We start from the raw sequence: 144,179 nt of genomic DNA, 5'->3' as shown, positions 1-144,179 counted from the left end.
TATATAGCGGTGATGGCACTGCTGCTCGTAATTATAAGAACGTTAATGATGATACATGGCAAGCCTGATTCATTGAGAAGAGTCATCATCTTCCTCTCGATTTTATTCGTAGGACCAACATCTATTTGTCCAAAGATCGAAAATCATCTTATTGCAGTCCGCTTGTAACATTAGGATCACATCATTGCCCTCGTCAGCTGGCAGAACTACAGTTTCCTTGCGCTCACCAGATTTCTCAGTGCTACTCTTTCTCGCTTGCAGAGGTTTGATCTTAGCATTGACACCTTGGTAAATGTTCTTCAGGTTTCGCCGCAAGCTTCTGCTGCTGCTTCCACTGGGAGAGAAGCTACAACACGATCTACAGAGCTAATGTAATCTGCTATTGGTAGTATTTTTGGAGTGAGCGCGAAATTTAGTCCTTTAGCAAGGACCTCCAATGTCTCTTCGTCCAAATATCCATCTGTATTCGGCAAACCATCTTGAAGCGCATGGCAGAGGGTACATCCCACTGTATCAGTTATTAGAATTTCTTCCTGTTCCCTTCACGTATGAAGAATGGGAAGAATGATTGTTTGAATGTCTCTGCGCATGCTGTAATTATTTTAGTCTTTTCATCATGTTCCCTATGTGAAAGATACATAGGGGATCGTAGTATATTTGTAGTCACCATTTAAAGCAGATTCTTGAAACTTTGCTAGTAGGCTTTCTTGGAATAGTTTACATCTATCTTCAAAGGTCTGCCTGTCCAGTTCCATCAGCATCTATGTAATACTCTCCCATAGGTCAGACAAATCTGCGACCATTCGTGCTGCCTTACTCTGTGTACGCTCAATATCCCCTGTTAGTCTTGTTTGGTACAGGTCCCACATGCATGAGCAATAAGTGATTTGTAAGCAATCTTCTTTGTAGGCTAATTGCATTTCCCCCGTATTCTATCAGTAAACAGAAGTCTGCCACTTGCTTTACACATAACTAAGCCTATGGGATCACTCCATTTCATACGTCTACGATGTGTTACAGCCAGGTATTTGTAAGAGTTGGCGGATTTCAGCTGTTGCTCATTACTTTATAGTCATAGGATACTACGCTTTTTTTGTGAAGTGCACTATTTTATTTTCTGAACATTTAAAGCAAATTGGCAATCTTTGTATCACTTCGAAATTTTATCAACATCTGACTGAAAATTTATGCAGCTTCTTTCAGATAGTACTTCATTATAGATACTTGCATCATCTGCAGAAAGTCAGAGGTTGCCATTAGTATTGTCCACAAGGTAATTAATATTTAACATGAACAGCAACAATCTCAGCACACTTGGCTGCGATGCACCCAAAGTTACTTCTACATCTGATGATGACACATCATCCAAAATAAAATGCTGTGTCCTCCCTACCAAAGAGTTCTCAATCCAATCACAAATTTCACTTGGTACCACATATGATCTAACTTATCATAATAAGCGTAGTTCCATTACTGAGTTAAATGCTTTACAGAAATCAAGAAATACTACATCTACTTGACCGCCTTGATCCGAAGCTTTCAGTGTGCCATGTGAGAAAAGTGTTAGTTGGGTTTCACATGATCAATTTTTTCGGAAACCATGCCGACTGATATTGCGGACGTCTTTCTGTTCAACATACCTCATTAATATGTTCTAAGATTCTGCAACAAGTCGATGTGAAAGGACTCTGGACGGTAGTTTTATGAATCACTTTTACCCTTTTTGTAGACGAATGTTACCTGTGCTTGCTTCCAACTACTGGGCAGAGTTTTTTGTTCGAGGTATCCGTGACAGATTATAGTTAGAAGATGGTTAACTCAGCTGCAAATTCTTTGTAGAACCTGATAGGGATTCCACTGGGCCCTGGTGATTTGTTCAGTTTTAACTATTTCAGCTGTTTCTCAACACCACTGACGCTAATACTGATTTCAGTCACCTTTTCAGTGGCACAAGGATTAAATTCGGGCAATTCTCCTGGGTTTTCCTTTCTAAAGGAACATTTGGAATAGGGTTAAGCTTGTCAGCTTTTGCTTTGCTATATAACTTTGGTGCCACTAATAGCCTTTGCATACAATCAGAATTTCTTTGGGCTTTCTGAAAGATCATTTGACAGCATTCTACCATCATAGTCACTTAAGGATTCATTCTTTGTTCTCTCGACAGTCAAACGTATTTCATTCAGCATTTTTCTATCTATAATCCTTTGCTTTGTTTTACACCTGTTAAACAGTAATCTCTGTTTATTTAGAAGCTTCTTTACATTGACTGTATACTATTGAGGATCCCTCCCATTATGAACTGTTGTACTGGATACATATCTATCCAGTGCATGGTCAGCATCTCCTTTAAATGTGAGCCACAGTTCCTCTACATGCTCCTGCACTGTGCTGAAAGGTTCAGCTTCCTTACTGTGATATGTCACTTCTGATTTTTTATCTAGTTTACTGAACATATATATCTTTCTCCTTGTTTTAGTTGTCCATTGTACTTTGGTGATCATTGTTGCCACAACTCCATCATGATCACTTATACCAGTTTTGACGTGGACATCCTCAAAGAGGTCAGGCCTATTTGGTGCTATTATATCCAGTACACTTCCATCATGTATGGGGTTCTGAAGTGTCTATTCTAGGTCGTTTCCAGAGAAGACATTCATCGATATGTACACTAAATTTTCCCCAATAATCTCACTGCCATCGGTTTCAGGTTTCAACCAGCTTTCTGTACTTAATATTATGTGAGTTTCGCAGCTTTCCACGAGCACTTTGAACTCTGGCAGTTTGTAGCGAATGCTTCAGCAGTTAACCACTAGGATTTCAATACTCTTACCTGTGGGACGCATTTCTTTCGCTCTTACACTGATTCATCTGGATTTCCTACAGCTGTCGTTATTTGTATTGGATGGAGAGTCGCCTAATTTAAAAAACCTTTGTGTGCACCACATACATACACAGTCAGCTACCTAGGTAGCAGCCTTGGTTGTATTGTGCACACCGAACCCATTTAGGAGAACCCACTAGAAGTCGCTGGACTGATCCAAGAACGACCTCTGTGTGCAGCTGACAAATATCATTTCTTCCAATGTGTGCCACAATCTACAGTTGGTTGCACAGTCTTCCCTCAATGACTCCCAGAATGCCCTCTTCAACGTGTTGAATGAGACCCCCTGACATACACACTGAGTGTACCTTGTGTCCTTTCCTTTCCCTTGCCGCAGTTTCCTTAAGGGATCCCGTCATTCACTGTAGATTTGAACTGCTGACAGTTAATAGATCCTAGGTTTTTGCGTTTGCTTCCTCTTCATCCCAGGCAGAACATGTTTCTCTAAAACAGGTGAAGTGAATGCTTTTGGCTCTGTTTCAGTTCCAGTAAAAGTACCTTGAACTTGTTGGTTAGGAGGATTGGTATGACACTCTGAGTCCTCCCTGGTCCATATGCAGCCTGTACAGGACATCTAGATCTGCCATTGATACGCCACTTGCAGTCAAGTGGTTGAGTAATGACTAAACCTATATTTTCTGCAGAGGAGACAGGAACCACAGGAGAGGATGGTACTTGAGGTACAAAATATAAAAGAACATTCAGTCTTGTTTGCAACAATTGGATTTTTTTATTTCGTCTCTAATGACACGTTTTGTCTTATACGGGGCATCCTCAGATTGTCCTATAAGAAAAAAATACTATCTTTCATACAAATGATGTGACCCTGATTTAACATAATTGGACTAGCAAGAAAACAATAAAGCAATATACTGGTAAAATATGATATTAAGCACATAGCATGCCACACACACAAATGTCCCAGGAGGAGACCGCTGTTGACAGAATTTGAAAAAAAAATAAATCAATGTGCAGTGTTCTATAAGATAAGAATAAAATATACCAGAGCATGCCCAATAAAATGTTTAAGTAGGCTGTTTAGGTTTTTATGTTGGTAACGCCACGTAGTGCTCTGTATGAAAATCACAGACTGTGCTGTGTGCAGTCTGTGGCTGGTTGGCATTGTTGGAATATTCGCTGGGCAGTTGGATGTGAACAGTGCGTAGCGTTGTGCAGTTGGAGGTGAGTCGCCAGCAGTGGTGGATGTGGGGAGAGAGATGGCAGAATTTTGAGAGCGGACGATCTGGACGTGTGTCCGTCAGAAAAACGAAATTTGTGACACCGGATGTCATGAACTGATATATATATTATGATTTTTGAACACTATTAAGGTAAATACATTGTTTGTCCTCCATCAGAATCTTTCATTTGCTAACTATGCCTGTCAGTAGTTAGTGCCTTCAGTAGTTAGAACCTTTTATTTAGCTGGCAGTATTGGTGCACGCTGTATTGCAGTAGTCTGAGTAACGAAGATTTTTGTGAGGTAAGTGATTCATGAAAGGTATAGGTTATTGTTATTCAGGGCCATTCTATTGTAGGGATTATTGAAAGTCAGATTGCGTTGCGCTAAAAAAAAATATTGTGTCAGTTTACTGTTGATCATTATAAGTAAAGAGAGAAATGTCTGAGTACGTTCAGTTTTGCTCAGCTGTTTGAAAATCAAATAACGTAAGAGGTTTACCAGCACTGTCATTCTTAATTTTTCTAAGGGGATATTTCAAATGTTCAGGGGTAATGCATCAAAAGAAAGCCCAAAACACACTTAAAAAATTAAAATTTATTAGAAAATCCAGTTTTACGACTAAGACTGTTCATATTGTTACCCCTAGTTGCTGTATCACACCGCCATCGACTGGAAAAAGTTTTACCTGAGGTACCTTTGGTACTGACACCACATGTACATGACTCTCGGGAGCTCTCCCAACACACCAATTTACAGCAGCTACCATTCCTTTGCCAGTAAATCAGGGCTATTTCCAGCTGCTTATGAACTTCATCTTCACAGCATTCACAGTGGGGCTGCATTTTGGCTGGTGCAGTGTGTATAAATAACTTTAAACTAAGCCTGCCGATCACTTTTTAATTTGTTGAGCTATGAAATTATTAATTCCATATAGGAATTAAAGCAAGTACACAAAACGAGATTTCTATTAAGGTAACAGAAAAATCACTGATAAAAATCACTAGTTTCCTAAAACTTTTTGAGGTTGACTATAATTGTTAGCAAACTTGAAATAGAGTTAATTTACTATAAATGTAGATAATATATACTCTTCTTTAGTGGAAAACTAGATGTAACACAATATGTTAATTACAATATCTGCTACAATATTAAATCACAAATGTCGATTCACTGCAAATTATATTATGCACAGGGCAAAGGTAACTTCCGAAAATTCTTAAAAATGTACGTTTATCCGCATTGATATACAGTGAAACTCGGGGTGATCTATTCCTTGGCAGTAACTGTGGATAACAAACGCTGATTTGCCACGAAGTAAGTTATCGAAGACACTTGTACAGGATAGCTTACGAGAAAATTGTTTTGTAAGCGTTTGGCACAAGTCTCTCTGTGCGCGAGGCCTGCGGCGTAATTTCATGTTCATATTGTGGCGGAATTGCGTTCAGGCGGCTCCTGCGTTCAGTGCCCTTAAGAATTAAAGGAATCGCAAGAAACCTAAGAAACACGGAAAAACAATTACCATAACTATAGGAAACAACTGGTTGAATGAGGCTAAGAACAAGCATCTAAGAAAGTAGTCAACAACGGAGTAATCTAAAATATAATACGAAAACCATGGAATATCTGCACACCATGCCAGGAATAACCACATGTCAGCGCTCCTAGCAAACAGTGCACGAACTCTGTTGACACGTAGTAAGCGATCAGTTGTGTTTGGTAAAAGGTTCTTGAACGAATGAAATTATAAATAAGCTACTGAAAGTAGATCTTCTCAATATTAAAGAAAAGATTTCAATTAAGGGAAAAAGTTTTCTAAATGATGAATAAGTTTAATTGAAGTAATTGAATTATTTACGGAAAGGCCAAAGATTTTGATACTAACAAAGATTCGTTATTCTGTGACGCATGCGAAGTCTCATCACTTACATATTATCGCTGCGTCGAGCTGTAAAAATATTTAAGGGAGAATTAGAAATGTTTTAATTCCTAACAGTAGTGATGGCAGTGTCCATAAATAGAATAATCATTTCAAGACGGTAGACAGATTGGTATTTTAGTACAAGTAATTAAATAGTTCCGAGTTTATGCCAGAGAGTTCGTACTGCGTTGTGAAAAGCTCGTTGCGAAAGATACAATTGCTAGTTGGATGCCGCATTTATCATCACGCAAGATAATCAGGTACTGAAATTAAAGTAATTTGTTGCTCTGACGAGATCAGTATCGTAGACAACGAGAGTGGTTCATTAAATAGGCCCAGTTATTCACTACTGCTTAACTTCAGTAACTATTGGCGTGTGAATATTGTTAAGTGATTATTCGCAGTTATGTCGTGGCTTGGTACGATTTCGGCGTCGTGTCTAGGCAGGGTGTTGTTCCCATTATTTGGCAGACAGGCTGTTTGCATGGTCAGCGGTTGAGGTGGCTGCAATATTAATTGTACTAAGGCTGATTTCGTGTCCGATTGGTTCATTGCCAGTATGATTGCGGCGCGGGCTAGATTCTTGTCGTCATCAGAGGCTCCTCTCCAACTGGAATCTTCTGCAATTAGATAGCGTTCTGCAGTCTTAACATCTAGTTAAAAATAAGATACTGTACCTAATTAAAGGTGTGGTGGTCGACTGGTGGCCTAAATACTTTACGCAACAGGATACTCTGCAGTAACGGCTTAGAGACGTTGGTACACTATGATCCCTTGTCGTTGTCAATCGATCTTGGGTACTGCCGGTCACGGACCAGTACATAATCTTCTGGGCCTGCACAATATCCGAGGGCTTGTATTGTATTAATATAGTGCACAATATATTGATGTACCTGTTATTGAGCCCCTGGAGCCCTCGTGAGCGCAAGGAGTGGCTGAGCAGCTTAGCACACTCATTTTCTGTAGCCTGGGTCACCTTGGCGTCGAATGTAACAGTGTGATGCTGGAACCCAGTGGTGGACAGCCCAGGGACAGTGTCCAGTAGCGAAGCGTTGGCGATGTCAGCAATCAGGCAGTAATGCGACAAAAGGGGTGCGCTGACGATAGGCTCTGTTGCATCCACAGTTACGAAATTCCGTACCAAGGCACACTTCAGCCCCAGGTCCATTTCCGAGTGCTGCATGCCATACATTGCAGTGGCAGAGTTGTTTGCGGCCGACAGTTGAACCGTGGTCGGACGGTATTGTGCAGCTTGTCCCATGGCAGAATGCTGAGGCCAGATCCTGTATCTGTCAAAAACTTTCGCCCCAACTTGTGATCCGTTATGATTAGGCTTACGTTAGAATGACCTGGTGGGTCTATCTCTGGCTGACGTTTGTGGCTGACATACATGCACAGGGGATTACATTTGAGTACCTGGTCTCCACATAGATGCTGACACCAACATATGCTCAGTGACTGCGATTAGCTGGAGGAGGGTATGTTTGATAATGAGCCACATTGCGATCTCCATCAGGGTTGTCCTCTAACATTCCAGCTGGCGAGCAGTTTACTCGGCAGTTTACTGAAGGTGTCGACCTTGCCCAAGAGAATGTCATTCAACAGTTTGTTCAGTGTGCCTTTTTTCTTTTCTTTTTTTTTTTTTTTGAGTCATAAGTCTTCTGACTGATGTGATGTGACCCACCACGAATTTCTCTACAAAACCAATCTCTTCTTCTCAGAGTAGCACTTGCAACCGATGTCCTCAATTATTTACTATATATATTCCAATCTCTGTCTTCCTCTACACTTTTTACCCTCTACAGCTCCCTTTAGTACCGTGGAAGTTATTCTCTGATGCCTTAACAAATGTCCTACCATCCTGGCTTTCCATATATTCATTTCCTCGCCGATTCTCCAGAGAACCTCTTCATTACTTACCTTATGAGTCCAACTAATTTTGAAAGTTCTTCTGTACCACCACATCCCAAATGATTTGAGTCTCTTCTTTTCCAGTTTGCCACAGTCCATGTTTCACCACCATACAATGCTGTCTATGCTCCAAATGTAAATTATCAGATATTTCTTCCAAATTATGGCCTATGTTTGATATTAGTAGACTTCTCTTGGTCAGGCATGCCCTTTTTGCCAGAACTAGTCTACTTTTTATGTCCTCCTTGCTCAGTCTATCATGGGTTATTTTGCTACCTAGGTAACAGAATTACTTACTTACCTTCATGTACTTCATGATCATTAACCCTGGAGTTAAGTTTCTCGGTGTTCTCAGTTCTGCTACTTCTAATTACTTTCATCTTTCTTCAATTTTCTCTCAGTCCATATTCTGTACTTATTGGACTGCTCATTCCATTCAACACATCTTATAATCCTTTCACTGAGGACAACAATGTCATTGGCAAAGCTTATAATTGATAACCTTTCACCTTGAATTTTAATTCCACTCCTAAACCTTTCTTTTATTTCCAACATTGTTTCTTTGATGTATAAATGGAACAGTAGGAGTGAAAGGCCACATTCTTGTCTTACAGACTTTTTAATCCGAGCACTTCGTTCTTGGTCTCCCATTCTTATTGTTCCCTCTTGGCTCTTGTACATATTGTATATTATTCATCCTTCCCTATAGCTTACCCATATTTTTCTCAGAATTTCGAACATCTTGCCCCACTTTACATTGTTGAACGCTTTTTCTGGGTCGGAAAATCCTAGCAACTTGTCTTGGTTTTTGTTTAGTATTGCTTCCATTATCAACCACAACGTCAGATCCGCCTCTCTGGTGCCTTTACCTTTCCTAAAACAAAACTGATCGTCATATAACAGACCCTCAATTTTCTTTTCCAATCTTCTGTACAACCTTCTTGCCAGCAACTTGTTATATCACGTGTTAAAGCTGATTGCGCGATAATTCTCGCACTTGTTGGCTCTTGCAGTCTTCTTAATTGTGTGGATGATGTTTTTCCTAAGTTACATGGAATATCGCCAGTCTCTGCTTTCTACACACTAACACGAACAGTCATTTTGTTGTCACTTCCCCCAATGATTTTAGATATTCTGATGGGATATTATGTATCCCTTTTGCTTTATTCGATCTTAAGTCTTTCAACTTCTGATTGTAATACTGGATCCCTATCTTTTCAATATCGACTCCTTTTTCTTTTACTATCATATCATCAGAAAAGTCTTCTCCCTCATATAGGCCTTCAGTGTAGTCTTTCCACCTATCTGCTCTCTCCTTTGTGTGTAACATTCGAATAATTCAGAGTCTCACCCTTAATGTTACTACTCTTGCTTTTAATTTCGCCGAAAGTTGTTCTGATTTTTCTATATGCTGAGTCAGTCCTTCTGAAAATATGTTATTTTTCGATATCTTCACATTGTTCAAGCAGCCATTTCGCCTTAGCTTCCCTGCATTTCCTATTTATTTGATTTCTAAGTGACTTGTATTTCTGTTTTCCCGAATTTCCTTGAACAACTCTATGCTTCTTCTTTACGTGATCAACTGAAGTATTTCTTCTGTTACACACAGTTTCTTCACAGTTACGTTCTTTATATCTATGTTTTTCTTGCTGGCTTCTGTGACTGCCATTTTTAGAGATGTTCATTTCTCTTCAACTGATCTACCTATTGAGGTATTCGTTATTATATATAGCCTCAGAGAACTTCTAGCGTAGCTCTCTATCCCTTAGTAGTCTGGTATCCCATGTCTTTATGCATTGATTCTTCCTGTCTAGTCTCTTAAACTTCAGGCTCATCTTCATCACTATTAAATTGTGATCTGAGTCTATATCTGCTCTTGGGAATGACTTACAATCCAATATCTGATTTCGAAATCTTCCCAGATCTCCCCGTCTTTTCCAAGAATACCTCCTCCTTGTGTGATTCTTGAACAGAGTATTCGCTACTACTAAGTGATATTTATTGCAGAACTCAATTAGTCTTTCTCTCTCTCATTCCTGCTACCAAGCCTATATTCTCTCATAATCGTTTTTTCTACTCCCTCACCAAAACCGTATTCCAACGCCCATGACTATCAGATTATCTCCCTTTATGTACTGAATTACCCATTATATATCCCCATATAGTTTCTCTCAAAGTAGCGAGTCTGGAACCGTGCATGCACCTTCTTCGTTCCTTGAGTGACAGAGGAACTGTGTTTGTACTTGCCATACTATCTCTTCTTGTGACGCCATTACTCGCCGTATTAATTTCGTCTTGCATGCCAGGTGCGCTTCTGTTGGGTGGTGAAGTTATAATGTCTTGAAATTCGGCAGCATGTTGATGATCCAACTGACTAACTACTAAAGCAGACTTGGGAAAATCAGACACCGGCACAAATGTAGCTTGATTTAATCTGCGTGAACCATAACGCGAGGCTGTAGGGCCAGAACGGAGGTAGCTGTGCCGCCAGCCTTGAGATTCCGGCTGCATCTGCCTCTCACATGTTGCCCTCACTCAGTACTATGTTCTTGAGCCTTGTAAATCGTATTCTCGACCACAAATCACGTCAGGGTCACCACTGTCGCAAGTCTTGCTGTTTATGAAGCTTACGGCTTAATTTAATGTTCTTATTGCGTTCAGGTGGCTCCAGCATGCAGTGCACTTTATTTTCGTAATTAGAGTGCTCCCAGACTACAAGAATTACAAGAAACATGAAAATAGGATTAATGTAACTGGAGGAAACAATTTGTCGACGAACGCCAAGAGCAAGAGTCTCAGAAAGCAGTGAACAACGGAATAATGTAAAAGATAACACTTGAAAACCACGGAATATTTGCTGGGGCGCTACGTGGAAATGTGGGTTGGCTGAGAGCCAAGACAGATCACGCAGTTGCAATAAACACTGTGGTGCAGTGGTTAACGCAACTGCCCAGTAAGCAGAAGATCTTTGGCTCGAATCCTGGTCTGGCACACATTTTCGCTTGTCGCTGCTGAAGCCACACGAAGTCCAGATGCAGCTGAAATCAATAATCTCTTCCCTTTCCTTTCCTTTCTCGACCCTCCTCCTTTAATTTTCATAATACTTTTTATGGATGTTATTGTTAGAAATTAACTTTTTTTGACGGATTTTGTTGTTTTAATTTAATTTTGAAAACAGTGTTATATGGTATATTAACGCACTTTTGCACTAAAACTCAGTTTCACTCAGTGCATTACGAAAATGGGGTCATTTCTGATTTTCTGATTCAAATTAAATATGCATAGGATATAAACTGTGAAAAATTTCGAAATTTGTGGTAAGGTCTTATGGGACCAAACTGCAGAGGTCATCGGTCCCTAAGCTTACACACTACATAATCTAACTTAAACTAACTGAAACTAAGAAACACACACACACACTCATGCCCGAGGGAGGACTCGAACCTCCGACCAGGGGAGCCGCGCGGACCGTGACAACACTCCCTTACACCGCGCGGCTACCCCGCGCGGCTATAAACTGTGGGTCCTGCCTACTCCTCGCTTAAAGAGTGCCTAAAGATGCTGCCTTCTCAGATAGCTATACAACAATTCAAGCAAATCACATATTAGTTTTTTATTACGATCAAGAAGCTTGACAATACTTAACTTTGAGTTTACAACGGTGTCGCAAGCGATGGGCGACATGCAAACATTCAATGTCTTTCACTACAGGCAATGTCGATACAAGCAATGGATATGGATCACTAATAACTGCTATCGTAGCGTTCTCTGCTAGGGCGGGTCTAAGTCCGAGTCATGTTGGATGGCGGTCCAGTTTTCAGCCGTTCTGCGCATCCCCCTCTGTCAGCCACTGGCAACCAATAATATTCGTTCTCTTTCTCAGCGGCTAGCAGCGACTTACAACTAGACAGCAAGAATCTCGCTCCTACATGTTGCACTGTTGCCGTAGTTCGCGACAACCTAATTATTCATTTAACTGTCTTTTTTTTGTATTTTATTTCTTGTAGCAGTATAGGTGTGAATGTGTATCTGTAAATGTTGAAGTGCTATTTAAAAAAAGCCAGGTGGCGGCAATAAATGTGAAGTGATTCACAAGCAGGCGATGGGGACTATTTAGCGCATTTACAACTTTTTTCAAATGTGAATTTGAAAGTAGGTCTCCTACTGTTGAAATTTGAATACACAAGAACGGACTCCAGAACCATGTGGTGTCGGCAAGAAAACTGTAAAGAGAATTGTAAACGAAAGTGTCAGAGCTGTAGGACCCATAGAAAAACTTGGTTTCATGTCGCCTGGAAATCATCGAAATAGCAAGGAATCTGTAACATAAATGGATAGTTTAACAACGCTGTTTTAAAGTGCCACATGTGAATGATGAATGCCTGACATCACAAAAACGTGTTACAGTTTTGCAGGAGAAAATTAGCTTCAATGATAAGCGCTTCGTCAATGTAAAGGATTTTAAAAGACGTTGGTTCCTGATTTGTTAAGAAGAGAGTTTTTGGTTCAAAGAAGTGACATAGGAGCATCACGAACTACATCTCACATAAAGATTTGTGATACAAGAGAATGAGGTAGTTCAACAGTGTATTTATTACCTTGATGAAACATGGGTCAGTTAGAATCATTCCAGGAAGATCTGATGGTAAATGAGTGATAGTACTGGCGATTTAAAAGTTTTCATAAAAATAGGTTCTCAGATAATTATTCTGCATGCTGACTCTTCTTTTGGTTTTGTTTCTGAAAGTAAACTTGTATTTACGCGTAAGAAAAACAGCAGTGACTACCATTCGGAAATGTATGCTGTCAATTTCGTGACGTGATTCACAATTTTTTTCATACCTTGGTTCGAAGTCGGTTATTGCCAGTTATAATTCAACGGTTACAGAGAAAACACGAAGTATGAGCACCAGAAAAGTGGAAATTTTTCCCTGTCTTAAAAATAAAAATATTAAGCAGAATATAAACCAGACTCGTGCCGATCTCCTGCAGTTCCTTAATTTACACAAGTCACGTGACGGAACGGGTGAACTTGACTTCCTTGCACATGAATAGGGTCACACAGTTCTGTGTTTACCCACGTGTCACTGTCAGTTTAGCCCTATTGAATTCATTTGGGCAAAGTATAAGGCTATGTGAGAGAAAAAGAAACATTCAAGATAACATTCACTGAATAGCTTGTGCATGAGGCAACAGGCAACATCCCACCTGTAGCGTGGGCACAGTCTGTGTGGCATGCTAAAAAGCTTCAGAAAGAAAAGTTTGACAGGGAAGTGATGGTGGATATAAGCCTTGAACCTATCATTGTAAATTTACAATCAGATTGTTCTGAGACATATGATAGAAGTGACGGTGGTATTGCTGTGTAGGCTTTGGAACAAAGTAATAATATTTCTTAGTTCTGAAGACTTGTGGTTTAAAAAACTGTTTGTCAACATATCACTTACATACATAATAATGAGAACTTCCTAGCATTTTTTGATTAGGACTTCGTATCCTTTGAATTATGCAGACTATAATGTTCAATATAATGCCCAAGGAGACGTTAAGCTTCTCCCACCATCCACCATGTTGTATGCTCTAATAGCACACGAGAGTACAGTCAGATAAATTTGTCAAAAGTCCGATGTTTCGACTTGTAAAACCCTGTCATTTTCAAGGCACGAACTGAATAAGGCCCTAAAATGACAGTAACTTTTACTTGTCGAGATATCGATGGTTTTCGATGTTATCGGTCATCATTACCTGAAGTTATTCGCAGATGATGGTTAATTGGTTGCTTGTTCAATGTACTATAAATGCAGTCTCTCACTGTAAAGTCGAACGAGTTAGTTTAGACTCATAATGACCGTTAAAGCGAAAAATATGACAACTTACTGACTATTTTTACGACTGACTTTTCATTAGTCTTTTCTACAACTAATTCTTTTTTACATGCAGTGATTACACCTAACCACAGTCAGACACATCGACACACACAACTTCTACACTTTTTTGAAAGTTATATTGGGTCTAAGCAGTTGTGAAGCAAATATAATGATTTCGGTTTGTGCTTGAAGTTGTAAGGTAGCTCGAATTTCGCACCTTACAAGCGCTCATCTACATACTTTACCATGATTTACAACTGCAATTAGGTATCAGTTGATAGGTTGTTTATCGCATATATGAATATTTAAAGAAGACTGACATTCTCACATACACATTGGAAATACAGGGTGGCGCACGAAATGTGTTACCAATTGTTTCTTTCACTATTTACGACGCACATTAGATATTACGCTGGGATCTCTACAGCAGTACCAGCAGAGCTTGGAAAAACAAATGAGTTACGAAATGATGTGTAATTCACGATACTGCCGCTAGGTGAATAGTAAGCAACAATGACTGGCAGTGTAAGACTGACGACACAGCAACGATCGGCAATTGTGTTACTTTTTCATGAAACGAAAAGCATTGTTGTGATTCAGAGGCGTTTTCGACAACAGTTTAACACACGATGGGTCCCTTGCAAGAAGACCATCCACAGGTTGTACGATAAATTTGTACAGGAAGGAACAGTATTGGAAGCGAAGCGACCTTGGCCTAAGCTTGTTTGTTCGCCGGAGAATATTGAAGCGGTACGAGTTGCTGTACAGAGAAGTCTCGGGAAATCGTGTAGAAAGGCAGCAGGGCAACTGGGAATATCCAGACGCTCCGTTCAACGCATTCTTAAGTGACCCCCAGATGTACCCGTACAAGATTACCTGTGCACAAAAGCTCACTGAAGAACACAAGCAGCAGAGACTACTGTTTGCTCAGTGGGCGGAGGATGGGGAAGAAACTCTCAACAACGTTTGGTTTTCAGACGAGACGCATTTTCATTTAGACACTGTGGTTAACAAACAAAATGTATGCTTTTGGGCTACTGAAGACTCACAAGTGCTTCATGAACGACAACATTATGCTCCGAGGATTACAGAGTGGGCAGCAATTTCCAGTCACGGACTTACTGGACCCTTTTTCTTTGAAGAAACTGTGAACAGCGAGCGCCATTTGAGGATGCTTCGCAATAGCTTCATTCCACAGCTTCTTGCTACTGCCTTGTCCTTCAACACGCAGTGGTTCATGCAAGATGGAGCAAGGCCACATACTGCAAACACTGTGTTGGAGTTTTTACACGAACGTTTCGACATGCGGATCATTTCACTCAGGTTTCCAGGTCGCTTCAATGACGGACAAAATTGGCTCCCCAACAGTCCAGACCTCAATCCGTGTGACTTTTTTCTTTGGGGGTACCTAAAGGAAAAAAATTTTCCCGAAACGTCCACGCGATTTAATGGAGCTCAGAAGTCTTATTCTTCAAGCTTGCAGTGAAACTACGGAAGACATGTGCCGTAGGGTAATCCCTAACTCCAGTGTTCGTTTGAAGGAAGTTAGGAAACGAAATGGTGGACATATTGAGCATGTGCTGAGTTAGAAGAAATCTCCATGGATGGCTCTTCATTGTAGTATATGTTTCTTTCAGATTGTATTGACAATAAAGTTTATATTCAAAAACAAAATGGTAACACATTTCGTGTGCCACCCTGTAGTTGTTAACGCTTATTGCATGAAAGGTGATGGGGTGTCTTTATTATCAAAACTGCATAATGAGAGATTGCCTATACTAGTAGAGGAACGCCAGTGGAAGTGGAACGGCAGGCGTAACTCAAGCCATGGGTGGAAAAGCCCGCACAGGTATGTTGGTTCTGCTTCACACAGGAAGTGCCAACACAGACAGTATGGGCACTTGAGAGCAGAAGCACAATACAGCGGCAGCCGCCCGGTCTTGTAGTGGGGCACAGTTAGAACGCTTAGGCACTGTACTGTTGCGAACTTATATGATTCTGGACTTCGCCTCCGGATAGGGAGTCGTCGTTGAGTACGCAGTGTTCAGTGATTGAGTGCATTTATTCTGTCTATTCTCATACAGAGATGTTATCTGAATTCTGTCCTTGTGGCTGGGAGTTCGCGTTTCTTGTCTGTAGAACACAGAGGGGAGAAGACAGTATTAGATTATAATAGTCAGAGGACCGCCTTCTGCCGTCCTAGTGTTTCAAAAAAATTTATTTTGTGGCTAGGGTCCTTCCATTGTTGCAGACGTGTACGACAACCATCACTCCGACGCACCGAATGCAGTACATATTGTGATATTGCTAACTGCTTCGGCTTATTAGGGCTATAAAGCTAAAAAGTTGTGATCATGTAAATTTTATTTCCACTGAGGTTGCTCACCACTGTAGATTATCTTTGAAAGTAGTGTCTTCTAGTGTTTGATGGGTAGATGATGTCAGTCGTCTTGCGTTATTTATATTAGGTCGTGTAGCCATAAAAATGTGCAGATTTGGGCAATTGATCAATCGTATTAGTTAGGAAATTCATTTGTATCCCTTTATGTCCATTGGACATTGATATATAAACATTTGTATTATAAAGGGATTTCAATCTACAATAAATGTGTAAGCGGAAACAGCATTTATCATTTGGTAGTTACTAGTTCCCTTAAACATTCATTTATGTTTATGTTGTAATTTATATGTTAAAGAGTAAGAAAGAGATAATCACCATCGTCAGATCCTAAGATCTGCTTCAGGGGGTAGTCAAACAGGCCAAATATTCATTTTCGCATTCAGTATTTCCGTTACACACATGTATTTTACACCCACCTGGAGTAGCGTCATGGGAAGTTAATTTTGTTGTATATTAAATTTTTGCTTATAATACAGTTCAAATCGCAGTAAATGATAATTACTGCAAGCAGTTTCAATGATTTTGTCGTTAGACAATTTTCATTTTGAGATATATTGTGCTTTACGTTTTCAAAAAGCTGTGTCAGCTGTTCTCGCCTCCCAACTTCATGCAGAGTAAATCTGTGGAGCAGTGGACGCAGCATCGTCAAGACCTGAGTTAATATTCCTCTCATGACGACTGATCGAAATTGGTTTTAATATTTACTATTGCCCTCATAGATTTGAATGTATAACACGATGTACTGCAGGCAAATGAGCCTGACTGTTGTCCGCAGCAATGCAGTTTGGCAATGTGGACTCTGTTTGCTCGCTCTCTGCTGCCACACATGCGCAGTTTTCATCCCTTCACTACTCCGCCTCTATGCACGGAAGTGTCATCTTATGTGACGCAAGCCATAGTTCTGTGCTAATACTGTGCACCCATGGCTGGCAGGAGCGGCACTTCTATTCTCTTCTTGTAGAGGCCGCTCCTGTCGTGGTGACATCCTGGTCAGCACGCTATTGGTTGACACTATCTCACAGCCTTCTCTGCAGTTGCATTCTTCATCTTTGTGCTAGCGCTTTTGGTTACACTGGAACATAAACGGAAATTTTACTGAAAGTAACAGCTTTGGTTTCCTTTCTGTTGAGCAATGTGTGTGGCTATCTTTTATTTAGGGCTGACAGTAAAAAAAATCTCGGATGGGGTATCAAATTCAGAGAATCAAACATTGCAGTATATTGCTCCCTCCTACAAATATCTCGCGAAGAGACCATGAGGATAAAATCAGAGAGATTAGAGCTCACATGGAGGCATACCGACAATCCTTCTTTCCACGAACAATACGAGACTGGAATAGAAGGGAGAACCAATAGAGGTACTCAAGGTAACGTCCGCCACACACCGTCAGGTGGCTTGCGGAGTATAGATGTAAATGTAGATGTAGATTGCAGTGACATATGGCTCTAATTTCTCTTGTATGCAAAGATATGATATGTGCCTCTAGCAGCAGCAGCAGCACTTTAACAAAGATATGCTTTGTTTTTTGAGTTAGTTTTTGGAATTCGGAATGACGAGCGCAGTACATTAGTATAGTGTTACAATACTGAAGTGTGTTATTGCGTATTTGTTAACAACTATGGGGTACTGTCTAGTTTTTTTTAAATGACTGGTTAAACATGTTAGGAAAGAATGTTAAGTGGTATATACGACATTTAAGAAGAGAATGGTTAAATGATGAATAGTTAACAGATTGGTTGTTAGAGATGCACAGGGAACCTAGTAGTGCATGGTGCAAAGATTGCCAAAGCAACCTGAATTTGCACATGTCAGATTTATTTATTCATGAAAAATAGTAAGAATGATTTAAAAACAGTGGAACCCTTTTCATCTTCCCCACAGTCAAAATTGTCTTTTTATTCTATCAAATATATGTATAAATGGACAGCTTCTGCTCTTACATTGTTTGTAATCAGTCACTGTGCAATTAGATCCATTGATCACTTTTCAGATGTTACTAGGAAATTTTTCCAAAGCACTTGCTATGGGTCTCTTTTACAGCTACACTATACAAAGTGCAGTGCTTTGATTAGGAATGCTCTCTACCAGCCTTTTAAATCAGAACTAAAAGGCGACATTGGTAAAGGACATTTTAGTCTTCTTATAGATGAATCTACAGACATTTCTGTAACCAAATTTCTAGGTGAGTGCATTGTATATTTTTCACAACAAAGCAGAGGTATTGTCACCTTGTTAGAAACTGTTGAACTTGAACAGAGGAAAGTTGATTGTTTTGTTACTGAAGTAAAGCCATTACTTTCAGACTATTGTTTAGACATTAAGCAAATGAGAGGAACTGGTAAGCCTACTGACAATGCTTTAGTAATGTCGAACATTACCAATGCGGTTTACCAGAAACTAAAATATAAGGTTGCTAATCTTGTGTTGATCGCCTGTGTTTGCCGTTCAGCTAAGTTAGCTCTGTTCTCTGCTGCCAAAATGCTCCAACGGGATCTTGTGTTTTTAATTTGTGGGACTTATTCTTGTTTTTCAGTCTTCTTCTTGATTGGTCATGTATAGGGAGCTGTTTAAAGCAATGAATGATGGAGCTGAGCACCTTAAAATTGTACACCAATCAGACAGAAAATGACTGGAGATCGAAGCTGCTGTTAATCGCATTTTGAATCAGTATCTTGAACTCCATACACATTTTGAAATATTCAGACCAGCGTAAGTGCTACACAGCTGAACTATTAGAAAATATGTACTCTGATGTCATCAATAACCTTTATCTTATGTTTATTAGACCAACTCTGGAACAATGTCAAATGTTATTGTAGGTCTTATGAGACAGAATGCAGTCCACAGTTATAGGTAGGATTTTATAGCGGTAGATGTTACAAAATACAAGATGCATAATATTTATCTCGGCCATGAAACATACACTGGTACATATGATGAAAGAACATGAAATTAACCCAGAAACCGAAAAACTTCTTTCTTTGCTTAGCAGAGTAGCTCGTGCAGTGACTGCCAAATAATGTCAAAATTTTGCAAATAGTGTCTCTGATAGCACCAGAACAGTATTTGAAGGTGGTTAAAGAAGTAAAATCCCGCTAGCTCAGTAATTTCAGTTACCTGAAACAGAAATAAGGAAAGTATATTATCATTAATCAAAATTAACTACTGTATAATGCAAAAATGTCGGTAATATGATACAAGTTTGGCGATAAGTCGCTTCATATAAATACATTAGTTCCTGAAACACAAAAGCAGTAAAACAAACCTGCCATTCAACTGAAGAAAAGGCAGAGGACAATGTATATGAATTATTATTATTTTAATCAATATAGGTGAATAATATGTTTACCTTTCCTTGTTAGTGTTGTGTTAAAATATAGTCTCGTGTTATAATAACATATTTTTTATTTTAGCCGAGTTTGGCAGAATTTTAACTGTTTTCTGACTTGTAAACAAAGTAATGAATATAATGTTTAAAATAAATTTTAATTTTATCTTTAATTTTTACAAGAAAATGTGGAGATATCTAATTTTGATAGGTTTTTGGGTGCTGATCTCAAGTAAAAAATAATCACATGCTGGCAACACTGCTGTCAGCTATGCAGTACAGACAAGGTGGAGGGAGGCGCCACATCTGGCTTGAGTGCTGTGTCTTAATATCTGTGAATGTGTGGTTATGAGCCACAGCTTACTTCAGTACACAATATTGCCCTTGTTAATACAATTGTATTTTAAATGTAAACTTTTCCCTTAAGTTCTCATTTCATCAACTCAGTCACCTATGGCGTATCTTAATGTGTATGACATTGGGGAATGTGCTCGGTGCACACATAATGGATTACACATACATTCTGTATCTGATACAAAACGACATCTAAATCGCCAAATGGCTCAAGATGAACATGTCATGCACAGACTGCAACTTGGCCTCCTAGATCAAATGATCTTAGTTCACTTGATTTTTTTGTCTGGAATCATCAAAAAAGTGAAATGTACAGCATTTCAAATGATAAAGCTGAAAATATGGAGCAGTGAACTGTATAGTCTTGTCACAATCAATGAGATGATCATAAGGTGTTTCAAAGAAATCTGAATTCACTACAGAGACGAGTGCAGTAATACCTGCAAATATGAGAGAGATATGTGGAACAACAGATTTAATAAGCACGAGTGTACAGAAATTGTATTTCTTTTTTGAGAATGATTCACAGTAAATGTGAATTGAACAGAATAGAAGGCATGGCAGGTGACATAGCCATCTAATGATTGTGTGCTGATACTAAATGGATCAGCAACCCATTGTCACTTACTCCAATACAGAACTGTGAAATTATGCTTAAGAGGTATTATATGTGATTAAAAAAAGTCAGAAGAATAACAGAATTAAGGAACAAGCAAATGTAAGATTATTAATGTTTAAAACAAACTTTATAGTGGTTGTACTTGATAAAATCTGTCTGATAAACGGCAACAACAGAAAAAGTATCGTCCAAACATTTCAAAACATTGATGTTTATTTGTCAGCGAAACCATATAAATACAGGCACATCAAACAACGTTTATGGGAGGCCTGTTTGTTTTAATCTTCATGTTTTTTATCTTTTTATGTGTCATATATATTATTTAAAAAACAACTATTTTTTCTCTCAGTAAAGCCGACTTTGTCATTTTTAAAATGTTGTTTGGTTAAAATTGCTTCATCAATTTATGTTCTCATTTATTCACAGTATAGGTCTTATCTCCATCCAGATACTGACTGCCATGCTGACTGCCATGAGGCCACTTGTGGACACAACAGAAGTTCATGTCTGATGCCTTGCGCCTTCCAGAGACCACACACTCCACTCTGTTTAGTATAGCACGTTACAAATTGCAGTACTGTGCATTCGTTTGTATTTCTTGATTGAGTTGATGCCAGTTTACAGAAAACCAGGTACAATACCTTGATCAACCGTCTGAACTTGGTTTTTTTGCTACTTTACTACGTAGCCCAGATCCAAAACGAGATGTAGTAATATCCCCATAATCCCATCTGAATTCTAATCAAGCGATCAACGGAAAGCAGAATTGGAAGGCTAGTCAAGAAGCACTAAGTTTCACTCATGTGTAAGTTTATATTTATAAACTGAGTTACATGTGCTTTGTATTCTTAATTTGTTTTTGCCTGTTTGAGGCTCACAGCTAATTCAGCCTGATTACTTTTAGTGAGAACATTGTGGATGAACAAGAGAGTGAAGTACCTGTAAAAATATAAAACTATTTGTGCTATCGTTTTCTTTCTAAGGTTACTTTTGGCATCTTACTAATATACAATGTTATTTTTTCTCAACAGGAAATTTTACCAAAATGGAAAACGTATTTGCTGGCTCTTCAGAAGAGTGCCAGTGATGTGACACACCTAAGAAGCTTAAATTTTGTAATGGATGCAAAATCGAGAGATTAATTTAAGCAGTGGCTGGAACAATATGAGGAGGAGAAGGAGATTAGTATTTAATGTCTTGTTGACAATGAGTTCATTAGAGATAGTGCACAAGTTTGGAGTAGGAAAGCATGGGGAAGGAAATGGCTGTACCCTTTCAAAGGAATCATCCCAGCATTTGTCTTAAGCAATTTAGGAAAATTAAGAGAAACCTAAATATGGATTACCAGACATGGATTTGAATCATCATCCTCCTGAATGCAAGTCCAATGTGCTAACCAGTGCACCACCTCACTTGGTACCACAATTTAAAGATAAAACTAAAAAAACACAGGACTTTCTCAGTAAGGTACACTGAACCAGCATAAAGAAAATACAGTATTTTTAAGCAAAGAGTGGTCTGTCAGCATAGCACACGTACTAAAACATTTCATGATCTAGGAGGTGACAAAAAACACCAACTGTCCTTGAATGAGAGTCACAATCCATACTCTACATGATAAGTGCCAAGGAAAGTTTATAAAAAAACACAGTTCTATAATCCAATGCCATATGTGGCAAACTTGATGCTGAATCATCAGCACAGCAATGGAAGTGATGTTTCATTAAGATTTAGAGAATCAGCAAGTGCACATGAATGTATTAAGACTGAGAGCCAACTTAATTCTCTTGAGCACCCATTAGCGCTTGCTGACAGAAGTAAGAGCCCAGATTATGATTTCTGCTGTCATTTTATATACAAAAATATTCAAGAAGCAGTAAAGATCAATGGATTTCAAGAAGGAAAGGAACTGCTACAACAGTGATTGGAGATATACCAGGTGATTATAATGAAGCTTTCCCTATTTAACACATTATAACATGGAAACTAATTGCTGTATGTGTACAAAACTTGGTTGCGTTAATGTCTGGAGTATGTGGTCCATACCATGCCTCAGAGTGCCACCATCTAGTTTCAACTATGGCCACCAGGTGCTGTGATGAGAAATCCTGATTCATAGTCTCACACACCTGGTCAGTTGCAGTGCACTTGTTGACATGTCAACATGACCTTTGACAAAAGGAGCAGGGCATTATTGGTAAAACTCTATTATCAAAACAACAGTAATGCTGCAGCTGCACTTCGAGAATATCGCCTGCTGAAGATTATAGAAGGGTCCTCTTTTTCCACATGCTGTGTGGAGCATGATGAAGAAGTTTGAATCAACTGGAGAACTGGACATCACTCTGTGAAGAGGCCGACGACCTGTTGCACCGCAGGTGGATGATGACATCACTGTTGCTATGACAGATAACGCTGCACGCAATTCCCAATCGTCACACAGTGCATGTTGTATGTCACGACCGTTGAACATCCCATGGTCCACTATATGGAAGATGCTTTGAACCATTCTTAAATGGTATCTGTACAAGATACATATCATACAGCAGCTTGCACCACAGGACGCACAACGACGTGGTTAACTTTGCTCACCACTTCCTCGCAAGGATTGAAATTGATGAGGGCTGGACTTGGACCATCCTATGGACAGATAAAGATCATTTTTCTCTGACAAGTGAGGTGATCACATAGAATTGTCGAGTGTGGGGATCTTCACCTCCAGTCACTGAGCCTAAAGTTCCTGTGTATGGTGAACGTCTCACCATATGGTGTGGCTTTGCTCATCATTGGCCTATTCCTTTTTTTAACAGGTTGGCGCTCAAGGACCAAAGATGTGCAATGTGACTGATCAGAGTTATTTCAATATGCTTCACCAGCATATCATAACCGCCCTACAGGAGAAAGATGCATTGAATGCAACAGTTTTCATGCAAAATGAGGCCCCACCCAACATCACTCATGAAGTTCACCTGCTTCTCCGAAACGCCTTTGGAAAAGATCGAATTATCAGCCAATTGTTTCCAAATGTTTGGCCAGCACGATCAGATGATTTAATTCCCTGTGATTTCTGGTTGTTGGGCTACATGGAGGACAGGGTTTACCAGGGAAACATTCACACATGTGCTGATCTGAAGCGCAGCATATCAAGGGAGGTAGCCAGCATACCTATGGACATGTGAGATACTGCTGTGCAGAATGCAGTCCTGCGCTTTCAGACTCTTGAGGACTGTGATGGGTGCCATATTGAGCCTCCTTTGTAGCTGTAATGGTACCAGTATGCAATGGTATGATATATCATAGCAAAAGTGTTTCAGTGGAATTAATTCTGCATTATATCTCTTCCCCATGTCATTGACATTAATAAAACGAAGTTTGGTCATCATATGATACTTAGTTTCCATCTTATAAAGTATTAAATAGGCAAAGTGTAATTATAACCACCCGGAAGTTGAAACTGTGTGTTCTAAGATGGTTGTGAAAGATGACAATTGGGTGATATGGTAAGATATCATTTTCGGATGTTTGGAATCTATGAAGTGGTTTTAGCATACATTATGCCAATATTATAGCAATATACTTTTTTAGCATTTGCTCACTATTGATTCAAAAATACACCTACAAAATAAAAGCTGCATCCAAAATGATGTTAGGGATTATGATGATAGAGTTTTTCTGTTAGTCATACACAGTGAGTGTGGAGGCTTGCCACTGAGAATTGTAGTAACTACATCAGAAACATGTGAAGCATTGGAAATGGGCTTCAAAATTTTGCTGTGCTTACTAGTATTTGCTTTCAGGACAGCATGGGGAAGATGTGCAAATAGATAGACTGGGCTAATACTGGACGCTCATTGGAGAACTACACTGAAGCATCAAAGAAACTGATATAATCATGTGTATTCGAACACAGAGGTATGTAAACAGGCAGAATACGGTGCTGCGGTCAACAACACCTGTATAAGACAAGTGTCTGGCACAGCTGTTAGATCAGTTACTGCTGCTACAATGGCAGATTATCAAGATTTAAGGGAGTTTGAATGTGGTGTTACAGTCGGCCCACAAGCGATCGGACACAGCATCTCTGAGGTAGTGATGAAGTGGGGAGTTTCCCACATGATCATTTCAAGAGTGTACCACAAATATCAGGATCTGGTAAAACATCAAATCTCCGACATTGCTGCAACCAGAAAAAAATCCTGCAAGAATGGCACCAACGATGACCTAAGAGAATCGTTCAGCATGGATAAAGTGCAACCCTTCCACAAATTGATGCAGATTTCAATTCTGGGCCATCAACAAGTGTCAGAGTGCAAACCATTCGATATGGGTTTTTCGGAGCCAAAGACCCACTCATGTTCCATGATAACTGCACGACACAAAGCTTTATGGCTCGCCTGGGCCCGTCAACCCCGACATTGGACTATTGATGACTGGAAACATGTTGCCTGGTCAGACGAGTCTCGTTTCAAATTGTTTACAGTGTATGGACGTGTATGGGTATGGAGTCAACCTCAGGAATCCATGGGCCCTGCATGTCAGCAAGGGACTGGCCAAGCTAGTGGAGGCTCTGTAATGATGTGGGGCTTGTGCAGTTTGAGTGATGTGGGGCCCCTGATACGTCTAGATATGACTTTGACACGTGGCATGTATGTAAGCATCACGTCTGATCGTCTGCATCCATTTATGTTCATTGTGCAGTCCGACTGACTTGGGCAATTCCAGCAGGAGAACGCAAAATCCCACTCGTCCAGAATTGCTACAGAGTGGCTTTAGGAACACTCTTCTGAGTTAAACACTTCCGATGGCTGCCAAACTGCCCAGACATCAACATTACTGAGCATATCTGGGATGTTTTGCAATGTGCTGTTCAGAAGAGATCCCCAACCCCTCGTACTCTTATTGGTTTGTGGAGAGCCCTGCAGGATTCATGGTATGAGTTCCCTCCAGCACTACTTCAGACATTAGTGAAGCCCATGCCATGTCATGTTGTGGCACTTCTGCATGCTCGCAGTGGCTCTGCATGGTATTAGGCAGGTATACCAGTTTCTTTGGCTCTTTAGTGCATATGGAGGCAATCGATACTGATAGTATATAGAACATTATTTTCAGCGACAGGCGATGGGCCTCCTGAAAATGGGATAGGACCTCTGCCTGGGTCCAAACTGGCACAATGTTAAATGGTGGTATTTTTGGTGAGCCAGTGGACACAGGTGAAATAAAGCATGAAACTTAAGTAAAGAAAATAGAGACAGTGCATGTGGGAAAAATTCCACACAAAACAAATAATGATCTGCTACATGAACCTCACACTCTTCTAGCACATTTTTCAAATAGGTCACCAGATGAAATGAGAATCTTCAGGTAACATGCGAAAAAATGAAGAAGGGTTAAAATGTCATCTGCATTTGTATCTCTTTTGTTGAATTCTGTTGGAGGCTAGAAAGGCACACATGTAAATAAAATTTATGGAGAGAAGATAATTGGATATTTCTTTCAATTATTATTTTATTTGTTACAGGTCAATAAAGAAAAACTCATGGTGGTTACATTCCTATTCGTCCCTCTGTAGTTGTCAGAAGGAAAAAGGGCTTGGTAGATTACAGAAGTAATCCTGGAGGAAGACCAAGAACAACAACATCTAACAATGAAGAAGTTGTAACAACATGTCAAATACAGTTCAGTATGCAAGCATTATGTAATATAGTAGTTACAACAGTATAACCTTTGATGACATCAATAATATGTAAAAATGTTTGATACAATGGAAGTATTAAAGTATATCTGCTGTGCTAAATACCATATCAAACAGTACTACTAAAAATACAAATATTGTGTATAGTTCTGTATGTTTACCCTCTGTTTAAATAACCGCACTTTTTATAATTTTATTTGATTTACATAGCACCCATTTTGTTGCATTCATGATATAGGGCTTGTCCAAATGAAATGTGTGTGTGATTTTTTGTGGTTACACAAGTTAAGATATTAATTACTCCATGACAAAAGTGTTTATTATTAATCACTGCACTAACAACATTAAACCGTAAAGTACACCCAAGCTTTCCTGGTAGAAACTGTTCCAGAAACTTCAAATTTCACTTCATATGTAAATAGTTTGTCAGACTTTACTGTATAAAACAACACTACAAAAAAGTGGATGTCATAGTTATAATAAAAGTTAAAACATAATTTTCCCAAACAAGTACAATTATCACAAATAAATATAATTTTCACAGCAAATAGATTTTTCACAAATAAATAGGCAAATTTTCAAAGAAGCGGTAGCACCTTAGGGGATAACAGAAATAATTCGACCTTTAAGTTAGCATTTACACAGAACTTTTTTATTGGCCTCTCAGTTACGTATTTCCATTGATCGCTTGACTAGAGCTCAGAGAGCATGGTGGGGATATTGCTACACCCTGTGTTATTTTCGTTCTTGCACTTTGCACACCATAAAAAGTGTACTGTACTAAACAGAATGGATCATGCAGCCATTATTGGGCACTTGGCAACAGGTGTGAACCACCACTTTCTGTTGTTCTCAAACTGTAGTACCAATGAATGAAACTACTATTACTACTACTGTGCTACTACTACTAATTAATTTTTCTTTTTCAGATATCTGGCCTACCTTGTGGCAGAACACTCATTGTATAAGGAATATCCATGTCTTTATGGAACATTTGCATTACATCACGAAAAAAATAATAAAATAAAGACTGAAATATCGTAAAAGGCGAAATCGACTACTGTAACATGAAAGAACATGATGAATTTTAGCAGGCAATGACACAATGACAACAAAGTCTCCCCAGCCCCAACACCTTAAAACTCTCTTCCCAAGAAACATCAACTTTGAAATCCCATTCCATCCACAACCCTACTGCCCGTATTGATGGCTATGCGAATGCCGCCATTTGAAATGCATTGTGGAATGTTTTGACATTCAGTTCCATTCTTTCATGTGTGAATCGATCTTAAAGTAAGCCTTGGGTGAAATCTAAGCACAATTATATTGGGACTTGAGGCCAATTCACACCAGACATCAATGGAATGGAACAGAATATGAGGTGACATCAAGTGGAGATGTGTTTACACTAGACAGAATCTCAACACAACGTCAGATTATTTAGATCAGTATCAAACAGTGAAAATGAGGTTATGAGATACCATATGTGATACAAAAAGTTGAAATATAATATCTGAATTAAAAATAAAGTAATAACAAAGATTATCCCATTCCATCCTCAACCCTACTGCCCCTATTGGTGCCTATGAGAATGCCACCATTTGAAATGCACTGTGGAATATTTTGACATTTAATTCAACTCCTTCCTGTGTGAATCGATCTTAATGTGAGACTTAGGTAAAATTTGAGTACAATTATATTGAGACTTGAGGCCAATTCACACCAAACATCAACAGAATGGAACAGAATATCAGGTGACATAATCATCAAATGGTGGTGTGTTTACACTAGACAGAATATCAACACAATGTCAGTTTATTTAGATCAGTACCAAACAGTGAAAGTGAGGTTATGAGATACCATCTGTGATACAGAAGTCGAAATATAGTATCTGAATTAAAAATCAATTAATAACTGATTTTATTAGTGATGAAACCAATCTTCAGAATGGATGTTCTTGATAATGTTTATGAGGTAAAATTCTGAGAAGTAAAACACCAGGAAAAAATGTCATCAAAATATACTCCTTTTACAGCAAAAAAAATTACATGTAAACACATCAAAAAATGTTTGTAAGGTAATACACAAAATTTGTTTACTTTACCAGGTGTGTTTTCTTTCTACTTCTACCAAATAGCATTAATAACAACTGAAGTGTATTTTTCTCAGTTAGTAAACCTGAATTATGCACTATTAAAAAATTTAATGCTGATTGCTTCATCAATTGAATCGATGATCTGAAGAAGAAAAGAAGAGCCAAAAAAGTGTTTTTAGATTTTTCATCATATGAATGTCAGCATATAAAGCCACACTGCGCTATAAAAAGGGAACAAAAACCTTCACTCTGATATAGTCGTTAGCTGGAAGAAGGGAAAATGTCCAGTTTTGAATTTGTATACTTTCAGTGCTGTGGTCACACTAACAGCTGTCGTTTGTATCTGCTGTTCAGTTGCTTTGTGTTTAATGTCTGGCATCTGTATTTAGATATTCTTCATTAAAGGTAAATGAACTTAAGTAATTGATATAGTAACTATTCCAGACATTTTAAAAGTGCATTAGTTTGGCATTTCCAATGTGATGTCATGTAGTTTTGTTGTAGCCCTATGATTCAATTGTCTGGTGTTGAGATTATTGCTAGAATGTCATCATTCACATAAGAAGGTGATAATGCCTCTACTAGAGTAAAAGAAGAAAGGTATTCATCATCCAATAACATATAGTTATGAAGCGTAGAAAAACAATTGACTTTGTAATGACTAGTATTCGAGTATTATAGCAGGTGTAACAGTACCGTCTAAGACAAGTGCTAGTGGTGTTTGTTCCTGTAAACATGAATGTACTGAAATGTTAAGAGTGAATATGAAGGGACTTTGCTCGAAAACTTTGCTTGATGAACATCCTAAGAATGGGCATGGAGCTCATTGATGGAAAATCATCATTATGAAGGCTGCCTCAAAGAAAAGCACCACTATAACGATGTTTGTTCATCATGTAATGATTGTGTGTAAAAATTCATTTACTATTGTGTAAGGCAAGAAATATAAAGCAATCTTTCGATTAACTTCATTAATATACACATCAAAAAAAGTTTTGCATCACCCCAGTTCTCAGAACTCCTGAAAATAGACGTAGACTATGGATACTGTATCACAGATACTGTCTCTTTGACAATTCAGAGATTTCACTAAAACCGCCCAAAGATGTAAACAACCATTCATGAGCAGCACCTATTAGACGGAGGGGTCTGACAGTGGATCAGTTCCAGTCACTCCACAAGGAAGGAGGTTCACGGCTCGTGTTGTCTGTAGTTCAACCACACCTAGACGTTCAATACCTCGGTTCGAGCGCGTCCGCAATGTTACTTTGTGCCAGGAAGAGCTCTCAGCAAGGGAAGTGTCCAGGCGTCTCGGAGTGAACCAAACCGATGTTGTTCGGACATGGAGGAGATACAGAGAGACATTAACTGTCGATGATATGCCTCGCTCAGGCCGCCCAAGGGCTACTACTGCAGTGGATGACCGCTACCTGCGGATTATGGCTCGGAGCAACCTTGACAGCAATGTCACCGTGTTGAATAATGATTTTCGTGCAGCCACAGAAAGTCGTTTTACGACTCAAACTGTGCGCAATAGGCTGCATGACGCGCAACTTTACTCCCAACGTCCATGGCGAGGTCCATTTTTGCACCCATGACACCATTCAGTGCGGTACAGATGGGCCCAACATCTTGCCAAATGGACCGCTCAGGATTGGTATCACATTCTCTTCATCGATGAGTGTCGCATATGCCTTCAACCAGATAATGGTCGGAGACGTGTTTGGAGGCAACTCGGTCAGGCTGAACGCCTTAGACACACTTACAGCGAGTGCAGCAAGGTGGACGTTCCCTGCTGTTTTGGGGTCGCATAATGTGGGGCCGACGTACGCCGCTGGTGGTCATGGAAGGCGCCGTAACGGCTGTATGCGTGTATGCCATCATCCGACCGATAGTGCAAACGTATCGGCACCATATTGGCGAGGCATTCGTCTTCATGGACGACAATTCGCGCCCCCATCGTGCACATCTTATGAATGACTTCCTTCAGGATAACGACATTGCTCGACTAGAATGGCCAGCATGTTCTCCGGACATGAATCCTATCGAACATGCCTGGAATATATTGAAAAAGGCTGTTTATGGACGACGTGACCCACCAACCACTTTGAGGGCTCTACGCCGAATCGCCATTGAGGAGTGGGATAATCTGGACCAACAGTGCTTTGATGAATTTGTGAATAGTATGCCATGACAAATGCAGGCATGAATGAATGCAAGAGGACGTGCTACTGGGTTTTAGAGGTGCCGATATGTACAGAAATCTGAACCACCACCTCTGAAGGTCTCACTGTATGGTGGTATGCGCAATGTGTGGTTTTCATGAGGAATAAAAAGGGTGGAATGATGTTTATGTTGATCTCTATTCCAATTTTCTGTACAGGTTCCGGAACTCTCAGAACCGAGGTGATGCAAAACTTTTTTTGATGTGTATATGTAACGACAGAATTGCTAATTGCTGTCAGATGATGTACATACGTCAAAAGTCAAAGATTTCACCTGCTATCCGCAAGAGGCGCTGCGTTTTCGTAGGTTTAGCTCTCCTTGATTCATATGATTCTACGTGATCGTTGTTCTTAGAGGCCGATTTTTTTTAACTGTTTGAGTCTGTTCACATACTGCTAAATTCTAAGTTGCTAAAAACTAATAATTTCCTTACGATATTGTGTTCTTCCTTGCGCATTAAATAAGGTTCTTTCCTACCTGTGACGTCGGAATTTATGTTTTGTATTGCGTCTAAATTTCAAGATCACGCACGAGTATTTGACAGATAACTTGTTTTTTATAAGTTCCGAAACTGGTTCCATCGTTTAGCTGCATAATAAAATTCGAAGAAAAAAATTAATATTATGGAATCACCAATGGAAACTGTACCTCCTTTCTCTCGGCTCGCCGTGCATTTACCGTCCTCCTCTCCTCACAATATAGCGGTGGCGTTTGCGCAAATTGAGGCCAACTTCTTCTACGCAGGAATTATTGAGGACTCCAATAAATTCGTTATCTTGGAAAGCCAGGTGGGCCACAAATTTGCCATAGAAAATATAGATATAATCACAGCCCCACTTATGTCAGACGCTTATGTAAACTTAAGACAGAACACCTCACAGAGGGGCCATATTCGGCATGTTCTAATGCAAGAGGCCATCGGCGACAGGAGAACATCACTTTGCCAATTGAGGGATTTATGAAGTAAAGATGATACTGGTACAGTACCTGATAACCTACTACATATCTTGTGGGACACCTGTCTGCCACCTCATGTGAAAGCCATTACTGCATCACAACCATCATGGCCTTAGATGCAAGGCTGAATTAGCAGACAAGATATTCGATTACGCCTGCACTGCTGAGCGCAGTGATGTCATGATGTAACAGCTGGTTTTGCGTGCTGGTTATGATCTTCTGGCTGGCAAGGTAGATTTGAGGACGAAGCAAATTGGCGAATTGTTGACTTGTCAGGACCACAGCAAGGACAGAAAGCACTACCGGAGGCGCTTGAGGAGCCGCTCTTCTGCTACTTCCTCAATCTCTGCGACTAACCGACGTACCTTGTAAATGACAGCAGCTGTTGGATGCAGGTGCATCAAGCGATTGCTGGACTACGTCGCAGTGCTATTTATCAGTGACCATAAGTTAGGAGAAAAGTACCTAGTGGATACTGGGTCGGACTAACGTGTATTTCTGCACATGCATCTACACAGCAAGTGACCACTAACAACTTTCTTCCTAACTGTGGCTAATAATTCAACAATAATGACGCATTGCGCACTGCATAACAAGCTTGACTTCCTACTGAACATGAGCTAACATGAGATTTAACGATCGCCGACCTGTAATAGGAGCAGATTTCCTGACATATTACCAGCTTTTGCCAGACGTGGTGACCACATAACTTGTGGACTGCATCACTGGCTTATCAGTATCAAGTTTTCGAAGGAATGCAGCCACACAGTGGTGTGTAAGTGGAATCATTACAGAAGTTCCCATCCTTGATCCAACCACTTGGAATGCTGAAAGAGGTGTGTCGCGACACAGTGCACCACATTAAAACTACTGATGGTCCAGCCATATCCTGCCGACCTAGAAGTTTGGCTCCAGACTGCCTGGCAATACCAAAAACAGAAATCGATAGTATGTTAAATGAAGGTGTTATGTGACTGCAAGTAGTCCTTGGTCATCCCCACTTCATTTGGGACCTAAAATGTGCTGTGCAACGAGGCTATGGATATTATCGAGCTCTCAATGCCATAAACATGCCTGATCGTTACTCCATGCCCTTGCTATAAGCTTATAGCTAGCTAACTGTTGAGTAGTGCGACATTGTTCAGCGTCCTAGACCGTGCCAAGGCGTACACTCAGATTCTTGTAGACGAGGAAGACCCTCCGAAGATGGCCATAATCACTCTATTTGGCCTGTTTGAGAGTTGTTTCCTGACGTTTCATCTCCGTAATGTAGCACAAACATGGCAAGGGTTAATAGACTCCTTGTTACAAGGACTCCCACATTGTTTTGCATACCTGGACGCCCTTCTGATGTTATAAGCCTCGCCAGAACATCAGCAGCATCTAACTGAGGTGTTTTAACGTTTACAACAGGACAGCATAATCTTGACCATCGCTAAGTACATTTTTGTTAAGGGGGGGTCGGACGTCAAATGGGCCGACTTGGAACAGGAGAAGCATCTCAGGACATTTTAATTTCCAGTGTCCATACTTTTACAAATAAATTCCTAAACCTTTGTCAGCATCACCAGGAAGGATTCAGGATTCACACCCATTGCAGTGGACGTTCGAAAACATAACAAAATAAATTTTTTTACGTGCGAAATTTCATCATTTTTTTCACTTACTAATGGCTGCATTTGTTGCTATAGGTACACTTCTCTTCATAAGTTAGAGAGTTTCTTCGATGAATTTTGCACAGCATACAAACCATACTCACACGTGTATGAAACTCTAGAATTTATTCAATTTATGAAAAAACGAATGAACTGTTATATTTTGAACTTTATGTTTAGAAAAAACACAATTTTATAGTTAATTACCTCAATTTTTACCACAGTTTTTAATAGATTTGGAAAATTCTAGAATTTAATACACCTTTAAGTATGATTCGTATGCTGTGCAAAATTCATCGAAGAATCTCTCTTACTTATGAAGACAAGTGTACCTATAGCAACAAATGCTGCCATTAATAAGTGAAAAAAATGATGAAATTTCACATGTAAAGAAAATTATTACGTTATGTTTTCCAACTTCCACTGCTAAGAGTGTGAATTCTGAATCCTTCCTGGTCATGCTGACAAAGTTTTATGAATTTATTTGTAAAAGGATAAACAGTGGAAATTAAAGTGTCCTGTGGTGCCTCTCCTGCTCCCAGTCGGCTCGCTTGACGTCCTACCCCCCTTAAGACAGAGATCGACTTTTTGGGCTGTAAAAACTAGTCGTTAGGTTCACTACCTGTGAAAGTTTAGGGTGTCTTACAACTCAATCCGGCTGGAGTAGCCGAGCGGTTATAGGCGCTATAGTCTGGAACCACGCGACCGCTACGGTCGCAGGTTCGAATCCTGCCTCGGGCATGGATGTGTGTGATGTCCTTAGGTTAGTAAGGTTTAAGTAGTTCTAAGTTCTAGGGGAATGATGACCTCAGAAGTTAAGTCCCATAGTGGTTCAAATGGTTCAAATGGCTCTGAGCACTATGGGACTTACCATCTATGGTCATCAGTCCCCTAGAACTTAGAACTACTTAAACCTAACTAACCTAAGGACATCACACAACACCCAGTCATCACGAGGCAGAGAAAATCCCAGACCCCGCCGGGAATCGAACCCGGGAACCCGGGCGTGGGAAGCGAGAACGCTACCGCACGACCACGAGCTGCGGACAAGTCCCATAGTGCTCAGAGCCATTTGAACCATTTGAAATTTACAACTCAAACGACAAAGCACTTTTAATTTTTCCTGCTGACATCTGCCACAAGCAACCCAACTGCAGGAACCACTAACGACTGCATTCAGTTGCCCAAAGGGCAAAGGCATCTCGACCATTCCATAGTTGGATAGCATATTCTCCACTTTCGAGGTGGCCAAACAAAGCTTATCAGATGTTGCGTTACTCACACATCGTGACCCAAATACTCCGTTGGCACTAGTGGTTGTCGTGAGCCATACAGTTAGTGGCCTGATGCTACAACAATGATGTGATGACACATGGCAACTGCTGGCTTTCTTCTCACATAAAATTTCGTTGTCACAACGAAAATGGAACGACTACGAAAGAGAGCAACTGGCAGTCTATGAGGCCATTAAATACTTCAGACCTCAACTTGAAGCCAGAGAATTCACTATTTGTACTGACCAGAAGCGACTGACATACTCCTTCCCCTAAAACATCAGTTGTTCACATTGGCAGCATAATCAGCTGGACTACGTAGTCTGGTCTAAAAAGGTTGGAAAGCATATTTCTGGGGTAAAAAACATCGTAGCTGACTACCTTTACCGCATTAACAGTGTCTCACAGTCACAGTAGATTGACACACTCAAATTGCAGAATCACAGAGGACTGACCAAGAACTACTCAGTCTGCTCGAGGATTCATCTTCAGCATTAGATTTCTATTTAGTCTATGTTGCTAGAGATTGAGTCAAGCTGTATTGTGATATGTCCAATGACAAACCCTGTTCTTTTTTGTCTTATGCAATTTGAAGACGTGTGTTTGACAGGTTACACAATTGTTACCACACTAGAGCCTGGCCAACAACTCGTCCAGTCTCCAGTCATTATATTTGACTAGGTATCCATAAAGACTGCTTGGAAAGGACACAAACGTACATCAAATCTCAACGCAGCAAGGTTCGTTGCCATGTGTATGCACCAATACGTGACATTCTGAATCTGACTGCTCACTTTTTGCATGTCCATATTGTTTTGGAAGGCCTTTGCCCCGATCCAACGGCCAACGCTACATGTTGACGACAGGAAGTAGCGCTGATAATAACATTTCAGCCGAGACTTAAGCTTCCATCTTTGTATCCATGTGGATAGTGCGCTTCATCGCCCCTCTGCATGTCATGACGGACCACTGATGTCAATCTGAGTCCGACCTGTTTGCACAGCTTAACTAATTTTGTGATACTATTCACCATAAAACCATAAGCTATCACCCAGCCAGGAACAGGACGACAGAACGCTGGCACCATTCTCTGAAGGCCGAGCTCGTGTGTCACAATTCAAACTGGACAACAGCGTTACCATTGGTCCTGTGCAGGCTGTGAAGCACATTGTATTTGGACTCTTCGCCAGCCAAGCTGGTTTATGGAGAAGTAATGCAACTACCAGGAGAATTTATCGATCTACAGGCAATCCACATAGATGACATCAACCACGCAAACATCGTTTCTCGTCACAGGGGACAAATAATTCAAATCCAACCTCGCCAAGCGTAGAGGCATTGCTCTGTGTTTTCGTTGGTTTAGCGTTCCTTGGTTTATATGAATTTCTGTGATTGTTGTTGTTAGAGACTATTCTTTTTAGCTTTTTGAGACAGTTCATAAACTGCTGTTAACTTTTCAGTTGGTGAAAATTACTAATTTCCTACGAGATTAATCATGTTCTTCCTTGTGCATTAAATAAAGTTCTTTCCTTTCTGTGACGCTGCAATTTAGTACACCTTTTTCATTACAGCTATATTTCAAGAACACACACAAGAATATTTCTGACAGTTAATCTTGTAGAAATTGCGAAAAATAACTTCAAACCAGGTTGTTGCGGATAATATGGACAATCATGAACATTGTGGTAATGCAGTACCGAACAACATTTGTGTTGTTTTCGATGAACACATTAAGAAATTACCTGTTAAAGCAACAAACCACAATGATCAGAACAGAAAGTATTTGAATGATGAACATAACATCAAAACACATATGACCTCTTTTTTTAAAAACAAAAAACAGCCAATTGCTTCCAAGGAAGTGAGATACCATTTTTATAGAAAGAATTTAGACAAAAATTATGATTATATAAGGTGGTCCATTGATCGTGACCGGGCCAAATATCTTACGAAATAAGTGTCAAACGAAAAAACTACAAAGCACGAAACTTGTCTAGCTTGAAGGGGGAAACCAGATGGAGCTATGGTTGCCGCGCTAGATGGCGCTGCCATAGGCCAAACGGATATCAACGGCGTTTTTTAAAATAGGAACCCCCATTTTTATTACATATTCGTGTAGTACATAAAGAAATATGAATGTTTTAGTTGGACCACTTTTTTCACTTTGTGATAGATGGCGCTGTAATAGTCACAAACATATGGCTCACAATTTTAGACGAACTGTTGGTAACAGGTAGGTTTTTTAAATTAAAATACAGAAAGTAGGTACGTTTTAACATTTTATTTCGGTTGTTCCAATGTGATACATGTACCTTTGTGAACTTATCATTTCTGAGAACGCATGCTGTTACAGCGTGATTACCTGTAAATACCACATTAATGCAATGAATGCTCTAAATGATGTCCGTCAACCTCAATGCATTTGGCAATACGTGTAACGACATTCCTCTCAACAGCGAGTAGTTCGCCTTCCGTATGTTCGCACATGCATTGAAAATGCGCTGACGCATGTTGCCAGGCGTTGCCGGTGGATCACGATAGCAAATATCCTTCAACTTTCCCCACAGAAAGAAATCCGGGGACGTCAGATGGGGTGAACGTGCGGGTCATGGTATGGTGCTTCGACGATCAATCCACCTGTCATGAAATATCCTATTCAATACCGCTTCAACCGCACGCGAACTATGTGCCGGACATCCATCGTGTTGGAAGTACATCGCCATTCTGTCATGCAGTGAACATCTTGTAGTAACATCGGTAGAACACTACGTAGGAAGTCAGCATACATCGCACCATTTATATTGCCGTAGATAAAATGGGGGCCAATTATCCTTCCTCCTATAATGCCGCACCATACATTAAACCGCCAAGGTCGCTGATGTTCCACTTGTCGCAGCCATCGTAGATTTTCCGTTGCCCAATAGTGCATATTATGCCGGTTTCTGTTACCGCTGTTGGTGAATGACGTTTCGTCGCTAAATAGAACGCGTGCAAAAACTGTCATCGTCCCGTAACTTCTGTTGTGCCCAGTGGCAGAACAGTACACGACGTTCTGAGTCGTCGCCACGTAATTCCTGGTGCATAGAAATATGGTACGGGTGCGATCGATGTTGATGTAGCCTTCTCGACACCGACGTTTTTGAGATTCCCGATTCTCGCGCAATTTGTCTGCTACTGATGTGCGGATTAGCGACAGCATCTAAAACACCTACTTGGGCATAATCATTTGTTGCAGGTCGTGGTTGACGTTTCACATGTGGCTGAACACTTCCTGTTTCCTTGCATAACGTAACTACCCGGTGAACGGTCCGGACACTTGAGAGATGTCGTCCAGGATAACGAGCAGTATACATAGCACACACATACAATAGCCATACATCAACATGATATCGACCTTTTCCGCAATTGGTAAACGGTCCATTTTAAAACGGGTAAAGTGTCACGAAGCAAATACCGTCCGCACTGGCGGAATGTTACGTGATACCACGTACTTATACGTTTGTGACTATTACAGCGCCATCTATCACAAAGCGACAAAAGTGGTCCAACTAAAACATTCATATTTCTTTACGTACTACACGAATATGTAATAAAAATGGGGGTTCCTATTTAAGAAGAAAAAAAAACGCAGTTGATATCCGTTTGACCTATGGCAGGGCCATCTAGCGGACCAACCATAGAGCCATCTGGTTTCCCCCTTCAAGCTACACAAGTTTCGTTCTTTGTAGTTTTTTCGTTTGATGCTTTTTTCTTGAGATATTTGGCCTGGTCACTATAAATGGACCACCCTGTAGATTTGGACGTTCTCAAACCGATGTCTGTAGAACTTGTAAATTACTAGCTACAAAGATAAAAAGTTCACAGCTGAACGACAGTGGAAAGCGAGCTGCTGTCACTGAATAGGTCACTCTTGTTCGTCAGGCTCAAATGTTTTATAACAAACAGCAAAATAGAAACCCCTTGTACTAATGACTCAAAGGTTGGATCACTTCTGTTGGGTAAAGCTCGTTTCACAACAATTCCCGCAAACTTGACGTTGTCCTGACGTCACGTGCAATATCGACGACCCCATGACCAGCTATTGACCTTGTGACAAGAAAGAATATGAATGTTATTGCTCTTCGATTCACTCGTAGCAATTTAAACTGTTTTCTCATGTTCCTGCCTAACCACACACTTGGAAGTCGCCACATATTCGGAAATAAACAGCGAATTATTTGTGACAAGGAAGAATTTGAATGTTACCGCTGCTCGTTTCACTCGCAGCGGTTTAAGCTCGCCTAACCGCACACTCGGACATCGCTAAATATTTATTCCATCCTTCGTTTTCAAACCAGACAAAATTTAAGTAACGTCGAATATTGCAGAAGATAGTTGTATTACATCCTTAAGGACGTCTCAGAACTTGTTAGCAACCCTAACATGAAAAAAATATATATGTTTGCATGTCAGACCCACTACTTTCGACTCTAGATACCATGCAGTTATCCATTACACTAGCACTTTTGTTAATCATATGAAGTTAGTCTCCTGTTTTGGTTATCGTCAATGGGTTATTAAGTGACATGTAATGATAATGGTGACGTGTTTGTCATAAATTTTCAATGCATGTTACTTTCAAATGGCAAACTGCAAATTGTAAATCAAGCGTGTTTCATTCTTAATTCGTAAACTGTTGATGGTAATAGTTCAGTCTAGAGAGAGCACTCTTATGTGAAGGCATTAACCGTCGATAAGTCCATTATGTGACGTTTTATTACAGCAATAATTGTAATAAACCGTTCCAACAACTACATGTTTTTCTAAATCTCCAGTACTGCACATTAAGTCTACTGAAAGGCCCATTTCACCTTTTCAGTTATGCATGCGGAAGACAAGACAGCAACATCACTTAAGTGTACTTTCTCCTTGCATTGGTTGCCAGTGGACGATTTACAATGATTCATCAGTAATTCCCATTGCGAGAGCACTCCTCTCTTGAATGTGATGGCAATCTTGGGACGACTGGACATAAAAGTAACTTACACATCGTAATAATACTGGTACATTCATTTGATTCAATCCTCAAGGGAGACAGGACTTAATGTTACTCAGATCTCTGCTAAAAGTACCTTGGATTTCGAGAACTGATTGCCAAAGTTCTTCAAAAAACCAGAAAAGTTCCTGGAAAATCCTCATTTTGAAATATAGGCAGTTAGATTACTTCTTACCTGCAATTGATTTCATTGATGGTGTGGTGAAGAACACTTTTTGTGCAGCAAAAGAAAAACTCAGGGGTGCCACAATTTCCAGACCAATTGGCGTACAAGGGAAGAATATCCAGATTACATGCAAGATGGTTCTACATTCCATATTAGTGCAGACCATTTTATGAGGAGGTGCTAATGAGATCAACAACAGATACTGCACGGAATGGAGAAAGTGGATGACAGTAATTATTTTTCAAAGTAAATTTCAGAGATAATGGTTCCAAAACCTGTGACTAGTGTAGACATTTCCTGTATATGTTTTACCAGTATTATGAATGTTTTGTGAAATTATGATTATTTCCAGTGTTGTTATACGACGTTTTACCAATATCTTAATCAGTTTGACGATGGGAACAAATCCTGGATGGTCAAATTCATCTTTCCAAAGTACTGAGGTAGGAAATTAATGTAAAGAATCTCATATAATTGTTTGGTTAAGGCGAAGTTTAAATTAAGAACAGGGGAATCTTTTTCGTATTTCCACACAAAATGAGGTTTCGGATTCGTTCACTTTTTCAAACAATGATCAATTTATGTTCTTATTTATAAACAGTACAGTTTTCTCTGTCCTGCTATTATAAAACCTAAATCATTTTTCGTTTTGAGAATATGACCTTCCCTGTGGAAGAACATTCAATGGAAATAATACCCAGCTCGTCATGAGACATTTACAGCGTGTCATTAAAACGAAATAAAATAATAAAATAAAGATTAAGATGACCGAAACGTATGAAAACCATCACTACACACGAATTAGTTCAGGTAAATAGGTTAACTTCAGATTTTAGCAGACAATGGCACCGTTCTCTCCACCAACATCAACAGCAAAGCTTCTTCCTGAGAAACCTTGGTAGAGACATTCTGTTGATGGCCTTTGTGTTCCATCAAGTGTGAATCGACCTTTTATAGAAAAGGTTTCATTTCTAATAGATTCCTGCTAACTATGCCAATATTTAATACTAAAGTCAGCTACCCATGAACCATGGCCATTTTCAAGATGATGCAGATTGCATACTTCAGTTACAGAGATAGCTGTTCTACAGGTGCAACCACAATGGAGGGGTATCTGCAGAGGAACCAAACTAATCCATGGTTCCTGAAGACTGGCATTCTGTAGTTGCAAGGGCAACAGTTTCGATGATTGAATGATTTGGCCTTATAACAATAACCAACACTGCTTTGCTCCACTGGCACTGAGATTGATTGAAGCAAGGGGAAACAACATATGTTATTTTTTCCAGATGGCATACAGCACTACTGTATGATGTAATGATGATCCAGTCCTCTAGGGTGTGATATTCTGTAAGTAAAATAATCCCGATTCAGTTCTCCAATGGAGACTACTCAGGAGGATGCTGTCATCAGGAAAATTCTAACTGGCATTCTATAGGTTGGAGTGTGGAATTTTAGATCTCTTAATGGGTAGGTAAGTCATTGAATTCAAAAAGAAAAATGGATAGACTGAAGTTAGATGTAATGGTTATTGGTGAAGTGCAGTACCAGGAACAACAGGGCTTATGGTCAGGTCAGTACAAGATTATCAACCCAAACTCATATTGGGGTAATGCAGGACGCCTAATAATGAATAGGAAAATAGGAATCTGGGTAAGCTACTATGAGCAGCGTAGTGAACACATTATTATAGAAAAGACAGATATGAAGCTAACATCAACCACAGCAGTACAATCTTATATGACAAATAGCTTTGCACCTGAAGACATTGAAAGAATGTATGACGAGATAAAGTAAATTTTTTTATAATTATGGAAGACGAAAATTTATGTTTGAATGACAGGAATCTAGTAGTTGGAAAAGGAAGAGAAAGAGAAAAAGGGTGAGAACATAGACTGAGGGAAATAAGGGAAAGAGGAGGCCACGAGATAGAACTGGGCACAGAACATAATTTAATCATCGTGAACACCTGGTCTGAAAGTTATGAAACAATGTTATAAATGGAAGAGACATGGGGAAACTGGAAGGTTTCATATCGTTTATATAAGATGAGATTTTTCTAGGGCAGATGTGTACTGTGAGTGTAATTTATTGGTTATGAACTGAAGATTAAAACTGCAGAAATTGCAAATGGCAGGATAAACTGAAGTAACCACAGTTTATTGATAGTTGCTGAGGGATTATTAGGCTGCATTGGATTGAAACAGGAGAAAATAACAAAATGAGAGACAAATGGGTAGAGAGATGAAACAGAAAAGGTAGCAGAGGCTCACATTGGTAAAAAAACAAGACCTAACACAGGAGATTTTGAATGAACTTTACGAAACGAGAGAATATAATAATGCAGCAAATGAAACAGGAAGTAGGGAATACAAATGTGTAAAAAATCAGATTGTCAGATAGTTCAAAACTGCAAATTGAGAATTGCTATAAGACAAATACAAGGTAGCCAAAATAGGTATAAGAATGGAAAGATAAATTATACCAAGAGGAAAATTAAAGAGACCTTTGTACAGAAGACAAGTAGTGGTATGAATATCAAGACTTCATGTGGCAAGCCAGTATCAAGCTAGGAAGGGAAGGGTCAATGGTGGAAGGAATCAACAGAGGGTCTATACAGAATGTCTCTCCTAAGATGTCTGAAAAAGGGTGTAATCCTGAAATGTGTAACATGTTCTAATAAAAGAGTCAATTGAACATCTCATGACTTTATTGCGATTGTACAGCATTGGTTGCCAATTATTAACATAAAAATGATCGCAGGCCTCAGACGGAATTTTATGTCCTGTATCTCTCCTAAGAGTTGTCAGGCTCGTTTTTGTCTGTTATTTTGACAGATATTTGCAGTTCAGTTTCTACATTGTATAGATGGAGTCGGCCCAATCAAATACTGCTCACATGTTTCATATGATGACCAGTTTAACAGAAAACATTGGTTAGTTTCCTGCTACAAACAAAATTATTTGTAATGCGTTGTTTTACATCCACATCCAACAGAGCAAACCAAAATTAATGTAGTGTGATATTCCTTTTTGTGGATGTCTGTTGACAGCGACTGTAAAGCGGAAAGAATAATCAGTACTCTATGAGTACTTAGTGCCACTGCTGTATTACTAGCAGTCAGTGTGGGTCAGGGTGGCACATGAATCTCTGTTGGAGTACTGGTTATTCTTTGTTTTACTGTCCATGTTTAAACCTACCAATAAAATGAATATCACACTGGAATAATTTGGGGCTGCTCCATCAAACGGGCGTGTAAAATTTCTCCTCAAAAATAATTTTGTTTGGAATGGGAAACAAACAGACGCTTTATGTCGAAATTGGGGATTCCATGAAAGACGTTATGAGCAGTATTCGTTGGAGCTGATTCCACCTTCTCATCGTAAAAACGAAGTTGCAAATGTCTGCCAAAACACCAGAGAAAATGCGTCTGACGACTCCTTGGAGAAACGCCTGTTATAAAGGAAACAACCCGCAGAGCAATATTATAGAAAGAGAAGAGGAAGTAGATGAAAATGATAGGGAAGATGTGTTATTGTGAGAAGAATTTGACAGAGCACTGAAAGACCTAACTGCAAAAAAGGCGTCTGTAACAGATGAACTTCCCGCAGAATTATGGAGATCCTCGGGAGAGCCAGCGGCGTTACCTTTAGATCACCGAAGTTGAGTGCTGTCGAGCTTGGCTGAGTGCACGCCGCTTGTCAACAGCGCATGGCAGAGCCAGATGGTCACCATCAATGTGCTAGCTCAGCTCGACAGCACTGAACTTCAGTTGTGTCACTCTTGACTCTGCTCAGATGCAGCTATGCTCGTTTTTCATCAGACAGCATACCTTCTCCGTCCCCAGTACCAGTTATTAATTCATATATCTTTTAGACTTGCTATTTCCAGATTCAAAATGGTTCAAATGGCTTTGAGCACTATGGAACTTAACATCTGAGGTCATCAGTCCCCTAGACTTAGAACTACTTAAACCTAACTAAGGACATCACACACATCCATGCCCGAGGCAGGATTCAAACCTGCGACCATAGCAGCAGAGCCATTCCAGACTTTCAGATGCAACAGAATTCTTGCCCAGTGAGCCTATATTCTGTTTGATACTTAGTAGTACATTTTTGTACAAATGCTTGTGTTCTTGAGCCATATCTCAACAGATTTTTTTCCTTCAGTACTCACGAAAAGTTTCGCTCCACTGTCAAAATGTACACTTCTTCTCTTTTCCCTGAAAATGTTATTAGTTTTCTGCAAAAGACCTTTCCTAACCGGAACAACTTAACAGCTGAAAAATACTGTGATAAAGCGTTTTTTATTCCAGAGAAAGGCCAATCCTCTTCTTCTTTCATTGGCACTACATCCTGGGATGGTACTTGGTCTCCTCAATAATTTTCTGCCATTCCTCTCTGGACTTCGCCATGGACCTCCAGTTACGGCAACCGACTTTGGCAGCGTCCTCTCCAGCCTCGTCACTCCATCTCAATCTAGGATGTCCTCTTGCTCTACTTCCTCCAGGTTCACTGCAGCAGGCCTTCCATGCGGGATCTGTTTCATCGAGTCAAATTACATGTCCAGCCCATCTCAGTCTATACAGCTTTATAAACTTTACCGCATCATCCTCTTTATAGCACTCCTAAAGTTCGTCATTTCTTCGCCTTCTCCAGGTCCCATTTTCATAGACAGGTCCAAAAATCCTCCTCAATATACTTCTGTCATGTGATAGCCTTAGCCTTGACTGCACTCGCATGGTACACTGGGGACTAGGGTGGCTTCTATTAAACGCACCAATTTTCCAGGCACTCGAAACTCCTGCATTGCTTCATAAAGTTTGGCCCGGTTTATTGACATATGCAGATTTAAAGTCAATGAAAATATGGTGCACGCCAACTTTGAATGCACTGGTCTTTTCTACTATTTGTCGGAGAGTAAATACGTGGTTTACAGTTGACTTTCCTGGTCTGTACCTGCAGTGATAGCTTCCAATAATATCTTCTGCTATAGGTGAAAGTCTACTAAACAGGATATTTGATAGTACTTTACATATAATATTTAAAAGTGTTATGCCTCTGTAGTTGCTGCATTCAAATAGATCTCCTTTCTTATGCACCAAACACACTATCCCTACATTCCATTCTTCTTGCTACTCTTCCTTTTCCCAGATGAGGCACACAATCGTGTAGATCCTACAATTTAGCTCAACTTCTCTAGCTTTCAATAGTTCAGATGTGACATTGTCACTCTCTGGTGCTTTATTGTTCTTTGGTTGGGCAGTTGCTTTGTTCACTTCTCCTTGAGAAGTGGGAGGTACTATGGCATCATCTTTTGGAGCGACTGGGATATCTTCAATAGGGGACTCTGAAGCATCCAAAAGTTCACTGGAATACTCTACCCAGCTCTCCAGTACCTCATGATCATAGGTTAGTAGTGCCCCATTTTTACTTTTACACAAGTTGATGCGTGGCTTAAATGGTCTTCTTTCACAATTAATTTTCTGATAAAATTTTCTAACATCATTTGTTTTTCCAGTTCTCTCCAGTCCTTCAACCTGATTTCTTTCACATTCCCTTTTCTTTCTCTCATGCAATTTCTTCTCTTCTTTCCTTTTATCTTGATAATTTCTTAAGAATTTTCCTGTGACCCAGGTTTTTTTCCTGACTTATTCTCTTACAATCTTCATCAAACCAGGAAGTCCTTGGTTGTTTTCCTTCTTTCCCTAGAAATTCTTCTGCTGCCTTAATGACTGCGTTGCAGCAAGCGTTCCATTCCTGATCCAGTTTATCACTTACACTAGGGGTGTATAATGCAAGATTCTCAGCAACCTGTTCAGAGTATGTTTTATAGATGTCTTCATTTTTTAACTTCGATACCATATACTTACTTTGAGGTGTTTCTTTGACTTTTATTGCGTTGGATATTCGAGCTCTCAGTTTCGCAGTTACAAGCAGAAAGGCCAATATTCCTGCGAAATAAGCTCTTCTGTGACGCAGACACCAGGAGCAACTAAGTTGAAAGGGATCATACATTGCTCAAAATGCCTTTCCCACAGTTATACACAAGTCTTAGAACTAAATTTGAGGTGTTATCATTCTTTACAGAAGAAGTGAAGCAAGATGTACTGCATCTGTGAGAACACTGGTTATCAGCACAAGAAGCTGAGTGCTACTATGGTATTGTATATCTAAATTTCGTCAGTATGTGGTACAGGACAACTGCTTCCTATGGCGCTCTATCTACATATAGGAAATTTGTTATTAAAGAAATTGACTTAAAAAGCTTCTGTGTGGACACAGATTTGGAGTTGGAAGGTCTGAAGTTATTGGATTTCAATATAACAATTGTACCAATATACCATTCTGTAACTGGCAGCTTTGAAAATTTTCTCATCGAAATGAAATCTTAACTGTGTTACTTAACGGATTTGAAATCAAAAATTGCATTGTATGGTAATATCAATGTACTCCTCAGTAAAGCGAGCTCTATGGAGGGCGAATTTATGGACCTAGTAGCTAGTTATGGACTGTTGGTAGCAAACCATTTGCCAATCAGAGGTGGTGCCAGCGTTGACATTGTGATCACAAGTCTAAATGATCAGGAATATGTGATTACTGTAGCTTACTCAATGTTCTCTGACTACAGAACATTTGTCATTTAACTTTATACAAAAAGAGCTATTAATCAACCAACTATTTGTGATCTTAGTAAGCCATTTGTCTACATTCCTCATGTTGTAAAATACAACTTAAAAAACACTCCATCACATCTAGAATAAGTATATTTTTTGATAGGAAGTACCAGGATTAACAACAAGTACATTGTTCAGGATTCCAGGGGATAAGACAGTTACAAACAGTTAAATAATGAAGTGAATTGTTTACGAAGCCAGAGAAGAATGAAAATGAGCACCAGGTAGCAATTGCCTACATAGACATGTGTGGCAGGTGGCACGGAATGCATCTATGCAATCATACACTGTCATGCAGCTGCCGTGTCTCTGAACCAGGCCGCATTATTGGGGTGCTGGACATCCTCTTCAGTTTCACTTGCTCCCAGTCAGTGTGGACAGGACCATATGGGCAGAAAGTCGTCATCCAGTAGCATGGATAGTGTTGCTGTGTCTTCACCACAGGAAGCAGAGGCTATGCCATGGCCACATCTGGTTCAGGCATGGAAGGGAAAAGCAATTGTGGGGGCAGTGCCGCTGGGGCCAGTATCACAGTGTGGTCATCTGCCGACATCCAGTCCATCTGGGACAGCATAAAAATAGATGAAGATGAGTGGGGTCCCCTAGGTGTCACACAGGGCACAGCGTCCGAAGACAGCAGCAGCCTGGGGGACAGGAGAGGAGGGATCAGATGCTGTGACAAGTGAGAAACTTGAGTCTGTGATGACATCGCAGCAGGCCCACCGAGGGGGTGACCAGGCCCCGTGCTGCAACTGATTTTGATGGCCCATCACTATCCAGTCCTGTGTGTCCAGAGTGGACATACGTGGCCAGCTACTACTGGATGACTGCCGGAATCCACCTATCCTGGCAGCTGAACCCCCAACAGAATTGTGGTTCATTGCCCAATACCAGCATTAGTGGAAGGTCTTCAGTAGCAAAGACTCTACTGAGCACAGCTACTGTAACTTCTGCTCTCATGCACCAACAGTTTACCACATAAGGAAAATCTGAGTGTGCTTAAGGGATTATCAGCAAGGCAGTGTCCAATGAAGGTCTCACAAAATCGACATGAACACGCTCCCACAGGTGGGAGGGTACCAGTGAGGAAGGAAAGTGCATTTCGTAACGGTACCCGCTGAGAAAATATGCCCACCCTGGAGTTGTGGGCATTTCTCTCATGTAGCTTCGCTGCCATACTGAAGAGGGAGAATAACAGCTTATGATCCTTAATGAGGTGATAATTCGTTGCCTATAGGAGAATATGAAATTTCTCCAGCAGAAAAATAATTGCAAGGGCCTCCTTTTTTAATAGCAGCATTGAGTGCTTTTGACGTGAAAGCGATCAGATGTTTTGAGACATCTCTATCTCTTTGAGCCAGGAAGGTCTCAGGTCCTGCTCAGAGACGTCATTCGCCACCACTATCTGTTTACCTAGTTGAAACGAGGGCCTGCTTCAAAGTCTTGAAAGCCTGCTCACACTGGAAAAAAAGGAATGCCATTCTTCCACAGACTGTTTAGAAGGTGCACAATCGATGCCACACCTGGGATGAATTTGCTGTATATGTGTTCTTCCCCAAGAAAGTCTGGAGTTCCTTGATATCCCCAGGGCTAGGAAGAGCGATGGTTGTTTCAACAAGTATCTGTGTGCATTGAAGACTGTTGTGGGAGACAATCTGCCCTAAATATTTCACCAAGGGCTGGAAAAAAACTGATTTCTCAAGGTCGCATGTGAGGCCTGCAGACTGGTGGGTGTGAAACAGCTGCCGCAAGTTTGCTAAATGTCTTGCTGTTGTGGACCATGTTATCACAATGAAATTGAGGTAATTTATGCATCCCAGGAAATCTTACAGCAGCAGTGCGAGGAAACTCTGAAAAATGACAAGGAGACTGACCACACTGAAAACTAAGTGTTAGAAGCTATACAACCCATGTGGCACGTTTACTTCAAGAACTTTTTGTAATTCTTCGTCCATAGGTAGTTTTAAGTTTCAGAGATATCAATTTTTGAAAAATATTGTCTTCTCAGGTGTGCAGAGAAAAGTTTATCAGGTTTCGCAATGGAATACATGTCGACCCTCGACTGGGATAGCCTTAAAATCTCCACACAGATGCAGTTTTCCTCATGGCTTTTTTACATTACCTAACGGGGTCGCCCCCTCACTTGCAGACAAGGGTTCAATGCCGTCCTAGGCCGTCAACGCGTCTAGTTCATTTTTTATGGCGTCCTGCAATGTGAGGGGTACAAGTCCCACATGGCAGAAGCCGGGACATGCTGACTTCTTTAAGGTGACGTGCACCACAAAGTTCCTGCAGAGTCCTTGATAACAAACCCAAAGCAGAAGAGATGTTGAGGCCAAAAAGATTCTCTGTATCCATGCTGCGAACCACAAGGAAAGTGAGGTGGCGTACGATTCGACCTGTTTGTATACGCTGCAATCGTGATTTGTCCTTTATGTGGAACGTTTTACTTGTCATATGCCACTAAGTGAAGAACAGTGGATTTTAGTGGAGGTGCTCGCAGGTGGATGTATGTTTGATAGTTTAACAGGGATGTAGAGGTGCCTGTGTGAACCTGTGACCGAATATGTTCATTATACAAAGTGAATGTGATGAACAGTTTCTGAGGGGAAACTCCATGGTTTAGGGATTCTGATGAAATCACATGAATGTCCCGTCAGTCATGACATAGCATGTGTTGTTTATCTTGAGCATGACAGACTGACATGAAATTTCCTTCCTTCTGGCATGCCCTGCACCATGCCCACCTATCGAGACAGTTGTCTTTGACATGATGTCGAAAACACTCCAGGCAAAACTGAAACAAGCGCCTTTAAGGGAGCCAAGACTGCTTTCCTTGCTGATGAGACTGATTCGTATGACAATGGTATTTGCTCTCTCTGGTTGCCACATTTGCTTCTGCAGCTGAGTTACTCTTCCATTTCTCAAGCTACTGCTACCACTTCGTTACCAAAATCTAACCACCGGCCTGTGGCCCCCTTATCTCGAGCCCCCCCCCCCCCCCGAATAATAGCATACCAAATCATCATTTTGATATACGATTCCTTATATACAGGAGTCACAAAACGGCATTTTCTACTACATCCCTGAGTTCAGCCACACATTGTCAGCAGCTCATGGTCTTATTGTTAGCATTGCTGCCTCTCGATCTTGAGGCCTTGGGTTTGAGTCCCTGCTGGATTGGGGAGTTTCTCCACTTGGGACTGGCTATGTGTGTTGCCCTCATCATCATTTTAACATCACTGATGCGCAAGCCGCCGAAGTGGCATCAACTAAAAATCCTTGTACCAGGCGGCCGAATTACCCAGCAGGGGATTTCTGTTCACAAATGCCATATGCTCATTTCAGTCACGTCTGCATAGTATGGCCGGCCGGAGTGGCTGAGCGGTTCTAGGCGCTACAGTCTGGAACCGCGTGATCGCTATGGTCGCAGGTTCGAATCCTGCCTCGGGCGTGGATGTGTGTGATGTCCTTAGGTTAGTTAGGTTTAAGTAGTTCTAAGTTCTAGGGGACTGATGACCACAGCAGTTAAGTCTCATAGTGCTCAGAGCCATTTGAACCATTTTTGCATAGTATGACTGGTTAGGTTGTCTATGACACTGAAAAACTCAACTTAAGAGGCAATAACGTGGAACTGGCGGTAAAAGTAGGAGAGAACAAAGCACATATTTCATCAGAGATCAGGTGCCTGATTCCATGAAAGGAGTCAGTCTGCACAAAAGCTAATATGTACTAGGCGAGATCCAAAACAGAAAAGGGGATTTGACCACACCTAGAAACGTATCCTAGAAGGCAGGGAAATACTGTTGGAGGCATTTCTTGTATGCCTCTCACTACTCCATCAACTCGTTGTATGGTGGGAATTGCAGTGAATTCACAACTGACTTCCAGGAGAGCAATGCCTCCTGATGTTTCTGTTCCTCTAACTGCTTTTGCAGAAAGTGTTGGAGCACAACCTCCACTGACATACCTGATGAGGTAGACTGGGGCACAGGGTCCATGGTTGCAAAACGAACTCGAAGTATACTATCCTCAACACAAATTATGCTGCAGTACACGATATAAAACCATACTGCCACTTGTAGAACAAATATATTTTCTGAACACAAGTACAAGATTTAACAACAGTTTCAATGTTCAGGGTGCTATTTGGCAAGACAGTTATAAACAATTCAATAAAGAAGTGAACAACACGTGGAACCAGAGCGGAATGAAATTTAGTGCTGGGTGGCGATCGCCTACATAAATGCATGTGGCAGGTAGTGCTGAATTCTCCTACCCAGTAGTCATGTGTTGTTGCTAGGCTGTCATGTGTCCGCCTAGGTACTGCTATCAGAGAGATCGGCCTTGCCCAGTGGCAAGATCAATGTCTAGTGGGTTATCACACCTCATAATGTCCTAAATAAGCTCAGTCAGCATGTAGTTGGAGGCACTGTTATGGAAACCCTCAAATCTTGTCTGGAAAACAGAAGGCACATCACATCGGTCCAAGGAGCACTATAATGTAAACAGAAGTTGGAATATGGCACATGTTACAGGATCGGTAATGCCCCCCCCCCCCCCCCCATTCCTAAGTTTTGTAAATAATTGAAGCTCTCAGGAGCCATTCTTGTAATTTACAGACGACACAACTTTGTACTCGAAAGGCATCAGTGCCAGCAAAGCCCAAGAAGAAGCAGACAATTTGATGCAACATAAGAATGGTTTGTTATAAGCAAAATGAAAATCGGTGAAGGAAAAGCGTAAAAATTGGTGTGTGCCTCAAAGACAAAAGATACCTAAACTGTGTAGGGACTGTGGAATGTATCTTCGTACTCCCTTCATGTTAAGAAAAATTTAGATTCCTTCAGCAAGAGCGTGAGATACATGACAACAACACCTGCAACAAAGACACAATAAATGTATCAACCTGTCAACTGTTCAAAACAAGAGATAGCTTTCTGACAACTGCCCCAAGGATGTTCAGATCACTACTCACGGAAGTGCAGGCCCCGCCAATGAAGATATTCAATAACAAGATTTCAAGTGACTTAAAACTGTGTCTGCTTTACTCCAGCCAGGAATTTTTTAACTGAGAAGAAAGTGAATGGGTTTACTGAACTTTCTTCAAAACCACTAATTCTGGCAAAGAGCTAAAATGTCAACAGTGTATTAAATGCATCTATAGTAAAATGTTTAACCTGTTCTAAATGTTGCAATGTTACATACTATTTGTCCTGTAATATATGAGTCTCAATCAACTATTATACTTACCAGCAACTGCTTCACCTTTGAGGAACAGACATACAAACAGATCAGGTGTATGGCGTGGGAACCAGAATGGCTCCTTTCTATGCCATCCTTTTCATAGTCGTTTGGAGGGGGGCTTTCCTGGGATCTAGAAGCTTTCAACCCCTGATTTGGTTTAAATACAAGGTGTGACTGGAAAGTTTTAAGAGTAGGCTTGTAATTGTACAATTGTGGTGCTTACATGCTACTGTGATGCATCTCCTTCAAAATAGCCTCCTTCTGACTGAACACACAGACTCCAACGGTGTTTCCACTTTTGGAAACATTCCTTGAATTTTTTTTTCCTGAAGTGTGTTAAGGACGCTCTCTGAATTTGCTGAATGTCTTCAGTCGAGTCAAATCGCTTCTCTTTCAGTGAAAATTTCATTTTAGGAAAGAGGTAGAAGTCCGCAGGAGGGGAATATGGCGATTGTGGAAGCACAAGAATTTTGAATTTGGTCAAAAATTCAACTGTGGAGAAGGCACGATGAGCCAGAGCATTGTCATGTAGTAGCACCCAACTCCTCTCTTTCCACAAAGCAGGCATTTTCTTTCACACCTTTTCTCGTGAAGGCTCAAGGACACATTTGTAGTATTCTGGGTTAACAGTCTGTCCTCCAGGGGTAAATTCATGATGTACAATACCGGTAGAATCGAAACATTGTCTTCACCTTCAAACGACTTTGCCGGGCTTTTTTCGGTCGTAGTGAACCTGGAGTCTTCCACTGCAAAGACTGCACTTTGGTTTCAGGATCATAAACATATACCCACGATTCGTCACTTGTAATTACCCTATTTAACGAATCTGGATCAGATTTAGTCCGATTAATCAGTTCTTGGCACACTTCAAGTCGGTATTGTCTCTGGTCACTTGACAACACTTTTGAAATGAATTTTGTGGGCACTTGACGTATGTTCACATCTTCAATTAAAGTTGACTGAAATGCATAGAAAATGAAATTAAGTTCATCAGCCATCTCCCTAATTGTAAGTCTACGATCAGAGCGCACTAAGTCGCGAACTTTCACAACATTTTCATTCGTTTTTGAGGTGGAAGTGTGGCCGGACTGTGGTTCATATTCAGATGATTCGAAGCGAGTTTTAAGTCTGTTGAACCAGACCAAAACATTTGACTGGCTCATACTATTATCTCCAAAAGCTGTTCTTAATAGTTCGTAAGTCTCAGAAGCTGATTTCCTGGTTTTAAAACAAAATTTCACACAAACTCGTTGCTTCGTTTTTACGTCCATTTTCACGCAGACAGAATCCGGCAACAAGCCCTAACAGACCCACACTCAACTAGTTGCCACAACGAACTGAATGAAGGAAACACAGTTTCCTATCAGAAGGTGTTCAAGGACAAGGCAATGTCTCGCTCCTCACCCTCCGTGTACCCGCCTGCCAAACCAGTAAGTAGTTGCGGATCCATTCTTAAAACTTTCCAATGACACCTCGTACATTGGTGACAACTTTGCCATATGGACTCATGGTGAGGCTGAGCTGTTAAAATTCCTGGAAACTCTAAACTCGTATATTCTCCAAATTAAATTTCATATGGTCCTCTTCTGATTCCCATACCACTTCCCTTGATGTTGATCTGACCCTCATTGAAGACCAGCTACACACTTCTGTCACATTAAACCAACTAACAAGCTACAATACTTACATTTTCACAGCTGCCATCCTTTCCATGTCAAACGTTCCCTCCGATACAACCTTGACATTCGAGGCAAATGTATTTGTTTGGATGCAGACTCTTTACAGCAATACAGCACCATCCTCACCTGGGCCTTCACTGGACGTAATAACTCCACCAGTCCTGTTCAAAAGCAGATTTCCTGGGCCATCATATCCAATTGTGGTACTACTGATCCCTCCAAGAAACAACTTCAGAGCACACCACTTGTCGCTCAGTATTATCCTGGTGTTGAATGCATTAATCAGCTACTTCGACAAGGCCATGACTTTCTAAAATCACGCCCTGAACTGAGATCCATTCTGTTTGAGGTGTTGTTAACCACACCTAGAATAGCTTTTCGTCACCCTCCTGATCTCTGAAATAACTATGCTCGTTCTGCACCCATCTCCCTACCCTACTGCTCCTACCCCTGTGATCATCCACTCCGCAAGACTTGCCCTATTCACCCTCTTACCACCACCTATACCAGCCCTGTAAGTGGCAAAATATGCACTATCAAAGGGACAGCTACCTATGAAATGACATGTGTCATATACCAGCTCTTATGTAAACACTGTTTAGCCATTTACATCAGTATGACTACCACAAGTTTATCAGTTAGGATGAATAGGCATAGGCACAGGGTGTATACTGGTAACATACAATATCCTGTTGCAGAGCATGCTCTGCAACATGCCAGTCGTGACCTTGGTACCTGTTTCACCACAGGCGCCATCTGGCTTCTTCCCCCAGAGTCCAGTTTCTCATAACTCCGCAGATGAGAACTAGTACTATGACATCTACTTGGTTCTCACCATCTACCTAGTCTTCACTTAGGTGAACGTCTCCTGTTTCAGCATTTCTTGTTATTAATTACTCCTTTCTTCACTCTGTTTTAGTTTTCTGCATCTTTCATTTTCTGAACTATCTATTTTTTGCCATCCCCTTGCCACCTCGGTTACGTACAATACACTTAGTTTTCATTCATATTAACTTGTGCACGATATTTTAGCAGTTCAAATGGTTCAAATGGCTCTGAGCACTATGGGACTTAGCATCTGAGGGCATCAGTCCCCTAGAACTTAGAACTACTTAAACCTAACTAACCTAAGGGCATCACACACATCCATGCCTGAGGCGGGATTCGAACCTGCGACTGTAGCGGTCGCGCGGTTCCAGGCTGTAGCGCCTAGAACCGCTCGGCCATACCGGCCGGCTATTTTAGCAGTAATCTCTGTCTTGCATATTACCCTGTCTTCCACCTTTAAGCTCTCAGGTTTCCAAATCTCATCTGGTGTGTCCTCAACAATCAGTGTTTCCTTTTCATCCTTTCTGGTAAGTCTCCCCTGACCTAGGGTTCTGGGTGACTTTTCTGAACTCTGCCTGTCTCCAGTACCTTTCCGTTCACTCCTCTTCCTTCACCTTCAAGCCTCCTGCCAGAAGAAGGAGCCTCTGGCTCTGAAAAATTGCATAAGTAAAACCTTTTTTATATGTATGTTCTCCTGCTGCCGCTTGGTGGGTAGATTTTTTACCTATCCAGTTACAATGTATTGTCAAAAATTGATTATTTTCGTTAAATATATAAATTTTGTAAGTCTATCCAACGATGGCTGGTGAATGACACAGACTTGGTAATAAATGGTATTAACGGTGAAAAGGTTAGTATGCTCAACCTTCACTGCCAGTTGCTGGAATGATACAAGTAAGACCTAGGAGCCCAGACAACAGGCATTATTTGACCCAAATTGCACCAAATCTGCTGTTGATGACACACTGTTGTCTCAGTGGCTGCCAGAATAACCTCTTCAGCATGTTGATTGAAGCACTCGAGCATACACATTAAGTACACGTGGCGTTCTCCCCCCTCCCCCCTCTCTTCCTGCCATTTTCCTATGGGGGTACCATTATTTGTTGTATATTTGAACTGCTGTTGCTTCATAAGACTGTTTGTGTTTGCATCCATTTGAGATAAGACTCATCATACAGGGTGATTCAAAAAGAATACCACAACTTAAAAAATGTGTATTTAATGAAAGAAACATAATATAACCTTCTGTTATACATCATTACAAAGAGTATTTAAAAAGGTTTTTTTTCACTCAAAAACAAGTTCAGAGATGTTCAATATGGCCCCCTCCAGACACTCGAGCAATATCAACCCGATACTCCAACTCGTTCCACACTCTCTGTAGCATATCAGGCGTAACAGTTTGGATAGCTGCTGTTATTTCTCGTTTCAAATCATCAATGGTGGCTGGGAGAGGTGGCCGAAACACCATATCCTTAACATACCCCCATAAGAAAAAATCGCAGGGGGTGAGATCAGGGCATCTTAGAGGCCAGTTTCATCACTCGTTCTCGGCCGTCCAGAACTTTTCCCTTTGCACAAACATCCATTCTCTGTAAACTCTTTATACCAACGTTTAATACACCACCTATCAGGAGGTTTAACACCATACTTCGTTCGAAATGCACGCTGAACAACTGTCGTCGATTCACTTCTGCCGTACTCAATAACACAAAAAGCTTTCTGTTGAGCGGTCGCCACCTTACCATCAACTGACGCTGACGCCTAGTCAACAGCGCCTCAAGCGAACAAATGTACAACTAAATGAAACTTTATAGCTCCCTTAATTCGCCGACAGATAGTGCTTAGCTCTGCCTTTTGTCGTTGCAGAGTTTTAAATTCCTAAAGTTGTGGTATTCTTTTTGAATCACCCTGTATTTCCTAACAGGTGTAGTGACTCTCACTGGGTCGGTACTGGTTCCAGTGGAGGACAGCAGCTTGAACTCGTTAGTTAGGGGGACGTGAGTATCATCCTGAGTTCTCCCTCATCCTGGTCTCATTTGTACAGAACGCCTACATTTACCACTGACAGCCCAATAAGATTCAATGGACAAGGAGAGCGAGATCCTATATTTCCTGCAGAAGAGACGATATCCGTAGGAGAGGGTAGTACTTTAGTTACCTCTCGTATCTCTGGAACATGGTTCTTGGTAGACCTTTGAACAATCTGGGTTGTTCTCATTAATGGGTATTCGGAGACAATGTTTGGTTATGAGATTGTAATAAATATCTTCAGATAGTCTTTTCAGTGAATGCTGATCTTTTCTTTAATAATCACGTGTAACAAGCATTAAACGAGAATAAAATCCTTTTGTGCTCAAGGAAGGGATGGATATAGAAACATTCGTTAATGATGATGAATCTGGCTCACTGTAGATTTTTATGGTTCTTCCAGCCATTAGCAGAACTTTCTGTGCTTTTGTTGAAACGAAAGATAAAGTAAGGAAACTCGCTAAAAGCTTAACATCCCAACTGAACCAGTAGAAGCAAAATACGCTTTCAAATATGTGCTGTGAAGATGGTTCCTAATTACTCGTCGTTTACATGGGGCTCCCAGAATAAGATTTCTTATACCGATTTCCCAATACCGCTTCTAGGTAGTCACATAAAGATTTCAGAATTTATTCTGGAAATCCGCTTCTAGTCGGCGGTTTTCCAATTCCGCTCCCATGTAAACGCAATCGGTTTTGAAAAGCACCTGGGCTGTCAAGTTACGTCTTGTTCTTAAAAATTTTCTGCTAATATGAACGGAATGGCTTTTGTACAGTGAAGGATAAGGTTGAAATATTAAACTGAAACTGTCTACATCTTATCTAATTGAAAAGAAATAGCTATTGCGCTGACTAAATCATTAACTGTAACAGCTGTTTCCAGGTGCCATTTGTAACTAGGCCAGCAAATCCACTTCAGATCTTAAAGCTGGGTTCACACATGCACCTAATATGGTGTCACAGCTTGTGGCTTGCTCTAGTGGCATCGTGAGCTGCCTTTCACACAGAACGCCATAAATTGTACATAGTTGCACAGCTTTCAATATGGCGTCAGTAGAAATCATGCGGGCGGGTGTGAATGTTATAGAGCAGCCTTGGAGCTGCCTTGGAGCTGTGGCAAAGGAGACGAAACCCAAATGTTGGATCCGAAAATACATTTCGCAGAGGGATAAATCAGGGGAGACAAACACATTCATAAAAGAAATAACACTCAGAGGTGATAATGCTGTCTGCAATGGCATGTGAATTTCATTGGTAGACACGCTATTCTTCCAAGATTTTAGAATCTTATTATATTCATTGATGTAGGTGTTTCTATTACTAATCCTGTCACAGCACACTCTGGAACTATTTCCCGCGTTTTATCTGCTATTTATACAATGCTTGGTCTCACAAATTATGAAACTTATATGACTCGCCTTTTTGATTAAACACACACACACACACACACACACACACACTGCTACAGAAAATCAAACATTGGTAGCTGTTCTTGTAGTTCTATAAATTACGAAAATGCACACGCCAACCATTGTTAAAATAAAAAAAAAACACTGAAATCGAATGGGTGCAGCAGCAAACACACCACGATAACTGCGACAGAACGCTCGTGTTTCGAAATATTGCCACCAGGGAGCAGTGGTGCTAGGAAAGTGGCGCAACAAATTACAACCAAGCTGTAGGCCTGCTTTCTCTGGTGAGACAAAAGTTGTGTCACTTAAACCTGGGAGTTCACACATGCCGCTAGCTGTGGCGTGTGTCAACCCGGCTTAACATGTAAACACGACGCGAACAAGTTTCCGAAATTCGGTTTTCGTCTTTCGGAAGATGTGTCGAATGCGAACTCCGTTGTTGCGTCTGCTGTAACTTGTTTGATCAATTTTGTATTTTGTAATGCACAGTGTAGGGCTTTTTTGCACAGATATTAGAAAGCCCGAATCATTTTTCGATTCAGAACTCTAGTTTCTGTTGTGAAAGATCACCAAGGAATATTTCAGAATGTAACTATTAGAAAGCAGCCAGTAAAAGAATAACAGACAAAAGCATGAAACAGCTACTATAAAATGAGTGAGTACGTTGATAACATGTTACTTTTCGATCCTAGCAGACAACACGATTCTTCCTCTCCCACTCCCTTTCTTGCTAACATCAAAGCGTTTTTCCCGAGAGACCTTGACGTAGACTTCACATTATGTCCTGTCTCATTCCGTTCTTTTGACCACTTGTGTATATACCGCCTTGTTAAATACCCTGCAGAAGGTTTTCATGTTTTGGTGGTCCTTTCCAGTACCCTGGAACGTGAATCGATTTCCAGAAAAAAAGAAGGACCAGGGAAAAGCCAAACAGCCAAATCGAATTTCTGCAGCTGACCAACATAAAAAAAATCATATTTCTGTATTTTAGCCTGAAAAATGACACTCTGGTAATGTTGTATGTCTAGGCTTTCGTTGTCTTGGTTAGTGTTCACTAGAGAGACTGCTGGCCTAACCTGTGCGGCCATGCATGGACAGTGAGCTCAACACCATTGAGCTCATTGTGCATGGGATCAATGTGTTTAGTAATCTCCAAGGTGGTTAGTAGGGATGGCAAAAAATAACGTAACTGATAGAAATAATCGGTTACTGAAAGTAACGGTTATGTGATAACCGCTCATCTGATACTGGCAGTTATTTCAATAACTGCCAACAGTGCCTCCCGCCATCTGTTGACCGAATATCGTACTACGCTTTCTCGTCAACTCGTCGGAGATCTGGCTACAAAGGAGACGGAGAGACCATTTGGAAGGCGCTTTTTATGTCATGAGAATAACTGTGAGACGCCATCTGTTGATAAGAACTGTGTACTATCTTGTGCACCTTCGTTACTTTTAGCACAAACAATTAAATAAAATTAATATCAAAGCGGTGGCTGATAGGAACTGCAGTACAGGCATTAACAAGTACGGTTGTTTCCTTCAGCCTTGTATGTCCATTCAGCTTGGACGGGTAGTACAAAGAGAGTTACCATAAGGAATTCGAGCGACTATGGAAATAACTGTCAGAGATCGGTATTTTCCTCTGGCAGTTATTGTTATTGGGTCACAGTTCTCGTTCTCTGGTAGTTATCGGGCTACCACTACAGGTAACCTGGATGTTGGTAACGGAATAACTGTGTGTCTGCGTTCCTGACTCGCTGATGTTTCCAGAAAGGATAGTTACTGGAGCGAACAAATGTTTTTGTACTGCTTCGGAAATATCCCTGGCCATCGTGAGTGACAAATAATATGTCAGAAAGTAAAACATTTTAATACAATAATTATTATCCTCATCATTTGTCAGGAGATTGTGAAAATATGTGAATATGTAACAGTAACTGCTAATATTTACAGAATTGATACACTGTCGGAATAAAACACAGTTATGTACTTTTAATAAATTTATCATATACAGAATACCTGATATTAACTGCTGTGACCAAGTGCTGTCAGAACTGAAATATAGCATAATTTTTACTTAAGCTGGTTTAACATTCTGTGTTAAGATATTCATCTACAGGGTAGGAGGAGGGGTCAATGGAAGTTTCTGCTTTGACGTAAAGGTGTTTTTTTGTTTATGTGTTTGGCGTTTTCGTTTGGTGTTATTGGTTTGTTATTTGTAGTGTGGTAAGATGTTTAATGTGTGTGTGTGTGTGGGGGGGGGGGGGGGGGCGGTGGGCTGGGCTGGGCTGGCCTATCTAGTTTGCAGCGCCAGAATTTTCTGGTGGTAAGTAACTTTTTTTCTAGTTGCCATGTTTTGTGTATTTATGGAGTATTGATTGTGTTTTAATTTATGTAGGGATGTTTGATTTGTGGATATTTGAGGTTGTGGTTTTGGTTGTATTTTTTGGAGTTGTGGGTGTTGGTTTTTTGGTATCAATAGTTGTGGTGGACCTATATAGATTACCAGAAATGACCGATTCCCATTTTCGTAGTTGTAGGAGTTGGTGGTTTGGTATTATCATCTGTGGTTGACCTATATAGGTCAAGGGAAATGTCGAATTCCAATTTTCGTAGTTTTAGTTGTAGGTATTGGTGTTTCGGTATTATCACTTATGGTTGACCTATATGGTTCAAGGGAAGTGTCTGTTTCCCTATGATTTTGTTGGTGTAATTTTTTATCTTTTTGTACATCATTTTGTGTTTTGGGATCGTGGTGTGGTGGTTTTTTTTTGTGTTGTTATATTTAGCTTGTCCTCAGCCTAAAACCCCCAACTTCCTGCAGTTGACCTGTTAGTTTGATCGTATTTTTGGAGGGAGATGTTATTGTCTTATTTATATGTATCTTCGTGTTTGTTGCTGTGTGTATCTAGTGACGTCATAGACACACTTAAAATAGCCATTTCCGCAATGTTGAGGACGTCATGGGTCAAAGCAGACAGGTGGAATCGGACACTTTTGTATCAAAAAGTCTTTCAAACACTCTGTAAACCGTGCTTTATCTGAAACCAAGTTTTAATGGTTGCTGACTTGCTGGCAGTTTATTCAGTATTCAGTTTCCTGAATATTGGACCCTTTTTGGACCAAGGTAAGTGATTTTAGATATTTATATAGATTGCTGTTCCTATTTCTAGTATTGATATTATGTATTGAATTTTTGGTTGAAAATACTTGCAACAAATTTCAGTAAGGAATAAATATAATAGGAAGCAGTGGTTAGAATACAAAGTTTCTCATACAGGTTCCTACATGATGTTCTTGAATTTATACCACAAACGATTTTTATTACACTCTTTTACATGCTACAAGTTTTTGCTCTGTTTGATGAATTACTGCAGAATATGATCCCTTATGAAATAAACAATGAAAGTATGTAAGCTTTTTTATATTTATGTCTTCTACATCTTACATCATTCTCACTGCAAATACAGACTTGTTTAGGTGCTTCATCAGTTCTGTGGTATGCCCTTCCCAACTGAATTTAGTATCGAGTTGTAGTCCCAGATATGTAACACTGTCAAACTTTTCGATCTGCATGTCTTCATATGTTATACACATGCTGTAGCTAGAGAAATCGAGCAGTTTTCCAAAGCTCACATAAAACTTGGATTAGCATACTCACACTTTCCCCAATAGGCCTATCTTGTACAGGACAGGAGTAAACGAATGTGTCACATTCCGTATATTTTTTTGTTGTATTACAAGGCTGTACACTTATTCTATTAAGTGAGCAGAATAAGAAATTAAGCTTCGTATTTAACCTACAGTATTCAGTTTACATATTACTTCGTACTTAAAAACGCACGTTATTAACATTTTACTTAAACAGTGCTGTGGTGAAGTTCCGCGTACTTTCTGTTGCAGCTGCGAATATAATTTCTAATACCGACCGATAACCTACACACATATAATATGAAACTCTAATAATCGTTCTAACATCAACTGAAATGTACCCGGAGTTAATTTGATAAGGTTATGACACGATTCATACGACATTCCTACCATTTCGCAATACTCGCAGTTATACTATAATTAAACTGATGGATTCCAGCTATGTCGTTATTTAACTGTAGCCCCGTCGGAGTATTCGGCAGTGAAAAATAACTTAACACTTATTGATAACAGTTAAAAATAACGGTTATCAAAGAATAAGTGGAACCATGATAACGGTTACTCCAGAAAAACCGTTTGGCCCACCACTAGTGGTTAGCTATCCCCAATGATACCTAGCTAATCCAATGATCTCTATACTAATAGTATGGAGATCACTGAGCTAATCCCCTTGATAGCATCCTTGCCTAGGCTCAACATTGCCTAAGACCTTTGCTTTTGTTTCACTTGACAGCAGGAGTATCGTTGAAATAGATGTTGTTGATGGCTGTCAGGTGGTTGCGATGTATAGAAAAATGTTAACATTGTGATTACAGTGAGAAGTACGTTGAGTTATGAAAGTGATGGCTAGTAGTGTGCTATTATGAATAATGTTATTGTGAAAGTGAATGTTTTTCACGCGTGATAATTGTATGATGTGTATGTGACAGGGAAGGGCGGGGTTTCAATTGGTCATACTTCCGCTGTTGGCTTTATCTATCCATTATTTGTGTCCATTGGATGTAGTAACCAGTCGACAAAGCAATCCACAAGATGTGTTCTGTAATACATCCTGGTAAGTGTCCAAAGTTTTTCCATTGCTTTTATGTTTGTATTATAAGTAGGCGTTCGGAGGGAGGCACTGCTTGTGTATGAGGTTGAAATGAATACCGTCAGACAGTATTGTTAGTGAATGTTGACGTTTTATTTAATATCGTATCTACTACTGCTCACCTATAATGGGCTTTGAGGGAGAATAAAAGCCTTGTGTGTATTGTTGCAAGTTTAACGCATCGATTCAATTTCTATCAGTAGACTCTGATAATTTACAGTCCTTCTGAAGTTCTCTCTTACTCTCTCTCTCTCATATACATTATAAGTTTATATTATTAATCAGTCTCAACCAGAGCTGGGTATGCCCCTATTATTTTAATGATATTTACATTGATTTATGTACTGTCGAAGCAAAAACGCCCATGTTCTTGCTGAAATACCCGCCAGATTTTCTTGAAAGATTCACCATCATGTGTTTCATCTTTGCTCTGATGGCTGTAGAGAAGGTGGGTGTAGATGATAGTCAAGGAACTTCTGCTGACTTGTGGTACCTTACAGAGTAACATCAGTAATCCAGATGTTGAACCTTTTACATGTCTCCATAGTGTTTCCAACAAGCCCTTATCAATTGAAAGTATTACAGATATAAAAGAAAAAGGTGGCAGTGTGTCATACCTTTCTCTGGTTATGACATTCATGATGATATCGGAACTAAGAGTTATTTTTCACTTCCTGTGCTTTATATTCCAATGGCTCTGTACCCAGTAGAACATTTATCAACCAGTTATACCTGGCTGACATAGTTTGTGCAAATAGGGCCCATATAATTCTCATCTGCTACATGATCAGTAACTGAAAGTAATAATTGTTACTTGCACATCTGTAGCTTGTGGAGTCCCTTTGGTTGTCTTTTAAAAATTACTTCTACCTCATTTTTATTCCGTGAAATGTGTTTACTGTTAACTAATTTTGCGTCACTTTTCATACTGCCTTTCCCCTGACTAACTTCACTTATTAAATTATTACATTTCATCACTCTTTTTCTTGTAAAAGAAGGTAGTGCCACTTTATATAATATTTGTGTTATATCCCCTGTCTTTTCAAATCTACTACAACTAATTTTTGTAATGATCAGTGTGCAGTGTTGTTTAATCTTTCTAGTTTATCTCAAAGGTTTTCATTTTTAATTTGTTTCTTGAATAGAGCACATTTCCTGTCAAGTTTTTGCAATAACACAGAATTTGGCATGGACATCATTAAACAAAGGTGTTTCTTGTTGTGGTGGGATCTTCTCACGAAATTTCAATCACCAACTTTCTCCTCCAAATATGAAAATATTTTGTTGATTCTGAACTACGTAGGGAGAAACGATCAGAGCTTGCATGCAAAGATATATGTGGTCCTTTTTTTTCACATTCTGTTCTAGAGTGGACTAATAGAGGTGGTTAAGTAAATACTCTGCCAGGCACTTAAGTGTTATTTGCAGAGTATCCATGTGGATGTAGATATTTCACTTGTTTTCCAGGGATTTCTAGTAGGCTGTGTCGTTTTTTTCCTATTTCATCTTCTGCTGCCATCGTCTCGAAGCTAGCCATTCATCTTCTACTGTATTCATTTCCCCATTCTCAATGAGTTGTTTGAACTCTCAGCAACTTCAATTTATCCAGGTCCTGGATCCAGAATTTCCTACTTTTCTCCAATTTCTTCAGTTTTAATCTGCAGACATTATGGTCAGAAACCACATGTGCACCTGGAAACATTTAAGCAGTTAAGAATCAGGTTTCGAAATATTAATGTTACAATTATGTAAGTACTAAGCTCTCTCTCTCTTTCTCTATCTCTCTCTCTCTCTCTCTCTCTCTCTCTCTCTCTCTCTCTCTCTCTCTCTCTCTCTCTCTCTCTCTCTCTCTTTTTCTCTCTCCCCCCCCCCCAATCCCAGAAATACCCCTATCAGGGATCAAACATGTTATCGGCAATATGAAAAAATGAACTGCTCTAGGTAGAGGTGATCTGTCATTCGATATTTTAAAACTGATGGATTAGGAATCTGTAAAGCATTTAAAACCAAACTGAGCAAGATGGCACAACGGTTAGCACACTGGAGTCACATTTGGGAGGACGACAGTTTGAAAACAGTGTCCGGCCATCCTGATTTAGGTTGGAAATACGGAAGCGTCCGATCCTGCCCGTCTGCTTTGACCCATCACGTCACAAATATGGCGCAAACGACCATAAACCACGATTCCAATATGGCGCATATAAAGTCGGTACGTACACATTATGAGGACGAAAATACATCGAAAAACACACACACACACACACACACACACACATTCCACAAAAAGTTTAATAACACTAACGGGACAAGCGCGGGAAATGGGGTGTTTTTGGATTGGGGCAAACTAAATATAAACAAATTTAAACACCCACCCCCATACAAAACCACACAAAACAACGAAAGAAACCGACATCACAAAACTCCACAAATACCACTAAACATAATATCTGGAATTGGACAGTTCGCTTGACCTATATAGCTCAACAGCAGCTCCCGATCTCATAACTCAGGATCAAACACTTTCCTTGGCCTATATAGCTGAAAAACATCTCCCAATACCAATATCAACATACGCAGCCACACATTGGGATCGAACACTTCTTTCACCTGCGCAGTGTTAATTTTATCCGTCATATCCATTCCTGAACAAAAACAACAACTGATTAATTTTACTAAAATTACCACACGATGTACAGCGAACAACACTAAATTAACCTTTACTCACTGAAACGAATTCCACTACAAACACAGCCGACCCTCGAACAATTCTGGATAATGAACAAAAGCAAACTGAGCCCATTACACCACACGAACGAAAATCCTGAACACACCACCAGAGAGCACAACACGACAACATATACAAACACACACACACACACACACACACACACACACACACACACACACACACACACACACAAACCAAACTCTGCGCCGTCATGACTTCACACATGACAACACCCTTACGTCACGGGTCAAAGCCAATGCGTGGTATCGGACGCTTCTGTCGACCCTTTAGGTTTTCATCAGTTTCCCTAAATCGCTTTAAGCAAATGCCAGGATGTTTCCTTTGAAGGGGCACGGTCAACTTCCTTTTCCATCCTTCCCTAATCTGATGGGACTGATGACCTCACTGTTTGGTCCCCTCCTCCAAATCTACCAACCATTTAGCTCAAATGTTTTAAAGTTGTTTGCACTGTGGAACATTATCAAGAGATTGGAATAAAGCCAAAATAGTCATAACACATTCTAAAGATATGAAGAACTACATTGCCCCTATCAGTCTCCTGTACACACTGTACAAAGTTTTTACTAGAATTTTGATTCCTGGGATGAGCGTCACATTTGATTTGGCTCAATCTATTGAGCAAGCTGTGTTTCACACAAGATTTAGCACAGTTTATTGTGTCCTCATTCTCTGTGAAACAATTAACAGGTGGAACAAATGAGTTAGTGCCGTCAACCTCTTTGCCTTGCCTTTTTTAGATTTTGAAAATGCATTAAATTGAATCAATCATCCAGTTGTGTCTGAGGCTCTAACGGAACAAGGAATAGAACAGGTTAATGATTAAAATCTTTTATTTTCTTTATTGTTGCACACTGATTCAGAGAGACCCCAACACCAAGTTATTTAATTGACTGAGATAACTGTGAACATATCTGAAACCTTCTGGCACCTCTAGGCCTCTCCCATATGTTCAGCCTTCATATTTGTCAGCTAAAACCTTTTATATCTGAGAAGTACTCCTTTAAGCTAATGGTCAATATTTCTGTCAGTTGAACAATTCGCTTCCAATCATGAACTGCATTAACCTCACATCACCCAGTTGATGAATGCTGGAACAGTTCCATCATTGAGGCCATGGCCAGTTCATGGTGTGCCTTAAAACTCCCTCACTCTTCATGCATTAGGTGCTTGTCCTAACAGGCATGTCCCAAGTGAAACAAATTAAAAAGAAGGAATTTGCTGTTGTGGTCTCAGTGCAAAGACCAATTTGATGCATCTCTCCACACTACTTTAGTCTGTGCAAGGCTCTCCAACTCTGTGTAACCGCTACAACCTAGATCCAGTTGAACAAGCTTACTGTATTCAAAACGTGGTCTCCCTCGACAGTTTTTACCAGCCACACTTCCTTCCATTACGAAGTCTTCTTCACCCTTAAGAACTGCTGTCACATTAGAAGAAGAATTCAACAATGCTTTTACAAAATCTGTAGCATTGTTTACAACACATTTCCTGCTTTTCACACGAGACCAAACTTGGCGTTTGACAGCCCCACCAATTTCATCCTCTGCCCCTTCCTATGAAAAGTTGCAAAGTACTTCCATGTAATTCTTTTGGCATGACTCTTACTTAGAACTTTTATAGCCTCTGCAATGTATCTGCTTTTTAACTGGGAAGCAGGACCATCTAACCAGATTGTAACTTGTCTAATATTTTTTGGTAGTTCTTCAAGAAGTCTATCAACATAGGGAATGGCAGTGTTTTTGTGTGATCCAGATTATCAGATACCAACACATAGGGATGAGAAGTACCTGAATGCCGAATCATGGCAGTAAAAATACTAATTAGATTCTGCTGCTAATGTGCACTTTCAATTTCATCTTGACTTACTCACGTAAAATTTTCAGAAAAATCGATTTGCATCATGGCAGTTAGCATCGTAGAAGGCAGTGATTCCTTATCACTCTGATAGTTCTTTGATTGTTCTCTCTTAAAGTAGCAGTGCTCTAAAAATTCAGGTCCCATGGTAAGAATATGATCAATAAGATTCTGTAACATACCTTCTTCCTCTAATTTCAAAATTCTGCCATCTCTCTCCTGCCACACATACCACTTCACGTTGTACTCTTGTACACCAGTACATAAATCAGGAAGTTTAATTTTCCAATAAATCATTACATTTCATGCATTTTCCCAACCAACTATCAGCTGTAGGCTCTGCACATAGAAAAAATTCTGGCCAGTTACTGGTGTACTTTGGTATTTGAGGTACTACACTATGAAGAGAGTTAATAGCACACATGAAATTCTAGTGATACCTGCAGAGACACACGTGTGGAGGTTTATTGGCAAGCATGACATGTTTGGGTTTTAATTCTGTGAGTTTACTGGAAATACGGAAGCGTCCGATCCCGCCCGTCTGCTTTGACCCATGACGTCACAAATATGGCGGAAACGACCGTAAACCACAATTCCAATATGGCGCATATAAAATCATTATGTACACATTATGGAGATGAAAATACATCGAAAAACACACACACACACACACACACACACACACACACACACACACACACACACACACACACACACACACACACATTCCACAACAAGCCTAATGACACTAACGGGACAAGCGCGAGAAATTGGGGGTTTTTGGGTGGGGACAAAGTAAATATAAACAAATTTAGACACCCACCCCCTTACAAAATCACGCAAAATGAAGCAAAAAACTGACATCACTAAACTCCCCAAATACCACTAAACATAGTATCATCTGGAATTGGACACTTCCCTTGACCTACATAGCTCCCGATTCCATAAATTGGGACCAAACACTTCCCTTGACCTATATAGCTCAAAAACATCTCCCGATGCCAGTACCAACATTCACAGCCACACATTGGGATTGAACACTTCCCTTGACCTATATAGCTCAACAGCAGCTCCTGATCCCATAAATTACGACCAAACACTTCCCTTGACCTATATAGCTCAAAAACATCTCCCGATACCAATACCAACACCAACTATCGCAGCCACACATTGGGATCGAACACTTCCCTTGACCTATATAGCTCAACAGCAGCTCCCGGTCCCATAAATTGGAATCGAACACTTCCCTTGACCTATACAGCTCAACAGCAGCTCGCGATCACATAAATTAGGATCAAACACTTCCCTTGACCTATATAGCTCAAAAACATCTCCTGATATCAATACCAACATTCACAGCCACACATTTCAATAAAACACTTCCCTCGACCCCAACACCAACACACAACACATACACTAAAAACAAAAAAATAGAAACTTGCCACAAAAAAGTTCTGGCGCCACAAACTAGGTTGGCCACCACAATCACACACGCGGCTCTCCCCCCCCCCCCCCCCCCCCCCTCCGCCCCACACCAACGAAAAAATACTCAACCAAAAGAAACACCCTCCCCCCCCCCCCCCAACCAACCCAACCTCCCACCTCACCCCAAAAATAAAAAACCAAATGCAACATAAAAAAATCTCAATCACACACAACAACTCAACAAAAACTTCAACAAAATAGATCCTCCACAAACTAACACACTTCCTGCCCTTCCCCCCCCCCCCATAAACACTATAACACGAAATAAACCACCCACCCCACCCTGAGCCGCAGACTCCCACCCACCCACCCAACCTAACTAACCACTTTCAGCCTATACATTTTACTAACAGCCCTTAAAAAACCCGAAAAAAACATAGCCCTCAGGGACACTCTTCCGCCAACAGTACTCATCTAAATGAGACTGAAGGTTGGAAGAGCGCCTCTTCCGCCTCCCAAGAACTGACTTAACAGCCCCTCACATCCCCTCTATTGTATTTGTGCAAGCACCCGTCTCATAATTTTTGAGCTCTAAGCTATGGTTAATGACTAAATGATTGAATCCCTTCTCACCCAACCCCCTATATGAAGAAAATGCATCTGAAACTACCGTGGACCCCAGTTCTATGTACTCCTCAATTAAGCCCACTAATTCCGCCTTAGACCTTCCTTCCACAACCCTAAAAACACATTCAGAACACTCACCTCTCCCGGAACAACAGCCCCCCACACCCAGACACCAACCACACACTTACCCCTCCCATACTTCCTTTCCCCAAACTGCAACTCGTCCACTTCCACAACCACCCCATACCCCCCCCCCCCCTCCCAGCTTACCCCTGTACTTAATAAACTCGGGACACACTTCACGGCAGAAAGAAAACCAATTAAGCACACTCCTCTCACTCACACCAGTTCCATGCACGCAAAAACTGTGTGGGGATCTTTAACAAAAATAATAAGTCACCACTACAATCTCGCACATGCCCAACCTAGACTTCTCGAACCAGGAACCACGCCATATGGAATGCCAAATGTAATACTTTCGACAGCACCACATATAACCGTCCCTGGTCCGAGACGCCGGAACTTTAGCCAACTTCATTTCTTTGCCACGAATAGAGCACTTCACCATCTCAACAATTAAACCAAACAGCTGCAAAAACTTTATCAGTTCCAAAGCGGTGTTTCCCATCATTTCCCTCAGACGCGCGCTATTAATTTTATCCATCATATCCATTCCTGAACAAAAATATCAACCGATTAATTTACTAAAATTACCACATGACATACAGCGAACAACACTAAATTAACCTTCACACAAAACCACTAAATCATTAACTCACTGAAACGAATTCCCTACAAACACAGCCAACACTCGAACAATTCTGAATAATGAGCAAGACCAAACTGAGCCCATTACACCACACAAACAAAAGCCTTGAACATACCACCAGAGGGCATAACACACCACAACACGACGACATCTACAAACACGCCACACACACAAACCAAACTCCGCGCTGTCATGGCGTCACACACCACAACACCCTTACGTCATGAGTCAAAGCTGATGTGTGGGATCGGATGCTTCTGTTGACCAGTTTACTTTTACCATTCACTTTTCCATTTTCTTCACAAAACATTGCATGGGCTTCTTTCAAAGAAAACATAAAGTGTTGTACTTGCAACTTACTCTTACCTTTCTCATCCTTTGCAATCACAACGTCTTTGTGTCCAGGGGCCTGTCTGCTAATGTCATCCCTTTCATAGAATTTGCTCACTGTGCTTATTATTTCATCATGTATTTTTTGTTCAGAGATTCTTTCTACTTCGAAAGGTTCAACAGATTTATGATACAACCTTCCAATAACACATTTTTGTTTTCTGGCTGATGCTGGAAGTACACATTTCACTTTTGATATGGCTTTTCTCAATGAAGACCTATTTTTATATGGTGGAGAGGCAGAACTACTTGGTGTAGCTGAAGATGCTGCCTTTAGCCGCTTCCTGTACTTGACAACAGTTTCTCTGACATTCCATTTCCTGTCTGCAGCAATCCTTTCTTGTTCTCTGTTACTAAAACATTTTTCCTGTTCCTGCTTCTTTTCCTGAACTTTTTCATAGTTTCCTTGTGTTTGATTTTACGCTCTTCATATCTGCCTCCTTCTTCTCATCTTTTCAGCTGCACTTAAGGGGAGCCGGAATGATGAAAATGACAAAATTAATGTTTTTTGTTTTTTTTATTATAAAATTATTTGGAGTTTTATGAAGAAAACAAATCAAGTTTCGCCCTTCTAAGTGAATTCTAAGAGTGTCTTTTTATCGCTGCAAAGTTGACGTGCTGCATTAATAGTTGTAGCGACATGGTGTGTCACCACTGATGGTGCTGCTCGCTGGCTATCTTTGCGGAATTAGACAGTGTTTTGTTTTCCAACGTTGTGTGGCTTTATCTCTGTGACAAATGACTGTTCATATCGGTAAACATAAACGGTATACCGTGTGTGTTGACTTGTGGAGTTTGCTTTTTGTTGTTTAGCTGTTCAATTTTGCGTATTTGACGAATTTTGTTCGTACCTGTTTTACGTATTTGGTTTGTGGATATCAATATGCCCCGTTTCAGCTATGGAGTGTTTGAGAAAAGGCACAATGAGTGGAAGAAGAATTCTTTTGTTGTTTCGAAAGGAGATACTGCTCAGACTGCTTCACCGACTACTTCAAATGAATGTGATAGAACTTCTTTGAGCAAGAAACTTTGTGACAGAAAAGAAAAATTTGAAAACTATGAAAGTGATAGTAATGATGTGAATGAAATAATTAACATTTCCTTGCTCTCTAATATTTTGAAACATAATGTTTTATGCCAAGTTTGCAAAGAAAGAGGACTGGAATTTAAAATAACTTCACACATTGGTTTGCCATGTAAAATGTTATTGAAGTGTAACATATGTGCTGCAGAAGTTTTGTTTTCTAATTCTAACAGTATTCCTCATAGTGGTAATAGTGGAAAGAAGGTGTATGATATAAATGTTAGGCTAGTGTATGGCTTGCGTTGCATTGGCAAGGGCAGTGCTGCAGGGACAATGTTATGAGGAATTATGAACTTGCCAAAACCACCAACCAAGTTTGGATGTTATGATGAATTGGTGGGATCTTCTGCTGAAGATATTGCTCAAGCAACAACGAAGAAAGCAGCTGAAGAAGCTGTGACAGATAATGGGAATTGTAGAGATTTAACTGTTGCTTTATATGGATCATGGCAATGTAGAGGTCATAAATCTCTAAATGGAGCTGTGACAGCTATCAGTGGAGACAGTTGTAAAGTAATTGTTGTTGGTATTCTCTCAAAACATTGTAGATGTAAGGGCAATACCAAGGACCAACATAGTGAAAGTTGTGAAGCAAATTTTCACACCAGGAGTGGAGTGATGGAAGCAGAGGGAGTGAAAGCAATTTTTTCCAGATCACAGGAGTGGTATAATGTACGCTACACTAACTATCTAGGAGATGGTGATTCTAAGGAATATAAAGCTGTAGAGGACTCAAACCATATGGCAATGAAATTCACATAAAAAAAACAGGGAGTGCATTGGACATGTGCAGAAGCGCATGGGGGCTCGCTTGCGCAAACTAAAGCAGACATTAGGATCCCACAACCTTAGTGATGGTAAGACCCTTGGAGGAAGAGGAAGATTGGCAGATGAAGCAATTGATAGGCTGCAGAGGTACTGTTGTTGTTGTTGTGGTCTTCAGTCCTGAGACTGGTTTGATGCAGCTCTCCATGCTACTCTATCCTGTGCAAGCTTTTTCATCTCCCAGTACCTACTGCAACCTACATCCTTCTGAATCTGCTTAGTGTATTCATCTCTTGGCCTCCCTCTACGATTTTTACCCTCCACGCTGCCCTCCAATACTAAATTGGTGATCCCTTGATGCCTTAGAACATGTCCTACCAACCGATCCCTTCTTCTGGTCAAGTTGTGCCACAAACTTCTCTTCTCCCCAATCCTATTCAATACTTCCTCATTAGTTACGTAATCTACCCATCTAATCTTCAGCATTCTTCTGTAGCACCACATTTCGAAAGCTTCTATTCTCTTCTTGTCCAAACTATTTATCATCCATGTTTCACTTCCATACATGGCTACACTCCATACAAATACTTTCAGAAATGACTTCCTGACACTTAAATCTATACTCGATGTTAACAAATTTCTCTTCTTCAGAAACGCTTTCCTTGCCATTGCCAGTGTACATTTTATATCCTCTCTACTTCGACCATCATCAGTTATTTTGCTCCCCAAATAGCAAAACTCCTTTACTACTTTAAGTAATTCCCTCAGCATCACCCGACTTAATTAGACTACATTCCATTATCCTTGTTTAACTATGGCAGAGGTACTATGGGTGTGCAATTAGGCAAAATACAAGAAGCATTGAGCATGTGAGGAGAGCAGTATGGGCATTATTTTTTCGTACTGCATCAACAAGGTGTAAGTACAAATCAGGAAAGGAATATGCCCATAAAAACAGTTTGCCAAATGCTGTAATTGATGTCATGAAGCCCATATTCAGAGATTTATGACAGCCAAGTTTATTGGAAAAGTGTTTACACGGGAAAACACAAAATCCAAATGAAAGTGTAAATAATTTAATTTGGATTAGGATTCCCAAAAGAGTGTTTGTACAGATAAAAACATTGCATTTTGGAGTGTATGATGCAATGGCAACATACAATAAAGGAAACATTATCAAATGTGATGTGCTGAAACGTTTAGGTTTCCAACCAGGACACAACACCATTTCCACAATGCACCTAATTGAAGAAGAAAGACCAAGAGGTTCAGGAAGAATAGACAAAAGTCTACAGCTTGCGGCAAAAGGGAAGAAACAGACCAGCGAAAAGGAAACTAACACTGGAAAAAAAAATGAGGATGCTGATAATCCATCATATGGGGCAGGAATGTATTAAAAAACTGTGGAAGCCATTTCTCATAACTTTAAAATTTTCATCTTTGAGGAACATTTTCTCAAAAACTGCTAACGGTATATCAATGAAATTTATACACAATATTGTGTACTACTTTTCCTTCATTTTTATAACAGATTGTAAAAAAAATTATATAATTCAAGAAGAAAAAGTGAGGACTAGTGTAGCAGGGGATACAACCCGTCGGCTTTGGACAATGACGTCACAAGTCGCCAATCGAGAAGCGATTCTTCTTAGTGTTGTAGCTCCCTTCAGTGGCTGATAAGTGTTTTTTGGCTTTTTTTTTTAAAAAAAAAAAAAATCTCACGAGATAGAATAAACAGATCCACTTTATTAAGCAATCAGTAAAAAAAACGAAACTGAAACATAACAGCAAAAGCGAAAATGGTAAACTGCTCTCTGGCGACTTGTGACGTCATTGTCCAAAGCCGACGGGTTGTATCCCCTGCTACACTAGACCCAAAAAGTGCTAAATTTTAGAGAAAAAAATAAGTATCTGTTTAAAAAAAATTGTAAAACAAAAACCAATAAATATTTATTAACATGGCATTATAACCTTGTAGAGAAATATTCACTGAACATGCAGTCCGAATTTCAGAGCAATATGTTTAACGGTTTTAGAAAAAAATGTTCCTTCTGTTTGCTAAAATTAACATGGAGGAGATGGATCGTTCTGGCTCCCCTTAAAGGCATTCTGCAAAAATTGCAAATTGGTGTAGAATAGAAATGGCTATTCTCTATGGGATTTTATGTGGCATATGGAGATAAATATACATTAAATATGTTGAAATATATTGTTAGTTGTGTTGTATGTAATTCAGAACCAATCTGACTGCTCAGAATTATAACTAATCCTACAAAAATTATGGTAACTCACATTACATAAATAAAGGTAACTCACGTTACTTGAATTAAATATCCTATACCAGGAGAGGGCTTCCAGGAGGTAAGTTATTTGAGACACCAAATTATCAGGTACACTTATGTGAAGGACAGAATGGCATATAAGTTTCTATACTTTAATGTGTTTTGTGAAACTCTTTAAAAAATTGGCATTTGGTAACTCAAGTTACACATTTTGGGTTAGGTTGTAGCAATGTTTTTGTATTTATCATGCTTAAATTGTTTGCTTTTTAAAATATACCAAAAAGAAGAAGAAGTAGTTGTGCACTTTAAAGTGATATATAAACCATAAAGAATTATTATAAATTTCATGATTTTTTCCTTACCTTGAAATCGATCAGATCTTCTGCATGAACAAACTCAACAGGGTCAACGGAGGTGTCTGATCCCACCTGTTGGCATTGATCCGTAAGGGTCATAAGGGTATTGTTGTGTGGGGATAATGGAAGTGTCAGATTCCACCCGTCTGTTTTGACCCATGACGTCACCAATATGGCGGAAACTACCATTCACAACTACTCCCATACCGCACCTATGACGTCATTACACAAATATGACAACAAACACGAAAATATATTGAAAAACCATCAAACTCACATTCCTCCAAAAATATAATGAAACTAATGGGACAAGCAGGGGAAATTGGGGGTTTTTGGGTGGGGACAAACTAAATATAAACACACACCACTGAACCAAATGACACAAAATGATAAAATAACAAGACCCCACTACCTTCCCAAATTCCACTACACACAATATCCTCTGGAATCACTCACTTCCCTTGACTATGTAGCTCAATAGCATTTACCGATATCACATTATAAAACTCAACACTTTCACCACCACCACAATTATTGCTACCAAAAAAAAGAAGAAGAAGAAGAAGAAGAAAGAAAACCAACATACAAAAACAAAATTGGAATCGAACATTTCCTGTGACCTACATAGGTCAACAGCAACTCATGAGACCAAATCACCAATACAATTTTGGTAAACATTTTTGGATACAGTGATCAATGCAGTATTATATTTTAACTAAAGTTCAGTCTTAATCACAACACTTATGTCTCAATAACATAGGTGACCGGTTTCGGTTATCTTTATATAACCATCTTCAGACCCATGGCTTCCTTGGAGGATGGTAGGCGGTGCTCTCCTCAGCTGCTACGAAGTCAACTGATCGCTGATCGCTGATCAGTTGACTTCGTAGCAGCTGAGGAGAGCACCGCCTACCATCCTCCAAGGAAGCCATGGGTCTGAAGATGGTTATATAAAGATAACCGAAACCGGTCACCTATGTTATTGAGACATAAGTGTTGTGATCAAGACTGAACTTTAGTTAAAATACAAATCACCAATACCAACAACCAAACAACTCACAAATAGCCCACCAACCATCCAAACAGACAAAAACACCAAAAAAACAACAACTCGCCCCAAAAAATCTCCAGCACTGCCCTCTAGGTCTCACACACACACACACACACACACACACACACACACACACACACACACACACACACACACAAAAAAAAAAAAAAAAAAAAAAAAAAAAAAAAAAAAAAAAAAAAACCCTCCCAACCCCCCCCCCCCCCCTCCTCACCTCCCCCCACCACCCAAAATCAAAGACCCCTAAGCAAATAAAAACCAAAAACAATCTCAATCACACTCTACAACTCAATGTCAACTGTAACAAAAGAATACTCCACAACAAAATCAGTATAAACCCCCCCCCCCCCCCCCACACACACACCCACCGACCTCCACAAATCTCACCAACAGCTAACCCCCCCCCCCCCCCCCCCCCAACCCGTCCACCCTGAGCCGCAGCCACCACCCCCCACCCGACACCTCACTAACCCCCAACCTTCGGCCTATGCATCCTACTAACTGCCCTTAAAAAAACCCTAAAAATACAATAGCCCTCAGGGACTCTCTTCCGCCAACAGTATTCATCTAAATGAGACTGAAGGTTAGAAGAGTGCCTCTTCCCCCTCCCAATAACTGACTTAATGGCCGCCCAAAACCCCTCTGTGGTATTTGTACAGGCCCTGGTGTCATAATTTTTAAACTCAACACTGTGGTTCACTACTAAATGATTGTACCCCTGCTGACCCAACCCCCTATAAGAAGAATACGCATCTGAAACTTAGAACTACCCTCTTCTACGAAATCCTCAATCAATCCCACTAATTCCCTTTTTGTCTGCCTCTCCAAAACCCTAGATACACATTCTGAACACCACCCCCCTCCCCCCCTCGATACCACAGCCCCCACACCCATAAACCAACCACAGACTTACCCCTCCCATTCTTTCTCTTCCCAAACTGCAACTCTTCAACTTCAACAACCACCTCAGGCCCACCCAACTTGCCCCTGCACTTAAGATATTCCGAACACACCTCACAACAAAAAGAAAACCGATCAAGCACCATCCTCTCGCTCACACCCACCTCATGCGCACAGAAACTGTGAGAGGATTTATAGCAAAAATGATAAGTTGTTAACACAATTTCTCGCATGCCCAACCTAGACTTCTCGAACGAGGAACCTCACCTAATGGAGCGCCGTAGGTTAACCTCCCTACGACAACTCCACATGTAGCCGTCCCTGGTCTGAGATGCCGGAACTTTTGTAAGTTGCATTTCTTCCCGACACACACAACACTTTTGACCACTTCAGCCAACAGACTAAATAGTTGAAGGAACTTACTGAGGGACAAAGCACTGTCCCCCATCAGCGCACACAAACACGAACTTTTGATTTTGTCAGTCAATCCATACCTACCAAAGACATAAACAAAGTAATTTTAAAAAATTCACGCACGATGAACAGAAAACAACACTACAATAACTTAGGCATAACAAATACTAAATAGTTAACTCACTGAAAAATATTCCTCTAACCGCACAGTCAACACCAAAACCACACACATCAAAGGCTACAACGCAACTGAAACCAATACACCACATAAAAAACGTGACCCATATACACACCACCAGAGAGCACCACCAACCGCAACAAAACGCCATCTATACACACGCTACACATGCAAATTAAACCCAAAACACCACATAACACGCAACCCATAAACACACCACCAGAGAGCACCATAGACCACATCAAAACGACACCTACAAACATGCCACTCTCACAAACTAAACTCCACGCCGTCGTGACGTCACTTACAACAGGATTACATCACGTGTCAAAGCCGACGGGAAGAATTGGACACTTCTGTTGACCCTAATCTCTCTTACCTATCTCAATAATTTCCTGTATTTCAAACGATAGACAATCCAGGATGAAATAATGACAAAGTTATGAAAAGGACAGTTGCTACTCAGCATATAGTGGAGAAACTGAGCTGCAGATAGGCAAAACAAATATATTGTCAAACAAAGCTGTCAGCCAAACAGGCCTTTGTCAGAATTAAACACACACACACACACACACACACACAAAACCACAACCACAACCACAGAGACTGGCTGCCAAGACCAGACTGCAAGCAGCAGCACGTGATGGGAGAAACAAGAAGCTGGATGGTGAGGGTGAGGAGGAGGCTGGGGCAGAGAGTGGGAGGGATAGCAGGGTAGGGGTGGGGCACAGAAAGTGCTGCTTGTGGGAGCATGAGAGACGTAAACAGACTGTGGGTGCGTTTGTGGAATAGAGGGCTGTGTAGTGTTGGAATAGGAACATGGAAGGTGATAGGTGGGTATGGACAATGACTAATGAAGGTTGAGGCCAGGAGGGTTACGGGAACATAGGATACATTGTAGGGAGAGTTCCAACATGCAAAATTAAGATAAGTGGGTGTTGATGGGAACAGTCCAAATGGCACAGGCTCCGAAGCAGTCATTGAAATCAAGAATGTCATGTTGGGTGATGTGCTCAGCAACTGAGTGGGCCACCTGCTTCTTAGACACAGTTTGTCGGTGGCCATTAATGCGGAGGGACAGCTTGTTCGTTGTCATATCCACATAGAATGCTGAACAGTGGTTGCAGATAAGCTTGTAGATGACATAACTGGTGTCACAGGTAGCCGTGCCTTTGAGATAGTCAGTGCTTGTGACTGGACTGGAGTAGGTGGTGGTTGGAGGATGTATAGGACAGACCTTGCATCTGGATCTATTGCAGAGATATGAACTATGAGACAAGGAGTTGAGTGTGGGGTTTTTGTAGGAATAGACAAGAATATTGTGTGGGTTCGATGTATGGCGGAATGCCACTGTGGGTTGGGTGGGCAGGACATACCTCATTTCAAGGCGCGACGACAGTAGCCGAGCTGGAGAATGTGATTAAGTTGCTCCAGTCTGGGGTGGTATTGAGTCGCAAAGGGAATATCCCTCTGTTGCTGGAAGGTGGGACTTCAGGATGTAGCCTGAGACTGGAGTGATAAGGCAAGGGAGATCTGTTTTTGTACGAGGTTGGGAGGATAATTACGGTCTCTAAAGGCCAGAGTGAGACCCTTGGTTTATTTCGAGAGGGACTGCTCATCAGTATGGATGCAACGGCCACATGTGGCTAGGCTGTATGGAAGGGACTTCTTGGTATGGAATGGGCGGCGGCTGTCACAGTGAAGTTATTGGTAGTGGTTGGCAGGTTAGATATGAATGCAGGCACTGATTTAGCCATCTTTGAGGTGGAGGTCAGCGTGAGGAAGGTGGCTTGTTGGGTTAAGGAGGACCAAGTGAAGTAAATGGGGGAGAAGGTGTTGAGGTTCTGGAGGAATGTGGATACGGTGTCCTCAATCTCAAACCACATCATGAAGATATCAGCGAATCTGAAACAGGTGAGGGTTTGGGATGCTGGGTGATTAGAAAGGATTCCTCTAGACGGCCCACAAGTAGGTAGGCATAGCATGGTGCAATGCTGGTGCCTATAGCTGTACCCCAGATTTGTTCGTAGGTGGTGCCTTCAGAGGAGAAGTAATTGTACATGAGGATATATGGTCATGGCAGGGAGGTTACAGGTTTGGAATGCATCGAGCATTGAGAAAGGTACTGTTAAATAGTGGCAAGGCCATAGGAGTGGGGCTGTTAGTATAAAGGGAGGTGGCATCAGTAGTGATGAGCAGGGGATCATATGGTAAAGGAGCAGGAAATGTGGAGAGTCGGTGGAGGAAATGAGTGGTATCTTTTATTAGGTGGGTAGGTTGCAGATGATAGGCTGAAGGTGTTGGTCTATGAGAGCAGAGATTCTCTCATTGGGGACAAAGTAATTGGCCACAATGGAGCATCCTGGGTGGTTAGGTTCATCAGTATGTAGAAGGTAGGAATCTGAGGGGTGTTAGTCATGGGGCACTGTGGGCAGGGTTTGTTGGTGGATGAATGTGACAACTGGCAGAGTCCTTCTGCCAGATAACCCATGCGGTTCAAAACAGTAGTGGTATAGCCTTTGTCTGCAGGTAGTATTATAAGGTCAGGACCAGTTTTTAAGTGGTGGATTATTGTTCTTTAGGCGGGTGTAAGGTTAACTTGCATGTTGTGGTATTTGGAGAATGATGGTGATGCAAGATTCAAGGGTAAGAAAGTCCGGAAAGTTAACATGGGATGATTTGGGGGCAGTGGGATGGATCATGTTTGGATGGGACATTGAATTGAGTTGGGGACGTTCAACATTGGCCTCGGTTGAGACTGATTGGTAGGGTTGATTGCGAAAAAGTGTTTCCACTCCAAGGACTGTGAGAAGGTCTTTAACAAGTCCTGTGTGATTGAATTTGAAAGTGGGGCAAAAGGTGTGAGGCCTTTGGAAAGGACTGATACTTCTGTGGGGCTAAGACTTTTGGAGGAAAAGTTCATGACGGTGTTTCAAGTCTGTTTAGGTTCTGGATTCTATATGGCGGTGCGAGGGAGTTCTGGAGGGTGGGACAAATTTAGTAGATCTGCAAGGCAGAATTTGTCAGCTATGGGGGATGTGGGAGAAGTGTGGAGGTTGTTATGAAGGTGGTGGATAGTGGTAGTCGAATGTAGGAGTAGGAAGTGAACAGGATGGAGAGCATTTTTGAGGTGGTGGTGGTGGTGGTGGTGGTGGTGGTGGTGTGCATGCTGCTCTAGTTCCTGGGGGGGCAAGACTTTGAATGTATGATATGGCATCTGGGCATTTGGGATTGTATAACAGGAGAATTTTACAGATGGAGACAAGGTATTGCAACGATGTTTGTGCCTGATTGAGGTGGTTCTGCAGGACTGTATTATTGAAGGTTAAGGATGGGGGGAGCTGAACAGATGGAGATCATTGTGGAAGGAAGGATGGCAGCTGGAGATGGGTACTTTTATTGTAAAGCCATTTGGGGGGATTTGATGAGCCAAGCAATAATGCAAGAACAGTATATAAGAATGGGTTCCAGCTAGGGATAAGGAAACTTCTATTGACACAGATGGAAGGAGCATGGATTCATGGTGGGGGATAAAAATACATAAATACATCCAAAAAATTCCCAAAAATAGACCAAAATCACAAAAAGGATGAAGTGGATAAAGTATGGAGCAGCAGATGAAATCTGAGATAAAGCACTATGTGATCAAAGAAAAAAAAATAAAAAGATAGTAAAGTGGGTTGCAGGTCTATGGGTGGGTAAGTGTGAAGAAGGGGGACGACAGATGGGATTGGCCTGTGTGAAGTTAGTATGTAAGGACTGGAATTGAGAGGAGGAGTAGGGGGAGGGGAGGGGGAAGTGTTTGGTAGGGTGAGATACAAGTTCATGTGGCCTAGGAAGGTACAGAAAATAACATGTGAAAATAAGTGAAAATGCCACAGGAAGAGTGAGTTGAAGGTCTAGGATTAATGATATCGGTGAGAGTAATATGGGGCATGAGATGCTGCAACAAAAATCAGCGCGGCCCAGTAGCCATCCGGTGCACACTCATGAGACAGTTGATACAGTGTGGCTCGTAAGTAGTGGTGTGCAGTGCAGTTTGGAAGGTGACAAATGACAACATGGGAAAGGAGAAAAAGGAGGACAGACACCAAGTATAGTAAAGCATTAGAAAATAGCAATAAGGAAAAACAGCACTGGGTTACAAGATGGAAGGAAAGCTTTCAGGCAAAATCAAACAATGGAGAATCCAGGCTGGAATAATATCAATGTTCTGAAAAGGATAGCTGCTACTCACCATATAAAAGAGATGCAGAGTCGCAGATAGACTCAACAAAATGCATGTCAAACAACGCAATTGCCCAAACAGGCCTTCGTCAGAATTAGACAATATTCACACACACACACACACACACACACACACACACACACACACACACACACACACTCAAATGCAATTCGTACACACATGACCACAGTCTCTGACAGCCAAGGCCAGATTGCAAGCAGCAGCACATGATGGGAGAGGCAAAGTGAGTGGTGGGGGTAAGGAGGAGGCTGGGGCAGAGAATGGGGGGCATAACAGGATAGTAGTGGCAGATCATAAATTGCTGCTTGTGAGAGCATACAGTATGAGGAGGGGAGAGGGTAGGGCAGGTAGGCAGTTGAGAGGGTAGATGATGGGCAGGAGGGGGGGGGGGCAGTGGGAAAGGAAAGAAATAGAAAGGCTGTGAGTGCGTTAGTGGAGTAGAGGGCTGTGTAGTGCTGGAATGGGGACAGGGAAGGACATAGGTGGATAAATGACAATGACTGACGAAGATTTAGGCCAGGATGGTTACGGGAAGACAGGATATATTGTAGGGAGAGTTCCTACCTGTGCTGTTCAGAAAAGCTTGTGTTGGTGGGAAGCATACACATGGCACAGGTTGTGCAATCCCAGATTCCTGGATCCCATATCGCACATTGTAACTCTTGTCCTCCAGAAACTAGAGCAGCATGCAGAACGCCACCTCAAAAAACTCTCCGCCCTCTTCTCTTCCTACTCCCGCATTGGACCACCACTATCCACCACCTCTACCACAACTGCCAAACCTCCCACACATCCCATCATAGCTGACAAACCCTGCCTTGCAGAACCACTACATTTACCCAACCCTCAAAAACTCCCTTCTATTGCTATACAGAATCCAAAACCTTAACAGACCCAAAAACAGTGATGAACCTTTCCTCCAAAAGCGTTAGACCCACAAAAGTATCAGTCCATTCCAAAGGCATCACTTTTGCCCCACTCCCAAATTCAGTCACGTAGCACATGTTTAAAACCTTCTCTCCTTCTCCCAGTCCCTAGAAACACTCCAACAACCCTATCTATCAGTCTCAAACAAAGACCAGGGTTGCTCCCTGCCTGACTCGGTTCACTCCCACATCCAACTGTAAGCCACCCCCAACACCCTAAATTACCTGCTGTTAACTTCCAAGAATTTTGTAATCTCATACCTTGCATCACAATCGTTCTCCAAATACCACAACATGTGAACTAAACTTACATCCGCAGAAAGAACAGCAATCCATCATCTAAAAACTGACCCCGATCTTATAATACTACATCACTGTTGTTTTGCACTGCAAGGATTACCAGGCAGAAGGACTCCACCAGCTGTCACATTCATCCTCCTACAAACCCTGCCACAAAGACCCCATTCCAGAAATCTAACAGGATCTCCTGTCTCTCCTCAAATCCTTAGGTTCATTGCTGAACCTCCCCTTGGAGTCCATCTGTCTCCTCACCCTAGCACTCGCAGCACACCTACCTTCTAAATGTTTCCTGAAGTCCTTAAATCCAACCATCCAGGGTGTCCCATTGAGGTCGGTTACTGTGTGCTCACTGAGAGAATCTCTGCTCTCATAGGCCAACACCTTCAGCTTGTTAACTGCAACCTAGCCACCTATATAAAAGATACCAACCATTTGCTCCACCGACTCTCCACAGTTCCTGTTCCTTAACTACATGGTGCCCTACTTGTCACTATTGATGCCCTCCCTTTACACCAACATCCCTAATGCCCATGGACTTGCTACTATTGATCACTATCTTACCCAATGCCCCTTAGTCTCCGTGACCTACTACATCCTCAACCACAATTACTTCTCACCTACAAACAAATCTGGGGTACAGCATGGCACCATCCTATGCCCGACTACTCACGAATCATCTAGAGAAATCTTTTCTAACCACCCAAGCCCCTCACCTGGTTCAGATTCGCTGATGACATCTTTATGATCTGGTTAGAGTATGAGGACACCCTACTCACATTCCTCCAGAACCTCAACACCATCTCCCCCATTTGCTTCACTCGGTACTCCTCAACCCAACAAGCCACCTTCCTCGATGTTGACCTTCACCTCAAAGATGGCTACATCAGTACCTCCATTCATATCAAACCTACCAACCACCAGCAGTACCTCCACTGTGACAGCTGCCACCCGATCCATAACAACTAGTCCCTTTCATTCAGCCTAGCCACCTGTGGGCATTGCATCCGTAGTGATGAGCAGTCCCTCTCGAAATAAACCAAGGGTCTCACTGAGGCCTTCACAGGGTGTATTTATCCTCCCAACCTTGTACAAAAACAGCTCTCCCATGCCTTATCTTTCCAGTCGCCCACCACCTCCCAAAGTCCGACCTTCCAGCCACAGAAGAGCATTCCCCTTATGACTCAGCAACACTAAGGACTGGAGCAACTGAATCACATTGTCCACCAGTGCTTTGGCTACCCGTCGTCAAATTCTGAAATGATGAATGTCCTAGCCACTACCCTGTCCACTCAACCCACAACGGTATTCCGCCGCACATCGAACCCACACAATATCCTATCCCTACGCAACCCTTGCTCCCAAATCCTAGCCTCATGGACAATGTCCCTTTAATAGACATAGATGCTGTTCCATACTTCCTCACCATTGCCTACTCCAGTCCAGTCACAAGCATTACTGATCCCATGAAAGGCAGGGCTACTGATGATACCAGTCACGTGATCTACAAGTTAAGCTGCAGCCAGTGGTTGCTGTATTCTATGCAGATATGACAACCAACAAGCTGTCTGCCTGCATGAATGTTTACTGACAGACTGTGGCTAAGAAGCAGCTGGACCACTCAAGTGCTGAGCACGCTGCTGAAGACGATGTTCTTGATTTTAGTGACTGCTTCAGAGTGTGTGCCACCTGGATCCATCCCACCAACACCAGCTTTTCTGAGTTACTCAGGTGGGAACTCTCCCTACAATGTGTCCTATGTTCCCGTAATTTTCCTGGCCTCAATCTTCATTAGTCTTTCTCCTTTACCCACCTATCCCCTTCCCTGTTCCCATTCCATCTCTTACTCATTATATTCTGCCTCCTGCATTACTCCAAAATGAGATTTTGTTGATAACACTGTACCAACCTGATCGCAAGTCCTGTCCTTCCTGCCACTGCACTTCACTAATTCTCACTATATCGAACTTCAGCTATCCATTTACCTTTTTACACTGTCAAACCTGCCAATCTCATTGAGAGCTCAAATATTCCACTCACTGAATCATAGAATGCTAGCTTTGTTTTTCTGATGACGACATCCTCCTGACCAGTCCCCACCCAGAGACTGGAATTGGGGACTATTTTACTTGCAGAATGTTATACCACAGCAGATTCCATCATCATTAAGCCATACGTTAGAGTTGCATGCCTTCAGGGGGAAAGAAGCTGTAATTTTTTTCTTGCTTTCAACCATTTGCAGTACCAGCAGAATGAGCCAGATCAGTAAGTCATCCATATGGTCGTCTCTGCAGCTACTGAAAGGCTGCTGCACCTCTTCAGGAACTGTGGGTTAGTCTGGTCTCTCCATAGATACACCTCCACTGTGCCTACAGTACAGTTGTATGTATTGTTGAGTAAGCAAGCAACCCACCCCAGCAAGGTCGGTGGTGCACAGGAAGGAAGAAGTAATTTAGAGAAACTACAGAATTCTAAGATGCTAGGGTTGATATTAAATCTGACCCTTTTTTTATGTGTGTTTAATATTTACTAACATTGCCTCAGAAATTTGAAGTGTGTAATTTTTTGTATTATAGAATCATTCTTATATTGTCTTCGTAATGGAATGTTAATTAAGAAAATTATTCTTATTTTGTAATAAAACATTTTTGATTAGGGTTCAACTTAGCCTAAATAGAAGGATTGTTTTTGTTCAATGGATGAAATATTATATTTAGCACTTTCTCTTCTTTCACAACAAAAAATGGAAGAAAACAGACATATTAGATTCTTTTTCAGTGTTTTACTAGGTTAGTATATATACAGGGTGGAACATTTTAATCCATAATGGGGAATAACTTGGGACATAAATGAGATACAGCAAAATGTATTAGGTAAAAGTTGTAGAAGGCAAAGAGGGTCATACATTGCTACTAATGGCCATGGCCTTGAACGTGATTTCCGAGGGGATTTGAAGGTTGAAGCTATTTTTTTAAGTCAGAGCCCTAGTATTTGATTTAAAATTTGAGAAGAACAGCAAATTTTACATATAAAATAATGCTTTATTCAAGGTCAAGGCAAGTTTCTGTGAATGGGAAATAAACAAAGAATGTTTTTAGTTCTAGAAGCGTTAACTCAAGAATAGAGAAGAGATGCAGCAAAATACAATATTACATACAAATTGGTGGGGCATAAGGAGTCACATACCATTACTAGTAACCATGACCTCAAGTTAATTATCGAAGGTCATTCAAAGGGTGAGTTTTGTTTAATGGAAACCTCTATTTGTGAAGTTGAAGTTGGATCTGGAAAGAGCAAAGATAGGTTTGAAGTTTTAGTTGTAATCAACATGTTTATTGGCAAAAATAAATTCATGACAACATGTAAATGTTGTTTTGACATTTGCAAGACAGAACATACAAAAATAAAACATAGATCATTGATTTATAAGTCCTTAAGTGAGTCCCCTCACTTCTCATTCCTTGGGATGCCCCTTCCAAGTTGGGTCTAACATTTTATTGTGCTATTGTGCTGTATCCCTCCTTTATTCTGAGTTAGTCCCTACTAGAAGTAAAAACACATTTCCTTATTTGACCTTCATCAAACCTTGCCATGACCTTGAATAATACATTATTTGATACGTAAAATTTGGCGCTCTTTTCAAGTCTTAAATCAAATATTAGAGTTCCTATCTTTAAAGTAATTTTTTTTAACCTCCAAATCACCTTGAAAATCACATTGACAGTCAGAGCCGTTCGTAGCAATGTGTGACCCTCTTTGCTGCCTACATCTTTTATCTACAATAATTTGTTGTATCTCTTTTCCATCCTGAGTTATTTCCCATTATGGATTACAATTGGTCCACCCTGTATATTTTTACACTATACTGTGATAATGTGTATCACATGTATTTGTTGTGGTATTAAGAACAGATTCCTCAATTTCAGACTTTAATTTTACAAGTGTTTTGTTCCATTTTATCATTATTGTTTTGTTTTATCATATGTTTTCATGTTTCCTGCCCAGTAAATATGGATGCCAACCGAGAATCTGGATTAGGTAGTGACTCCGACAATATGGCTGATCTTGCAGCTTTACTGCAAACGGAAATTCCAGAGGGTCGCAGTAGCCTTGCTGATAGCCACACAAATCTGGAGAGAGTTGCTGAATACTGTGAGGCTAACTACTTTCAGGTACTTGTAATTGTCCTCCAAGATCAGAAAATATTTTTTGACACTACATGTAAATACTTAGTCATCAAATATTCCCAATTTTAATTTATTGTTTACATTAAATATTCATTATTTAGGAAGTAAGTCATTCATTAGGTTTTTCGAAAGATGATACACTTACAGTTTTATCAACTGCTGTTTCCATTGTGGACAGAGCTGTTGGTATCCATTTGATTTACGGAATAGAAGCATGCTATGAATGTAATTAATTGCTAGATATTCTCTTGCTAATGAGAAAGTGGTTGAATTACCGATCTTGAACCACTGGAGTTCTTCCACAATTATTGATCCACGTTTCTTGGATTAAAATGCTCTGGTCACTAGTTAAGTAGTAATTTCACTGACACATTTCTCAATATTAATTATCTGTGGGAAAATTTGCTGAGTTCTAGTCAGTAACAGATTAAGAAAAATATTAGCATATTGTTACATAACAAATGAAAGAACATACAGATATGGTTTATGCATATACATCACGTGGTTCAACAGGTGGTGACATTTGGCCAAGATAAAGATCAGAAATAATGAAAAGTACATGTGTGAGTTATTGCAATGTCAGCACAGAAAGGTATTAGAAACAGAATAAAGGAAAATGGCTATTCGTAGTGTAAAGCTCTGTAAAAGGCATGCAGATATGAATATAATACTGTGTGTGGATTGCAATATAAAATAGGAAGTTGCACAAAAACTAATGTTCAGTGGCTATGCTGAAAGATAGCATACTCACATAATAAAATGTATAAAATTGAACATCATTCATCTTTTATCAGCTGGATCAGTGGTGCTCTAAGAAATTTGAAGAAAAGAAAAAGTCATGTGAACACTGAACCAAAGACTGAGCAGAGACAGGGGATATGCCATTACCAATTTATGAATATAATTTAATGCTCTAACAGAGAAAACAACCAATTTTTGGTAATTCATTGTAATTGGATAGATAAAAAATCTACTCGTCAAGCAGCGGCAGAAAGCACACATAAAAGGAGGGTATAATTATGTTAGCTTTTGGAGCTAGTGGCTTATTTTTCTGCCAGAAGGGGAAGGAATAGGGGGTGAAGGAAAAGGACTGGAGAGGTCTAGGATAAGGGGTAGATTTTGGAAAAGATGCCCAGATCTGCAGGTCAGGGGAGACTTACCGGACAGGGTGAGAAGGTTGCATAATTATAATCTCTTGTTATGTGTATGTTCTGCTGCTGCTTGGTGAGTAATTTAATGACTTGTAATGTTGTTAATTGGTCTCGTAAACTGACATATGGCTGGGAGAGTGGTGTGCTGACCACAGGCCCCTCCATATCCATATCCACATCCACATCAACTGTCAACTGGTGCCTGTGGGCTGAGGATGACATGGCGGCCGGTTGGTACCGTTGGGCCATCAATGTTGTTAATACAAATAAACTGCATATTTTTAACATGAATCCTTAGTTTACTGAAGCTCTATTAATCGTCGCTCTCAGAAGATTCTTGGCGTGGTGGTTTTTGGGAGTAGCTGTTGTGGTAGAAGTTGGAAGATGGTGTAAGACTTTGGTCAGATATTCACTTCTTTATCGCTGCCAGCCTTAGCTGTGTACTGTGCAAAAAGTATTTTCATTGAACATATTAATAAATCATCTATGGAACCACTATTCCCTGTGTGTTCGTGTACTGTCTTAATTATCAAACTATATGGTAAATTTCTTGTTAACCTGTTACTGATTGCAACATTTACTTCTGTTCCCACTAACATTTTCGGAAAGAGTCATTAGTAACTTGAAGCAGAGGGTGCGAAGAATTCTTTTTTCCTTACCCACCTAAAGCTAGGCATTTTATAGTCCTGTGTGGTTTGGGAAAACTTTATTTTTGAAATGGAGTCTAAATGTTGGTTAACTGCAAATTTCATTAGAGCATTAAAAGTGTAAATCATTGTTGTATCATTTTAATGTAACATAATATTTTTAATAGTGGTCGACTACAAATGACATACAACAATGCTTAAGGTGTACGTTTGACGTTAAACAAACTGTACTACTCAGTGTGCGTGGGTGTAAAAGTGTGATACTGTTAGTTACATAAGCCCATCCGCCATGGCAGGGTCGTATCATATCGGATGGGGAAAATCAGTTTTCAATTGTCCTGAGGGCATAAACTGCATAAAAAGCATCAGTCAAAATCAAATCAGATTATTAATTTCCGTGTAATTGGTGCAGAACATGTTCAATATTCTGTCCACCATTTTCTTCAACAAACTGAAATCAAGAAACAGCACGTACCACAACTGATCGAAGTGTTTCCGGGGTCATGTTCAGAATGTGTTGCGCAATGTGTGCCATCACTGCAGCTAAGTTTGCAATCGGAACACTGAATACAACATCTTTCAGATAGCCTCACAGCCAGAAGTCACATAAATTAAGATCAGGTGATCAGTATGCCCAGGCTGTAGGAAAATGGCAGCTGATAATTCTAGCATTTCCAAAATGACACTTCAGCAGCTGCTTACCTGGATTTGCAATGTGCGGAGGTGTGCTATCTTGCATAAAAATGATCCCATCTACACATCCACGCTGCTAGAGAGCTGGAATGATGTGGTTGCGCAAAAGACACTCATAGCACTTACCAGTGACAATTCAGGTGACAGGGCCAGAAGCCCCTGTCTCTTCGAAAAAATATGACCCTGTGATAAATGATGCCGTAAACCTGCACAACACAGTGACCTTTTCAGGATGAAGTGGTACTGGTTGATTTGCGTGTGGATTTTCTGTTGCCCATATTCAACAGTTCTGTGTATTGACATATCCTGTCAGATGGAAGTGGGCTTCGTCTGTTCACAAAATCTTTCACGGCCAATCGTTGTCCTTTTCCCTGCGAGCAAGGAATTCTAAAGCAGAGGTCTCTCTTGCTGGCAGGTGAAGAGGAAGTAATTTTGAATGGATAGCAAAGGATGATGATTTGTAGGATTTTACGCACTGTGCTCACAGGTATGTCCAATATTTGGGCAATTCTCTGTGCACTACACATTTGCACACCACCACTCGTCTCCTCCTGCATTGCTGTGGCCAATGATTCCACTGCCGACGAATCAATTTGTTTCCTCCCTCTACCAGATTGCACAGCAAAAGAACCCGTCTTTTCAAATTTCTGAATCATTTCTCCAGACCCACGGCAGTCATTGGGCCAATGCCTTTTTTCCAACCCTTCAGTCTCCTGAAAATCAGATATCTTTATGCTACATCCACATATCAACCTTTATTAACTGTACACGCCCTTGTTAAATGTTTGCTTGCAGTCATGTTGATTTCATCATTCTCTCAATCAAAAGATCTGTTTTTGGAGGTTCTAGTTCCTTTGCGGCTAACTTTTCCTGGTAATTTACATGTCTGTTCCCAGAGTGAGATTTTAATTCTGTAGTGGAATGTGTGGAGATACGAAACTTCCTTAAAGCTGCGTCCCGGACTGAGACTCGAACTTGGGACCTTCACCTTTTGTGGGCAAGTGCTCTGCCAAATGATGACTCACAATCTATCCAGACAGCTTTACTTTTCTGTGAGCATTTAAAATAGATTCAACATAGTTCATGTTTACACTGCACACAAAAGCTGATTCCTGCACAGTAAACAACCAACTCCAAACATTAAGTGCCGTTTGTGGAAATGATTAGGTAAACTCAAGTAGTAATGTCTACCACCATGGTCACTTGACTGGACTATAACTGAGGTGCTCAGATCTGCAAGGCCTACAACACACTTCTGTGTATCCCACACTTACCGTATTTACTCGAATCTAAGCCGCACCTTTTTTTCCGGTTTTTGTAATCCAAAAAACCGCCTGCGGCTTAGAATCGAGTGCAAAGTAAGCGGAAATTCTGAAAACATGTTGGTAGGTGCCGCCACAACTAACTTCTGCCGTCGAATATATGTAGCGCTACACAGGCATGCTTTGCAGGCACAAAGATAAATACTGGCACCAAAACCTCTGCGTCAGTAAAAAAAAAAAAAAAGGTGGAAGACGAGCTTTTTTCTCCGTCTCGAGTTTCGACCACTGCATTTTCATACGTTATCCAATGAAGTGAATACAAATTCCGAAATTCCGTATTGTTCATCTTCGAATGTAGCAGCATTTCAATGTACTACGAAAATCCGACTTGCAAGACTGTTAGGGATGTTTGTCAAAATGGCCAACTCTACGTTCTGAATTTTTCCCTACCTGTGAGAAGAGATGGTTGCTAATAGGAACTTTTATGAATTGTGAATCACATGCAGTATTCTCTTCACCATAAGAACAATACGAATACAAACATTTTGCCATGTATTCTTTTGTGTTTGCTGTTATCTCATTTAAAACCTGTTTGCCTAATAAACTATGAAACTAGAGTGAGACTACAGGAAACGCAGAAGAATATACATATCATGTCGTGTTTATATTCGTATTATTCTTATGCCTATTAGTAATACAGTCAGAAATGAAGCACGGCAATTGACTAGATTTTAAAATCTAAGATGACTAATTTATGTGCAGTATGTAATGTACTAAAGAGGCGTCTGCAAATATTTTCAAACGGAGAAAAATTTTCGCTAAACTCCGGTTCAGAACATCTTCTATCATACGCATTCTATTATTTGGTTCTTGTTGATCATTATCAAAGAACGCAGCAGTGTCAGTAACAACAAATAGCAGCCTCTTGCCATTGTTTCGCTAATGAGACGATTCCTCTCTTTTTTTTTAATTGCAAGCGGCGGTAGCGCGCACAAAAGCAAGCCATGCCGCGAGCGGCGACAGGCCGTAAACACTCATCAGAATGCGACAAACAATGCATGACACAGTACAGTAATGCATTTGTAGCTTAGAGTGACGTAAACACATATAACAAAGAGAACGGCACTTATCATATCAAAGAAAAATAAGCAATCAATCGAAACCAGATGAAGCACATGAAAAAGGAAGGGTACCGGTACCCGTATAAATACGGACGGAGCTCCTGATGCATTAGCAATGGCTACCTGGTGTAGCTTAACTGTTAAGCTTACGACTCGAACCAAACTACTGTAGCTGTATCGTCATTCATTCGATCTAAATTGTGTCTCATATTATAATGGACCAACTTTGTTTCGATTTGGAGGTGCGGCCTAAAACTTTTCTCTCCCCTTGAATTTCGAGTCTCAAACTTCAGGTGCGGCTTAGATTCGGGAAATTTTTTTTTTTCCTTGATTTCGAGTCTCATTTTTAAGGTGCGGCATAGATTCAAGTGCGGCGTAGATTCGAGTAAATATGGTAAGTGAACATCAGAGAAACCAGTGATATAGCTTTTTTGTGAATTATCATGTTTACAATGTTGGGACTACAGCATAGATGAACCTGACTCACCATAAGATCACTAGTTTTCAGAAGGATGAATAAATGCTGCAGTCTCACAATTGATCGTGATGTGCTGTAGGCCATTATGATTCTCACAAGGGGAACCCCCCCCCCCCCCCCCCCCCCTCCCAGATTTAGTAGTAAGAGGGCCCAGTGGACCAGTGGACAGCCTGTCAAGAACTGAACACAGATAAAGTATGGAAACAGATAGAAGCTGTATGGAACCATGAAAGCAAAATGGAAACATTGAATGGTTCAAGCTTAAGAACAACATCGAGCACAGACGAACAGGCAGGACGTTGTGGTTACGTGGTGTCGGAGTTGGACTACAAACTGGACGAGCCCATGTTCAAAGCTCCATCACGTCATTTTTTTTGTTCACAAAATTATGAACTGTCTGTCCAGTCATTGACGTGTCTGTTTGTTGTGCTCAAATTTACGTCTGTGTCGTATTTAATGTTCATTTGCAACAGCAAGGTGTAATGTCCATTTGCAACAGCAAGGTGTAAGGAAGAGATCTATAATGAAAGTTGATTCTGCACGACTACTCTGTGTTGTTGTTGTTGTTGTTGTGGTCTTCAGTCCTGAGACTGGTTTGATGCAGCTCTCTATGCTACTCTATCCTGTGCAAGCTTCTTCAACTCCCAGTACCTACTGCAACCTACATCCTTCTGAATCTGCTTAGTGTATTCATCTCTTGGTCTCCCTCTATGATTTTTACCCTCCACGTCCCCCTGCGGGTTCGGGGGTAAGAATAGGCCCGCGGTATTCCTGCCTGTCGTAAGAGGCGACTGAAAGGAGTCTCAAACGTTTCGGCCTTCTGTGATGGTCCCCTCTTGGGTTTGACCTCCTTTGCCCCCCCCCCCCCCCCCCCCTGTTGTTAGTGTGTGCCATTTGGGGAAGGACACCTGACGTGGTGTTTTTCTATTGGTCCATCATGCTCCACCATCTTGCATGTTACCTATTGTCGTGTGGGGGGGGGGGACTATGCCCAACATCTTCTGGGTTGTCTCCTTCTCGCCTTGTGCGCACTCTTCTTCTTAGCGCCCACGACAACTGTGGACCCTTTCAACACCTAAAATCCAGCACGGTAGCCAGTCCGTTGTGGTGGGGTCGTCATGTACCCTCTTGGTGGTAGCCCCCTGACCACGCAGGAATCGCACTACAGATGCCAGAGCTGTTTCCTCCCCATGCATGCCAAGGAGTATGTGCCCATCTTGTCTGGGGCATGGGGACTCCGGGCAACGGGATATCGGCCAGGTACCCGTTGCTTTGGCTGGGTGGCGCCCTGGGGAGAGCCCTCGTTCGGAGTAGGTGGCATCTGGGCGGATGTGCCGCAATGAAGCGCAATAAATCACACCAAGCTGGTGGCCACCAGCGTCTCTAAGCGAGGTAGAGTAGACTTTGATGCTGCGCAATATGACCCTCAGTCGTTCCCCTCGTTGGCTGCGCCATGGGAGGGACGCCGATCTAGTGCCAAGCGGGAGCCTTACGTACTGCAATACCTTGTCTGCAGCAGGACTGATGGTGACTCCTTTCTTACGACGAAGCCTCTGTTTTTTGTGGAACACCTGGAGGATAAGTTTGGGGAAGTGGCGGGGTTGTCTAAAATGAGGAATGGGTCCATCCTCCTCAAGACGTCCTCCGCAGCCCAGTCACGAGCGTTGCTCTTGTGTGATAAGCTGGGTGACGTCCCTGTTACCGTCACTCCCCACAGTAGCTTAAATATTGTCCAGGGGATTATTTACCATCGTGAGCTCTTGTTACAATCCGATGACGAGCTGAGAGCCGACTTGGAATGACGTGGTGTACATTTTGTCCGTCGTGTACATAGAGGACCCAAGACTAACAGGGTGGCCACCGGTGCCTTTATCTTGGCCTTCGAGGGTGATGTCTTGCCCGAGAAGGTCAAGGTGATGGTTTACCGTTGCGACGTCAAGCCGTACGTCCCTCCCCCGATGCGGTGCTTCCAGTGCTGGAAGTTTGGGCATATGTCCTCCCGTTGCCCATCCAGCGCTACATGTCGAGATTGCGGACGTCCCTCTCATCCCGATTCTCCATGTGCGCCTCCGCCTGTGTGTGTCAACTGTGGGGAGCACGACTCTCCATGCTTGCCGGATTGCCCCGTTCTTCATAAGGAGCGGAAGATCATGGAATTTAAGACTCTGGACCGGCTTACTTATCGAGAGGCAAAACTGAAATATGAAAGGTTGTATCCTACTTCCATTCGAACATCTTATGCTGCAGCCACGTTATCGTCGCCCACGCGAGCGACGGTTGTCACCTCATCTGTGCCACCTTCAGTGGGCCCTCGGGGCCGTGTATCTCTGTCTTCCCCCCTCGTGTCTGGGGGCAAGCCTTCCTCTGTTGCCCCCTTAGCAGTTGGGGGCAAACCCTCTTCTGTCGCTCCCCCCACGCTTACTTCGGGAGTGACATCTGCTCCACAACCGGGAGGCTCGATCCCTCCCCCTCCTTCTCCGCTGGCGTTGCCTCCGCCGGTTCCTCTGTCGCGGAAGGGGTCCCTCGGGGCTCTCCCTTCCTGTGTTTCTTCTCCTACCCAGCCGGATGTCAGCCAGTGGCTGAAGGTTCCGCCACCTGCTGGTCGTAGGGCTTCTGCGTCGTTGTCAGCCTCCGACGCTCCTTCAGAGAAGCTCTCCCAGCCCTCTCACCCTAAGGGCCGACGTGAGAAGAAGGAACGGCATGTGTCCAAGAAGAAGGACGTTCCGGCAGTTTCAGCACCGCCTGCTGTACATAGTCCTGGCTCCGGGGATGAGGTAGAGATCCTCACCTCTGCTGCGGATCTCGCTCTCACGGAACCCTTGGGGGCCTCTCCTGTGGACTCAGCTGACTCTCCCCCGGTGGCGGCAATTGGCTCTGAGGCGCTGTCTGCCTCTTAGTCGCATTCACGCCCTCCCTGTCCCTTCCTGCTTTCATTCTCCAATGGAACTGCGGCGGTTATTTCCACCACCTGCCTGAGCTCCGGATGCTTCTGAGTGTTTCCCCTGTTCTCTGCATTGCTCTGCAGGAAACTTGGTTTCCGGCAATGCGGACCCCCGCCCTTCGCGGTTATCAGGGATACTATAAGAACCGCGCTGCCTGTCAACGAGCGTCAGGTGGGGTTTGCCTCTTTGTTCGCCACTGTCTGTAGCTCGCCAGTACCCCTTCTGACGCCTTTAGAGGCAGTCGCTGCCAGGGTTGAGCTCTCGCCGGCTATTACTGTTTGCTCTGTTTACATTCCTCCGGATGGGGAGCTCCCCCGACATGTCTTGGCTGCGCTGCTGGCTCAAATCCCGCCACCTTTGCTGCTTCTGGGCGATTTCAATGCCCACAACCCTCTCTGGGGTGGGACTGTCTCCGATGACCGCGGTCGGGCCGTGGAGCATGTGTTGGCTCAGCTCGACCTTAGCCTCTTGAACACCGGTGCTCCCACGCATTTCAGTGTGGCCCATGGCTCGTTCTCGGCCATCGATCTGTCTATTTGCAGCCTTGGACTTGTCCCATCCCTCCACTGGAGAGTGCATCCTGACCTGTGTGGTAGTGACCGTTTTCCCATCTCTTTGTCACTGCCCCAGTGTCATTCTTCTGGGCGCCTGCCCCGCTGGGCTCTCCACAGGGCTGACTGGCCGACTTTTACTTCCGCTGCAACCATTGAGTCTCCCCCACAGGGTGACATTGACGAGGTGGTCCGTGTTTTAACCACGTCCATCATTTCAGCGGCCGAGGCTGCCATCCCCCGTTCTTCTGGCCTCCCTCGGAGGAAGGCTGTACCCTGGTGGTCGCCGGAGATTGCTGAGTCTATTCGCGACCGTCGGCGGGCTCTCCAGCGTCATAGGCGGCACCCGTCTCTCGAGACCCTCATCGCCTTTAAGAGGCTCCGTGCCTTGGCCCGTCATCTTATTGCACGGCGTAAGCAGGAGTGCTGGGAGAGGTATGTCTCATCTTTGGGCTCCCATGTCTCCCACTCGCTCGTGTGGTCCCGGATCCGGCGGATTTATGGATACCAGACCCCTTATGGGTGTCCCTGGGCTCTCCTTGGACGGCGCTGTCTGCACGGACGCTGCCGCCATTGCTGAACGGCTTGCCGCGCACTTTGCTAAGAGCTCTGCGACTGCATCTTATCTCCCCCACCTTTCGCTATCTAAAGGAGCGAGCCGAGCGGACGCCATTCTCATTCCACACGCGTCGTTCTGAAAAATACAATGCTCCTTTCAGCGAGAGGGAATTCCTCGCTGCCCTCGCCGATTGCCCTGATACGGCACCAGGACCAGACTGCATCCACGCGCAGATGCTGAAGCATCTCTCCAGGGACTGCCAGAGACACATTCTCGCGGTATTTAATCGCATTTGGAGCGAAGGCGTGTTCCCGTTGCAATGGCGAGAGGGTGTTATTGTCCCCGTCTTGAAGCCCGGTGCGGACCCACTGGCGGTGGACAGCTATCGTCCCATTACCCTCACCAACGTTTTGTGCAAATTGCTCGAACGTATGGTGGGGCGGCGTTTGTGTTGGGTCCTTGAGTCGCGCGGTCTCCTCGCTCCATCCCAGGGTGGCTTCCGTCGGGGCCGATCTGCAGCGGACAATTTGGTGCGGCTGGAATCTGCTGTCCGTACGGCCTTTGCCCGACGTCAGCATCTCGTTGCTGTATTTTTTGATCTGCGGAAGGCGTATGACACCACATGGAGGCATCGCATCCTCGCCACGTTGCATGAGTGGGGTCTTCGTGGTCGGCTCCCGGCTTTTCTTCAAACCTTTTTATTGCGCCGCTCTTTCCGAGTGCAAGTGGGTGCCACCTCTAGTTCATCTTATATAAAAGAAAATGGGGTCCCGCAGGGCTCAGTGTTGAGCGTCTCCTTATTTCTCGTGGCCATTAATGGTCTGGCTGCAGCCGTGGGGTCGTCGGTGTCTCCTTCTTTGTATGCCGACGACTTCTGCATCTCATTTAGCTCCACGACTACGGGAGTCGCCGAATGCAGGCTGCAAGTCCCTGTTCGCAAGGCAGCATCATGGGCTCTGACTCATGGTTTTCAGTTCTCTGCAGCCAAGACTCGAGTTCTGCAGTTCTGCAGGCGTCGGACGGTCCACCCTCATCCTGAACTTTACCTCGACGGCCACCTGCTTGAAGTGGTGGACACTTGCCGCTTCTTGGGACTCGTGTTTGATGCCCGGCTCACATGGGTTCCTCATATTACTCAGCTGAAGCAAAAATGCTGGCGGCACCTCAACGCCCTCCGCTGCCTTAGCCACACGTCTTGGGGTGCAGATTGCTGCACGCTGCTGCGATTGTACAGAGCCCTTGTGCAGTCCCGGCTTGATTATGGGAGCCTGGCCTATGGGTCTGCATCACCCTCAGTGTTGAAGTTGTTAGACCCCGTACACCACTGTGGGGTTCGGCTTGCAACTGGCGCTTTTCGCACCAGCCCCGTGGATAGTCTACTGGTGGAGGCCGGGGTCCCCCGCTGCGGATTCGCCGCCATCGACTGCTCGCCGACTATGCTGTCCACGTGCATTGCTCGCCAGGCCATCCCAATCGTCGCCTGCTTTTCCCTGCCATGGTCCTCCATCTGCCCGAACCGCGACCTAGGTCTGAGCTTTCCGTAGCTGTCCGCGTCCAGTCCCTGCTGTCGGAACTGGGGTCATTCCCTCTTCTGCCTCCCTTCCGGGTCCATGCACCTACGCCTCCCTGGTGTTTGTCCCGGCCGTCCGTCCGTCCGTCCATCTGGACTTGGCACAGGGACCCAAGGACTTGGTTCCGCCTGTGGCCCTCCGTCGCCATTTTCTTGCGCTCCTCGCCTCATTTTCGGACTGTGAGACTGTCTACACTGATGGTTCCCTGGTTGATGGTCGCACTGCCTACGCTTTTGCTCACGCTGCCCATGTTGAGCAGCACTCCTTGCCGGCTGGCTGCAGTATTTTTACTGCAGAGCTGGTGGCCATATTGCGCGCTCTTGAGCATATGCGTTTTTGCTCAGGTAGGTCCATCGTCATCTGCAGTGACTCCCTGAGCAGCCTTCAGGCCATCGACCGCTGCTATCCCTCTTCTCCTCTGGTGTCCTCTATTCAGGAGTCTGTTTCCACCATTGCCCGTTCTGGTCGTTCGGTGGTCTTGGTTTGGACGCCAGGTCATGTTGGCATCCCGGGGAACGAACGTGTTGACAGGCTGGCCAAAGGGGCGATCGACGCCCCAGCTTTGGAGATCGGCCTCACAGCTCGCGATCAGCAGCTGGTGTTGCGCCGTAAGGTGCTTGGGGTGTGGTCTGCTGAGTGGCGAGGCATGACAGCGCCTAATAAACTGCGGGCTGTCAAGGAGACGACCGATGTGTGGCGCTCCTCCCTGCGGGCATCTCGCAGGGACTCTGTTATCCTGTGTCGGCTCCGCATCGGCCATACATACCTGACACACGGCCATCTTTTGCGTCAGGAGGATCCCCCCCTGTGTCAGTGTGGGTCCCGGCTGACGGCCGCCCACATTTTATTGGAGTGTCCCCGACTGCGCACCCTCCGGCAGTCTTTTAATCTCGCGGGCACTTTGCCTTTGGTTTTAAGCGACAATGCCTCCGTGGCTGATGACGTTTTAAATTTTACCCGTGGTAGTCCTTTTTATGGTTCCATTTAGGGAGGTCCTGCTCCTTTCCCTTTGTGTGTCTCTTGTCCTCGAGTCTCTCGTATTTGGTTGCAGATTTTAGTGTGTAGTCGGTTGGTTGACTCTTTTCCTTTTTTGTTGTCATGGTCAGTCAACCAGTCTCCGGCCATCTTCTTTTCTTCTGTTTCTTTTTGTCTGGTGTTCATCTGTACTCTTCATGTCTGTCGTATTCGTTACCACATTTGTGTTCTTTTAGGGCCTGGGGGGGAGTATCCTTCCCCTTGGGATTTTACCTGCTTCGTGCATTATTGTCTCACCTGTTTTTGGAATGGGGGACTGATGACCTTAGCTGTTTAGTCCCCCTTAAACATCCCAACAACCAACCAACCTTTTACCCTCCACGCTGCCCTCCAATACTAAATTGGTGATCCCTTGATGCCTCAGAACATGTCCTACCAACCGATCCCTTCTTCTGGTCAAGCTGTGCCACAAACTTCTCTTCTCCCCAATGCTATTCAATACTTCCTCATTAGTTACGTGATCTACGCATCTAATCTTCAGCATTCTTCTTTAGCACCACATTTCGAAAGCTTCTATTCTCTTCTTGTCCAAACTATTTATCGTCCATGTTTCACTTCCATACATGGCTACACTCCATACAAATACTTTCAGAAATGACTTCCTGACACTTAAATCTATACTCAATGTTAACAAATTTCTCTTCTTCAGAAACGCTTTCCTTGCCATTGCCAGTGTACATTTTATATCCTCTCTACTTCGACCATCGTCAGTTATTTTGCTCCCCAAATAGCAAAACTCCTTTACTACTTTAAGTGTCTCATTTCCTAATCTAATTCCCTCAGCATCACCCGATTTAATTCGACTACATTCCATTATCCTCATTTTGCTTTTGTTGATGTTCATCTTATATCCTCCTTTCAAGAAGCTATCCATTCCATTCAACTGCTCTTCCAAGTCCTTTGATGTCTCTGACAGAATTACAATGTCATCGGCGAACCTCAAAGTTTTTATTTCTTCTCCATGAATTTTAATACCTACTCCGAATTTTTCTTTTGTTTCCTTTACTGCTTGCTCAATATACAGATTGAATAACATCGGGGAGAGGCTACAACCCTGTCTCACTCCCTTCCCAACCACTGCTTCCCTTTCATGTCCCTCGAATCTTATAACTGCCATCTGGTTTCTGTACAAATTGTAAATAACCTTTCGCTCCCTGTATTTTAGCCCTGCCACCTTTAGAATTTGAAAGAGAGTATTCCAGTCAACATTGTGAAAAGCTTTCTCTAAGTCTACAAATGCTAGAAATGTAGGTTTGCCTTTCCTTAATCTTTCTTCTAAGATAAGTCGTAAGGTCAGTATTGCCTCACGTGTTCCAGTATTTCTACGGAATCCAAACTGATCTTCCCCAAGGTCGGCTTCTACCAGTTTTTCCATTCGTCTGTAAAAAATTCGTGTTAGTATTTTGCAGCTGTGGCTTATTAAACTGATAGTTCGGTAATTTTCACATCTGTCAACACCTGCTTTCTTTGGGATTGGAATTATTATATTCTTCTTGAAGTCTGAGGGCATTTCACCTGTCTCGTTCATCTTGCTCACCAGATGGTAGAGTTTTGTCAGGACTGGGTCTCTCAAGGCCGTCAGTAGTTCCAATGGAATGTTGTCTACTCCCGGGGCCTTGTTTCGACTCAGGTGTTTCAGTGCTTTGTCAAACTCTTCACGCAGTATCGTACCTCCCATTTCATTTTCATCTACATCCTCTTCCATTTCCATAGTATTGTCCTCAAGTACATCGGTGTTGTATAGACCCTCTATATACTCCTTCCACCTTTCTGCTTTCCCTTCTTTGCTTAGAACTGGGTTTCCATCTGAGCTCTTGATGTTCATACAAGTGATTTTCTTATCTCCAAAGGTCTCTTTAATTTTCCTGTAGGCAGTATCTATCTTACCCCTAGTGAGATAAGCCTCTACATCTTTACATTTGTCCTCTAGCCATCCCTGCTTAGCCATTTTGCACTTCCTGTCGATCTCATTTTTGAGACGTTTGTATTCCTTTTTGCCTGCTTCTCTACTCAGCTGCTACTCTATTAGCAGCTGAAAGAATGGCTTTTGAATGGGAACAACAGACATTTGATGACAAGGTGACAAGTCAAGCAAATTGTCCACTGGAAAACACATCTGCTGTGTAATACATGTCATTAGTGACAGTATGTGTGTCATATGATAGGAATCTCTTTTCAACGCACCTACCTTGTACGTCTGATGAGTGAGTGAAATCTGCCTCCTTGTCTGATTTAGGTGTTCGTATGAATGTGAATGTGATACTCTCAAAGAAATGATGAAAATATAAGTTTCACAATCACAGAGTTTTCTCTGTGGTATATCAAAATGTATGTTTTTAACATTTTTGAAGTTGCATTCCATTTTGAAAGTTTTGATTCTTGAATTCCTTTGTGGTAACATTGTTCACACTCATTTATTTGTTGTTTTCATTTAAGTGAGATGCCTATATGGTATCTCACCTGCTCTCACTATTCATCACATTTACTTGCGGAGTAATGTATTCTTACCACATGACGCATATTCTATCACCAATGTATACTATAACAATTGCCAAGACTACAGAAAGAGAACCAATGTATACAAAGACAACTGCCAAGACTACAGAAAGTGAATAAACATATCAGTCGCTGGATGGACAGTGGGTAATTATGTGAAAAAAGTAAATAAAAAAATTTGGCCCAGGGGAGTTTTGAACACTGCTCATCCACTTTGCAGTCCAAAACTGTGACCACTTAACGACGACGCCATAGGTAGCTAAGGACACTTGACGTTGTACTTGTTAAGCTTGGACCATTCATTATTTCTATTTTACTTTGCTTTTCCACAGTTCTGTACACCTTCTTCCTGTTTCCGTGTTTGATCTGTGCTCAGTTTTTGACGGGCTTTCTGCTGGACCGTCTCACCACTAAATCTGAGGGGGGGGGGGGGGGGGGTTAAGCAATGGAGAATTTTCCTTGATTTTCCTTGTCAGCACCTCAAATGGTTTGCTGTATGATAAACTTCATAACTTAATATACTATAACTCATTCAGATCCCCACAAAATGGGTTTACTGTCAGTACAACATTAACATACTCTGATGTCTGATCCAATTTTACTACAGTACACAGTGAGTGAACTAGCATACCTGAGGAGTGGGCTATCATCTAGCAGGATTTATGCTGAGTGAATGGGGTAGAGGTGTGCTTTCGACCGTGATGCGAGTTTCATGGAGTCCAGTAGTGTGGCAGATTTAAGTGCCGTATCTTTCAGATTGCAGCATCTATTTTACACCTAACAGCCTTTGAAGAAAAATAACCAAGTAATCCACAAGGTGTCAAAAGTTAAGGTGTTCATGTGTTCTTGTGCTCCTTTACAGTAGCTGACACTGGTACTGATATTGTAGCATAATGTGAAAGGAGAAGTAAAACTGATTGCAGAATAATACTGTGTTTGAGTCCTTAGTTTACGGAAGATACTCTGTTGTCACTCTAAGAAGACTCTCGTCATTGTGGTTTATAGGAGTAGGTCAGAAGGTGGTATGTTACTGTGGACAGATATTCACTCGTTTTCAGGTTGATTGTAAGGAACTGGTGTGTTCTAGCTTTGTACAAGATATGTGAAAAAATTGAGTGGTGTCTCATTCCCAAATCTGAAACTGATGCTCATATTGAGATGCAGTTATTATGAGAGTAATTTAGGTTGGTTTCTGCAGAGATCATGCTGCATGTGTAATATTTCTGATTTCTCCTTTGTAGCTGTAGATTTTAACACATTTCTCTCTCACCAATGTTGTGCAAAATGTAATCGTGAGGTTACATACAGTTTTTATAGGAAACAGTAAGGTAACATCAGCTGCTGCCTTTTACCATTCTGAAGACATCGCACTTTATTTTTGTCTAAAAATGAACTTTAAATTCTGAATATGCCCTTGTGTTTTATAAATGGAAGTTGTCCCCAACTTGAAGGTTGGTTTGGACACCAAAGTGCTTTACTGGACACAGTGGAGACATGGTAAATGCCTTTGCGTTCCTCCAACCTGTGAACTGACTTACCACCCAGCAACAAGGGGACCTACAGTTCAATATGGACTCCAAACCACTGTGGCAGTAAATAGGGCTGTATATGTAAATCATTGGCAGAGCCGAAATAAATAATAACTGCCAGAAACATTTCAATGACCAACTGAGGATTTAGCCTAAACCTTCAGCTTTAGATTTCCTAGCAATCAACATTATGCTTGTTTTTTAATATCTTTATTTTTTTATTATAAACATTAATATTTGTAAATGTTTTCTGTTTGCCATGCTTCAGTGTTCATAAAGATATCACTATTTTCAGTCTGATAACAAGCGTGCTGCTTTGGAGGAGACAAAGAACTACACCACCCAAAGCCTGGCAAGTGTGGCGTATCAGATCAACACATTAGCGTACAACTTTCTGCATCTTCTTGATTTGCAGACTGCACAGCTGGCAGAAATGGAAAGTCAGATGAATCACATTGCTCAGGTAAAGTGCTAATTCCTCTGAATAATTAGTTATCTGAGAATATTTGAAATTTTGGCAAATAGATAACAAATCCTGATAATTATGGAAAGTATTTTGAAAGTTGGAACAGTAAAGGGAATTTTATGATCATTTGTAAATGAGATTAACTGTATGAAAAGCTTCCGGAGTACTGAATTTCTTATTCATTTAAATGTCAGATCAATGTAAATAATTTTTTAACAAAATCTTGTATATATCTCTGCTTCTCTAATCTTGTTACTCTTGTGAAATAACCTCCCATAGAACAGTGTGACACGCTATTATTCTATAGAAACCCAGCAAAATATTTGAACTAATTATCAAGCAGAAGTATTTTCTCATATTCTGACATGTTTTTTCTCCTTTTACCTGGTTCCTTATTGACATTCTACCTTAAATCCTGAATAGTTTCATTTTCTTAATATTCTTCTTCTAGTTTGTTGATGCTTTTTGTTTTTACGCGCATCTTTTGCTGCTTGATAATTTTTCTCTGTGTGTATTTGATTGCAGTTCTATTTTGCAAATTTTATTTGTAGATCGAGAAGCTTTGTTTATTACATAGTAGAGTATATATTTTTATTTCAGACTGTAATGATTCACAAAGAGAAAGTAGCTCGCCGTGAGATTGGTGTTTTGACAGCCAATAAAACATCAGCGCGACAGTACAAAATCATTGCTCCTGCCAATCCAGAAAAGCCTATAAAATATGTTCGCAAACCTATTGATTACACAGGTAAGATATAATGTAGTGTGTACAGCAATTTCACAGTAATGTTGCACTTTGTCTTGTACATTAGAGACCTAGGACATGCAGTAGAACTGGTAGTCAATGACTTTCAAACTTAATACCTTCATTTATTGAAGTAATGTGCCTTTTGTTGACATCAGATTGTTTCTTAATTTCAACGGTTAACTGCATATTTTTATAGAGCTTTAACAGAAACTAATACTTCTCCTTGTATTCTATCTTCTAGTTTTCTGTGTAGTAACGTCCTTACGAAAATAATAATGTAAACTGCAAGATTTAGTTTATCTTTCATGTGTCTGTTTTTTATCTGTGTTGTGTGAAACACTAAAACAGATCATTAATTACGTTTGTCTATTGTCTCTGTCAATTGTAATCTACAGTAGCAGCTTCATTAAACTTCTGGTGGGCACACCTCCTGATTTTACGTGAGTGGGTGTGCCATGACATTTACACTAAAATTTTGTCTTTACACAATTATTGTTGGTAGACAAACCAGATTGTTAAACATGAAAGAAAACAGCTTGTCATTGCATTATTTATTTATTATTTATTTACATAAAGTATAAATAAGTATAAAAAAGCAGTCACCGAGCGAGGTGGCGCAGTGGTTAGACACTGGACTCGCATTCGGGAGGACGACGGTTCAATCCCGCGTCCGGCCATCCTAATTTAGGTTTTCCGTGATTTCCCTAAATCACTCCAGGTAAATGCCGGGATGGTTCCTCTGAAAGGGCACGGCCGACTTCCTTCCCCATCCTTCCCTAATCCGATGAGACAGATGACCTCGCTGTCTGGTCTGCTTCCCCAACAACAACCAACCAACCAAAAAAGCAGTCACATTGTTAAAGTAGTTTACATCAGTGGACATCTTCAACCAGAACAAATCTACATGGGGAGAAACGAGTAACGTTCTGACAAGAATGCTTGTTGCAATAATTGTTTCAACAATTATTGCACATTGGCTTCATCCTGACATTTCTTTGTCATCCACATAGGGGACATATTCCAGGTTTGGGTTTATCAAGAATTGGGCCTCCTTTTCTGACTCTTTCTAGAAATTTTTGTATGTCCTTCGGAAGGTTTGTTAGTTTTGCTCTTAGTTCTAGGTGAGCATTCGTAATACTATACAATAGGTGTTTTTTTTTAGAAAAAGCTGTCACCTATCTTCATTATCTGGATTGTTATTTCTAAAGATGATGATCAGATTAAGTCCTGCAATATCAAGATGTCGGTAGAATAATGCATGTGGCCATCATCTGGTTATTCTGGCTGTTGTATAGATGCACACATCTGACCCACAATATCCACCACTCCATTGATTCTATTGTAGTCTAAATTTACTGCAGATTTTCCAGTATAGACATCATTTGCATTTGCATCGTGCATTGTAGAGAGGAGAATCATGGTTTTCTGTGTGACAATCAAAGATGGGCAGAAATCATACTGAAAGCCATTGAGTGTAATTTTGATATCCTTAGTGTTACTAGCCTGAAATTTAGGGGTTTTCCTTCTTTTTCCAAAAGTGCTGATGGCAGATAACTTGATAACTTGTTATCCAGCGGATTCTGAGCTAGGCTATAGCTTGTGTAATAGGTATCAGTCGTAACATTCCTATTCGTGCTGTCAATGAGAATTATCAGTCTTATATAAGTCTGCAAGCTTTCATGGCTGTTGTTACTGAAGTTAAAATCTTCTGGGTTGTTAGGCTGCAGCATGTTTCTTGAAGTAATAGACGTTTTGCCACCTCTGCTGGGATCTTCTTCAGGATCGTGTGGTGTCCACTCTCTACAGTGGACATCACAAGATCGTGAGAAGATCCGAGCAGAGAGTTCAAAATGTCGATCATTTGAAGAAATATATGGCCTAACAACACAGAAGATTTTAACTTCGAACTTCAGCTTTATTTGATTTTAGGTGTTGCCCAGCCAACTGCCATGTGTCCTTCGAAATTAGTGAGTAAAATGTCTTTGCATCACTAAGGACGTATATTTTGATACTGTACTTCACTCACTTATGTGGAACGTAGTGTACAAACCCAGTGGCCTTGAAGTCTGCCGTATTTCATCAGTTGCAACAGATTTGCTGACTGTACAGTGGGCAATACAGTTATTTATAAATTTTTGGTGAAACTCACAAAGAGATGCCAAATTATCTGTAGATTTTCATTCAATTGTTGCTTCTATATTGTCAAACCTAACTGTTTTAAGAAGAAAACTAAAATATTTGTATCTGAAAAGTGATTGTAAGATAGTCATACCAGTGCCCTGGGATGCCCACAGTTCCCTGCAGTTCGCAGGTTAAAAACAGCGCTCCAAAAGAAACATGATTTTCTTCTAATATAGTGTCTCTGCAGTCTCAAGCTCGAGAATAGTTCAGGTAAAATTCTTATAATATTTTAGCTCTTGTTTTTCCTGCAGTTAGGGGCTGATTACTACGAATAGTTTCGCTGTCTTTCTTCCAGTATAAAATGTGTAGTTACCTGCTGTACCCATAATGTGCAGCACTCTTCTGTCTGTCATCTCACACTTGTGACTGTTCAGATTCACTATTGTGGTAGGATTCAATAATTTCCTCTTCCATACCGAAATAACTACACACTACACACATTGTAACTCCTTCATCCATGCTCCTGCCATTCAAAAACAAGTAATGGACTGCCTGTAACACTCTTTGAAATCCCACACCATTTGCCAGAGACTAGCTGGAGCCAGACTAGGGAATTAATGCCCAACGCGTATGTTGCCATTAACAACACAGCACAAACGGCTGCATTTGCCAGTGATCTGGTGAGGGATCCCATTTTTCCAATGTTTTGAATAGGCACAGTGTTATTATTTCTGGTGTCATTGTTTGGGGAGCCATTGGGTATAACTTCATGTCACAGCTGGTAGAGATTGAGGGAGCTCTGACAGCACAGTGCTAGGCCATGGGCATCTTCCATCCTGATGTGTTACCTCTCATGTGATAGTGTCATGGTGCTATGTTCCAACTTGGACAGTGCTCATTTGCACATGGCATATGTCTCTATGAACTGTGTACATGTTGAAGTACTCCCATGGCCAGCAGTAGTCCCATGTCTGTCCCTGGCAGAATGTGTAGGACCAGCCCAGATGTCAGCTCTGTCCCAGTGCCAGTACCCAGGATATCAAGGATCAGTTATGACATTTGTGGGCCACCTTGCCTCAGGAGAGGATACAATGCCTTCATGCCACCCTTCCCATCTGAATCAGTGCGTGTGTGCAGGATAGAGCGCATGCAACATCATACTGATATATGGAATCATACTGCCAGTTCTTTGTAAATTTCACTCAATTTTGTTGTGGTGTCACCGCCAGACACCACACTTGCTAGGTGGTAGCCTTTAAATCGGCCGTGGTCCGTTAGTATACGTCGGACCCGCGTGTCGCCACTGTCAGTGATCGCAGACCGAGCGCCACCACACGGCAGGTCCAGAGAGACGTTCTGGCACTCGCCCCAGTTGTACAGCAGACTTTGCTAGCAAAGCTACACTGAAATACGCTCTCAATTGCCGAGACGATAGTTAGCATAGCCTTCAGCTACGTCATTTGCTACGACCTAGCAAGGCGCCATTACCAGTTTATATTCAGAGTAATAATGTCTAAACAAGAGCGATGTTCTCCAATTGTGGATTAAAGTTAAGTATTCCAAGAACTACGTTCTTTTCTTTATAGGATAATTACTTTACCTTGTTCCAGACCTCACGCCAATCTGTGTGAGCTTAACCCTCTATTGCACTGTGTATATTTAAATATACATATTTTCAGAACTCTGTACTGGCTCATATAATGTAACTGTGCCACTGACGTGCACTGTATACTCAGATGTACATCTGTATTTTTCGTGTATCACGTCAGATGGCAGCATCTGCTTACGGCAGTTGAGTAAAAGTTTGCAGAACTGTTGGTATGTCTAAAAGGCTGTGGGTCTCCGGGCGTGCGATTGTTTGTATTTATTTATTCATGAGTGACGTGTCTTTTGAGCTTTTCTTTCGTCGTGTTTCTATTGGAAGAATCTACAAAAGCTATAAACGTATTGTTTCTTTCGAAATAATTGTTTCTTTGCTTTTTATTCAAACTTTTGTGTGTGTGTATCTGAATGAACAGTGTGCAGTAAAGGTAAAAGTGGACAATTCGTGAAGGAAACATGGATACCCGTTTATTTTACCGAAAAAGACAAGGGAGAAGCTACATTCCTCCAGAAAGCAGTGACGAGGACTGTTTGGACAGTGATGACAGTGATCTGGATAAAACCTACGTTCCTGAACGACTTACAGGTGAGTTAGAAATTGACTAGCAATTTTCATAAAAAAATCATGTAAAGAGTTACATCAGTATAAGAAGTTGATTGGATTTTCGCTACAGTGGCAACTTTTACTTGCTCTAATATACAACTCTTTACAGTTCTTTTCATGTGTGTTCTTTTTCTCGTGACAATATATCAATTGTTGTTGTCCCAAATGTGTTTCATGCTTTTTATCTAAAAAATTGTGACTGTGACTTAGACCAGCATTGTAGCCTAGTCAGCTTTATATAGTTTCCCAGCACCATCTCTTGTTCAGTTTCTGATGACAAGTAATTCACACTCTACTTTTCAGGCTCACAATCAGGTGACAGTAGCAGCAGCGAAGAAAACTGTGATGAGCCAGATGAAGTGGGAGTGCCTTGTGTTTCAAACACAGAGCAGATAGTTGAACCTGAAGTTGGTGATAATCTTCCTCAGGCACAATCTCCATCTCGTTGTAATGTGCCGAAATTGAACCTTCTTTGGAAGAGGAACACGGTAAAATCTGTATTTCCTTCTCCTGTTTGGACTGGAGAAATTCCACCATCTACAGAAGTATTTTCACCACTAACGTACTTCAAAAAGATTTTTGACTCAAGTATCATTGACTACATATGTCAACAAACGAATCTGTATTCGAAGCAGTGTGATGTGGCCAACACCTTCAGTGTTACCTCTACCGAAATTGAACAATTTATTGGTATTGCATTCTACATGTCACTGATTGCTATACCTGGGAACAGAAGATACTGGAACAAGAAATGTGGTGTGAAACAAGTGTCTGATGTAATGACACTACGCAGATGGGAACAAATAAAGAGATATTTACATTTTGCTGACAATACTCAGCAACATTCTGCACCTGACAGACTGTTCAAGGTTAGAATGGTAAGCGACATGCTGCGAAAAAATTTATCAAAAATACCAATTGAAGAACACCTTGCAGTGGACGAACAAATTGTGCCATTCAAAGGTCACAGTAGCTTGAAACAGTATAATCCCAAGAAACCAAAAAAGTGGGGCTACAAAATATATTGCATAGCAGGTGCCAGTGGTATTATTTATGATTTCGAAGTCTATTCTGGACCTGTCAATCAACCCAGTCATCTTCCTAATGTAAACGCCAGTGGAAATGTAGTGCTCAGATTGGCTGAAAGAATACCAAAGTACAAAAATCATAAACTGTTCTATGATAACTGGTTCTGCAGTCCAGAGCTTCAAGTTGAGCTGGTAAAATGTGGTATTCACAGTCTGGGAACAGTACAATTGAATAGAGTGAGAAACAATAAGATGCCTTCTGATGCTGAAATGAAAAAGCAGGGAAGAGGCACATCTGTTGAATCCACTGCATCTGTTTCTGGATATGACCTGATTCTTGTGAAATGGCAAGACAACAGGTGTGTCAGCCTTCTGGGCACCTTTTCAGGTACTCACCCAGAAAGCCAGGTTGCAAGATATGACAAAAAAACAAAGCAACGTATCCAAATAAAATGCCCAAAGATTGTGAAGGAGTACAACAAGTTTATGGGAGGTGTTGACACTATTGACTCCTTATTAGCTCTGTACAGAACGAAAATCAGGTCAAAGAAATATTACATGAGACTGTTCTTCCATTTATTGGACATGAGTTGTGTTGTTGCTTGGCTACTTTATAAGAGAGCCTGTCATGAAGATAGTATTGAAGAGAAAACCCAGATGGCTTTGTTTGATTTCAAGCTTGATATTGCTGAATCCTTATGCTGGTCAGGAAAACCATCCAAGAGACAGTCGCTGGATAGCTCACCAGGCAGTGGCACCAAAAAGAGAAGGCAGCCAAATACAGCAAATGCTGACATCAGGAAGGACAGAATCGATCACTGGCCTAACTACTGTGAAAAATCTGCCAGATGTAAATATAATAAATGTCAAAAAATAACAAAAATAATGTGTACCAAATGTAACACCTATTTGTGTTTTGTACCAGATAGAAATTGTTTCTACAATTTTCACAATGTATAAATTCTGGAAATATGTAACTGCATAGTAGTGACATTTTGCTAACTGATGTATACCCAACTTTTATAATGTTTTTTATTTTTGTTTTTTGAATAAAATTTAATTTAAAGTCTTAATTTGTGGATGTACCATAAATTTTGAACTGTGTTCTCCAAAAATTTAGTACCTTATACGAACTAATATAAACGTACTCATTACATCCGTATTTGCGCAGTGTATATTTGAACATACAGAGTGATATTTTCCAAAATATATATACTAGAAAGTTTATCATCATCTATTTTTCATTCATGGGCACTATGAAGTATAAATCCAAAGTTGTTATTTGAAAATTCTTAGTTTTACTGTTCTTGTGCAATAGAGGGTTAAAGCGTGCCTTTCGGCTACCTCCGAGTGGCTTGGCTTTCTTGCCACGCCACTACATTTGTAATCAGTGAAATAACATTATACACCCTTGGGGTAAGTTTCGTTTCATTTTCTCGCCCCCTTCTGAGGCAGTATATTTCACTGGTGAAAAGTAAAGTCATATGACATTGTTACATGGGAGTCACCAAAGAGCAAGCTCAACCACCTAACAGAAAAGGTTTTCTTTACTTCAAGTACAATGGCACCTTTCCTTGATGAAGTGTAACAGTTTTGTGTTTTAAGTGTGTGTGATAAGTGTAGCTGACTGTATGTGGTGTGTATATTCTAGTTTCATGACTGTGTTGGATGATGATGAGAGAAGGGAAAGGATGAAACCTGGTGCCATCACACAGCCTTCTTATCTCAAATAGCACCAAGGGAGCCACCAAGCTTAACACCCGCATTTGGCGAATGGATGACCATCAACTGTGTCACATTCTCTCGTTTCATGGGACACTGCAGAGAGGTTTGGAATTTAATTCAGGAACTATATGCCACCAGGAATTTTATGCCACCACCCCTTCTCGCCCTCTTTGCTGGGAACGCAGAGGGAAAGCAGCCAACAGTATGTGGTGAATGCAGGAAGTTATCCATCCAAGTACTGCCTACGTCGAACACTGTTTACCTTCAGTTATTGGATGAGTACCACTATATGCAATGAGGCAAGGCAGTTGGCTGTAGGAAGCTGTGACTTTCATCTAGAGTGCAACTTGTGGGCCAGCACTTTGGGCCTGGTCATGAAACTGATTAGCAAAATGTTTAGCTAGGCACCTGGCACTTTGTAGCCCTGCTCATATGTAGTCCTCTGCAACAGAGAAGTATGAATGTTTTACCTGCCAGTCAGAATTATTAACATTAATGATGCTGAACTCAACAATCTGAATTGGCTTCTGAGTTTTCCGTATCCCTCCTCTTCTTTGTTGCATTTGAAAGGCCAGCCTAGACACTTTTCAGTAAATGGTACCCAAGACTAAAAATGCTTGTAATAAACATCAAACTTGATTTTTGAGAAGTGTACATATCCAAATAGTTCCATCAGATGACAGGAGACGTGCGGGTCGAATCTGCTGGGCCCCCGGTCACCAATCTGCCCGTTGCGGCAAGTCCGGTTGCTATAACAGGAGACATGGACAATGTGTCCGCGTCTGTAGGAGAAGGAGGTGAGTAGAGTTGCTCCGACAGATGATGGTCATCTGGTTCCTTGTTTGGGCACGTCTCTTGGTGGTGTCAGTTCTTGTGCTGGCACCGGTATGATGGCGAGAGGACTGTGTGGTGAGTAATGAGAGATTCCAGGATCCCGAGCATCAGGTAGAGCCGAAGGTGGTGTAGTGGCATCCGGAACAGGTGTTGCCGGCACACGAGGCCGAAGCTGGTCCGAATGACGTACTGCAACACCCGTGTCTGTCTGGATTTCATACAGGCATTGGCCATGGTGTCGTAAGATGTGGCCAGGACTCCATTTTGGCCGTGTGCTACATTCCTGTATCCATACAAGGTCGCTGGCGGTGAACCGGCCAAGTGAAGGCACCCGCGGTTGTGAGGTGGAAGGCTGCAGAAGATGAAGTAGCGTGCGGGGCTGTCAGCCATGTAAGAGCTCAGCTGGGCTGTGGTTGCCCATGGGGGTGAAACGGTAAGGAGCCAGAAATTGGAGAAGCGCATCATCAGCAGCAGAAGAAGTCAGGAGTTTCCTCATCTGAGCCTTAAATGTGCGGACCAGACATTCAGCCTCACCGTTTGACTGTGGATCGAACGGAGGGGCCGTTACATGCATGACGCCGTGATGGGCACAAAAATCCGCAAAATCGGAAGAGGCAAATTGTGGATCATTATCAGTAACAAGAGTAGAGGGAAGGCCTTCCAAAGAGAAAATGCGAGCTAGAGCATTGGTGGTTGCCGCGGTGGTAGGCAACGTGTAACGGACAATGAAAGGAAAGTTAGAGTAGGCATCAATAAGGAGAAGCCAATAAGTACCTAAAAAAGTCAGCATGAATACACTCCCAGGGCTTCTCAGGCGAAGGCCACGGTGACTAAAGATGACTTCGGAGTGGCGGCCTGTGTCGCACAAGGGTCGCAGGCAGCGACCATGTGTGCGATTTCAGAGTCGATGCCGGGCCAGTACACATGACGGCGCGCCAGAGATTTTGTGCGTGAGACACCCCAGTGCGCTTGGTGAAGGAGGCTCAAGACCGAAGCACGCAAAGACGCAGGTATCACAACACGCGGCGATGCATTTTCGGTGGAAAGGAGGATAACACCATCCCTAGCTGTGAGGCGGTAACGCAAAGCGTAGTAGTTCCGCAATGGATGATCTGGGCAACCCTTCTGAATACAGCGTAAAACCCGGGAGAGGGTAGGGTCAGAAACCGTAGCAGCCGCCAGCTGGTCCCCGGTGATGGGGAACCTGCCCACAACCCGCTGTTCGGCAACATCCAGGTGGAAACACAAAAGTTCGTCCCTATCGAATGCCAGATCAGGACCCATGGGAAGGCGAGACAGTGCATCAGCATTCACATGTTGAACCATCGGATGGAAATGAATCTCATAATTGAAACGAGACAAGTAAAGAGCCCAACGCTGGAGGCGGTGTGCAGCCTTGTCGGGAAGTGACGTTGATGAATGAAACAAGGAAACAAGTGGTTTGTGATCCGTAACAAGATGAAATTTGGATCCATAGAGAAAAACACCAAACTTATGAAGAGCATAAATAATGGCCAAATCTTCTTCTTCAATTTGAGAATACTTTTGTTGGGCATCCGTGAACGTTTTGGAGGCATAAGCAATGGGTTGTTCAGAACCGGCAGAAAAATGGTGCGCAAGGACTGCACCGACCCCCTATTGAGAGGCGTCCGTGGCAAGAACAAGATGTTGGCCAGGTTGATAAGTAGCCAGGCACGGGGCCTGTTTCAGCATAGTCTTCAATTTCTGGAAAGCCTCATCGCATGACGCGGACCAGTGAAAGGGAATGTTTTTATGCAACAGGCGATGCAACGGCTGAGCCACCAAAGCAGCAGACAGTAAAAACTTGTGATAGTATGCTATTTTCCCCAAGAAGGCCTGCAGTTCCTTAACAGATGTAGGTTGAGGAAGGGCATTGATCGCAGTGACAGTTTGCTGAAGTGGATGAATACCATCCTGAGAGAGTTGAAACCCCAAATACGTGATAGATGCCTGAAAAAATTTTGATTTCTGAAGATTACACTTAAGACCGGCAGTCTGTAAGACATGAAAAAGTGTGCGGAGATTTTGAAGATGTTCATCAGTGGTGGAGCCAGTGACAACAATGTCGTCCATGTAATTTATACACCCAGGGACAGTGAGCAATAGTTGTTCCAAGAATCGCTGAAAGAGAGCAGGGGCACTGGCAATCGTTGGTATTGATAGAGGCCGAAAGGCGTGTTAAGGACCAGGAACTGCCGGGAAGCAGCGTCAAGAGGAAGTTGATAATAAGCTTCTGACAAGTCAAGTTTAGTGAACGATTCTTCAGGTCGAGGCATAGGGTGAGTGTCGATGAGGCATTGAGCATTTACAGTGGCTTTGAAATTGCCACAGAGACAAATATCACCATTTGGCTTAGCAACGACAACGACAGGAGAGGACCACTCACTGGAAGTGACAGGAAGCAAGACCCCTGAAGCAGTGAGACGATCCAGCTCCCGTTTGACCCAGTCGTGAAGGGCGACAGGAATGGGCCGAGCCCGAAAAAACTTAGGCCGAGCAGTGGGTTTGAGTGTGATATGAGCTTAAAAGTTGTTTGCACGGCCTAACCCAGGAGAAAAAAAGGGACGAAAATGTCGTCGACAAGGAATCCAATTGAGCATAAGGAATAGCATCAGAGACAATATTGACAGTCATCTATGGAGAACCCAAAAATGCGAAAGGCATCGAAACCAGAAAGATTCTCTGCGTTACTATGGTCGACTACAAATATGGGAACAGTGTGAACAACTGATTTGTAAGATATCTTAGCATCAAATTGTCCCAAGAGAGAAATCTTCTGTTTATTGTAAGTCCATAATTTCCTAGTGACAGGTGACAGGATTGGAGAACCCAACTGAAGATACGTCTGAGAATTGATGATAGTGGCAGCAGAACCAGTATCCACCTGCATGCGAACATCCCATCCTCATCGCCAATTGTTATAACTTCAAGTTGAACAAATATATTTCAGGGACGACACAATACATGAAAGTCACAGATCAAGTAAACAAAGTAAGATGTGTGTACACTTTAACAGTCAAATGATAACCGAGTCAGAGTCTAACAGCCGTTGGCTGGCTGGCTGGCTGCTTAGGTGGCGCTGCTGCTGCATGGCTGGCAGACAGCGCCGCACGTAGAGGACGCGCGTAACTGCGCGGCGGCACTTTGAAAGATCGGCGAGTCACAACAGTTTGCTTACAGATGTCCAACAAAATACAAGATAAGTGTTTAGTTTCCTATTTTGAGGCAACAGGACTGGCACATTTTATCCTACCTAGCTCGAGCCTACTGAAACCTTAATTATGTGGCAGATTTAGCATGGTGTTAAACATCTCTCATTTGTGTAGCAATTCAAAGGAAGAATCATGGTACGGCTTTAGTTGATGAAACAATTTCAGAAGTCCAAATTAAATATTTTGACTTCTGTGTTAGTTCTGTGTTTCAGCAAAAGTATGATAACTGAGTGACTGACTTTTACATGTTTTACTGTTTGAAATTTCACGTTTTATATAACAAAGGTATTTGCTTGCTACTGCCAGCTCAGGTAATATGCACTCGTTTCTTTACACACTTGATAAGCAGAAATAATTTCCTACTTGTGTTAACATATTTTTAAGCAGCTGCAGTAATTGCTGTTGCAATAGAATTGCGGCAACTTGTTCCCCACTATTTGTATCTGTTTCTTGTAGTCTATGTACTCTTATACACTTTTAGGCTTACGAACTTTTGTCAGTAAATTGTTTGTAGGCTGTATAAAACAAGTATATGAGAGCACATGTTACTAAAATTGCTGATTCACTGCACCGAATTCTTGTTAATTTGTGCAAATTCTCAGCATCTAATAATTTTGCTGTTAGTGAGATACTGAACTATTCAATCTTTGTAACTTCTATCTTTCTACACATACTGGTCTGTGAGGAATAGTTGTATTGCTATATGAGCGGGCTAAAATATTTTGAATGAAAAGTTACTTCTCGGCAGAATATTTCTTCTGCTTTCATTTGAGTTGAAAGTTGTAATACTGCCTCACATTTGTAATACTGCCCCACAAGAAGCCTGATTTCAGAAACTGAAAATTATACTCAACACTTTGTTTGGACACTTGAAGATGGCTGTGAATTACTAGGAAAAATTGGATGACACAAATTAATTATTAATTTTAAAAAATGCATCTTTTTTTGGCCTTTTATGCTGCTTGGTGCCTTGTATGTTTGTTATCAAGTGATGCACCATTATATAGATAATTAAATTTGTAAGGTAACATAGACCAAGATTTCTGCTGTATATGAAGGGGTTACATGGGAACAAGTGGATCCAGTTGTAACCATAGTTCTTCCCCCCCCTCCCCAGACTTGTACGCAGTGAATTCTGTGTTGATAAGCCAGACTGAGTAACAGTGTCAAGATTTCTTTATTCATTGGTAGTGTTTCCTAATGCTTTCATGTTATATTTGATAGGACTAGATGAGTTACACTAAAAAAATTTAATATGTTGATTTTTTTTGAATATGTGGTCATTTCTTATGAACAACTATAAAGTTAAAAGCTGATCAGTTCAGCAAGGATGCCAGTTAAACTCTCTTGCTGCTCAAAATTTTAAATACAAGGATATGGCGAACTTCTTTTTCCTTCCATTAAAATAATTAACCTTTTGTTCTATGTGAGATGGATGTAGAACTTACTTTGACAGCTGGTTGTGTTATATTTCGTACCTTTTTTTGTTTCCACCTAAAATCTGACTTCTTGTCATATAGCACTAGACGACATAGGTCATGGAGTACGCACAAGCATCACTCCCCGCTCAAAGCAGCGAGGCCCTACTGGCAGTGGGGGCAGTGCTTCATCTCTTGGAGTATTAGTTGGGCCTGCTCCAACTACCAAACCACCTACACCTCCACAAACGTCACGACCTGGTGGTGGATCCACATTGGGACCTGGGGCTTGTGGCAGCCTTGGAAAGGGATCCCGGGAATATCGTACCCCACCAGCTGTTGCACCACCTCAGGTAGTTGATATTATAGGTTAAGACTTTTTGATAACATGTAATAGTGTTGAATTTGTTCTGTGACGAACATTATTAAAGAAGGAAAAAAAAAAAAATACCTGCCAGGATCTGAAGGTGGTGACATAGGACATTTAAAATATCACCTGTCATGTTGAAATTTATATCAGTTCATTACCTGGTAAGAGAGACAACAGTCGTCAGTCTGAAGTGGAAGGACTCATTTTTATTATTTGCAAGAAGAAATGTGCCCCAGTGTTGGGGTTAACTGTTGACCAAAATTATGAAAGCTCTCCAAACTTGCAACCAGATTAGCTTGGAGTTTGAGAAAATTTGTTTTAATCATATGACCGTGAGAGTACATATACATATAACCTTTGAACAATCTCTCAAAGAACTTAAAGTTTGTGCGTCACGTATTTGCATACTTGTGTTAGCACTGCTCAAACATTTCAGTAATGTGGTAATACCAGTATGGAAACACTCTCCACATGAATTACTGCTAGGTCTGTGTTTTCTTTCCCATACTCATGGTGGATTCCAATTCTCCTTGACAACTTACATGAAATGTTAATTTACATCCACTTTTACATTATTACAGTTATAAATTTCCTGCCATTTACACTTACTGAAACTATGTTTGTAATGAAGCTGGCTAGGGGTTGGCTTTGAAGTATTGCTTACAGGCATTAAGCAGTTAACTTTCTTGAGCCCTGGTCTCTTCAGTTCCCAAATTCTGAATCTGTAGAGGTCTGAACAATACACGCCACTATACTGTGTTCATTATAAGAATAAACATGATGTGTACATTACACCATGTATTCTTCCGCATTTCCTTGAATCGCATGGGATTTCATTTTACGTAGAGCAGAAGCCAAGCTGTGTCCAGTACAGTCGAGTACAATCATAAAGATACATTTTATGCAGTGTTACATGCACATAAACTGAGCGATAATGTGCGACAACTGCTTTACCAGCGCATTTAACATGGACAGCTCTGGCCAGCCAACTGGTCCAAGTGATCTGCAATGATATGAGCAGTTGCAGTTCAGATGTAAACAGAGAGGAACAGAGAAACAATATAGCTTTGAATGTCATTTAATTTTTAAAGAGAATGAAATAATAATCAGCAAAACTTCAGCACGACCACATGCTTCTTAGATGACTAGACGGCAAGCATAAAATGCTCTCACTCTCACCTAACATAGTTTTCTAATTACAAGCAAGAGTGATGAAAATTCCTAAATTAAACACAGTGTAATTTTTCTAAGTGAGCTGTGTGTGATACTGCAGGGATTTCACCAGGAGTCAGCTGTCTGGTAATCTCTTAGCTCCTCCAGTATCCAAATCCAAGAAATACATTTCAGTTCTGGAACTGTCATCTGCTACGTTGATAATGAGTCGATCAAAAGTGGAATCCATGAACCCACTCAGGTGCTGCTTTTCCTCCTCTTCTTTTATGACGTGCCGTTCTGTATCCCACCAGTATTTGGCAGTGACGTGTGAAAAAGCTGCATGTGTTAGTTCCAGTACGTCTGGCAGCTTAACAGTCTTGTTATTCCTTGCGAGAAATCCCTTAACTTGGCTCCAAATCAATTCTGTTGGGTTCATATTGTAATGGTACAGAGGCAAATGTAAAAATGCAGCATTTAAATGGTGCACTTAAAACTGTGAAAATGATTGTTTTTTACAACACTTATCACTCTGGTTCATGTGGGACTTCTTTTGTTGTATAAAACATTAAAAAAATTAAATTGTTGTGTTTCTATAATTTAAGCAAGCTTTATTAACAATTTTTCCATAAAAGATTGATAATTAAGAATTTATATTTGAAATGGAAATGAATTTTGCACGCATTAAGTAATTAGAACAAGAAGGTGTGCATTATGCATAATAAATGTTGATGAATTTTACAAGAGGTAGATATTTAAAACTGAATGAAAAGAAAGGATCACCAACAGGAGACTAATCAGTAATCCATGAACTGCATCAAATTGTTGATCTACTATGCTACCAGTTCTGCTATACATCCACTTTGTATTAGTATCTCTACTGTATTAAATATAGTCCTTCAGAAAACTTCAAAGCCGATTTTTTTTTTTTTTTTTTTTTTTTTTTTTTTTTTTTTTTTTTTTTTTTTTTCCCCCCCCTTGACATTATAAAGAATGTTAAGAACAATCTATTTGTCAGCACTTTTTAAACACGTTCCACATGCATGTTTCACTACGGAGCAGGAAGTAGCCTCAGCCATTTTTGTACTGCTTATTAACAGTGCAACAGTCAGAGCACAGCAATAGAAAGACTGTGACTGTACACGATTTTTTTAGTAAAAATTACATAGCTGAAGTGTGATTAAGAAAAACATTGAGGGCTATTAACCCTTTCGTGGGCAAAATTATTGAGCAGTTTTTTTTTTTTTTTTTTTTTTTTTTTAATGAATGGAGAGCAGATAGTAGTTAACAGATAGGTATATTTATCATACAGAATATCAAATTTGCTCCAACTGTGAAAGTGAGGTCACACAACAAGGTGGGAAGTATTCTTCCCACTGCCCTTCCTTGGAGTTAAATGACAAAAACAACTTTTTCAATATTTGTCATATTTATTTGATAAATTTACTTCTCTTGTTACAATGATTGTTCACAATTACTTGCCATGAAATTTTCTGAAACATGGGTCTATGCAAAGTGGTATTTGACAATATGAACACACACAGTGAGTGCTCTTTTCTGCAGCTTTGGTACTACAATGACGGCACATCCAGTAGGTTTCTCCTAAAATGGGTTGATGCTCCCCTACAGCCACATGACAAAAATCTTCAGGTACTTTACCCCTTTTTGCGAGAACGACAGGTTTTTGTCCACGCCTTTTTTGGGACGAGAAGCCAGCGATCAATTGTATGGCTAGATGGATCCTGTATTTGAGCTGATCATGCTGTCCACTCTCTCTTTTACTTATTTTCCACAGTATAAAACTGTTCACTGCAGCAACGTCCACCAGGAAATAAAATACTCTGTGCCACCATTTTACAGAATGTCTACCAATAGCATACCTTTCTCGTAACTGATCAAACTTATCGACACCACCCATTATCTTGTTGTATTCTGCCACAACTTCAGGACAAGAAATCTCTGTACTAGTACCATCCTTGTTTTTTCTTTTCACTGTGTCTGTTTCTCATGGATCATGAATTGAGGACAGGAAAGTGACTGGACGGTTATCCATCCATTTTACTGCAGAAATGGCTCCTTTTGTTTCAAACTGGAATTCTCCTCGTTCCAATTTTATGTTTTCCTTCATAAATTTGGGTAAATCAAAAGTATCTACCTTATACTATAGCTTTGTGGAAAAAAATCACAAAATGTCACGCAAACAGCACTGAAAGGCTCCTCTACAGAGCAACACTCAGCTATACAATGCCTCTGCGCGAAGGTACAGCAAAAACGGCGGGAACTTCTGATTGGAAGTAGTACCCTACACTGTTCACTAGGTGGTAGCACCGTACGAAGATGGGAAGTGTGAATCCCATGGTACTAGCAGCGAGTTCACTGTAGTGGGAAGCATGTTTCCCACGGCTCATGAAAGGGTTAATACATTGGAATATCTTAGTTTCATTTAATATAATTTAGTAATAACATATCTAACACACAAGTATAACCTATTTCTGAGAGTGTAACAACTCCAGTGTATGTTTGCTATGGCTTCTGACCAATCATCAAGTTTGTGTTTGTTTACATTAGGTTTATTCTTATGATGAACACAGTACAATACCTTGTCTCCTAACAATGACTGTATTGTGTGTAGAGTTGTTCGTAGTTGGGTTGTTGAGCAAAGTCCTGGGTTGGGTTAAAAAGTCTGAATGGAAGGAAAGTTGACAATGATAAACAAGTGCTAAAGTAGTGCCTTACAGATAATATATGAACTAGCTTTGAAATGTAGCAGGGGAAAAAAAGTCATGGGAATTGTTGGCTTATTGTTTTGTAGAAAGAAATTGCATAAATTTTGATTTTCAGGGAGATATTATCAATATATACATGGCTTACATGTTTTCCCTGGAATATGTAAAGATTTCTGAGGTGGTGGTTAGATTTTGACTTAATATCACAGCTTAAATAGCTGGAGTGGTATGAGCAGCAGTGGTAATTAAATGAAGTCATAATTGTCACACACTTCTTGGACTTCTTTTGAAATACATCCTGATTTCCTATGTGTTGGTTAGGTTAAGACGTGACAGCACAAGTAAAATTCAACTGAACAGTCTGGTCTGTACCATGTCCAACAGCATTACACTTCATTATGCCATCATATATCTACATACAGTTAATGTAATAATGATGATGTTACGGAAATGTGATCATCTCTTGGGGCAGTCATTTTAAGTAATTAGTCATCACCCCTATCACCAGCTGATGTCCTGTATTTTGCATACTTTTCCTAAAATATCATTTTTAGCATATGGTTTAGTAAGTTTTATGATTTGAAGTTAGATTTACTTCTTGCCCTCAGTTTGATATCACAAATATGTCCAAGTCTTGTTAACTGCTTTTGGACTTTTACCGAAGTTCTGATGTAGACATTAGAACTTTAAAATGAAACTGAAACAAATTATAATTCTGGATTTTTTTTGTAAAATAAAGTATGAACTACCAGTGCGTTCACAAAATATAGAAGTGATGTAATAACAGGGTTCCAATTTAAAGATCTGTATAGTTCTTAAATTGCTTAAGCTACAGCTTAAAAGTAAGTGCCCACTATTTACGTTTTCCTGTAATTCACACCATTTTAACTCCCTTGAAAAGTTTGATAAAGGAGTTTCATTGCATTCATTTGTCTGTACTATTATGATTTTACTGATTTGTAATTTTTGGCTAAAGTATTCAAAGTGTATCACATATTGAAGAAAGTGTTGTTGATAGGAATTTTTACTGCAAGCCATTTGATCCTTTTTTATTGGTGCTTAAATTTCCTTGCCAAATGGTTGTGATAGTAAAAATTCTATTGGTCACTGATGATCACGTAATGTAATAATTCTAATTGCACATTTGCACTTCATTTGAAAGTGTGTTGATCCACATACAGTTCCCTTTCTTCTCATAAAATTATTTCAATTATTATATCATTCCCTGGTTTTACACATCTGTTTCTTTGTTGGTCTTGCAGTCTGCATTTAAAAGTGTATGTTTGCAATAACATAAGTAACTTGTAGATCATTATCAATGATGGCACATAGAGTTATTTGTTCCTCATTATTTTAGTGAAACACGGGACTGAAACACCAGATACGATGGACTCCAGTTACTGTTCTGCTATTCCCATTCAGCAAGTTATCGTCCATTAGTAATGTAGGTGCACTCGACTGTGATATGACTTTCAAGTGATAGAGCACAACAGTCAGTCATCTTTTCTTTCAGATTTTATTGGGCAAATCTAGATTTCGACTAGTGCCTAGCCATTAACAATGCATTATTTCACAGTATCAATGCATGTCCTAGTACGTCAGTCCCCTGTTGTTTGGGCTTCTGTCACAGTTTGTTCAAGACTCACAGTCTTAAACGAACTGTGACAGAAGCCCCAACAACAGGGGCTGATGTACTAGGACATGCAATGATACTATGAAATAGTGCATTGATAGTGGCTAGGCTCTAGCCAAAATCTAGATTTGCCAAATAAAACTCGAAAGAAAAGGACAACTGATTGCTGTGCTCTATCATTTGAAAGTGATATTCCCATTCAGGTTTTCCATAGGTTCCCTCTGTAAAACTGATGTATGCTGGATAATTGTTGTAAAATGTACATTGCCTATTTCTTTCTTAATTTATGTAAGACTAAGTTTGATGTTCCAGATCCATAGGTGAGGAACTGCCAGACACCATCAGTCTTTGTAGTTCTTTACTATCATGAGGTGTTATGACAATCTGGTCTCTCAGAGCGGAAGCAAAGTGATCCAGTTACATGTTATTAAAGTTTTATCAAGAACCTTATAAATGTTCAATGTGAGCATCATTTGTCAAATGGCACACATCAAGTCTATAGCCGAGTTCTTCCCAAAAGTTGATAAGTGTTCTTCAGTGATTGTAGCAATAGCTGCTTCAATCCGGTTTCTTAATTCAGGGAGGTCTGCTGGTAGCAGAGGCACGTACACATGATCCTTGATGAAGCCCCAACGGAAAAAATGACATGGCGTTAGGTCGGGTGAACGTGGAGGCCATGCAAAGCAAGCCCTGTCATTGGGCCCCTTGCGACCTATCTAGCGCTTGGCTATAGACTTGATGTGTGCCATGTGACAAATGATGCTCACATTGAACATTTATAATGTTCTTGGTAAAACTGTTTGAGTTGCTCTTTCATTTGACATATCATTTATAACTGTAAATTTAATGTAAGTGCGTGCGTGTGGGTTTATATTAAGGGCATGCTTGAAACAGAAAGCTAATACATCTGTCTTGTAGTCACTGAATTAATACTGCTGTTGATTTTAAACTAGTTCTAGTATCAGTGTAGGTGACTCCCTTATTTTTGGAGAATTTATTTCATATGCCAGTGTTGTAACTAATTTAACTCAATTGCATTACTGTTGAGGTGTTTATGGTGTGAGTAGTCACTATGTGAAATGAAGATTATTAGAGCATTTTCTTTATGGAGCTGACAGAAGAATTATGGAATAATTGCATAATTTCCTCTTCACAGGTTCCTAGTCATTATGCACCAAATTACCCTCTAGGGCACCCACGAAGGGGTGAGAGAGGTGCTGGTTATAGTACATTACCAATGCCACCACCACAGGTCGGCACTGTGCATCCACAACCACATACAAACACACTGAGTGCTGCAACTGCTGGGGGTTATGGACAGCGATCCACTGATCATTTACCACGTAAGTAAACTATTTGTTGGTGCACTATATTTTTCCTGTCTTTTTTCCTAATTTAGTTTCATTGTTTATTGCACTCGTGTATGAAGTTTCAAAATTAGTTCTAAATATATATCTTTACTTCGATTTTCTTTTCCTGTCCAATAAACTTCTAACAGCAGCTCAGTTTGGCTTCTGTAAAGGCTTATCTATTGATAAAGTTATCTATGACCATAGAAACTCAATTCTGATAGAAATTAAAAAAAATGACCTTGTTAGCATTTTGTGTGCTCTTACCAAGACTTTTGATTGTATAGATCTTAAAATTCTTCTAGGAAAACTGAAATGATATGATGTAGGAGTCATTCCTCACTCATGAATCTTGTCATATCTTGACATCTGAGGGGGCCACATTAACAAGCGATATAACAGCAATATAGGAATATATTTGAAATGAGGAAACCTTAAATACGGTGTCCCAAAAAGTTTGGTGCTTAATGTTCCTCTTTTCTTTGCAAACATAAATAATTTACTTGGACATTAGAGAACTCATCAAGAACTATGATGTTTGCTGATGCTACAAGAATACTGCACTTGTTGAGTTTGTTCTCTCACTCCTTGTTCACGATAGTGCTGTGATCTATGAATGAACTAATACGCCTATTAAACAATGGAAATTCCGTGTAGGAATATCAACAATGTAGGGAAAGATAGATTGCTACGATAAAGAAGACATTTAAGTTGCACTTAGGCACCTTTTATAGTGCCTGTCTGCAACTTAACATGTCTTCTTTAGGTTAAGTAGCATTGCTAATATGCCTGTTGTTATATGTGGAAATTATCTTGAGCTCATACACTTTTGCAGCTCATCACACACTTCCACACCCACATCAACACCACCCGCATCAGGTACAGGCAACTCGTCACTTACCAGGCAATGTGTCACCACCATTGCCACCACCACCTCCACCAGAGCAGGAAGCACGGCTCCGCATTGTACCTGATGAAGATGATTTGCCAGGATGGGTACCAAAGAATTATATTGAAAAAGGTAAGAACAGTAAAGTTAAAGGATTTATTGAAATAAAATGTTAAACATTATTGTTACATCTCAAGGATTAATCATTTTGTAACCTGTGGATTTGAGTTTGCTCTTATTTGATGAATTTATTCTGTTGCAGTGGTTGCCATTTATGATTACAATGCTGACAAAGAGGATGAACTGAGCTTCCAAGAGAGTTCGATCATATATGTGCTGAAGAAAAATGATGATGGTTGGTGGGAAGGGGTCATGGATGGTATCACAGGATTGTTTCCTGGAAATTATGTTGAGCCTTGTGTTTGAAAAGCTTTTTATGTCCTCATTGTTACATTAAGAATGGTGGATACATTACTACTACTACTACTACTACTACTACTACTTTCATTGCTATTATTTTTGCATCACAATATGACTTTGAATGTTATTTATTGTGACAGTAATAAGTCCCTAATTTTGAATTGCACGTGCAGTTTTATTGGGCATAGCATTGGTAAACTGCTCTAATATGGCTACTCTGTTTATAACAAATTTTGTAAGACTGTAAGTCTTTTATTTGATAATGATGGCCAGTGTTATTTTAAAATGATGGCCAGTTGTTAATACAAAAGTTTGCATTGAATATAATAATAGATAGGCACATTTGCACTGATAGTAGGGTGTAGTGAAGATCTGTGTGTTTGCAAAGATTGACAAACTTTAACATAAAACTGATCACTGGTGGTTGCACATAAATTTATTGCCTAATATTTTGCACTAGTAGCAGAGTCGTCTTTTGTGATCATATAATTATCTACTAGTTGATGAATTTTGAGGACTGCTGTTTTATTAGAATTAGAAGAGCTGACAAACGCCACCACTATTGCACATGCACAGTGTGCAGTTACATAATTTAAACTATATAGGATGAAAGTATTCATGAATATCAGTGCTCATTGTCATACCATAAGACTTCTCTATGATTCTTGTTGTTTGTTATCCCTTTAGTTGCAGCTAAACTCTGACAATATATTGTAACTGGAAGAAGTAATTTTGTGAAACTTGACATGCCAAATTTTGATAAGTTTTGCATTCTGAAATAAAGAAATGATGTTAAGCAAATAATGTTATTGTATTCCAGTTATGTAACTCGAGCTGTTTCCTAACTGGAATGTCAGCATTGCATTGTCATTTTGACAAAATGAGTCCGTAATGTGTTTGGTTGACTTTGGTTACCTTGTGTTATTGTTGATCTATTTGAACCTCAATTTTGTTTGTGTATTTATAAGGTATGCACAGGTTCTTGGCATTGTGTTACTGTTGTACAGAAAAATGTAAAACTTACATTTAGATGACTATGTATTGTGCTGCAGCAGTATCATGATTTCAAAACAAAATTTCTTGTATTGAGGATATTATATTTTAGATATGTTGCACAACCCTGCAAATTCCAGAACAGATTTTTTTCAAACAATGGAAAATCCAGGATGGAATGTAGCAATATTATGGAAAGAAAAGTTGCAAAATGGTTCAAATGGCTCTGAGCACTATGGGACTTAACTGCTGTGGTCATCAGTCCCCTAGAACTTAGAACTACTTGAACCTAACTAACCTAAGGACATCACACACATCCATGCCCGAGGCAGGATTCGAACCTGTGACCGTTGCGGTCACGCGGTTCCAGACTGTAGCGCCCAGAACCGCACGGCCACTCTGGCCGGCGGAAAGTTGCAACTCACCATATAGCTGAGATGCCGAGTCGCAGATATGCACAAAAAAAGACTGTCACAAATAAGCAAGCTTTTGGTCTCTCTCTCTCTCTCTCTCTCTCTCTCTCTCTCTCTCTCTCTCTCTCTCTCTCTCTCTCTCTCTCTCTCTCACACACACACACACACACACACACACACACACACACACACACGACTGTCTAAACTACAGCAAATCAAGTAGTTCCATTCAGCTTATTTCGAGCTCGGGAGTGTCTCCCATTGTATTGACCTAAAGATGAAAGTGATGACTTACTTAGCATATTTTCACCCCCTGTTGTCTTATGGAGCTGTGTTCTGGGGAAATGACCTAAAGTGAAGAAAGTATTTATTCAGCAGAAGCAAGCAGTAAGAATATTGTGTAAAGTAATTAACTGTACATCTTGCAGAAGTTGTTTTAAGTATCATGAAATTCTTACACTTGCTTCCCGATACGTTACTCCTCGATGGTTTTTGATGATGGGATGATAATAAGTTTCAACTAAACTCTGTTACACACAGTCAAAATACAAGGTGAAAATAATTATTTTTGGACTTTGCCTCCTTCCCAAAAGAGAATTAAAAACATGACTGAGGCACTGTTTCTACAAATTATCCGAATATCTGGAATCAAGAATTGAAAAATTCTATTAACAGTGTAGAAAGTGGCAGTGTTTGTTGTAAAGGTCCATGACGAACACTAATTTGCTGCAAACTGGAATCACTATTTGAAGGTGTCATTAGCTATTTTCTTCAAGAAATACCACTGTAATCTAGTAATTACTAAACCACCTATAGGAAACAAACAATAGCTATACAGGATGAGTCAAAAAGGACTTTACAACTTCGGAGTGACATAGAATTTTATTGATAATTTACAGAATTGGTAGATGTGTCATTTTGTGGCAAACAACCAGAAATTTCACTTAAAAGTGTCAAGTGTCATTTGGTTTAATGTGACTTGCTTTTGTGATGCAGCAAAAATCTAACCAGTAATCAATTTCTTCCATCACTTGTCGCAGCAAATCGGGTGTAACTTGTGCAATAGAAATATAGATTTCATTTTTTGTGTTGGCTAAATTGTTTATTAGGGGAGGAACATACACATGGTCTTAAATGAAACCACAGGAAAAGAATTCCAGTAGTGTCAAGTTTGGGAGCAAGCTGGCAACGCGAATACCCATTCACAGTCAGTCCACCGACCTGGGAACCAGTTATCAGGAAACCATGAATGTCCATTAGAAAAGGAAGTAGTGCACCATCTTGCTGGTAATAAGCCATCCTATCTTGCTTATCTTTATTGATGTGTGGAATAAATAGTTTTCAAGCATATCCAGATACACAATACCAGTGACGGTTTTCTCCATGAAGAGGAAAGGGCCATACGCTTTCAGTTTGCTAAGGGCATTGAACACATTAACTTTGGGGCCATCATGAACCTGTTCTAAGGTTGCATGTGGATTTTCACTGCCCCATATTCTGCAGTTGTGGGTGTTCACCATGCCATTGATATGAAATGTTGACTCTTTGCTGAAGATTATTATGTTCAGAAATGTCTCGTCATCCTATATCTGATGCAACACTTCCACACAGAATTCCCACTGAGCAGTCTTCACTGCATCACTAATGTGCTGTGACATTGTGAATATGTATGGTTTTAAATGTACACATCTATGCAGTACTTGCCAAACAATTTTGTGTGGAATGCCAGTCTCTCAAGGTGCATGTCGTGTTGATTTTTGTGGAGTACGGGCAAAGCTCTGCCTAACATACACACATCAAAAAAAGTTTTGCATCACCTACTGAAGATATATGTTGACTGTGGATGTTATATCACAGACACAGTCCCTTTGACTGTTCAGAAATGTCATTAAACCTGCCGAAAGGTGTAAACAACCATGTATCAGCAGCGCCTATTAGACAGAGGGTGTCCGACAGCCAATCAGTTCCAGTCGTTCCACCAGGAAGGAGGTACACGGCTCGTGTTGTCTGTAGTTCAACCGTGCCTAGACGTTCAATACCGCACTTTGATCACGTCTGTGTTGTTACTTTGTGTCAGGAAGGGCTCTCGACAAGGAAAGTGTCCAGGTGTCTTTCAGTGAACCAAAGCGATGTTGTACGGACATGGAGGAGATACAGAGAGACAGGAACTGTTGATGACATGCCTCGCTCAGGCCACCCAAGGGGTACTACTGCAGGGGATGACCGCTACCTACGTATCATGGCTCGGAGGAACTCTGACAGCAACACCACCATGTTGAATAATGCTTTTTGTGCAGCCACAGGACGTCATGTTACGATTCAAACTGTGCGTAATAGGCTGCGTGATGCGCAACTTCACTTCCAGCGTCCATGGCGAGGCCCATCTTTGCAACTCTGACACCGTGCAGTGTGGTACAAATGGGCCCAACAACATGCCGAATGAACCGCTCAGGATTGGCATCACATTCTCTTCACCAGTGAATGTCGCATATGCCTTCAGCCAGATAATTGTCAGAAACATGGTTGGAGGCAACCCAGTCAGGCTGGACGCCCTAGACACACTGTCCAGCGAGTGCAGCACTGTGGAGGTTCTGTGCTGTTTTGGGGTGGCATTATGTGGGGCTGACGTACGCCGCAGGTATTCGTGGAAGGTGCCGTAACGGCTGTATGATACGTGAATGCTATCCTCCAACCAATAATGCAACCATATCGGCACCGTATTGGTTAGTCATTCGTCTTCATGGACGACAATTTGCACCCCCATTGAGCACATCTTGTGAATGACTTCCTTCAGGATAACGACATCACTCGACTAGAGTGGCCAGCAAGTTCTCCGGACAGGAACCTTATTGAACATGCTTGGGATAGATTGAAAAGGGCTGTTTATGGACGACATGACCCACAAACCACTCTTGAGGGACCTATGCTGAACTGCTGTTGAGGAGTGGGAAAATCTGGACTAACAGTGTCTTGATGAATTTGTGTATAGTATGCCACGACAAATACAGGAATGCTACAAAATGACACAGCTACCAATACTGTAAATTACTTCAATAATTTTTTATATAATTCCAAAGTTGTAAATTTCTTTTTGACTTGCCATTTATATATAACTGAGGAGCTAGCATCTTTTTTCAGAGTACCAGTTTTCCCTTTAATCTACTTGATTACATTTATTTAGCATTAACCCGAACAGCATTAAGTAATGTAATGATAGTTTTTTTTAATACAGTCTGTAGTTTTAAGTTCATGTGATCTGCTTGTCTTTTGTTAATGTATACTTTGATTTGTCCCACATCCCTGAAGGTTCTCCATCGTGTTGGGCTCTATGGAACATAATGAATGAATGACAGATTTCAGCGGTGAACTTTTGGCTGACTGCTCCTCCGTCATTTTTTTCTTGACTTCTTCAATATTGTCAAATCGGTGTCGTTTCATGCCCCTTTTCACACGTGGAAATAAGAAAAAGTCACGTGGAGCCAGGTCAGGTGAGTAAGGTGCGTGGGGCAGCAGAACCTAGCCATTCTTAGCCAAACACTGTCTAACAGAGATGGCTGTGTGTGGTGTGGTGGAAGAACCAGTCTCCTGTCTGCCACAAATCTGGTCTTTTTTGACGAACACTGTTGCACAATCTTCTCAAAACTTACAAATAAAAGGTTTGATTGACATTCTAACCTGGGGTAACAAACTCTGAACTACGCCCTTCACATCAGATAAGCAAATCAGTATTATTTTGATGTTTGATTTCACTTGACGACATTTTTTTTTTTTACGGGGTGACGTTGACGTCTTCCACTGACTTGACTGTTGCTTTGTTTCTGGGTCTTAACCATAGCACCATGACTCATCACAGTAATGATCTTTGACAGAAAATCTGGATCAGTTTCAAGCTGTTGTTTTAAAGCAAGACATGTTTCAACTCAACATTCCTTTTTATTGTCTGTCATAACCTGAGGAATAAACTTGGCAGCAACCCTTTTCATTCCCAAATCTTCCATTAAAATTTGTTGAACCGAGCTCCAAGATAACCCATTAATCTCAGACAGTTGATCAATTGTCTGTTGACCACCTGTGAGCACAAGCTCTTGAATGTTTTCAATATTTTCACCGATTCGAGCAGTTGATGGACATCTAGAATGAGGTTTGTCATCACTTGACATGTTGCTATTTTTAAATCGATCAAACCACTCGTACATGTCAGTTTATCTCATAGTATCATCTTGGTAAGGTGTTTTCAACGTTAAAATGGTTTCAGTGGCATTTTTAGTGAATAGAAAACAAAATTGCTCAGCTACATGTTGTTCACTTAACTTGCCATCATAAAAAACGAAATAAGAACAAAACAGCACTAGCAAAACCAATCACTGCAGGTCAACAGACCAGGCGAGATCGACAACACAGGCAGCACTGAACCGACAATGAGTTGCACTACACACGCCAAGCGGGAGAAATGTGTATTATACAAGCTCCGCCCATAGCAATGTAATTTCGATTTATTTTTGGGTACCTCTTTGTACTGACCTCCACACCTTGGCAAAGTGGATCCCACCACATCTAACAGAATTTCACAGAGATATATTCCACGAATAAGAAGGCTGTGATCATCCTAAATGTGTATGATAGTCCTGTAGAGCCAGAACAGTGCAAGAAAATATGTTATTCTGTTTGAGAGAGCCAAGTTAATGAATGTTATATGGCTGTTACGTGGAATCTGTTTTGTATTGCTGGATAAAAGTTGTATAATCCCAGATAGCTTCCCCATATAGCCTCCTGGAACAGAGCCGTATTATGTAAATTGAAGGTGGAGGGAGAAGAAGGGATAGGAAAAGGAATGAACTAATGACACCAGCTGCATCAGAACTTTGCGTGGAATCATCAATGATGATTGAAAATGAGTGCTGGACTGAGCCCAGACCCTGGGTCTCCTGCTTAGTAGGCAGTTGCATTAACCACTGTGCCATCTAGACACATTGTTTATCGCAAATGTAGGGACTATCTCAGCATGTTCCCCAGCCGACTTCACATTCCACCTAGCACCACCTGTCCATGCCCTTTATTCTCTAATTTTAGATTCTTGCTATAGGCCAGATGTAAAAATGTGCATCTGCACTGAAGGTTGTGGATTCATTGCCCATCAAGGCAAATTAATTGTATGAATGTGGGGTATCTGTTCTTTCGGACATGTCCAAAAGAATAGATGTCACATGTTTATATAAGAAAGGAATATGTCATATTTTTGCAAAACTTTTGGGTTAATAAACAGTTCTCATTCCAATAGTTGAAAATCAGTGCAATCCAAAAATTGCATCTTGAGCTGTGCAAAATAATGCGACGGGCCAGACGAGTTTTTGCTGCTTGTTGAAAAACTGGGTAGAATGACTGGCACCTGTTAAACAAGTGCATCTTTATATGGTAAATACAATGAAATCACCTTATATAATTGTTGATTACTACTACGACTGTTGTAAACATCATCATGTAAATCTAAATGCTTCGGATAAAAGACTACTTGAGTGGCCTGGCTCCCAGTCTAACCAAAGCAGTATCCATACCATCTCAGTCATTTCCAATGTGTTCCTAAGGCCTTATTTTAGGGCAAATTCTTCCTTAAGACAGAGCTGCAGAATAAATGTAGCAACAGTTGAAACGACTAGTAGCAAAACAGGATACTGTAGTTTGTTCAAAGCTGTGAATATTAAAGAAAACACATTCAGTGTCTTACATCAGAAGCTTCATTAATAAAAAGTATGAACACCTTTCTCTTTTGCCATTATATTGTGCATATCAGAACATGGCGTGGAAGTATCTGAAATTTAACAGATATATCTTCATAGATACAAGCTATTATGTTGTTATAGAACCATTGAGGAGTGGTAGTGACTACCTTTACAGGGTTATTGATAAGTGCTTCCCGGGTTTCATAAGACGACTGTGCAAAAACTAAAAGATACACAGAAAAATGACATATATCAGTGAATATAACGTCTCTCCAAGATCTGATTTTTAATACTACCATGCCAAAGTTGCAGAGCACTAGTGGAAGTGTAATGGAATGATACATGCACTTTGTCTCTCTGATTTGCTAAATGTGAGTCAGCTGTGACATTTCAGTGATTTTGTACCAAATATCACATAATTTCAAGTTAACCAGAATATAAACCATTGTGCAGAAGCAGCAATCCAGAGTGGAATGTTGTGCCACAGGGTGGTTCACATTGCACTTTTTCACAGTTTGGCAGTGGCCATTTGCCCTGGTGGACAAATGTGGCCATTCACACTGATGGACAGCTGGTTGGTAGTCATACCAGTATAAAAGTCTGTGTAATGATAGCAGTAGAGCTAGAATGTAACATGGCTACTTTAAAAGGTGGCCCGGCCTCTGTTGGGGTAGGATAAGCCTGTGACAGGACTGGAGTAGGAAGTGCTGGGATGGTGAATTGAAGAACTCCTTCACCTGTGTCTTCCTTGGGGATATGATCACTGTGGCAAGAGGTTGAGGCATGGACTAGGATGTTGTGGAGATTGGATGGATGACAGAACACCTGTTTAGGATAGGGGGTAGGATATCCCTCATTTCAAGGCATGATGTTAGATAATCAAAGCCCAGACAAAGAATGTGGTTCATTCATTTCAGCCTGAGGTGGTATTGGGTGATGAAGGGGGCACTCCTTTGTAGCTGGTTCTTGGGGTAATACGGGGATTGGGGGGGGGGGGGGGATATGACACTGGAAATTGGTTTGCAGACTAGATCTGGGGTTAGTGCTTGTCTGTGAAGGCCTTTGTGAGACCTTCAGCCTACTGGGCAACGAAATTCTCGTCAATGCAGGTGTGCTGTCCGTGGTTGACCAGGCTGTATAGGAGGGATTTTTTGGTGTGAAAGGGATGGATACTGTTGAAACACAGGTACTGTTGGTGATTGGTGGGTTCACTGTGACCAGAGGTGTGGATGGAGCCATCAGAGAGGAGGAGGTTAACATCGAAGAAAGTGTCAGGATAGGCTGAGGAGGCCCAGGTGAAGCAGATGGGAAAGAAGGTGTTGATGTTGTGAAGGACAAGGATAAGGTCTATTGGTCCTGAGTTCAGATCATGAAGATATCGTCAATGAACCCAAACCAGATCAGTTGTTTGGGGTTTTAGGAGGCTACGAAGGTGTCCTCTAAATGGCCCATAAACAAGTTGGCACATTTGCAATGCAGGTGCCCATGGGTGCACCACAGATTTGTTTGTATGTCTTGTCCTCAAAGGAGAACTGGTTGTGTATTAGGATAAAGTTAGTAAGGTGTATGAAGAATAAGGTAGTGGACTGGAGTCTGAAGGACATTGGGAGAGGTAGTGTTCAATAGCAGCAAGACTATAGGTAAGGGGGATGTTGGTAGGATGTTTATGTCAGGATCTGTTTTGAGACTGTAGGACTGTCCTTTCTTCTGTAGAAAGATTGGTGTTCATAAGAAGGGAGTTCGGGAAGGACAGTGAGGCCAAGTTGGAGGTAAGGTATTCCTGGCAGATGACTAGTGGGTGGTTAGGTGGAAGGGGTTGAGGATCATGTTTGGATGGTGTTGAACTGTGAGAGACAGAGTTCAGTGTTGGAATTAGGTTGACTTTGGCTTGGGGGATTGATGGTGAAGAAGTGTTTCCATTGCAGAGCTCACGAGGAGAGTATGTCTTTAACAAGTCCAACATGGTTAAATTTGGGTGCAAGACTGAAGTTGAGGCCTCTGATTAGAACTGAAACTTCTCTGGGGTTGATTTTGGTGGAAAGATTAACAAAAGTGTTCTGGAATTGTTTCGGCTCTGGCTCCAGAGAAAAGAATTTTTACAGTTAGGCCATTGGGATGTGGGTGGGGGGAACTCCAAACTCCAGACAGCATTTAAGGAACAGGATGTGGTACAGGTTTTTCAGCCATGGAAAGGGCTACTTTTCTTAACTGGTGCAGAAATATGGGGATACATGGATAACATATCTGGATCCCACCTCTCCTTTCACAGTGACCTTCACCTTTTCACATTCCACCAGTCCCTGTCCTCCCAACCTAATACTGCAAAAAAAGTTTCTGTGGTACAACCATCCCACACCTCTGCTCCATCCACAAGACTTCTACTGTGCAATCCCTGTTACATACTTCACATCTCTGGAATTGAATTCATTGCTCTCCAGCACCTGGAAGAGCATTCCAGACATCAAACTGCCGATATCCTACTACCATTGTCAACCCTTCACTGCATCCAGATCCAGCCTAGCTGACTGTTCAGCATGTCACATCCAAAGCTGAAACAGTCCCAGAACACTGTTGTTAGCCTTTCCACCAAAATTCTCAGCCCTTGCAGAGGTATCAGTCCTATTTGTCAGCCCTACACCCAAATTTAACTGTGTTGGACTTGTGGAAGGCATAGTCTCCTTCTCCTGATCCCTGCAATACAAACACCTCTTCGCCACCAATCTCTCCAACCAAGCCAACCTAATCTCAACACTGAACCTTGTCTCTCCCATTTCATACCACCATCCAAACATGATCCTCCTCCCCCCTCCCCCCTCTCACCTAGACACACCATAGTCACCTTCTAGGAATTCCTTAGTTCCAACTTGGCATCACTGTCCTTCCTCAGAGCCCTTCCTAAGATCACCAACCTTTCAGTAGAAGAAATGACAACCATATACACCCCAAAAACACATCCTACATTCAGACAAAGGTCCCACCACTGTCATTGTGAATCACAGTGACTACTTGCTGGAAGGCCTGTGCCAGTTATTTGACTACTCCACCCATAAACTCTGCCAGAGTGATCCCATTCCAGAAACCCAACATAACTTCCAATTCCTGCTTAAAGCCTTAGGCCCTCCCATAACATTTCCCTTGCATCAGTTTCACTCCTCATCCTTATGATGTCCCATAAACACACATCCTACATGTTCCCCAAAATCAATAAACCCAACAATCCTGGATGTCTCTTTTGAAGTGGTTGGTGGGCTTCCACTGAATCAGTTTCATCCCTCATTGACCAACAACCCCAACCAATTGCCCGAAATCTAGCCTCCCACATCAAAGATACCAACCGTCACTGGTTCTCCACTATCACCACCCCTTTACCTCTTGGATCTCTACTTGTCATGACATTACTTCCCTATACACCAACATCCCTTGTGACTGAAGACTTTCTGCTGTTGAACACAACCTCTCCCAATCTCCTTCAGATTCCGACCCACTACCTCATCTTCATACACACTACTACCTTTATCCTAACACACAGATACTACTCCTTAAGGAAGGTATACAAACAAATCTGCAATGCAGCCATGGGCACCCACATTCCCCGTTGTGTGCCAACTTGTTTAAGGGCCATGCAGAGGAAACTTTCCTAGCCACCCCAAACCCCAAATTCGTGGTCTGGTTAAGGTACATTGGTGATACCTTCATGATCTGGACTCAGAACCTCTTCACAACCTCAACACCTTTTTTCCCATGTGCTTCACCTGGCCCTCCTCAACCCAGTGTGCTACCTTCCTGGACATGCCGCATCCAAAACACAGTGTGGTCAACAGTTGCTTGCAATATATCCAGTGTAATCAGAGCAATATGTCATTGTATACTGTCCTTCAGCTCAGGAAGAGTCTGGATACATCCCTGATAGACACTGTCTTTCAGATGTCCCTAAAAGCAGAAGCCAAATGGACTTATACTGGATAATATGGGAGTCCACACATCTTTAGAAATTGGCTAGAGATGATGTGGTCATTACCACAGGTTTCTTGAAGTAAATCTTTCACGTGGGAAGCAACATGTGGTATTGCTCCATCTTACATGAAAATAGTGGTGTGGACACATATGGGTTCTTTCAAATCTGGCACTGCGTGTTGAACAAGAATGTCCTTACAATCTGCAGATGTCACTGTATACCTAAGAGACCCATGAGGTGTCATCTCCTTGAAGAAAAACGAACCAAGAATGAAGGAACTTGTGAAAACACACCACACAGTCACATAAGCTGAGTGCAGTGGATGTTCCTGCACAACATGTGGTGGAGTAGAACCTTATATGTGGCAGTTCTGTGCGTTCATGCCGCCATGCATAGTAAAATGTGCCTCGCTCATCCAAAGAATATTCCCTGGCCACATTTCATCCGTTTCCATGAGGACCAAAAAATGAAAGACTAATTCACAGTGTTGTTACCTATCTTGGTGCACAGTCTGGATCTTGTAGGGACACCAGTATAAAATGCACCACAGAATCTTTTGAACTGTTGACTAGAGGAGAGAGAATTCCCCCGATGCAGCTCGAACACTGACTGTGAAATTTGAGGCCTGTGCTGCATGATTGGCTATAGCTGCAGTAACTTCATCAACAACTGAAAGGGAACGGGCTGCCTCCCTTTTCCTGTTGCACCACCTAATTCATCTGTTCCTTCAAATTTATTGATCATATTCTATAGCCCATTTGTTTACATGCGGCCTCTTTGCAGCTGTTTTTGTTGGCAATATTCCTACAATGCAGTGCTGCTATTGCTGTCATTTTGATAAAACAACTTTACCAGCAGTACACTGTCTTCCTTCTTAATAGCCATTGCATATTGTACTGAAAAGTTCCATCTTCTTAACCCTTGCACCAACAAGCACTTTACAAAATAACTCAACATGCATTGGCAAACAACAAACAACATACTAACATCAAAACAGGAAATATTTCATTTTGTGACTGCTTACAGCACCATATCTTCACAGAAAGTGGATTTATTATTTTTTCAGCATACTCCATAAGTGCACAAATTAATGAACTTGTCTATAATGTTTCAGCAGCCTGCAATGTTACAGCCTGCACTGCATCATTTGGAACACTGTCAATTTAATTATAACCACCCAGTATCTTGTGCTAGAAAGTGAGAGCTCTTCCTGATTGAGGGCAAGCTGTAGTGCCCTCAGGGACACAGCTTTCGTTTGCTGGATATGGGCTTGGCGAATCAAGGGTTCCTGCACTGGGAGCTGATAAGTGCCACCAGTCCTCTGTCACTGTAAGCTTGGTCATCAACCGCTGTGCGGCACATTGGCAGAACATTGTGTGCCAAAGGGAATGAGGATCTTGGCTTGACCATCTGGACAGTGAGGATGGTAAAAACATCTATAAAAAAAAGTCAGTCTCAAGGTGTGCTGCATACTGATGAGATCCATGGCTGCTGAGGTGGAACTGTCATTAGTAGGCAACCTCTAGGGGAAACTGCTGCACCTGAGGTGTATAAGGCTTACCTAGATACATGGAGCTCCATCTAAGAGGGCTTTTATTTCCCTACCTGCTCATGGGACCAGATGGAACCCTCAGAATTTTCTCCTCCTTGTCCCAGCAGAACATTTAAATCACTGGCACGTACCAACATCCATTCTAACAAGAGGAATTAATTCAAAGACTGTTGTTGCTAGTGACAGCATGCATGTTGCTAGTCAAAAACGTGTTTTTAATAGGAAAGAGGGCAACTTTGACAAAGTTTCAGCTTTCTGCATCCAAAAAGGGAATTGCTGTACCTTAAAATCTGTCAAGCAATTGCACAGTGGGACACTGTTGTGTTAAACCTGTAGTCTACAACAAGTGACAAGCCTGCAGAAGGCGAAAACACATGGGGAATATGCCATTGAAACTGAGATCCATACCACCTTGAACTACAGCAAAGGTGTTGTGACCTACAGGGATCTGGTGGACATCCCAAAAATGAGCTTAAGCTGAGAGGACCAAAAAAAGCACTGTTGACGTGCAAAATATAATGAAACGAATGTAAACAATCTGGTCAAATCAGACTCATTTATACTTGTTTCTTCAACAGCACAAAACTTCCACAGCACATCGAGGCAGGTTTCCTTCAACTAAATGTGTGGCCTTATGTCCCCAACACAATGCATTGTTTTTAATGGAAGCATTTTGGGCATACTACTCTTGGACGTAAGGTAGAAGCTACTTGTGGCAAACACAGTAAGGCTGCCCATGAAGGAGTTGTTGTTCATTTTCTCTGAAGTGTTTTAATTGCTCTGTGGATCACCCTGTCTGGAACAGGGACTGCAGCATATATCTTGAAAAACGAAAGATGCAAGAACTAAAATCTAGGAAGTGTACCCATTTGGTGAGGCCAAAAATTTGTATAAAGCCATGCTGTTCTACAAAAATATGGGAAACCATCAGGAGGATTTGTGGTCAACACTGTTGTTTACAATAGCAGCAGTGCTGAAACCAGAATGTCTCCAAACAATGCTCAGAGACATCATCCAGATGATGACAGAGTGTTTTGCAATGACTGCTGCCAATGCTAGCCAGGATCCAGCATCCCGCCATTACTGCACGGCCATAGAAAGGAGCCAATTGGACTTCAGACTCAACAAGTCTGAGTCTTACAACTGCCCTTTCTCCATATGAGAGCTGGGTTATGGACTATCTGAGTTTCAAGATAGAGCACCTGGTCACAGCCAAATATGATACAGCATTCTTCAACAGTTGCCAAAAGTGTCAAAGGAAATCCTCAAATATTTTACTTTGATGTGTCAGACACGTCACTTTCCCACCTCGTGGAGAGAAGCAATTTTGGTACCTCTCCTCAAACAAGGCAAGCACTGAATGTGTCCCAGTAGTTATCAGTGGGGTCATCTTAATGAGCTGCGTAGGGAAGACCCTGGAACAAATGGTTAATCGCCATCTAGTCTGAATGTTAGAGATCTGGCAACTCCTTAGCCGCTGTCAGTGTGGATTCCTGAAATTTTAATCCACCATCAACAACCTGGCCCTGCTAGAGGTGGATATCTAGCAGGCACTGTGTCAGTATATTTTTTGACATCAGTAAGGTGCAAAACACTACTTGGAGACACAACATTCTAGGGCAGCTCCACTAATGGGACTTTCATGGCCACCTCACCATCTTCCTATAGTACGTCCTATCTAAGCATATTTTTAGGTCCCAAGTTAGTGACGTGCTGTTAGATCATTTTGAGCAGGAGAGTGGTGTTTCTCAGGACAGTGTTTTAAGTGTTACTCTCTTTGCCATAGTTATAAACAGTATCACATCAATGATAAGGAGTCCTGTACATCAATGGTAAGGGGTCCTGATGATTCTGCAGTTTTCTGTTCCTCCTCCAGCATAGCAACAGTGACTCACCACTTGCAGCTTACAGTGCAGAGGTTAGAGGAGTGGGCTGCAAGGACAGGTTTTCAGTTTTCTGCAAATAAGTGCTTGGGTGTTGAGTTTAGTTGTTCTCGTAGTATTTTTAATTTATGTGACTTGCATGCGAAGGACACCATTCTCCCTTTTAAAGACTGTGTGGGGTTTTGGCCCTCAGTTTTGACTTCAAACCGTTGTTGTTACCACACCTAAAGAACCTCTAGGCAAGGGCCTAGAAAGCACTGAACATCTTGAAGTGTCTTATCCTCATGTCCTGGGGAGCAGACAGGTCACATTTGCTCCAGTTTTACAGGGCTTTTGTGTGAACCCAGCTAGACTATGGGTGTGCAGTGTATGGATCAGCAATGTCTTTTATCTGAAGATTATTGATGCTATTCTCCCCGTGGGGATTAGGCTGACCATGGGCACTTAGAGGGCCAATCCCATACACAGAGTCTGTGCTCAGGCTGGGGAACTGCCACTTATCATTCGGGGCAGCTCCTCATGAAGCATCAGACATGTAAGTTCCTCACTACTCATAATTCATTAGAATACTGTACTATTGCTTGTCTAACTATGAAATGCCATTTTACTAGTCATCCATGGGCAACAAGGCCGTTATGAAACCGCATGAAATGTGAACTTGTGTCACTTGACGTGGAGCAAATTCAACCCACAAATCCAAGGTTTTTACTACCTGCCACACTAATTACTGCAGAAGCCCAGAGTGATTTTAGATTTAGTACAGTACAGGAGAGGTTGTACTCCTGCAATGTCATACATTGTTTTATGACATTTTAACTGAGTACCACAACTCTGTAGCTGTATTTATGGATGGGTCTAAACCAAAGGATTCTGTTGGCTGCTCTGTTTATTGTTTTCCTTGATTGTGTCATCAGGTTCTGATTGCCTCACAAGTTTACTGTATTCGACATGGAATTATACATGTTCTTGTGGGCACTGGAGCAGATGAGACTTATTGAGGCTGCTAAATTCCTTGTCTCTTCTGATTCCCTGAGTGCTCTTCACTCTGTTCAATGTGGGTACCAGCAGATAAAGTTGTCCAGAATAACGTCAACCTCTGATTACAGAAGTTGGGGAAGGAGGCATTTTTTTACTTAGTTCCAGGGCACATAAGTATTGTGGGGATGCGGGGAATGAAAGGGCAGATGTAACAGCCAATGTGGCATGTCAAGATCCTCAGTTAGTTCAGTGTGCAATACCCCTGCATGCAATTGCCTTGCTGTTGAGGTAAAGAGTCATGCATCAATGGGAGGGAAAGCAGATGGAAGTGACAGGCAATAAGTTGTGTTTAGCAAAGTCCACAGCATGGCAGTGGCGTACTTACTTTCAGCCATGCAGGCAGGATGAGGTCATCCTTACCTGTCGTTGCACTGGCTACAGCCCCATGATGCATGTATGCTTGCCCTGGTGACAGGACCTTTCCATGTGTGGTGCTTGTGGCATACAGATCACTGTGCACCACATTTTATTAGACTAAATTTTATTCTCAGAGAAGAGGGCAGGGGCAGATTTTCCAACAGGTCTGCCCTCTATTGTAAGTGATGTTCAAATGAATGTGGTGAGAATTTTAAGGTTTTGCGTTATGTCCAACTTGCTTCCTAAAATTTTAGGGTGATGTTCTTAATGTGTTAACAAAGTGAATGGCTCACCCAACTTTTTATAAGTACTCAGCCACTCACATTTCCATGTGCCGTTATTTTAGCACCTCTTCTGTTTTAATGCCAGGTATACTGCCTTTCACCCTTTCTCCATTGTCTTAAGGCATGTGAGATGAGTTACTGTGTGTGTCAACATGAGTGAGTGAGCGAGCGAGTGCTATTTTATAGGTTCACTCCTATGTGATAATATTTTTAGTCATTTTATGCACATTAATTTCTGTTAATATTTGTAAGGGCACTGATAACCTTGCCGTTGAGCACCCGTAACCCCCCCCCCCCCCAACACACACACACACATACACACACATGTAAGCCTTAGTCAAAAGCTGAAACTCCATTACAACAACTCCTTACAGCCATCACACCAATGCAGGTGTACTTTATAGGCTTCCAGCTGATCCAGAGCTGACCTTGATCAAGAGGAGGTTGTATGTTTTAATACTGATACAGAGGAATGATTTGCATTAGAAGAATTTCTCATCATCTCATCCACAATTGCAGTAGAGTTATAGGTGCTTACCAGGTTTTAATACATGCTGAAAAGGATGAAGTTAGGCTGGCCAATTGCCTACGATCAAGGATAAATCCAACGTGGAAAGGTTATTTTGCATTAAGGCATTGGTTAATAGCTTAAGATGGCTTGATATTACTTTTTACAGAAAATGAGTCCCACCAAGTCGATGTTCTGTCTACTCTCTACACTATGGTGCATTACTTGCAGGGCACTTAGATCAAGATCTCCAACTATTGTTACATCTATTGGGCAGCAACAGATGAGGAGACTGAGCATTTGCCCTTCCCATATTCAGACTGTGCTCCTAAACAAGCTGCTCCCCTAAAGGTTTTCCCCCAGTAGTCTCAACCAACCAGACCTTGTGACAGGGCTTTCATAAATTTTGTGGACCTGTTTTCGAGCATGATGTTGCTTGAAGTGGTGAACTCATTTTCAGTATTTAAATATGCAAGGCAGATGTATACTACAACAAAAAAGGGCACAATTAAGGCATTGACTAAAGTCTTAGCTGGTGGAGAACTACAAAGCCCTGTGGTAAGAGACATGGTCCTCAATTCTCATCCATCTCATTTAACAAATTTTGTGGCATTCCATACCTTCGCTATGCCACCTTCCATCCACAATTTGATGTGGAGGTGAAGCAGATGGTCCACACCTTTAAGGAAATAAATGGAGGCAGAAATCCAGTTGGCATCCACAGAAGATCCCCTAACAATACTTTTAAGCAATTACAGGTTACTGGGAAGTGCCCAGAAGAAATCCTGTGTGACAGACAGCTGTGGACCATACTCCACCTACTTCAGATTCAACAACATGAGTGAAGACAATCACGTCATCATTTCCACATCAGAACCACTGTATGGATGCTTACATTCATTCAGCACAGAAGGTGTACACTGACAACAATCTTTGGAAACACTGGGATGCTGCTTATATGATATGAATGACATTATTGCCTCCTGTAAGGTCTCCAGAAACTCTCATCTGATTCCAAGCAAAACTTTGATGGGTAACCTCTTCAGAAGGGCATCAAATGACATGAAATATAATGCTGATTTCCACAGAGGAGCATGTGTATGGTAGGATAATACTTTTACTCTCATCTGTATAGTGTTGTTTTGATTTGTATCCCCAATGAGAGCTGCTTTGGCCTGGAAGACAAATGGGAGACAATCCAAAAAGTATTAATTTCATGATATTCGTAATTTGTTTAAAAAATCGCATTACAGGTTATTCAACATGATTCATCTTTATTCATAGGTACACATTTTCCATCAACAAATAATTATATGCACTACTCAAAACAGAGGAGATATCACATGTTAGGTAAAGATAAACTGTTAGTTCACACTGATGTCATATGTAGGCACATACATTCAGGTGTAAAAGAATATCCTGAGATGCTGCTGTTATTCTTCTCTATATGACACAGGATATGCAAAAACAGTTTTTATGCCATTGTAGACAATCACGAATGAGAGAAACAGGTGTAATTACTGTCCTCGAACACCACAAATAGCTAGATTAGTCACTACAAACATCCAGAATTATTCTACTTCTCCATGGGGCAGATTTAATGAAAAAGGGGATTTAGGCAGGCCCAGATCTAGAGGGAGGCAGACCGGGGTTTTTGCCCCATTTCAGAAAGATTATAGATCTGGGACTGGATTTAAGGTTTAACATTCTGTCATTAAAGATGGAGCACAAGCTACGCCTGGTCAAAAGTATCTGAACAGAGGGATTTAAGCAGAAATGAGCCCATAAACCTAGCTGTTGAGAAGGCAGAGTCGAGTTTATTGAATGTGTAATTCAGGCACAAAAGAGGTCACTCACAGAACCATTATTTGACCAGTTCTTGATCACTGTTCGTTGCTATTACCAACAAGAATAGCTTCAAAGAATAGTGACTCAAATCATTATATGCTTGTTTGATCAGTGTGAGTGTGAAAGAGAAAGAATAGTGTTGAGCACCATGAAAGGTCTTTCTCACAAAATTTCAAGAGTCCATGTTGAAAAACAAACGGAGAAACAATTTACTTCCTCTAAAATATAATCACATAATGACCATGACAATAAAATTAGAGAAATTCAGGCTTACACTGTGTGGTACTGACAGTCTTTCTTCTTGTGCACTGTAATGGCATAAGCCAAAGGCAAGGGAGCTCATTGTCATAAGAGAGCCATTTGCTGTAATACACAGATACTTTGGCATACATGACATTTGCACCCTCTTTGGTGCATATGAACAGTGGCCAATGGTGAGGCTAGTCACTAAATCAGTGAGTCATTGTGTTGACGTCCACTGTAGTGTGAGATTCTGCCATGAGGCCGCCACTGAACAACTGTTATCTTGACAGGACCACCTTTCACAATTCTCCTGAGAGAAAATATAACCCACCTG

The 144,179-nt window shown here is 41.3% G+C and overlaps 2 protein-coding genes across 3 annotated transcripts; both read left to right on the top strand.

Annotated features, from left to right (window-relative positions):
- Positions 1 to 61,824: 61,824 nt before the first annotated feature.
- Positions 61,825 to 125,937, top strand: LOC124795209 (abl interactor 2). Of its 2 annotated transcripts, none has more exons than XM_047259120.1 (9): positions 61,825 to 61,911; positions 62,020 to 62,144; positions 86,520 to 86,686; positions 103,032 to 103,199; positions 103,803 to 103,950; positions 116,618 to 116,868; positions 123,553 to 123,739; positions 124,581 to 124,766; positions 124,897 to 125,932. In XM_047259120.1, exons 2-9 carry the CDS (start codon positions 62,123 to 62,125, stop codon positions 125,058 to 125,060), a joined length of 1,293 nt encoding a protein of 430 aa, XP_047115076.1. In that variant the 5' UTR covers positions 61,825 to 61,911; positions 62,020 to 62,122; the 3' UTR covers positions 125,061 to 125,932. The 2 variants fall into 2 exon arrangements, with proteins under 2 accessions (XP_047115076.1, XP_047115077.1); XM_047259121.1 differs by lacking the exon at positions 61,825 to 61,911 and adding an exon at positions 84,757 to 84,845 and having other exon boundaries at positions 124,897 to 125,937.
- Positions 107,739 to 110,351, top strand: LOC124795207 (piggyBac transposable element-derived protein 3-like). Its single transcript, XM_047259119.1, has 2 exons — positions 107,739 to 108,259; positions 108,581 to 110,351. The coding sequence occupies exons 1-2, from the start codon at positions 108,130 to 108,132 to the stop codon at positions 110,263 to 110,265; spliced, it is 1,815 nt and encodes a 604-aa protein (XP_047115075.1). The 5' UTR covers positions 107,739 to 108,129; the 3' UTR covers positions 110,266 to 110,351.
- Positions 125,938 to 144,179: the final 18,242 nt, after the last annotated feature.

This window comes from Schistocerca piceifrons, chromosome 4, assembly GCF_021461385.2.
Source record: "Schistocerca piceifrons isolate TAMUIC-IGC-003096 chromosome 4, iqSchPice1.1, whole genome shotgun sequence".
In the NCBI taxonomy this organism is placed as follows: domain Eukaryota; kingdom Metazoa; phylum Arthropoda; class Insecta; order Orthoptera; family Acrididae; genus Schistocerca; species Schistocerca piceifrons.
Note: the sequence above shows the minus strand (reverse complement) of the source record. Positions and strands in the feature narration are given on the sequence as shown.

What these genes read in the sequence shown, in the direction of transcription:
- LOC124795209 (XM_047259121.1), top strand. Translation starts at nt 84,767, where the DNA reads ATGAGCCAGATCAGTAAGTCATCCATATGGTCGTCTCTGCAGCTACTG. An exon ending in CAAACCTATTGATTACACAG is followed by an intron (nt 103,951 to 116,617) that starts GTAAGATATAAT and finishes CTTGTCATATAG; the next exon opens with CACTAGACGACATAGGTCAT. An exon ending in CAGCTGTTGCACCACCTCAG is followed by an intron (nt 116,869 to 123,552) that starts GTAGTTGATATT and finishes TCCTCTTCACAG; the next exon opens with GTTCCTAGTCATTATGCACC.
- LOC124795207 (XM_047259119.1), top strand. Translation starts at nt 108,130, where the DNA reads ATGGATACCCGTTTATTTTACCGAAAAAGACAAGGGAGAAGCTACATT. An exon ending in CGTTCCTGAACGACTTACAG is followed by an intron (nt 108,260 to 108,580) that starts GTGAGTTAGAAA and finishes TCTACTTTTCAG; the next exon opens with GCTCACAATCAGGTGACAGT.